The sequence below is a fragment of the Prunus mume genome, linkage group LG5, assembly GCF_029339155.1.
Source record: "Prunus mume cultivar Tortuosa linkage group LG5, ASM2933915v1, whole genome shotgun sequence".
NCBI lineage: Eukaryota > Viridiplantae > Streptophyta > Magnoliopsida > Rosales > Rosaceae > Prunus > Prunus mume.
The window spans coordinates 29192252-29310995 of record NC_142702.1 but is presented as its reverse complement, the minus strand read 5'-3'; the positions used below and the strand labels follow the sequence as shown (position 1 = coordinate 29310995).

Sequence of the window (118744 nt, the reverse complement as noted above, 5' to 3'; positions counted from 1 at the left end):
CCTACATAGTCTTATCCTGTCTCTTGGGCTCCATCAAATGCGGGATTTTATAGTTGTTTAATGTTATTGGGCCTACTTCGACCAAAAAAAAAGGGGCCCATGAATTTCTTTTTTGTCTTTCGAGGCCTCTAAATTCACCTGAAATCTGCTCAAGGCACCAAACTTTTCGAAACTTGTCATTTTCAACCAATAAAAGATTCTGACAAAAATAAAATAGAAGAAAAGAGGGGCTGGTTTCCCTGAGCAAATTCTCTGGGAGGCTATTGCTTATTCCGGCCTGATCAGTGAAATACGTTGGAAAGCTCTGCCTAATCCATCAGGTATCATAAAAGCTCAACCTCCATGGCAACGCAGCCCAAGCCGATATGATTATTTTTAATTTCTGGTTGATCGTTGCCCAAGTTTTTTTCGCAAGAAAGAGACATTACAACCCGAAATCTCTGGGACACACATACTCAAAGAGGTCCAAAAAGAAAACATGCACTGTGTGTAAAGGGTGTCCAACTTTCCACGTAGGAAAGGGACAACTCGTGACCTAAGTTGTCTAAGGCATCAACCAAGAAATTTCTTCTCTAAAAACATGTGTAATCTTGATGGAATCGCAAAAGGAGCTCCAGTGCCACACATCACGAATTAACATTTGTGGACGCGCAGGGCAATAATGACCTTAGAGTATCTTTCAATCAAATTCTTTTCCAACCACGGCGCCCAGCCACGTGACCATCACTATCTCTTTCTCATCAGCATTGGATCTTGTGCTTTGTTTGGAATAGTAGACAGAACATCAGATTTACAATATTTATCGAATTTCCATGCAACTTCCTAAATGTTTACGTAACTTCTTCTTTGTCATTTACCCCAACATTTAGGAAGTATAATACATGTTTTTTGTTTGGGTTGTCCATAATTGACTATAATAATGAGTGGATTAGTTAGTCCAACTTATAATTATAATTTATAGTGCAAGCCACAAAGACAAAACGCCAATTTAATTGTACCAAAAGGACTCTACCATTGCTTTTGTTGGCCCAGAGCCACAGAAAAAAGAAGAAAACTAGGAACAAAGCTTAGATGGTGATGATTTTTTGTCTTCAAATTGACGCATAGAGATAAGAGAGACGCATGTACTAAAATCCTCCATGTGATTCAGCAATGGAACAGTGATGATGGTGGTGCGTATCTAAAAGTCCAATCCCTTTATTTGGTAAGTCAAATCCAGTATGAACAAAAACAATGAATGCACCCATGTATATCAATGTTATATGTAGTCCCTACCCTAATAGCAGGGTAGGCAACCGCCTACTTCATTTTTTGTCAAATTAAAAATTATTCAATATTTAATACAATTAAATTTTGTCTGCCTATTCAAACCCAACCCACTAGGGGCGGTCCTATCCTAAGAGCATGGTAGACAGCGACTACTCCATTTTTTGCTAAATTAAAAATTACCCAATTCCCAATACAATCAAATTTATTCTGTCTACTCAAACCTAACCCACTCAAAATTTTCCCTTTAACAAAAACAATAGCCTAGCACACTCAAACTTTCTCCTTTAACAAAAATAATAAAAAGCAATATAAACATGTGAAAGATGTAAAAGTTGTATGGTTATTTTTTTTAATTACAAAAAAAATGGCAGGAGTGTCACCTCCCCGAGCCATGCACAGGTTAAGGGAAAGCTCTTCCTAAGAGGTTCGTTAAACATTAGGAAAATCGAACCCATGACATCATTAAGGAGCCTGATCACATTCGCCCAACATGTGTGGCTAGCCCGTTCAATTTTCCACTAGACCAAACCCACTAGGGTGTGGATTTTTTTTTTAACGTTGACTAATATTGGGAATTTTGTTAGTACTTCTGCTAAGCGCCGTAATGAGTTAAATTTAATTCGAAAAGTTGAACTCAAAGAATTGTTGGATTTTGGGGAACTTGAGACAAGTAGAAAACTTAATCAAGGTCGTAGTTTGAAACGAGCTGGAGCCATTTGTTAGGGATCTCACTTTGCCTCTATTACAAGTTTGATGAGTTTATTTAAAAAGACTAAAATACTTCTCCAGGAAATCAGTGATTATGGACCTAACCAGCAATTTCGTGGCAATGCAGAGAGTAACTATATTGCTATGATGTCTTTTGAATTTGTGTTTTCATTCCTTTTGATGGATAAAATTATGGGATTAACCAACTTTCTTTGTCAAGTATTTCAGACAAAAACTTAAGATATTTTAAGTGCTTTAAACTTTGTTGAAAACACAAAATCACAGTTCCAAGATATGAGGGCACATGACTTGGATGATTTATTCATAAGTGTGGTATCATTTTGTGAACAACGTGGTATTGATGTTCCTGATATGAGTTCTCGTTATATGAGTCCCTACCATAGGAATGAGGAAACCCGTAGAGTGATAACTCTTCTTTATTATATTTTGTAAATATCTCTTCCTTCCCTTCCAAAGAATAATTTTCTTAGAAATCGGCGAATCGTAAAAAAACTTGTATAAAATGATTGTTATATTGCTGCTTTCCACTTACCCGATTCCCCACTCGGCGAATGGGTATGTCTAGTGTTGATCGTATAAATCGACACAAAAATAATTATTTTAACGAATCGTGCCGCCGAACAAACCTCATCCTAACCACATAAAGCCAGAAAATTTGTGGTCGTTTTTGTCAACAAAAAGATTTTATTATAGTTGAATATTACTATCGCATTGATGTATTTAATGATGTGATAGATTGCATGTTAAGGGAGTTAAATGACAGATTTCCAAAGCAAATAATTAAACTTTTTATTCTTAACTCAACATTGGATCCTCGTAATTCCTTAAAATCATTCAATATTGGGCATCTATGTAAACTTGCTAAGAAATTCTATCATACTGATTTCAGTCCAAGTGACTTGAAAGCTTTAGAAATTGAGTTGAGGTATTTTCAAAATGATATGCATCGCCTTCCCTGCTTTAAGGACCTCACTACTCTTCCTCAGTTATGTCAATAATTGGTGGAAACAAATTTGGCAGAAAACTACCATTTGCTTTACAAGTCGATTTAGTTGGTGTTACTCTTCTTGTTTCTACAACAACAACATAACGAGCTTTTTCATGTATGAGAATTATTAAGAATAGACTTCGGAGCACCATAGTTGATGAATTCCTTATTGATTGCATGATTCTCCACATTGAAAGAGAGTTTGTTAATAATATTGATAATGAAGAGATAATTGATGAATTTAAGATTTCTAAGCCTTGTAGGGTAAAGTATTAGATTTAAATAGTTTAGTTTTGTGTAGCATTGCATTTATTTTTATTTATTTTTGTTAAGCTTTTATTTATATATAGATATGCATATTTGATGGTAATGCTTATTACGTCTCCCCTGACTAGTGTTTTTTTTTAATGAATTAAATTCACTCATACCGTCGAGTTTTTAAGGTAAGTTTCGTATACTTGACTTTTAAATCCTGGATCTGCCATTAATTATGACCAATAAGGAAGCCTGAAAGCTTGCTATTGATATATTTACATGAATGTTAAATGTAGAGGTTCATATCTCTACTCACTCTCAGTGGAGAAAAGAGGAGCTACGTGATTGATTTCATTGTAGCAGTTCAGTAGGCCTGAACTCTAATTCCCTCCCTTTTTTTTTTATCTTTTTCCTTTCGTGCATGTGCTGCCTGTACGTTCGTCAATCAATGAAGAATGCCATCTGACAGGTTTTGCTGTTTCTGCAGAAGCATTATTTTGGGCCGTGGAAATAAATACCTCCCCGCCTCCTTCAATTTCCATGTTTTCTCAGTTTCTGGCCAGACTTTGGTAGCTCGGGTTCATAACTCAAATGCCCAACTACAGGTCAACTGTTTTCTGGTGGCTATATTGATATTAATAATGCATGCATACTAATATTATATATCTGCAGGTCAACTTAATTGTGGTTGCTAACTTGGAAGAATAACGCATATAAATAACTGGGAAAAAAATTATTGGAATATAATTGCATACCCCAATGACCACACATCTATATCACTTCAACTATTATTGGAATAAATCTTAATATGTGTTCCGCCAAATAAATAAGCCTTAAAATATAATTGTTATTTCTGCAATTATCATCCACGAATTTTTTCTTTGTTATAGAAAAAGATATTATCTAAAGTTGGTTTGATACGTTGTATTTCTCTGATACGATCGTGTACTATATATGTACGAAGGTGACTTATTTTGTTTTCATTTGAAGCAACGTTATATTAAAATATGGGCAGCCGCTAGGCTGAAGGTCTTGAATATTATTATAGAATCAGAGAGAAGGAAACGGACGAAGGCACAAAGCCCGGACATTTTAAAGAGACGACGACCAAAAGCCACCTGTCTGTCTCCCTCTTTAAATGTTGGGAGTCGAGACGTGAGCCATGACGATATCCGACTCCGACATTGAATGACGTCTCTCTCTCTCTCTCTCTCTCTCTCTCTCTCTCTCTCACACACACACATAAAAACTAGCAATAGCAAAGCATTCAGTCCATCTTTGTCTCTCTCAGTCTTTGACACACCGCACAGGGCCGCAAACCTGTATAGCCCATTTACCAATCGGAGGGCGCATTTTGTTTTCAAGAAACCAAAAACTCAAACCATTTTCAAGTTTCAACCTTTCGTCATAAAAAAGTGAAGAAATTAAATTCTGGGTTTGCAAAAGGACATTGAAGACATCGGGTTTCGTGGGTTTCCAGGTTAGTCCAACCCCTCATTATTAATTATTATTTTTCTTATACTTATATTATATGGGAAGTTGTTTGATTGGTCTTTGAATGTTGCCTCTGTTTTTTATTTCATTGTTTAACTTTGTGGTCGCTGTAAATTATTTGTCAAGAATGAGCACAAAACAAAAACGAGATTGTTTTCTTTTATTATTTTAATGCCGAACGGATCTTGATCAAATGCTTCACGTGTCCAGTGCGGGGCGGTTTAGGATAAGAAAATGCACGTTTCTGTTTTTTCTCCCACGTTCGTAGTTTCATACAGAAGCCGACGAATGCAGTATCACTACGCTTGAATTTCTTTACTTTCGAGCTTAGACAGCTCAGTGACGAATTGTTTGGTTGTTTTGTAGGCGGACCATTTTCTTTGTGTGAACTATTTTGCCTAACTAGCTTAGGCCTAATAGGAGGAAGGGGGCGTCCAGTTCTTGGGCCATTTTCAGGTATGCCCTTTAATCTTAATTGTGAACTAATTATGTTGTATGGGGCAATCACTATGTGCCCATTACGTACTTGGCTTTGTTAATAATGTCTTTGATGCTCTTGGCTTTATGTTTCATCTGTGAATTGGAAGGACTGCATTGATGTCTTGTTTGAGTTTTCATTTTTCCATCAAAATTTTATTAATCATCTGATTGTTTTTAAGCCGGTTAGACAAGGTTTCTTATTATATCTTCTTGCATTGTATACCTTACAGAGTAAATTTAAGCATGATGGAGGATTTGTGGACTGTATTTTGTGGCGAATCTGGTCCTTCAGGCACAGCTGGAAAGCCATGCACTTCCAATCTTGAGTCTATGATTCATCCTTCTTCATGCACCAATCATGTGTTGATAATTGGGTTTGACATTTTGCTACTAGTTGCGCTCGTGTTCAGTATGTTTCACAAGTCCTCATCAAAAACAGGTCACATTCCACCCCGATTTCGAGACCTTTCGGGTTTGCAAATGGTCTCTGCCCTTGCTAATGGCTGTCTTGGAATTGTGTACTTGGGCTTGGGAATCTGGATTCTGGAAGAGAAGCTGAGGAATACACAAACCGCTTTGCCTTTGAATTGGTGGCTACTTGCGTTGTTTCAAGGGCTCACATGGTTGTTTGTGGGTTTGACTGTAAGCATCCGGGGAAAACAACTTCCAAGACAACCGGCAAGACTATTGTCTATCCTTGCATTCTTGTTTTCTGCAATTGTCTGTGCTCTATCGCTTTTTGCTGCCATTTTCAGAAAAGAGTTATCAGTGAAGACCGTATTAGATGTCCTGTCTTTTCCAGGAGCAACATTGTTGTTGTTATGTGTTTATAAGGGGCATCCATATGAAGATGGTGATGAGGGCATCAATGGAAATGGCCTTTATACTCCTCTGAATGGCGAGTCCAATGACATCAGTAAAAGTGCTCATGTTACCCCATTTAGCAAAGCTGGATTTTTCAGCAAAGCCTCAATTTGGTGGCTAAATTCATTGATGAAAAAGGGTAGGGAGAAAACTCTAGAGGAAGAAGATATACCCAAGTTGCGTGAGGAAGATCGAGCAGAAAGTTGTTATTTGCAGTTCTTGGAGCAACTAAACAAAGAGAAGCAAATTCAACCATCTTCCCAACCTTCAGTATTAAAGACAGTAATCATATGCCACTGGAAAGAGATTCTCTTGTCTGGCTTCTTTGCTTTGATAAAGGTACTCACTGTCTCAGCTGGTCCTTTGCTTCTAAATGCCTTCATTCTGGTTGCTGAAGGAAATGAAAGTTTCAGATACGAAGGTTATGTGTTAGCCATTACACTTTTCCTTTCAAAGACAATTGAATCCTTGTCACAAAGGCAGTGGTACTTACGATCCAGGCTTATTGGTTTGAAAGTTAAGTCTTTGCTTACATCAGCCATTTACAAGAAGCAATTAAGATTATCTAATGCTGCTAAGTTAATACACTCAGGTGGTGAGATAACGAATTATGTTACAGTGGATGCTTATAGGATTGGAGAATTCCCATTTTGGTTCCATCAGACTTGGACCACTAGCCTCCAGCTGTGTCTTGCATTGGTAATTCTTTTCCGTGCCGTTGGCCTAGCTACATTCGCAGCGTTGGTGGTGATAGTTTTGACTGTGGTTTGCAATGCTCCACTTGCCAAGCTACAACATAAGTTTCAGAGTAAGCTAATGGAGGCACAAGATGAAAGGCTAAAGGCTAGTTCTGAGGCTCTTGTGAATATGAAAGTGTTAAAACTATATGCATGGGAGACCCATTTCAAGAATGCGATAGAAAAGTTAAGGAAGGCGGAGTACAAATGGTTATCGGCAGTGCAGTTAAGAAAAGCGTATAATTCCTACCTCTTTTGGTCATCCCCTGTTTTGGTCTCTGCTGCTACATTTGGAGCATGTTATTTTCTCAAGGTTCCGTTGCATGCAAATAATGTTTTCACTTTCGTGGCAACTTTACGCCTTGTTCAGGACCCAATTAGATCTATTCCTGAGGTCATTGGGGTTGTTATTCAAGCCAAGGTTGCATTTGAACGTATTGTAAAATTCCTCGAGGCACCAGAACTGCAGACTGCAAATGTCCGGAAATGCAACATGGAGAATGTAGCCCATTCCATTCTTATCAAGTCAGCTAATTTTTCATGGGAGGATAATATATCAAAGCCCACCCTGAGAAATATAAACTTAGAGGTTCGGCCTGGTGAAAAGGTTGCTATATGCGGAGAAGTCGGCTCCGGAAAATCAAGCCTTCTAGCTGCAATTCTGGGAGAAATTCCAAATGTTCGAGGAAGTGTAAGTTGCTATTTTTTTCCCTTGATAACTAGAAAATACAGTTATACTTTGTCAGAACTCTCTCAACAGATATTACTTGCACTTTAAGTCCCACAGGCTTTCTAAAATTATCATCATAAAGTTATCTTTATGACTATCAGATTCAAGTTTTTGGGACCATTGCCTATGTTTCTCAAACAGCATGGATCCAAACAGGGACGATACAAGAAAATATTTTGTTCGGTTCTGCTATGGATAGTGAAAGATACCGAGAGACACTTGAGAGATGTTCACTTGTAAAGGATCTGGAGCTGCTTCCTTATGGTGACCTCACTGAAATAGGGGAGAGAGGGGTCAATCTGAGTGGTGGTCAGAAGCAGCGAATTCAGCTTGCCCGGGCTCTCTATCAGAATGCTGATATATATCTCTTGGATGATCCATTCAGTGCAGTTGATGCACATACTGCTGCAAACTTATTCAATGTAAATACACTTTCCTAACATGGGCAGTGCCCTTCTTTATTAACTTCTGGCTTTTAGTGAAAGCTAATTTGTATTTTGGCAGGAATATGTTATGGAAGCACTTTCAGGGAAGACTGTCTTACTTGTGACCCATCAAGTTGATTTCCTGCCTGCATTTGATTCTGTTTTGGTTAGTCTACCATTAACTCTAGGCTATTTCTCCATTTTTTTTTTCTTTCCATAAATCCATTTATTTCAAATCTATTAATCGGCAGGGGCTAGCCATTTCCTATTCTACGCTCCCTTCAGCCAATTGCACATTGTGATTGTAGCAAAAAAGAAAACACATTTTCAATCAACCTACGAGGGTTGTAGTTATTTTATCATGCGTTGTGTTTCAGCTCAGTATATGACTAGTTAGTCACTTAGCAGAAGCTGTTACTCCTACATAATAACACAAGTTCAATTTTGTTGACAGTTGATGCTTGATGGGGAAATCCTACATGCAGCTCCTTATCACCATCTATTGGACTCAAGCCAAGAATTTCAGGACCTTGTCAATGCACACAAAGAAACTGCTGGTTCTGACAGGGTTGCAGATGCCACTTCTGCCCAAAGTGGAATATCGTCCAGAGAGATTAAGAAGGCATATGTAGAAAAGCAACTTAAATCATCTAAGGGTGACCAATTGATTAAACAAGAAGAGAGAGAAACGGGAGACATAGGGTTGAAGCCATTCATACAGTATCTGAAACAGAAAAATGGGTTCTTGTACTTCTCAACAGCAGTTCTTTTACACCTTATTTTTGTTATTAGTCAGATTGTACAGAACTCGTGGATGGCTGCTAATGTGGATAATCCTGATGTTAGCACATTGCGATTGATCATGGTTTACTTGTTGATTGGATTTTCTGCAACATTTATTTTACTGTTCAGATCTCTTATAACAGTTGTTCTGGGTCTTGAGGCATCTCAGTCTTTATTCTCACAGCTACTAAATTCCCTTTTTCGTGCGCCTATGTCGTTTTATGACTCAACACCTCTGGGAAGGATACTTAGTCGGGTATGCATTTCAAACAGAAAGTTTGGGTACAGATTAGGAGGAACTCAAGGAACTAATAAATTTATGTATTACATTTTTCTTGAATAGGTTTCATCTGATCTGAGTATCATAGACCTTGATATTCCATTCAGCCTGGTCTTTGCTTGTGGGGCTACCATAAATGCTTATTCCAATCTCGGAGTACTGGCTGTTGTTACCTGGCAAGTCCTGTTTGTCTCCATACCAATGGTCTATCTGGCAATTTGCCTACAGGTAATACTATACAAGGTTCTTTCATATGTTATACGGCAGAAGCTACTATATTCGTTTAACTGGCTACACGATGCTATTCACATGTTAATGTTAAGAATGGTTATGCTTCTATCTATTAGGAATTTAGGAAGTATCTGAATATGAAATTGAAAGAGCAGAGAAATGTGCTTTCTTTTGAAAATAACTTGATTAAATACAACATTTTTATTTTCAGAAATACTACTTTTCCACTGGAAAAGAGTTGATGCGGATCAATGGCACAACTAAGTCCTATGTAGCAAACCATCTAGCGGAGTCTGTCTCGGGAGCCATTACAATAAGAGCTTTCAATGAAGAAGAGCGGTTCTTGGCGAAGAATTTTGACCTCATTGACACAAATGCTAGTCCTTTTTTTCACAGTTTTGCGGCAAATGAATGGTTGATCCAACGGTTAGAAATACTCAGTGCAGCAGTTCTTTCTTCTGCAGCACTATGCATGAGTTTGCTTCCTCCTGGAACGTTTAGCTCTGGTAAGTTTTTAAGTTTTCCTGGAATTGCCTGGCTAAAGGGGAAAGAAGTCATTGTTGCTATCTTCTAGTATTTTAGACATCTTTTGTTGCACAGAAAATCACTAGAGATGATTTATATTTGTAGCATAATTTAAGCTATGGAGCCTTATACAATTTTGTTGTTGTCAAAACGAGCCTTATACAATTTACTGTGTCACTGCAGGATTCATTGGAATGGCACTTTCATATGGTCTTTCATTAAACATGTCCTTGATGTTTTCAATTCAGAACCAGTGCACTATAGCAAATTATATCATTTCTGTTGAAAGACTAAATCAATACACCCATATACCGAGCGAAGCCCCTGAAATAGTAGAAGGAAGCCGTCCCCCAGCCAACTGGCCAGTTTTCGGTAAAGTGGAGATACAAAATTTGCAGGTAAATATTGGCAGCTTTTGTGTTATAACTAAACAAGGTTAGAGTTAAAGTAGATGACTGATACTTTTGATATAAAAACAGATCAGATACAGGGCCGATACACCACTTGTTCTTCGTGGGATCAGTTGCATATTTGAAGGAGGACACAAGATTGGTATTGTTGGTCGAACTGGCAGTGGGAAGTCGACTCTCATTGGTGCTCTGTTTCGTCTGGTGGAGCCAGCCGGAGGGAAGATCATAGTTGATGGCATTGACATCTCTACAATCGGACTTCATGATCTGAGGTCACGTTTTGGAATAATACCTCAAGATCCTACTCTCTTCAATGGGACTGTGAGATACAATTTGGATCCCTTATCCCAACATTCAGACCAGGAAATATGGGAGGTACAAGACAAGTCCTATAATGCTTGTTTTCTGTGATATTTGGTTTTGAATGTTGAAAGTATGGTTGCAAATTTCTCTAAGCAAAGAGTTATCTGTACATTATGAAGGTTCTTGGGAAGTGTCAGCTTCGAGATGCTGTTCAGGAGAAAGGTGGCTTAGACTCCTTAGGTAAGTTTTGATATATCAGTGTGTGATGTGCAATTTTGCCTGTAAATTGTGATCAGCAGTAGCAACTGATGACCTGATTTGCAGTTGTAGATGATGGATCAAACTGGAGCATGGGACAAAGGCAATTGTTCTGTTTGGGGCGTGCTCTTTTGAGGAGAAGTCGGGTACTGGTGCTTGATGAAGCAACCGCATCGATCGACAATGCCACCGATATGATTCTACAGAAAACTATACGGACTGAATTTGCAGATTGTACCGTGATTACGGTAGCTCACAGGATACCGACTGTGATGGATTGCACAATGGTTCTTGCCATTAGTGATGGTGAGTTTCATTAGTTAAATGCTCATCTATATATCAGTTGTTTTGTTCAATCATAATTGTTGGAAAAAATATCAGAGAAACATTGAATGAAAATGGTTGTCTATTTCAGGACAAATAATGGAGTATGATGAGCCAATGAATTTAATGAAAAGAGAAGGCTCACTATTTGGGCAGCTTGTCAAGGAATACTGGTCTCATATCCAGTCTGCAGAATCCCATTGAATATATATTGCAATATTGGCTTTTGGGCCACGACTGTTGTGAATCATTACAAGAACTGCTAGTCTGAAGAAGTGCCAATGCGAGGATTGGGAGATCGTGTTCTATGCTGTGCCTGCGTGCGTGTGTGAAAAAGAAGAAAAAAAAGATGCGAAAGCATGAAAAGTAAGGGGCAGGCAAAGGCCAAAACAGAGTTATTATTAAAAATGATAAAATCGCCCACATTATCAGTCGGCATGCAGCAACCTTAGTCCTGTGTAAATTAAAGATGATGGTGATATGCACTAATACTATATTCTTCAGATCCCGTCGGTTGTATTTTCTCATCATGGTCGGCAATCATTTGCATTAATATTAGCTGTTAAATTTGGATCTCGCTGGACACTAAGTCCTGTGTAATTGATCTTTTCTCAATAGTACATACACCTGTTGCCACTGGATATACCAAGGAATGTAAAATTGGATGCGTGGCAACACAAATTATGCACCAGATGAGGTAGACATGTGGAGCTGTGTCTCCTTGTTGATGTTGAGATGAAAGTAGATGAAAGCGGAGCTATATACTTCGTAGCAGTAATATGTGAGTTTATGAACAGAGGGGTACCCTGGAAAGTTCTATTTCCCAGGGATGAATGGCATGAATAAGCCAGCATATGCTGCAATAGGCACCCGTTCACCTACAAAACCAGTTTTAATATTTGTTTCCTCTCGTCAACAGACAAGGCTTAGCATCCAAGGTCATACTGTAACTTCCTCTGAAATTCATAAAATTGTGCATGTATTAACAGAAATAAAAAGTGTGATACTAATAATAAGCCAGCATATGCGGCAAAAGGCACCAATTCACATACAAAACCAGTTTTAATATTTGTTTCCTCTCGTCAGAACAGACAAGGCTTAGCATCGAAGGTCATGCTGTAACTTCCCTCTGAAATTCATAAAATTGTGCATGTATTAAAAGAAATAAAAGTTGTGCTACTAATAATAAAATCCAGGAAATAAACGATTCTTTCTTCTTCCTTTTTCCCTGCCTGGATCAACGAAAACTGTGGATGTTCATCATTCTTAAAAATGCTCCTGTCCTTCAAACTTGTGAGAAAGTTCAACCTGTTCAACATGTAACAAGTGGTTAATATTGAAAGCAGAGCATAACACACCTCTCATGATTGACATTGAAGAATTACAAAAAATTGAAACTAGTTCATCTTGCTATGATAAACCACATTCGTGGTTGCTCTATAGGAATTTAAATGTCACAAACAGATATTATCCTTTCAGATTATAGGTAATATCGCATCTCCAATTGCATCCCTTTCAAATTATACCCACACGGTCCATATAATCCATTTCCCTGACATCTTAAGGAACTTCAAAATTATCCCAATAAGTTCACACATTTCCTAATTGCCACTAACACTGCTAGTATAATTTCAGATGATCGTATTCTTAACTACTCTGGTTAATAGTAACCTATTTCCATTGTTTCTTTTATTATTAATTCTTTTTTAGAAAGCCACTGTTTCTATGTTAGATGAGTAAAACTTCCAATGATTACTGCATCAATACAGATCCTAGTTTTTTTAGTACAGCAATATATTTATTTTTCACTTCAGTCATATTCTGTTGATAAATTATCTCTTTTAACCAGAGCAATATAAAAACTAAAAACAATTGAAGAGAAAAGAAATGGCACATATACTCCAACGGAAACATATTATACAAATATATGTACATATATAAATATATATATATATTTAAAAAGTATAGAGGTGATAATGTACCTTCACGAACTGGTCACCATTGATGCCAAGCCCAACTCTTCATCAGCATCAGTCACATCTTCAAAATTGTAAAAGGGATCTGCCTTTGGTCTTGGAGTAATTGCTTCGAAACTATGAAATACAGGATCATCAAAATTAGGGGGTTCCAAGATAATGTAAGCCCCTTTATTTTTGTACCTCTTTTCTGTCCCCTGAAATTGTGGGTAGTCTGGAGCACTAAACAAAGTGATCAGCTTTCCTGACTCCACAATGTGATCGATGGTGTACCCTTCATCCATTCCACCAAGACTTGGTCTCTTTTTTCGTGCATCAGGGCCTTCATGCGATCTGATAATCAACTTCAGTTGAAATTTCTTGAGAAAATTATCAGTGCAATCAGGACCCCACATCAAACCAATTCCTCTCTCGATATTAAAAGAGAGACCCGGAGTCGTTGAAGGATCCGACCACATCACGTCGCCGGGAATCAAGTTGGAACCCTCCCATGAAGGATCAAGAACTAATCTTCTAGCCTTATTTAGTTCTTCAAAAGATCCCAAAGATAATGACTTGGATTCAGGATTGAAAGCCATCCTACGACTCTTCATTCCCTTTGATTTCTTGGGGATCACAGGGATGTGGCGAAATACACCTCCATGTGCAGTGTACACATGTTTACCAATGAGGGAAGCCAAAGGAAGACTTTTAAAGCACCCAAGACATCTACGATACACATGCTTGCCTCTATCACTATATTTTGTCAACACTTCCTTCTCAAAACCATAAATAGAAGTGCAATACTTTGATTCATGATTTCCTCGCAAAAGATACACCCTTTTTGGCATGAACACTTTCCAAGCTAACACAATTAGGAAAGTTTCGAGACCCCAAGCACCTCTGTCAACATAATTTCCATTGAAGACAAAGAATCGATTTTCTGAGGGAAGGCCAGCATCACGGAGAAGGAAAAGAAGGTCGTGCAACTGCCCGTGAAGGTCTCCGACGACAACAACTGTGGATTCTGAGGCTAAGTTGTCAATGGTGACGCAATTGGCCTCTTTGTGGAGGATCTGGGTGGCACAAATGACCAAACTATCAAAAACCTCAACAGGAAACACGTCTGGCAATTGGGCCGGCTTAAGATTTCTAGACGCCCAGTCGAAGACTGACATGAGGTTTTGGACCCAGTTAAGGGTGAGCTCGCCATCATGAGGCCAACCAATTGGGGTTTGAAGCAACTGTGATGATGGGTTGTTTTCAGATTCTAAGTTGGTAGCTATGGAAGGCGATGAATTGAAGACTGGCGGTGTTGCCGCTTCTGCAACTTCTACTGGTGCTGCATCAGATTGTTGATCTTCAGATGCTGGAAGTGGAGGATTGCATGATGGAGATGTTGCAGCATCAGCATTCTCAAACGTGTCTCTGTCAACAAATTGTGAACCCTCCTAACATAAAAACAAAATATTGTTTTTTAAGATTAGGCACATTAACAATCAGTATGGGTAACATAATTTCAAAATAGCATTATATGACAATCCCAATATACCATTTATGATTTGGCACATTTACATCCTTATTAATATTCAATGTCACTAAAAAGAAAAAAAAGAAAAAAAAAAACCAACATACATTACATTCAAGTTGTAACAAAATCCATGCACAACAAAATTTCATAAACATCAAAATTCAAATAAAAGGCATGCTAGGCTAACTTAATGACGCAAGCCTAAAAAGAGAAATAAATAAGAAAAAGGCATGCTATGCCCGGTTTAGTCTCACCACACCCACCATTTTCATTTTAATCCACATTTGAATCGACAAAGTTGCAACTATTTTAATCTATTAAAAACCGGTTTACTCTATTGTTACGTTCTTTTAGCTAGTGAATTATGAACAAAAAAGCATTTTCCAATCAACTAAGCCACTCAATCTTTTAACTAATAATTCATTTAATCACACCATATTAACCTCATGTTCTTTTAAGTATTGTAACAAAATCCATGAACAACAAAATTTCATATACTTCAAAATTCAAATAAAAGGCATGCTAGGCTAACTTAATGATTGCAAGCCTAAAAAGAGAGATGCATAAGAAAAAAGGCAAGACTATATCTACGCCTAACCGGTTCCTCAACACAAGACAGCTGTTCAGGTGCAGGCAAGGTGGAGGGCTCTGCCTGATGAGATGCTGACGGGACAGCAGTAGAACTAGGTTGCAGAACTTCCCTTCTTCTCTTCCTGGGTTTAGGTTTTAGGGTCTGTAGTTGCTCATTGTGGGGGGGCAGTTGTGGGTCGTCATGAAGGGCATGCACAGGCACGTCATGCTCGTCATGCGCCGGCAATTCCACAGCGTATGGAGGACCTACTAAACCAGCTGGTGATAACCAGAAAACAAAAATAAATAAAAAATCATAAATTTTAAAAAATATATATATAAAAGAAAATGTAGAGCCGTGCGGCTAAAAAAATCAGAATTATTAATAAATTTCAAAGAAACCAGAATGCACTTACCTATCCGCGGCCCTCTCAAAGGAAACCTGCCAACCCAGCTGTTAATGTACAGGGGAAAGTGCCCGTGGTCAACAAGATTTAAATCTTTCTTTGGCCCCTTCTTTCTTACTTCAACCACCACATCAGGAAGCTCTGGTATCGAATCTAGGTCTATATTCTCAAAACCTAATTGCCTAGCATAGTTGTTTGGTTTGTGAGGGACAACTATGTGATAATTGATGCACAGAGTGACTGAACATGCCTTAGCCAGCTGAAGGGCATAACGCTCATAACCCTCCCCTAGAAGAGTATGGCTAAGCCTCTGATAAGGCTGCTGTATGAACTACAATAGAAAATACAAAATAAATTAATTAAGAACTATAGCTTCAAAATTTGGTTGCATTTAAATAAGAACTGTATTTAAGTCTTTTAAAGACTTACATTTTCATCAGTTGCATTCCCCAGAATTTCCATATAGGATCCAAAATTGGGAACTGTGTTCCCATTCAAGCGTTTATGGAGAAGGTGGGACCACGGCACCATTAATGGACACTCCATCGGGAGATCCACTGTCTCCCCTATCAGCTTTATGCGTAGTGGCTTTATATGCTCTAGGGCAAAAACCTGGACAAGTAATAAACAAAGATCAGGAAAGTAGAGAAGTTAAAACATCAAATCCAAGTTTAGTTGAAGTGAGAATGGTGCTGTTTGATATTGAATCATGCAAATACTTACCATGAGAGCGTATGCCAAGCCGTTTACGATTCCTCGATCCAAAGAATTGTACAAGCTCGCCCATGCAGCTGCGCCCCACGCATAGCTGCCAACCTCCTGAAGATTGTCCAAGAGCCCCAAATATTGGGCAGAAACTAACCCAGTGCAGTCATCGGGTATTATATATGACCCAATGACATACATGAGATAGGCTCTAAGATAGTGTGCCCACCCATCCTCATCTGGACGTACTGGGTTATTACTATAATTTTCTCTTAACCAACTAAGCCTAATCCTCCCTCCATCCAAAGACTCTGGAGGAGGATTGATACCAAAAGCATTCAAAAATAAAGTTTCTGTTTTCCCTATCCTGCCAATAACCGGTCTACCGTCAATTGGCATACCGGTGATGAGAAGGACATCTACTAAACTAAAATAGAGTGAATAGCCATTAAAGGTAAAACACTTTAAATTACGATCATAGTGTCGTAGCAAAGCGTTTACCATGGTACAATCCAACCTCATTTGGAACTTAAAACGTTCAAAGAATCCTAAACCTATCCTAGTTAATGCCTCCCTAAGGTCCTCAGTTATTGGCCAACGCACCAAATTGTTCAACGGTTCATGTGGCGTCTATTAAAAAAAGAAAAAAGAAATATTAGTGTCTAGTTATACTACTGCTGGCCAGCCTTGCAATATCTGAAATATAATGGGCAATGAGTTACTTACATGAGGGGCCAGAGCTGGGGCTGGAGCTAGAGCCAGAGCTTCCATATCTTCAAAAGAATTAAAGAAAACCCCAAATTTCAGATGGTGAGTAAATAACGTAAATGTTAAATATGTTATGTACCATTTCAAAGACAATACAAAAAACAAAGTACAATCACATGTAATATGTTATGTTAAATATGTCATTAAAGAGAGTATAAACCACCTTAATGACATTACATTGGGTTATATTCCATAAGCTTAGATTAATTTAATCTCAGGCCCCAAAAGCCTTAATAGACCAAGAAAGATTATAGCTAGTATAATTATATGTGAAGGATCTCAATGTTTAATTTGTCTACTCTATGTGAAGGATCCCTATTAGGGATCTTGAATTTGGGTTGAGGCTCAAGGATAAAATCGCTGAAACCTGCCCCCTCAACTGCCTTAATAAGCCCAAAATCAATCAGCAAGCTAAACATATTTCATTCAAAAAATCCTAACCAACCACCAGACTAAACATTTTTAGTAAATTTAGGCTTTAGTCAAAAAAAAAATTTCACTTTTGGAAAAAGCCAAAGCTTTTTAAAGAAAGACAGAAAAACCTCTCAACTTTCAAATCAAAGACATGCAAATGTAAAGGATTCCTTAAGAAATCCAAAAATAAATAAGGGCAATTTTGTCCATTTTGGCTTCTTTTACAAAATTTCTCTCTCCTTTGTGTTTTTCCAAAGTCTCCCAACATTTTTCATAAACAGCAGCCATTTAAACATAATCATTCAAGAAAACAAAAAATCCTAACTAACCATCAGACTAGACATGTTTAAGTAAAACAGCAGCCGTATAATCAAGTAAAAAACACGTGCATTTAAACTCAATCCTAGCAGAAAACCATGTAAACAATTCCAACACAGAAAAGAACAGCTACACCCTAGCAGTCTCAATCAATCCTAACAGAAAATCAACATATACATTTAATTACATAATTAAAGTTCAATTATACCTCAAAAGCAGCACCAACAGTTCCAGCACAACCTAGCTCAACTTACTCAATTTCTGTCCAAAAATAGAAAAAACCCCATCAATATGAAATTCAGAAACCAAAAACCTTGTTTAAACCCTACTTAAACCCTCAAATTAATGTAGCCGACCTCTAATTTAGGAGAAACCCATTCAAATCCAAAACCCCAATTTAGCAGAAAACCCAATCAAAACCCCTCTAATCGAAACTCTAATAAACCCTAAAATTAGTAAAAACCCCCAATCGAAACCCTAATCTAGCCCAAAATCCTTACCCAGCGACGGAAAAGAGGAGACAGCTACTGTAGAGGCGAGAGGTTTTCAGAGGTTTCGATCGAGAGAGATGAGAGTTTTTATAGGTTCTGGGACGTTGCAGAGGTTTTCGATCGATGGACAGAGAGGAGGAGGTTTGAGGTTTGAGATTCTAATCGATCATACCAAAGGGGTAAAAAAAAACATTTGAAGCGGGCACTATGCGTGTCATGCGCGACCCGCGGGTCGACATGCAGGTTCAGTTCGGGTTCACGGGACCTGGCTCCCGAACTCAATCAAGGCCGTTGACTCTGCATACCGGTCAGCAGGATCGACGGTTGCCATGCTTTTGGTCTCTTAATTTCCAGTAAAGGTCATATATTTTCTCGGGACATGCCCTGCTATGTAGAGAACCCTCAAAGCGACATTATTACTTTTTGTCTTTTTTATTATTTTAAAATATTGGCCCTTATAAAATTACTTTATATAAAAAAAGTTAATGATATTTACTGTTGGCTGAGTAATGAATTAGGAATATTTTTAGGGACTTTTGATGTTAAACAATTGGCACTATTTCAAGAGTTGATTATGTTAGACTGGGCCAACAACTATCTTGATGAACTTAATCCAGACTTAACGTGATCTCGTGCTACTAAGCTTTATCTGTGTTTACTATTTTCTGGTATAGTTATCTTGTATAGAATAAATACCTTATTAATAATTATCTTGCTAAGAGTTTGTCTCCATATAAACTTGTTAACTCTCTGTACATTAAACACATGAAATGCTCACCTGTCAAGCGTGGGTTGGGTTTATTTTTTCCCGTTCACTCTGTCACATCTAACAAATAACAGAGGGGAAAAACAGAAAGAATCACTTTTAGATCATTATGCTAACAGTAATGGTAAAATTACCAGATGTAATGGCCTTCTTTATGGTCCCGTAATCACCGAGATTTGAGACCAGCTCAATCTCAACCCTTTATTAATTATGCATGGCAGAAAAAGAAAAAAAAAAGTGAAAAGTAAGGGGCAGGACAAAGGCCAAACAGAGTTATTATAAAAGATTGGGTGGGTGAAAACATTTGGGCCGGGTATTAAAAATGATAAAATCGTCCACATAAAAGATGATGGTGATCTGTATCTACTAGCACTACCATATTTTTCAGATCCTGTCGGTTGTATATTAAAATAAATAATTATGATCTATATAATGAATGTGTATTTATTTATTAATTTTGTCGTATATTCATATTATAATATATTAGACTAGTAACACTACGTACCAGTATGATCCTCACACTGTACAATGAATGATTAATAAAGATGATCCTGTATGAGCAACACACATGTATAATCAAAATTTATGTTTTTTTCTGGCTCCTTTTTGCATCAACAATTACAGCAGCCCCCACCTGACGTTTAATAAAGAAATGCCTCAACGGCATGCATCTTCTAAACTTGGCGAAAAGAGGAAAATAAAAGATAAAAACAGGTTATGTATGCATCTTCTGAATTAAATTGGGGTGGACTTGGATGAACTGCATGCTTTGTTTATATGGGACTGGAGGCCCGGGTTGCTCCTGATCGATGGACAAATGAATATGTAACCTCTTCAATGCTCTGCAATTTTTGCAGATCACAGAACCATTGATTGGGGTGGTTGATCAGTTAATGGCTTGGACCTTATAATATACATGGATGGGTGGGGGATGCCTTCTTTCATATCTTTTTCCAGTTTTTGGCCATACCCTTCTGTAGCTTCAACAACAAATTGCACAACTACAGATCAGCTTGAAATAATTCACACACACACATATATATACTATGATATCTTTTCATTTTATGATTCATAGCTAACTAGCTAGGTCCGATGAGTCTTAATTTAATTGAATGAGACAAATTAATTAATTATACAGGACAAGTTTTATTAATATATGCATTTCCAATTAGAAACCCAATATTAGTTTTGTGTAGGTATATATGATATTATGCTCATTCTGATGTCATAATATCACATTCGTCTTCAATTTGCTGTCAGGATATTTTGACATGCAAGCATGCACTTGAGTCTTGACTACTGTGCTCATTTCCAATTAGAGAGTTCTTCAGGGCCCTTCCACTATTCAAAAGGCTTTCAAGACAGTTGAGGTGCCGACGATGGATGCAGAGTCCTCATCAAAAGCTGTTCACATTCCTCCCCGATTTCAAGGCTTTTCGGGTTTGCAAATGGTCTCTGCCATTGTTAGTGGCTGCCTTGGAATTGTCTACTTGTTCTTGGGCATCTGGACTTTAGAAGAGAAGCTGAGGAATACACATACTGCCTTGCCTTTGAATTGGTGGCTACTACTTTGTGTCAAGGCTTCACATGGTTGTTAGTTGGTTTAACTATAAGCATCCGGGGGAAACAACTTCCAAGACAACCGTCAAGGCTGCTGTCTATCCTTGCATTCTTGTTTTCTGGAATTGTCTATCCTCTATCGCTGTTTTCGGTGATTTTCAGAAAAGAATTTTATGTGGAGACTGTTTTAGATGTCCTGTCATTTCCAGCAGCAACATTGCTGCTGTTATCTGTTTATAAGGGCTATAAATATGATGATGGTTATTCAAGCCTCGATAGCAATAACCTTTATATGCCTCTGGTGAGACCAATCAGATTAGCAAAGCTGGATTTTTCAGTAAAGCCTCACTTCGGTGGCTAAATTCATTGATGAAAAAGATTTTCCTGTCTGGTTTCTTTGCTTTGTTAAAGACTCACTCTCTCTGCTGCTCCTCTGCTGCTTAATGCCTTCATTTTGGTTGCTGAGTGAAAAGAAAGTTTCAGATATGAAGGTTATGCGTTAACCTTATCACTTTTCCTTTCGAAGACCATAGAATCCTTATCGCAAAGGCAGTGGTACTTCCGATCCAGGCTTATTGGTATGAAAATTAGGTCTTTGCTCACTGCAGCCATTTACAAGAAGCAATTGAGATTGTCTAATGCTGCTAAGTTGATACACTCAGGTGGTGAGATAATGAACTATTTTACAGTGGATGCTTATAGGATTGGTGAATTCCCATTTTGGTTCCATCAAACTTGGACAACTGTCCTCCAGCTGTGTCTTGCATTGGTAATTCTTTTCCGTGCCGTTGGACTAGCTACATTTGCATCATTGGTGGTGATAGTTTTGACTCTGGTTTGCAATGCTTCACTTGCTAAGTTGCAACATAAGTTTCAGAGTAAGCTTATGGTGGCCCAAGATGAAAGACTGAAGGCTAGTTCTGAGGCACTTGTGAACATGAAGGCGTTGAAGCTATATGCATGGGAAACCCATTTCAAAAATGCAATAGAGAAATTAAGGAAGGAGGAGCAGAAATGGTTGTCTGTAGTGCAGTTAAGAAAAGCATATAATACCTATCTGTTTTGGTCATCTCCTGTTCTGGTCTCTGCTGCAACATTTGGAGCATGTTACTTTCTCAAGGTTCCATTGCATGCAAATAATGTTTTCACTTTTGTAGCAGCTGTCCTTGTTCAGAACCCCATTAGATCTATTCCTAAGGTTATTGGGGTTGTCATTCAAGCCAAGGTTGCATTTGAACGCATTGTAAAATTCCTTGAGGCACCAGAACTGCATCTAAAGGTGACCAATTGATCAAACAAGAAGAGAGAAACAGGAGACATAGGTTTGAAGCCATTCATACAGTATCTGAAACAGGAGTGGGCTCTTGTACTTCTCAACGGCAGTTTTTTTACACCTCATTTTCATTATTCGTCAGATAGTACAGAACTCTTGGATGGCTACTAATGTTGATAATCCCGATGTTAGCACCTTGCGATTGATCGTGGTTTACTTATTGATTGGATTTTCTGCAACATTTCTTTTGCTGTTCAGGTCTCTTACAACAGTTGTTTTGGGTCTTGAGGCATCAAAGTCTTTATTCTCACAGCTACTAAACTCCCTTTTCCATGCACCTACGTCTTTTTATGACTCAACACCTCTGGGAAGGATGCTTAGTCGGGTAGGCATTTTCAAACAGAAAGTTTGGTTATATGTTAGGAGGAATTCAAGGAACTAATACTTTTACGGACGCCTTTTCTCGTATAGGTTTCATCTGATCTGAGTATCGTAGATCTCGATATTCCATTCAACTTAGTCTTTGCTTGTGGGGCTGCCATCAATGCTTCTTCCAATCTCGCAGTACTTGCTGTTGTTACCTGGCAAGTTCTCTTGGTCTGCATACCAATGGTCTATCTGGCAATTCGCCTACAGGTAATGCTAAGCCAAAGCTACATTCCTTTAACCGGCTAGCAGATGCTATGGGAGGTACTAGTCATAACATCCTTATCCCAACATTCAGACCAGGAAATATGGGAGGTACTAGTCAAGTCCTATAATGCTTGTTTTCTGTAGTATTCGGTTTTGAATGTTGAAAGTATGGTTGCAAATTTCTCTAAGCAAAGAGTTATCTGTACATTATGAAGGTTCTTGGGAAGTGGCAGCTTCGAGACGCTGTTCAGGAGAAAGGTGGCTTAGACTCCTCAGGTAAGTTTTGATATATCAGTGTGTGATGTGCAATGTTTCCTGTTAATTGTGATCAGCAGCAGCGACTGATTGACCTGTTTTGCAGTTGTAGATGATGGATCAAATTGGAGCATGGGACAAAGGCAATTGTTCTGTTTGGGGCGTGCTCTTTTGAGGAGAAGTCGGGTACTTGTCTTGATGAAGCAACAGCATCAATCGACAACGCCACTGATATGATTCTGCAGAAAACTATATGGACCGAATTTGCAGATTGTACCGTGATTACGGTAGCTCACAGGATACCAACTGTGATGGATTGCACAATGGTTCTAGCCATTAGTGATGGTGAGCTTCACTTTCTCTATATCCTCTGTTTTCTTTCCTGGGATATCCTCTCTTTTAAATATCCTTCTCACCCAAGCAGAGAATATACGCCTGTTTTATTCAATCATAATTGTTCAAGAAATACCAGAAAAAACTGTAGGGAATGCTTTTATCCATTTCAGGACAAATAGTGGAGTATGATGAGCCAATGAAGTTAATGAAAAGGGAAGGCTCGCTATTTGGGCAGCTTGTCAAGGAATACTGGTCTCATCTCCAATCTGCAGAATCACAATGAGTGTATGGATGGGGTAGCAGAGAGATGAAACATGATGAAATGCAGGATTGATGCAAACTATTACAATAATTGCTTGCTTGGAGAAGTGCAAAGTGGGGGGAGGAGATGAGGATTGGGAGATCATGTTCTAGGTTGTGTAGCTGAATCCCTGCCTTAAGGCAATGAAAAATAATCGGCTACTTAGTGGAGAACAGAGTCATTTCTTGCAGGAGATGTGAAACTCAAGAGAAGGAAAATAAAATCCAGTATTAATAAAAGAGAAGTATACATTCAATTTTATTACCAAACGAAGTATACATTCAATTTGAAAATTGTCTACAGCATTTGCACCACTAAGCACCTCCCTAGCTCTAACCTAAAATAATAATTCTTCTGATCACAAAGGCTCTTATCACACAACTAGTTTAAGTTACAACTAACAAATAGCCCATTATTTATCTCAAAGTTCTCGTATGGATAGGCTGATAGGTACTTTCATAAGAATAGAAAGTAACCTATTCACACAAGTCCATCAACCAATGAGGTAATCAGTGCCTTCACGAGCTCAATAAATTCAGAAGAGCAAAAACCAGGCCAGCAGGAACAATCTCTGTTGTCCTCAAGGTCCTCCAAGCACTGCATTCTCGATGTCCTCTCTGCTCAGTGCATAACTAAATCTCCTCTCCACATCCTTTTCAAGATTACCCGGTCCGGTCTTTAGATACCTGCATCACAAGTGCAGTATCCAACAGCGGTAACATTTGATATAACAAAAATGTTTAGAAAAAAATTAAAAAAATAGAGCATCATCAAGAAGAAAAGAAAGGAGGATACAGAGCCACGTGAATGGGAAAACCTAGAGCCGGTGCAGGATAATATGAACACTTCCAAGTATTCAGCCATTCGTCTACCCCGTTTTCACCTCCATCTCTTCCCACAACCTCAAGCTTCCCACCTTCAACCATCTCCACCATTTCCTATCCTGTATAACTATCCCATGGCATCAAGTGGACAGTGTCAATTGACTATTCAAGAACCTTTGGATGCGATAAGGAGACTTAGCAGCATATCCAATCCTAAACTCTCCTACCATTTATAGCACAAGAGTCATACCATTCCTATTCTATAGTTTCAGGGGAGCCTTGTAACCACAAGTTGACACCTTTCCCAAATTTCTGAGAGTAGACATTATTGCCTGCAATCCCAGTCGCGCTGAGCCAAATTTTTGGTTCCAAAACAAGTGTCTACTTTAGGTAGCATTTACACCATTTGAGAGTAGACTAGTCTCACCGCAAAAATTCACCATGTACACTACTCCTTCAGTGAAAATTCAATATCCAATTCAATCGTCTCTTGCATCATTAACAGTGTAAGCACTTACCTCCAACATAGAATATGTATAACTCAATTTGACCCATGCCCAACAACCAGGCGAGAAATCACAACAAAACAAAGTGTAAAGTGTATAAATTTATTTTGAATCTCATTAAATTCATGAACTTTTTTTCTAGAAAATTATCTCTAAAACCCTAACTACACCACCAACCAATCAAGCATCCAATACTCAAACTAAAACACTTTTACACGAACACAGCCAATCTCAAAAACACAAAATAGCAGAAACCCGGCTGAGAAAACAGAAAACCAACCTTACATAGAGATCGGTGACGTCGAGTGAGAGCTGGGCCTGCCACTCTGGCTTCTCAACCAGCCAAACGGCCCGGTCCTCTTTGCTCTGGTAAAACCCCAAGTTCCTAAGCCAGGCCTCAATGCAAGGGAGGCTGTGAGAGTACAGAGGCTTCTTCTTGTCCGGTAGCCTCTTCAGCCACTCGTCCTCCGGGGCTGAGAGCTCTTCTTCTGCCTCAGAGGGCTTTGAAAATACTGAGACTGAGAGCTTTCTTGAAGAGTGAGTGAGGGGATATGGGGTTATTTTTGGTAAAAGTGAAGGATAAGGAGTTGGGTATCTTGGAAAAATTGAGGAAGGCATAGAAGAGAAGATGATGAACTGAGAAACAGAAATGGTGTACATGATTCTATTTTTTAATTAATACCCAATTTAGACTTGAGAATTTGAGGGAGAAGTTTGCAGTTTTCAGGTTTGAAGAGAGAGTTTGAAACAGAGCACGCCAAGCTCATTATATTCTTCCATCTTTGAGTTTGGGGAAGGATAGAGCAGCACAACACAACAATAAAATGCTACCCTTTTTTTCAACTGAAAAAGAAAGAAAAAGAAAAAGGAGAATTGAGATGGGCCAAGTGGCCCAAATCAGCCAAGTGGGCTACAGTATCGTACAGTACCTTGGGCCTTATGGGCCTCCCTTCACTTTAAATCAGTTCAGGAACATTCCTGCCGCCAAATTTTGTTTCCCGCCCAAGCGTCTTCTGCGCCGTCGTTTTTCTCCTGGAAACGACGTCGTATTTTTGCTTCCGCCTCTCCCTTAATTCCTCATTTTCACCCCACTTCTTCTCTGTAGCCAAAGTCTGTCTCTTTCTCTGTGTGTCAAAAAAAAAAAAAAACGATGGCATCTGATCCAAACTCCGGTGACGCAATCACCGACTACAGCCAAACGCAGCGCATAGTGCTCCTCGTAGACCTAAACCCACTGCTCGATCTCCAAGACCCAACTCCATTTCTGACCTCTCTCCTCTCCTCCGTTAAAACCCTTCTCTCCTTCCCTCCACTCGCCTCTTCTCTCTTTGCCTTCAGACTCTTCTTTTCATCTCTCTCTCCACTGCTCTCCTCCTCCAAACTCCCCACTTCTCTCTCCCTTTCTTTTCATCTCCCTACCCACACTTTAGTTTCCCTCTCCCAAGCCCTCAATTCCCTCCCCGCATTTCACCAAGACCCGTCATTGCCTAATTCCTCTACGCCCCGGGCTTCGTGCCTCGCCGCCTCCTTGCACCAGCTCGTGCATGACTATGCCTGGGACCCCGTGATCTGTGATTCAGCCACGGGTATGTTTTCAAATTGTGATTCTGTTGCTGTAAGGTCTAATCTAGTTGTTCTGTTTTCGCCCCTTTGTATGTCTGTAAACTGTTTGTCAGAATTCCTGAATGTGGGAGTGGATGATGAGTCTTTGGAAAATGTGAATGTGTTTTGCAAGAGATTTCACGGTTTATTTGAGAATGTAAATAATGCATTTGTCAGTCGAGATATTCAATGTGGTTGGGTTGATGTCAGGTACAAATTAGAATGTGGTCAGGATAAGGTTGGGAATGATGAGGATAGGATGCGATTTGGGTTTCTCAAGAGTGGGATTAGGAGTTTGGGATGGGGATTTTGTTCGACGGATTCAATCGTTCTTGGTTCTGCTCTTGTTCCTTTTGGATTGATTTATCCAGAGATTGGGATTTCACCGAAGTTTTTTGGTTGTAATGATTGTCATAAGAAAGTCTACACGCATTTGAGTCTCGAGATATTAGATGTTATTGGGAAGCCTTTGGAATGCAAGTTTTGTGATCTTAAATTGGTTGATTTGAAGATGTTTCCTAGAAATACAGCAGACGATGTTTTCTTTTCCCTGGAAATCATGAATTCACAACCAAGAGGTGATGAACTGAAGAAAATGTTCTGGGAAAATTTTGGCAGTGGTGTGACAAAATTCCAGGTTAAGGCTTTGCAAAAGTACAATGAGTTTTTGAAATTCAAGGGGCACTTATCTGATCCTCTTCTTGTAAGTGAAGTTTCCGAAAAACCTGGTAAAGATGGAAAAGAAAGTTCTGTCAATCTTTTTGCAGATAAGGTTCTTGAGATGCTACAAATGGACTTGGGTGAGATTGCGCAGAGAAAATCGGCACCGATTTGGGAGATTCTCTTGAGTTTCTTATATAGGTATGGTCAGGGAGCATTAGTGTCTCTTTCAAATGACAGTGGTGTATCATATATGGGAATCCTTAAGCCTTTCACAGTTTCTTCGGCTCTGCTGTTTATTGTGGATGAAGGATTTCACCCTCAGGAAAAAGTTTATGATAATGGTGGAGGAAATGTGGACCAATTAAGTCCAAAGATGAACAACAAGATTTGCAAACCGAATGCTGATTTGAATCAAACTGAGCCTTCACCATCTAATAAGCATTCTGCAGGCAAGGATGGAAGGAAGCGGAATAACAAAAGAAAATCAAATTTGCTACAAGACCTCACATGGAATGCCTTCTGTAAGGCAGCATTTGAACACACAGAGCTAGGTTTGGAAGAGGTTTACTTCGTCAGGGAATGTAATAACTCAAAAAAGATGAGATTTCTGAAATGCTGGATGAAACAGATTAAAAAGTCTAGCCTCATTATGGAGAAAGAATCCCAGACATTCCAGCCCAATAAAAAAGAGATGGACAATAGGTTGGATAACTTGCACCAAGAAAGTGAACAGCCAGTTCCTTCATCTGCTTCAGTTGGAGAAAATTCTTTAACTGTGGCTTCCGGAATACAGGATGAAGCTGCTCTGGAATTTAGATCAGAAACCTCGGAAGACTTTTTCAGTAATCTATCCAATAAGATCCAACAAGGACTTGAATATGAAGCAGTGGACTTGGGGACTTTGGCATATCGGCTTGTGAATTCATCCATATTTTGGTTAAAGCAAAAGCGTGACAAAGAACCCCTTTCAGAGAGTCAAACTCCTCTTGTAAAATCTGGTGATACTGATGATTTGGTTGCTGCTGAGGTGTTAAAACTTTTACTGAGAGATCCCAAGGATATCAATGCAAGGCACAAAAGCAGTGGTCTATCTTTTAAAGCATCTGGTTCAGAATCTGAAGGACTTACTTCAGGAAAAATAGTTCGAGAGTATCCTTTCTTATTTATCACTGAACTAATTTTTGTATTATGCATTAATCCAGTTATATCTCAACTATTGTGAAAATTTGTCTCCGCTTATGTTTACTTTTCCTTCACGCGTACTAGATATGAATTGCAGGTATTTTTCCGGATGGAGATACTACAGTCAGAGGTTGGTGCAAGTATTGCAGAGTCTATGAAACAGAAGTTTGTAAAACATATTTGCTCATTTTTGGAGAAAATTCGGTGTCATCTGGATGGAGGCTTCTTTGGTAACTGGAGCATAGATGATTACGTTGAAAGTATCATAAAAAGCAGGTAATAAGTTTGTACCAGAGTTGAAAACTCCTAACCATGAATTGTAATCTTTACCTTCTATAATGGATGTTGAAAACTCAATAGTGGATGAATGCTTTTTTGAGACTTCATGGCTTTGTCTTAAAGGCCAGAGCACACTACATCCAATCTATTGTTCATATCTCAACAAATACACATATCCAGTGCCACTGTTCCACTTTCCTGTGGGATATTATTACTCATCTAACAAATGCTGTCTTACGTACCTGTGCAATTATGCAAGATTTAAGGAAAGAAGCTTTCTTTATTATTCTAGATGAATTAAGCGTATTTCCTTGTTAGTGTAGATTTGCAAGATATAGGCCAGTTATGCACATCTTATCTATGTTTCTCTGAATGAGTGTGGAATACGTATACAGCTTTTGCAATAACATATTTGTCTACAGTATGATCGTTGAGGTGATGGAACTTACATAATCCATTCCTCTGTCATTAGTTTTCCACAAGTACATGTGCAGGCGCTGCATTTGTGTTTGAAGAAGGAAGATTAAGTGGATGGACTAATCTTTGAATTCCCAAATTTTCAGGTACTGTGAGACACTTGAAGATGTGGTTCACAGAATCTATACAAAAATGGATTTGTTGCTGTTTGCTGATGAGGAACCCCCTAATAATTTACTCAACAGTGAGGATAGCAATCAATCCTACAGAGAAAAACCAGAGAGAGATGAAGTGGATGAAAATAATGGAATCAAGGAATTAGTATCAGCAGAAGATGAGCCCCTTCGTCCGCTGAAGATTGATAATGCAAGACCCAGTGCCCAAGAGATTAAACAGAAGGAGCATGCTCACAAGTTAATTGAAGCCCAAGGGAGGAGAGAGAGAGCTCGGAGATTTGCTTCTTTTACAAGAGGGGTGCCTGATTTGCAGAGAATTTGGGCCCCAAAACAGCCGAAGGCATCGAAATCAAAGTCAAATCCTCATCGAAAGCGGTTTAAAAGGAAGGACCATAGAGGTTCCTGTGATGATAGAGTATGTGAAACCCCAATGTCAGGAAACAAACGATCATGCCAACGGGGCAGCTGCTTTGAAGATAATGACTATGGTAATGAGTCATGCGGTGTTTCTGTTTCTAAAGCATTGTTTCAGGATGACCGGTGAAATGGAGCTGCAATGCAATGATGTGAATTCTCCTCCAAGCATTTGCCAAATAGACACTGGAAGCATATATATGCAAAGTCTAACCAAAAGCCGCTCAACTTAACCAGTTCATTGAAGTGCAACTTTTCTTTTTAACTCTAATTTTATTACCAATTTTCTGTGAAATGATTCTTTTATTCTTTTAGCCACGTGCAAGATGAAAGTGCCGTTGGTAATCACTGCGCGAATATTTCATTTGCTCAGCTCTATACATTTCTGAATTTGAACTGCATAAAAATTAACAAAAAATATGTGATTTTTTTTTTCTTCTGCTTAGTGTTCCTTTCTGTTGGGGGAAGGGGTTCAGACAGAGTCTTCCAACATGCGAGTCTAAACTAAACCCATTTTCACAAACACCACACTCCAATTCATGAAAGTCGTCACTCCCATTTCCCGCCAATTCTCAACTGTCAAACAACAACTACAAGCCTTGACATCATCGATCAGAAAAGCCGAACCTGCCCCTCGGGACCCATCTCTTGCAGCTCAAGTGTTTGGTAAAATATTGGACCAAGACCCAGATATCAAAACGTTGAAGGAACTCCATGCAAGCATCGCTGTCAATCAACGTCTCCGCTCGGACGCATCACTAGGGATCAAACTCATGAGAGCTTATGCTGCCTGCGGAGAACCAAGAATCACACGCCACCTATTCGATAGAATTCCTGAGAAGAATGTCGTCTTCTTTAATGTCATGATCAGGAGCTATGTAAACAACAATTTGTACCACGATGCTCTTCTTGTTTACAAAACTATGTCTCACAATGGTTTTGACCCTGATAATTATACATACCCTTGTGTCCTAAAGGCATGTTCTGGGTCAGATAATTTGTGGGTCGGGTTGCAAATTCATGGCGCTGTTGTGAAAGTTGGCCTTGACATGAATTTGTTTATTGGAAATGGTCTGATTGCTATGTATGGAAAATGCCGTTGTTTAGTGGAAGCTCGGAGTGTTCTTGATCAGATGCCTTGCAGAGATGTGGTTTCTTGTAATTCTATGGTTGCTGGGTATGCGCAAAATGGACGGTTTAATGATGCATTAGAAGTTTGTAGGGAAATGGAGGCATTCAAGCTTAAACCAGATGCTGGCACCATGGCTAGCCTATTCCCGGCTGTGACTAATACTTCAGCTGACAATGTTTTGTATGTTAAGGAGACGTTTATGAAATTGGCTAAAAAGAGTTTGGTTTCGTGGAATGTGATGATAGCAGTGTATGTAAATAATTCAATGCCTGGTGAAGCAGTTGATCTTTTCTTACAGTTGGAGGTGAGTGGGATAGAACCTGATGCAGTCACAATCGCCAGCGTTCTTCCTGCATGTGGGGATCTTTCAGCTCTGTTGTTAGGGAAGCGAATTCATGAATATGTTGAGAGAAAGAGACTTAGGCCAAATTTGTTATTGGAGAATGCATTGATTGACATGTATGCGAAGTGTGGATGTTTACAAGATGCAAGAGAAGTGTTTGATGCGATGAAATTTCAGGATGTTGTATCGTGGACTTCCATGATGTCTGCATATGGCAGGTGTGGACAAGGTCATGATGCTGTGGCACTTTTTCAGAAAATGCAAGACTCAGGCGTGAGTCCTGATTCAATTGCATTTGTATCAGTTATGGCGGCTTGCAGCCATGCTGGATTGTTAGAAGAGGGGCAGTATTACTTTAAATTGATGACCGAGGAGTGCGGGATAGAGCCTAGGATAGAACACTGTGCTTGCATGGTAGATCTTTTAGGGCGTGCTGGGAGAGTGGATGAGGCATATAGTTTTGTCAAACAGATGTCTCTGGAGCCTAATGAAAGAGTGTGGGGTGCTCTGCTTAGTGCTTGCCGGGTATACTCTAACATGAATGTTGGACTTCTAGCTGCTGATCGCCTTTTCGAATTGGTTCCAGAGCAGTCAGGCTATTATGTCCTGTTATCAAACATTTATGCAAAAGCTGGTAGATGGCAAGATGTCACAACTGTGCGATCAATAATGAAGAGCAGAGGAATCAAGAAAGTACCCGGTGTCAGCAATGTTGAGCTCAAAGATCAGGTTCACACTTTTCTTGCTGGTGACAGATCACATCCTGAGTCTAAAGAGATATATGAAGAATTAGATGTTTTGGTAGGGAAAATGAAGGAGTTAGGTTATGTTCCTGAGACTGATTCGGCTCTTCATGATGTCGAGGAGGAGGAGAAGGAATGCCATCTTGCAGTTCACAGTGAGAAGTTGGCAATTGTCTTTGCCATTCTGAATACAGACCCCGGGACGGCTATCAGAATTACCAAGAATCTTCGTGTTTGTGGAGATTGCCATATTGCTATTAAGCTCATTTCTAAAATAGCCAAACGGGAAATTGTTGTCAGGGATACTAATCGGTTCCACCACTTCAAGGATGGTATATGTTCTTGTGGAGATTATTGGTGACTTGTGAGCCTCCAACCACTAACATCAAGATTTTGCCCCACACTCGGTACTTCTTAAAGCATTCAAGTTTCTGATAGAAACTAAGGGAAGGACTGTGAATGTTGACTGTAATGGTAGAACATTATGTGATTGTAGAGAACCCTTGCCGGCTGCAATCGCTCAGAGGACTCTAACTTCTCATTGATAGTTTGATACATATGAATTGTAATTTGAATATCTTCTAATAAATATTGTTTGATACATATTTTTCCCTCTCTCTGTTTTATAGTCTGTTGCAAAGTTGATAACTCGTCTTTTGGGGTTCTAACTTCTGATGGTCTGCCTTGTCCACCTCTTGCTGCATCTGTTGTTAGTTAATGTCTCTTAGTAGCTAGTTTGCTGGGTAGGGAGTGTTGTTCTAGACTCCGATGGACTCTAGCTATGTCTGGCCCTGTATTGTTAATTGTTCTTGTTTCTGATGGCTTTTCGTGGCTTTTGCTTTCTGTTTGTATCTCTATTTCCTGTTTTGGGTTATTTTGAATACAACATGAATTCCAGACCCAAAAAAAAAACTCGTCTTTTGGACATCATCATTTCAGGGGACAGAGCCAAACTCCAGAGAATCATCATTTACATAATCTTTCTCATCAATTTTTTTTCTCTTACCAAAAAGCTGATCACAATAAGTTAATCAGAAGAACATTATATTATATTATATATATACTAAACGGCAATCCACTCCTACACTGTTCTTTAGCACAGTGTAATGACGGAAATACCCCTCCTTTAAATGTTGTTTTTAGTTTAGTTTTCTCTTCAGCAGCAGTGAATTGCCGAAAATACCCTCAACTTAACCTTTTCTGATCTTCCCTTTTTGCCCCTCCTCCTTTTACTAAAATACATAAATGTAAAAATTAAAAAAAAGAGATAAAGGAATAGATGGAGACAGATGGAAAGAGCAAAAAGATGGAAAAAGAAAAAGGAAAATAGAGAGAGACGGGCGGCCCCAACAAAAGGCAAAGGTTTTTTTAAATTTTTTTTTATTTTTATAACTTCCTATAAATTGTATATTACTTATAATTATATGTATGTTTTAATTAATATATATATATATAGAGAGAGAGAGAGAGTTTATGTCTCATGTAATTAAATGTATGTTTAATCTTGGTGTGTATAAATATAACTTGATGTTTGCTCTAGACAATTAGAATACTACAATTGTTAAGCCCCATTTAATATGCTAATTTTATAAGTGATGTTTATGTATAAAATTAAGAACAATGTAATGAAGGAAATCTTCTCCTTTTCTTATTCACATTAAAAGAAAAAAAAAATCTTATTGGTTCTTACACAAACGGAAAACTCTTCCCTCTCACCATTTTTTTCTCCTACAAACTCTCATCTCTCTCCATGATTGGATTTCTTAAAAAACAAACTTGAAAACCAGAAGATGGTTTGTATGTGCTGCCTCCCAAATTGGATCTTCATTGGAGCTCTCTCACAGCTCAATCATTCTTTACTTCATGAATTCACACGTACGATTTGACCCATCCAAATTTCATTGACAGATCTTATAATTTGACTTGGATTTATTTCACTTCCTCAAGGAAAATCATGGGTTTCAATAAAATTTTGGAAGTCATATGGAGAGAGGGAGAGTATAGGGGGAGAGAAAAAATAGTGGGAGAGGGTTGCGGGTGGGGGTTCGGGATGTAGCTGTGGCATGGGTTACGGGTGGGGATGGGGGTGGTGGGCGAGAAAAATAGTAGGGGGAGAGTAGAGAGAGAGAGGGCAGATGGGGATGGGAAAGAACAAAAAGAATTTTCAACTTTTTTCTTAATTTTTTAAATAAATTTTTTAATGATTTTTTTATTTTAAAATGTTTAAAAAAATATATATATTTTATCTTATCCACGTGTTACAACATTATTGGAGATATGGAGCCCACTTACCTTTCATGTCAGCAATTTAACAGAGTTTCTAACATCACAGACCATTTTTGTTGTGTCATTCGTTATCCTCAAGGTTAGTATGTGTGATCACAAACGGTGTTGTTAGGTTAGTCAAAAACTCATTAGTTCTTTGGCGTGATATATATATCATAAAATATTCTTGAGGTTCACGCGCTTATAACAAATGGTCCTTGTGAAATTTTTTAATTTAAAATTAATAAAATTTTGGTTTTATTTTTAACATTATTTAAAAATATATTTTGTATTTTAAATATACGTGACACTATATTATTGGAGATATGGGCTCCACATATATGCCACATCAACCAACTAATGGAGTTTTTAAAAAATTATTTAAAATTCATAAAACTTAAAAATGAAAAAAACAAAGGATTTAGGGTCCATAAATGGTCCTCAAGGTCAAAATTCTTCTACATATAAAACATGTTATTTATTTTGTAACTTAAACTTGCTACATATTTTCATAACTTTATACACATTTTAAACGGTTTTAAAACCCGCAGCATCGCGTGGGCACCTTTACTAGTATGTATCTATATATCTATCTTCGTTCTTTTTTGGTCCTAAATCTGATCCATCGATCAAAGTCACTTGAAAACTTAAAAGTCCGGTGGCCGACATAACTTGAAAACTTAAAACGTATGTGTCCATTGTGCCACAGAAAATGAAACGCATAATAGAGAAAATCACTATCCAAATCATGCAGGATCACATAATTGAAACCCTTCAATCAGATAAGCTCCTTCAAACCCCACATTTCCCTTTTTCCTAAAGCCTAGCAGCCAAAGGAAAGTTGTCAAGTATTTTTAAAGCCAGTTTGTATTGACTGAAAAATAAATAATTAAAAATAAAAGCTAGTTAGAGCTATGGTGAAACGGACTACGTGTACACTTGGTCCTCCTTGCAGATGATTTTCTTAATTATTTTCTTAATTATTTTCTTAATGTTGTGGAAGCACCAGGAGACTGCTAGCATTGTAATTAGGTCAAAGTCCTTGGTCTCCCACCGCTTAAAGTCCAGGTACAGCAAAGCAGCCAGATAATTTGGCAACTTCTTGGATGGTGCAAGCTAGCATTGTAATTAGGTCAAAGTCGTTGGTCTCCCACCGCTTAAAGTCCAAGCAGCCAGATGATTTGGCAACTTGGATGGTGCTGGGAATTTATGCTCCTTGGGATATAGCATACGCCATTTAATTACAGCAGACAGTCCAAACGTATGTGTGATGATAAGGCAGTGTTGATTCTCCACGTATTGCTTCTAGATTGTCTCTCATAAATTTACCGGACTATATATAGCTTTGCTTGACGATTCATCAAGATTTTTGTCAAATTTGAAGGCTTTGCCTACAGTTAGCCACGCAATTTAATCTCCCATTAACACGGCTACAGCGACGTCTATCCTGAAGAAAATCATACAGTCTATGTATCTCTCTCTAACTTGTAATAATTCCTTTGTTTTTAATTCTTTCCCCACATGACCCCTCCCTCAGCTGGGTTGTTAATTTTCATTAGCTTGATTGACGGGACATAACATTGTTTGCATTGTCAAAAGAAACTTGGACTGAACTTCATTGACCCCAGATTTTTTTTATATTTTTCACATGACTTTATTAAGTTTCCCACATGGTACCAATTTGTTGCCCACAAGAAACGTCTGTCATACTTTTCTTCCCAAAAGCCTTCCACTCCCCTATAAATATGACCCTCTGCAAGCATTTTGAACCAAAACAAGAACCCAAACAGACATTCAACATGGCACTAAGCAAAACACAAGCCTCAGCCCTATCTTTGTCCCTCTTGATCATCATTTCTTTATGCAAGTCGTCCCAAGCTGGTGGGATTGCCATCTATTGGGGCCAAAACGGCAATGAAGGCACCTTGGCAGATACTTGTAACACAGGCAACTACCAATTTGTGAACATAGCTTTCCTGACAACTTTTGGCAACGGCCAAACCCCAGTGCTCAACCTGGCTGGGCACTGTGACCCAAGTACCAATGGCTGCACCGGTTTGAGCACTGACATCAAAGCTTGCCAAGCCAAGAACATCAAAGTCCTCCTCTCGATTGGAGGCGCTGTAGGAAGCTACTCTCTCACTTCAGCTGATGATGCAAGGCAAGTTGCTGATTACCTTTGGAATAACTACCTAGGCGGTCAGGCCAGTTCACGCCCCCTTGGTGACGCGGTTTTGGATGGCATTGATTTTGACATTGAAGCTGGTGGTGGCCAGTTCTGGGATGAGCTTGCCAGGTCACTCAGCGGGCGCGCCAGTAAGGTCTACTTAGCTGCAGCTCCACAATGTCCATTCCCAGATGCTCACCTAGACGGTGCTATCAAAACCGGCCTATTTGACTATGTCTGGGTTCAATTCTACAACAACCCTCCATGCCAATTTGCAGACAACAATGCTGCCAACCTTTTAAGTGCATGGAACCAATGGACGTCGAGTGAAGCCAAACAAGTGTTCTTGGGACTACCGGCAGCTCCTGAAGCTGCTCCTAGTGGTGGATTTATTCCTGCTGATGCTCTCAAGTCACAGGTTCTTCCAAATATTAAGAGTTCTCCAAAGTATGGAGGAGTTATGCTTTGGAGCAAACAGTATGACAATGGTTACAGCGCTTCCATTAAAGACAGCGTCTAGGTCTCTGCCTAGACACTTTCTGCTGCTAAAACAAAATAAGTTACCATGACTCATCAGTAGTTCCCCAACCTACTGGCCAGAGTTAATTACATGCACTTACGATAATAAAACATCTTACTGTCTGTAATAATTTTTTAATCGAATAAAATATTGCTCATACCATTATCATTATCTTATATAGTTTATATTCACTAAATTACGCTGGTGTTCGGTATTTCCATGCTTTCACGCCTCTTTGCAAAGCAAAGTCAATCCGATATATTTCTGGCTCCAAATAAGTTGAAGAGTTCTGACTGAGTTCGTGAGCACTCCAATTTGCTCCGTGTAAACCTATTCCAGCTCAAACTACGATTTTCTCTGAGGTAGTGGATTGATATATTGGACCAGTATTAATCTTGTCTTAAATAGGCCAACGGTACTAATTATGCCAAGCAAACCATTTTAGTGGGCACTCAGCCTTGTAATTGTCTTTTTTTTTTTTTGGTCAAGGGAAACTCTATTCATTAATAATGGGAAACATTACAAAATGAGAAAAACTCATTCCAAATGCAGCCCAAAACCAACAAATACAGCAGGCCCAAAGATACAAAACCAAAAAAGCAACAAAGCCCAGAAAACTTTAAACAAAAAACCCTAGATTTAGAACACAAGAGCAGCCGCCACCCAAAGCAAGCCAACACCACCATCAGCAGATCCACCACCACCAAGGAGAAGTAAACGATACCAAGGGGTACCAAAGAGGCCGACGGAAGATGGGGGTGAGCAAGCCACCCGCGCGGAAGCGCTCCCATAATCCAAGAGGCAAGTGCAGCCACGAACCACCACGGGAGCGGCGGACGCGAAACCGAAGAGCAAAAGGTGGTGGTTGAAAACTGGCGACGAGACGAAGTCGCTGGCCAAGGGTGAGCGTCATCACAACAAAGGAGAGGCGAGGATAGTGGAGATGGAAGAAATGGAGGGTGGACAGTGAAGGTGGTTGGGGAAGAAAAGAGAGGGAGAGAATGAGGAGATAGGGTCTCATAGAGGGGGCTTAACTTAGGGAAAAACAGAAAAAAACTAAAGGAAACCGAAGTGGAGGCAAGGAGCCCCAGATCTGAGACAGAGCTCAGGGGAAAAACACCCATAACGGGTGGGAAGAAGCCAAAGACTCTCAAAATAGAGGAGGAGGAAGAGAGCTCTCCTTTTTTTTTTTTTTTTTTTTTGTACAAAGTTAGACCAAAAAAAAAAAAAAAAGCCTTGTAATTGTCTAAACAAACAATTATCATTAATGTCAACTGAATCCATAAATTTGGAATCCCTCCATCCCAAATGGAGCCTCAGACCTTATTATAAAGGGAGGGCTTGATCAGTCTTGACAATAAGAGAAAGCATACAACGCCTTATTCTAGCAAGCATGGCTAGAAATTCCCAAACTCCCCTTCTCCTCCTTGTCCTTTCTGCACAACTGGTTCTAATCAGGCTCTGTCATGCCAGCGGCGTCGCCGTCTACTGGGGCCAAAACGGGAACGAAGGTACTCTAGCCGAAACCTGCGCCACCGGCAAGTACAAGTACGTGAATATAGCCTTCCTCAACAAATTTGGCAACGGCCAAACCCCCGAAATCAACCTTGCAGGCCACTGCAACCCTGCATCCAATGGTTGCACCATTGTCAGCAGTGGCATAACAAGTTGCCAAAGCCAAGGAGTCAAGGTGTTGCTGTCTTTAGGAGGTGGAATTGGTAACTACTCTCTAGCATCACCCGCAGATGCTAGAGCTGTAGCAGATTATCTGTGGCACAATTTCTTGAGTGGGAAGAAGTCAACTTCGCGTCCTTTAGGAGACGCCGTTTTGGACGGTATTGATTTTGACATAGAGCTTGGTTCAACTCAGTATTGGGATGTGCTTGCAAGAAGCCTCAAGGCATATAGCAAGCCAAGAAGAGCTGTGTATTTAGCAGGAGCACCTCAATGCCCATTTCCTGATAAGTTTCTAGGGGGTGCTCTGAATACAGGGCTCTTTGACTATGTTTGGGTTCAGTTCTATAACAATCCTCAATGTCAGTATAGCTCAGGTAACACTGATAACCTCATTAACTCGTGGAACAAATGGACCACGTCGATAAAGGCAGGGCTGATATTTTTGGGGTTGCCTGCGGCTCCCGAGGCAGCCGGAAGCGGGTTTATTCCGGCTACGGTGCTGAATTCTGAAGTCCTTCCGGTGATAAAGAAGTCGCCAAAGTATGGTGGTGTGATGCTATGGTCCAAGTTCTATGATGATCAAAGTGGATACAGTTCTTCCATTATTGGAAATGTGTGACTTTGTAGTTCCATGTTTTGTTTGGTAAAATCCAAAACGATAATAATGAATAAATTCTATTTGGCCAAATGAATGTTGTTTAATTTTGTTTACGAGGCTGACTCCCCCATCCCATCAACAACATTGACTTTTTGGGCATTGGTGTAATAAGGAATGTTTAACTTCCACCATAGTGACGTTAGTAATTTAAAAGTGCTTCATTCGTCCAATCCCAACCCAGCCATTATAAACAACCATCAAGATAACATTAAGAAACAGAGCATGATTATGGAACCCCTATTTTAAAATTGGGACGCCAAAGTTGGCAACTGTCTCACAAGCAATGCCAGCGTTGGTCAGCTACAAAAACGGTTGGCGACGGATATTATAAGGTGATCCGTTTTCTCAATCAAACTATCAAACAAATTGCATACATAAATTAGATAAATTACCCTAAATTAGATAAATTTAGAGTTGTTTCGATCGTAAAAAAAAAAAAAAAACCTAACAAATTAGACAGTTAAGTTAAACGATTCATTCCAACTGCCAAATTTATAATTTAACATCCACTCACTGTTCTGCTACGCCAAATTAATTCGAAGGGGGAAAATCGGAGTACAAAAAATAGCATATAAGACACGAAGGCATACATAAAAGAGGGGGAAAAACAAACCAAGAAACTATTGCGGCAATTCCGCTGAAGTACACCAGAAATGCTATAATGACTCGAAATTATCGTGGTGTAAAGGCAGATAACTAAGTTACGAGGCTCTCTTCCATCTCCATTGCATCTAAACTTTGCGCACTTGAATATTGTGAGTGGACTGGATCCGCCAAATGGGTTGTCTGCCACTCTGAACGAGTGCCACCTCTTCTCCTTCCTTTACCATGCCTTGCTTCTGTATATGAAACACCAGAAACGATCAAATAATTAACATTAAATCCATTTGACAAGGGCTTTAAAATGGTTGGCATTGCTAGGTTGGCTCAAATCCAAAGCATTGACTGGTATGTTCCATGAAATTTTTTAAAGATAAATAACCAAAAATATGGTTCCTGCCAATTTAAATTATTCCTCGTAAATTTAGGAAATTCCAGCAAAGCATTACCTGCAGCACAGTCAAGGCATTGCTGAAACTTGTCTCAGCATCATCTGTGAACTCCATGTATATTGGACATACACCTTGATATAAAGCCAGTCTCTGTTGTATCCTCTTACTGCATGTCATCAAAGTACTAGATCAGCCAAATAATCAAATTCATATTCCTAATGGTAAAGAGTATTTTAACTGATACAGTTACAAATTTTAAAATATTTAATATATCAATGTGCATGCAAAAGAAGAACCGGGGGGGGGGGGTTGTAAAACATCTATCAAGGGTGAAGTTGTGCTCCAACAAAACTCTGGTCAGAGTATCACAAATATGCCTTTGTGACAAATAACATGAAAACTCACTCATTTGTAAAGGCAAATACGGTCCCAGAAGGCCGATAATGGCTCAAAACAACAGCCATGAAACCAGTCCTGGTAAAGACAACAATTGAGGTACCAAGAGTATTGGACATAATGGTTGCATGGTAAGCAAACATCTCACTCATGTGGTTCTGCAGAAATAAAGAATTCAAGTCAGTTTTTATTCTGACAAACAAATGGAAAAATTTGTCCAGATGGTAGGATGCTGCGTACAAAAAATGAATAAATAATTGTATGTTCCCTGACCTTGAAAGCTTTACCAAGATTCGCTGGCAATTCACCACCTAAGATGGTTGCCTCTGTCCGAAGTGCAACAGTGTGCATAACTTTCACGGCCTTCAATGGGAACCTACATGGAAACGAAATCAATTTATTACATGATCCTATGGTCTAAATGACTAAACCATAGTTGAAAACAGGTTCCTATTGCATAATTCCGATAGCCACAACTTACTTTCCGTGAGCAGTTTCTCCTGAAAGCATAACTGCATCAGCGCCCTCTCTAACAGCAATGGCAATGTCTGAGACCTGCATTTGTATCAGTTATGGCGGCTTGCAGCCATGCTGGATTGTTAGAAGAGGGGCAGTATTACTTTAAATTGATGACCGAGGTGTGCGGGATAGAGCCTAGGATAGAACTGTTGGCGAGATATCCTAGTCTTATTAGGATATTTCTTTCTTATTCTATTAGGATTTTATTTGTTTCCTTTTTGTATAGATATTATATAATTAGGACTTTTCTTATTTCCTAGTATAACCCTACTAGGGTTTCTAACCTTGTATTATAAATACCTCCTTTCGGAGAATGAAATACATCTGAAAAATATTTACAAATTTATAAATAAACCCAATCCTAGATATGTATTTATAGAAAAACCCAAGCACTATTTAAACATAGAAACACACCCGAAATCAACCCCAAAGTCAACTTTTTGGGTGTGTTTATAAATAAATTTTGAGTGTGTGTAATGATGGGTTTTGGGTGTGTTTATATGTTTAAATAGTGCTTGGGTTTTTTTTATAATTTAAGCCCCCATTTTGGGTGTTTTAGTGAAACTCCCAAAAATATTCTACTAATATTATTTGACTTGGCATCAGAGCCTACTTTTCTGGTGACCTGTGTGTTGTGCCCACCCGTATTCTATCCCTATTTTTTTTTCTCTACCTATGCCGTGTGTGCCCTCTTGGGTTTGCATGTCGTGTTGTAGTGTTCGTGCATCTACTGTGTTCGTGTCATTCCTATCTTCGTGCATCTGCCGTATTTGTGCCTTTGCTGTGTTTCGTTGTGTACTCTGTTGTGTTCGTGCCTGTCTTCGTGCATCTGCCTTATTTGTGTCTCTGCTGTGTTCTGCCGTATACTCTGCCGTAATTTGTTGAATTTCTGTTGCAATCATGGGTGATAACTCTATTGTTGGTGCTATTGCTGCTGCCTCTACAAATTTGTGTGTCTCTGATTCTATTCCAGGTACTGGCTCCAATACTTGAATAATTGACACTGGTGCTTATGATCATATGACTTATGATGCTAAATTTTTTGATGAGTTGTCTAGTAACACCCGTGACCCATACATAACTAGTGCTAATGGCTTGCCTTCTCCTATTACTAGTGAGGGCACAATCTCTCTCACTCCTACTTTGTCCTTTTCTCGTGCGTTACTAGTTCCCAATGTCCATTGTAACTTGTTATCTGTTGGTCGATTACTTGATACACTTAATGCTTCTGCTACTTTCTATCCTACGCATTGCTCTTTTCAGGATCTCAAGACTCACGAGACGATTGGGCATGGTAAACGGATAGGGATTATATTATTTGACATTGCCTTCTGCACCAGTTCGTGATCGTGTCGTTAATCTGTTCAAAGTTGCAGTGTCAAAGACAAACAACAAATTTGGTTATGGCATCGTCGCTTGGGACACCCGTCATTTGGCTACCTTAAGCGTCTGTTTCCATCTTTATTCCACTCTTGTGATGAGTCAAGTTTTAAGTGTGAGACATGTATTTTGGCCAAGAGTCATGGCACTGTGTTTCCTTTGAGTGTGATGCTGCAAAGCCTTTTGATTTAGTGCATTCTGATGTGTGGGGTCCGACTCGCGTTACTTCAAACGGATTTCGTTGGTTCGTCACATTTATTGATGATTGTACCCGGCTTACTTGGGTTTTCTTGCTGAAAAATAAACATGATGTTGCTTCCATCATTCCAGAGTTCTGTACTATGGTGTCTACTCAGTTTCATGCTCAGTCAAAGTATTCCGGACTGATAACGGAGGCGAATATGTGAATAACACTTTGGCATTTTTTTTCTGTGTTCAAGGTATTATTCACCAAACGACAACCTCATTTACTCCTCAGCAGAATGGTGTGTCTGAACGCAAGAATTGTCAGTTACTTGAAGTTGTCCGCTCCCTTATGTTGGACATGTCTATTCCCCATCATCTTTGGGGACATGTTGTTTTATCTGCTGCCTATTTGATTAATCGTACACCTAGCCGGGTTCTTGATTTCAAGACTTCACATGATGTGTTTGGTGACCATGTTTCCCCTGTCTCAGTCTCCAAGTTGCCCCCTAAAGTCTTTGGGTGTGTTGCCTATGTTCATGTATACTCTCATCAACGGAGTAAACTTGATCCTTGTGCTCTGCGATGTGTTTTTATTGGTTACTCGTCTACTCAGAAAGGTTATAAGTGCTATCATCCACCTACTCAGAAGGTGCATGTTACTTTGGACGTGACTTTCTATGAAAAAGTGCCCTATTATGTATCTCCCTCCTCTCCAATTTAGGGAGAGAGAGGGAGTGAATTGGAGAGTCTTGGATTGGATAATGATGTGTTTGAAGATGCTGCTCTTGGGAAGGAAACGACCTGTCGCACTGAAGCAAGTGATCGGTCACCCATATATGAAGACGAAACTTGTGGTCCCTGTGAAGAAACTACTGTCGCCCTTTGAAACTCGATCGACGCCCATATCTGGAGATGAAACAGTGCTCTCGTGTCACTGAAGCAAGTGACCGATCCTTTATATCTGAAAATAATGACAGTGATTCTTGTATGGATGAGTTCGATGTAATACCCCTCATCTGCCCTGTCATTGCCCCACTCATGATAGTGAATCAAGTGAGGTAATTTCTAATGATCTACCTGTGTCAACTTATCAATTACCCCCATGAACCACTCGTGGGAAACCTAAAGTACAATATTCTCCTGATATACATGCCAAGTCTAAGTATCCCATTAGCCATTTTGTGTCAACTCATCGTTTGTCTAAGTCATATGCATCATATTTGTGTCAATTATCTAGTGTATGTGTGCCAACTAAGCTGTAGGATGCTTTATCTAACCCAAAATGGATGGATGCCATGAATGTTGAATTGGATGCCTTGAACAAGAATAAAACATGGGATTTAGTTCCTTTGCCACGAGGGAAGAAAGCTGTTGGATGCAGATGGGTGTTTACTTTGAAGCATAAAGCTGATGGTTCCATTGACCGTTACAAGGCTAGATTGGTAGCAAAGGGTTATACTCAGACCTATGGAGTGAATTATTTGGAGACCTTTGCTCCAGTGGCAAAGCTCAATACTGTGCGTGTACTATTGTCCTTGGCTGCTAACTGCGAGTGGCCCTTATTACAATTCGATGTCAAAAATGCATTTCTACATGGTGACTTAAAAAATGAGATTTACATGGATCTCCTTCCTGGTATTCCTGTAACCTCTATGGAGGGTGTTGTGTGTAAGCTGCGGAAGTCTTTATATGGATTAAAGCAGTCCCCAAGAGCGTGGTTTGGGAGATTTGCAGCATCTATGAAGAAATTTGGGTATGTACAGAGTAACTCAGACCATACTTTGTTTCTAAAGCGTCATAAAGGTAAATTGACAGCTTTAATTATTTATGTTGATGATATGATTGTGATTGGAGATGATCAGGCAGAAATGCAAAATCTTCATAAGTATCTGGCTTCCGAGTTTGAGATGAAGTCATTGGGTGATTTGAAGTACTTTATTGGGATTGAAGTTGCTAGATCTAAACATGGTATTTTTCTATCTCAAAGAAAATATATTTTGGATTTACTTGCAGAGACTGGAATGCTAGATTGTAAACCAATTGATACCCTTAGTGAACAGAATCATAAGTTGGGGTTGTATCCTGATCAAGTCCCTACAGATAAAGAGCGTTATCAACGACTTGTGGGGAAATTGATTTATTTATCTCATACACGTCCTGATATTGCATATGCAATGAGTGTAGTGAGTTAGTTTATGCATTCTCCTAATGAAGATCATATGAGTGCTGTGATGCGCATCTTGAGGTATCTGAAAGTAACTCCTGGAAAAGAGTTAATGTTTTCCAAGTATGGTCATACAGATGTGGAAGGATACCGTGCTGATTGGGCAGGTTCGGCTATTGATAGACGTTCTACGTCTGGGTATTTTACGTTTGTTGGTGGTAATCTTGTTACTTGGAGAAGCAAGAAACAAAAGGTGGTGTCTCGATCTAGTGCTGAGGTCGAGTATCGTGGAATGGCCCATGGTGTATGTGAGTTACTGTGGTTGAGGAGATTATTGAGAGATCTTGGCTTTGGGCCTAAGAAACTATGGATTTATATTGCGATAATAAGGCTGCGATTGCAATTGCTCATAACCCTGTACAACATGATCGTACAAAGCATGTGGAGGTTGATCGAAATTTCATTAAAGAAAAGTTGGATGCGGAGATTGTTTCCTTCCCATTCATCAGTTCTGAGTATCAGTTAGCAGATGTCCTTACGAAGGCTGTTTCTACTAGTATCTTCAACAACTCGCTTGACAAGTTGGGCATGCGTGATGTCTTTGCTCCAACTTGAGGGGGAGTGTTGGCGAGATATCCTAGTATTATTAGGATATTTCTTTCTTATTCTATTAGGATTTTATTTGTTTCCTTTTTGTATAGATATTATGTAATTAGGACTTTTCTTATTTCCTAGTATAACCCTACTAGGGTTTGCAACCTTGTATTATAAATACCTCCTTTCGGAAAATGAAATACATCTGAAAAATATTCTACCCATATTGTTTGACTAGAACACTGTGCTTGCATGGTAGATCTTTTAGGGCGTGCTGGAAGAGTGGATGAGGCATATAGTTTTGTCAAACAGATGTCTCTGGAGCCTAATGAAAGAGTATGGGGTGCTCTGCTTAGTGCTTGCCGGGTATACTCTAACATGAATGTTGGACTTCTAGTTGCTGAACGCCTTTTCGAATTGGTTCCAGAGCAGTCAGGCTATTATGTCCTGTTATCAAACATTTATGCAAAAGCTGGTAGATGGCAAGATGTCACAACTGTACGATCAACAATGAAGAGCAGAGGAATCAAGAAAATACCCGGTGTCAGCAATGTTGAGCTCAAAGATCAGGTTCACACTTTTCTTGCGGGTGATAGATCACATCCTGAGTCTAAAGAGATATATGAAGAATTAGATGTTTTGGTAGGGAAAATGAAGGAGTTAGGTTATGTTCCTGAGACTGATTCGGCTCTTCATGATGTCGAGGAGGAGGAGAAGGAATGCCATCTTGCAGTTCACAGTGAGAAGTTGGCAATTGTCTTTGCCATTCTGAATACAGACCCTGGGACGGCAATCAGAATTACCAAGAATCTTCGTGTTTGTGGAGATTTCCATATTGCTATTAAGCTCATCTCTAAAATAGCCAAACGGGAAATTGTTGTCAGGGATACTAATCAGTTCCACCACTTCAAGGATGGTATATGTTCTTGTGGAGATTATTGGTGACTTGTGAGCCTCCAACCACTAATATCAAGATTTTGCCCCACACTCGGTACTTCTTAAAGCATTCAAGTTTCTGATAGAAACTAAAGGAAGGACTGTGAATGTTGACTGCAATGGTAGAACATTATGTGATTGTAGAGAACCCTTGCCGGCTGTAATCGCTCAGAGGACTCTAACTTCTCATTGATAGTTTGATACATATGAATTGTAATGTGAATATCTTCTAATAAATATTGTTTGATACATATTTTTCCCTCTCTCTGTTTTATAGTCTGTTGCAAAGGTGATAACTCGTCTTTTGGGGTTCTAACTTCTGATGGTCTGCCTTGTCCACCTCTTGCTGCATCTGTTGTTAGTTAATGTCTCTTAGTAGCTAGTTTGCTGGGTAGGGAGTGTTGTTCTAGACTCCGATGGACTCTAGCTATGTCTGGCCCTGTATTGTTAATTGTTCTTGTTTCTAATGGCTTTTCGTGGCATTTGCTTTCTGTTTGTATCTCTATTCCCTGTTTTGGGTTATTTTGAATACAACATGAATTCCAGACCCAAAAAAAAAACTCGTCTTTTGGACATCGTCATTTCAGGGAACAGAGCCAAACTCCAGAGAATCATCATTTACATAATCTTTCTCATCAATTTTTTTTCTCTTACCAAAAAGCTGATCACAATAAGTTAATCAGAAGAACATTATATTATATTACATATATACTAAACGGCAATCCACTTCTTAAGCACAGTGTAATGACGGAAATACCCCTCCTTAAAATGTTGTTTTTAGTTTAGTTTCTCTTCAGCAGCAGTGAATTGCCGAAAATGCCCTCCGCTTAACCTTTTCTAATCTTCCCTTTTTGCCCCTTCTCCTTTTACTAAAATACATAAATGTAAAAATTAAAAAAAGAGATAAAGGAATAGATGGAGACAGATGGAAAGAGTAAAAAGATGGAAAAAGAAAAAGGAAAATAGAGAGAGACGGGCGGCCCCAACAAAAGGCAAAGGTTTTTAATTTTTTTTATTTTATAACTTCCTATAAATTGTATATTACTTATAATTATATGTATGTTTTAATTAATATATATATATATATATAGAGAGAGAGAGAGAGAGAGAGAGAGTTTATGTCTCATGTAATTAAATGTATGTTCAATCTTGGTGTGTATAAATATAACTTGATGTTTGCTCTAGACAATTAGAATACTACAATTGTTAAGCCCCATTTAATATACGTATTTTATAAGTGAGGTTTATGTATAAAATTAAGAACAATGTAATGAAGGAAATCTTCTCCTTTTCTTATTCACATTAAAAGAAAAAAAAATCTTATTGGTTCTTACACAAAAGGAAAACTCTTCCCTCTCACCATTTTTTTCTCCTACAAACTCTCATCTCTCTCCATGATTGGATTTCTTAAAAAACAAACTTGAAAACCAGAAGATGGTTTGTATGTGCTGCCTCCCCAATTGGACCTTCATTGGAGCTCTCTCACAGCTCAATCATTCTTTACTTCATGAATTCACACGAACGATTTGACCCATCCAAATTTCATTGACATATCTTATAATTTGACTCGGATTTATTTCACTTCCTCAAGGAAAATCATGGGTTTCAATAAAATTTTGGAAGTCATATGGAGAGAGGGAGAGTATAGGGGGAGAGAAAAAATAGTGGGAGAGGGTTGCGGTTTGCGGGTGGGGGTTCAGGATGTAGCTGTGGCATGGGTTACGGGTGGGGATAGGGGTGGTGGGCAAGAAAAATAGTAGGGGGAGAGTAGAGAGAGAGGGCAGATAGGGGATGGGAAAGAACAAAAAGAATTTTCAACTTTTTTCTTAATTTTTTAAATAAATTTTTTAATGATTTTTTTATTTTAAAATGTTTAAAATATATATATATTTTATCTTATCCACGTGTCACAACATTATTGGAGATATGGAGCCCACTTACCTTTCATGTCAGCAATTTAACAGAGTTTCTAACATCACATACCATTTTTGTTGTGTCATTCATTGTCCTCAAGGTTAGTATGTGTGATCACAAATAGTCCATGTTGTTAGGTTCCGTCAAAAACTTTGTTAGTTTGTTGATGTGATATATATATATATATATATATATCATAAAACATTCTTGAGGTTCACGCGCCTATAACAAATGGTCCTTGCGAAATTTTTTAATTTAAAATTCATAAAATTTTGGTTTTATTTTTAACATTATTTAAAAATATATTTTGTATTTTAAATACACGTGACACTATATTATTAGAGATATGGGCTCCACATATATGTCACATCAACCAACTAATGGAGTTTTAAAAAATTATTTAAAATTCATAAAACTTAAAAATGAAAAAAACAAAGGGTTTAGGGTCCATAAATGGTCCTCAAGGTCAAAATCCTTCTACATATAAAACATGTTATTTATTTTGTAACTTAAACTTGCTACATATTTTCATAACTTTATACACATTTTAGACGGTTTTAAAACCCGCAGTATCGCGTGGGCACCTTTACTAGTATGTATCTATATATCTATCTTCGTTCTTTTTGGGTTCTAAATCTGATCCATCGATCAAAGTCACTTAAAAACTTAAAAGTCCAGTGGCCGACATAACTTGAAAACTTAGAACGTATGTGTCCATTGTGCCACAGAAAATGAAACGCATAATAGAGAAAATCACTATCCAAATCATGCAGGATCACATAATTGAAACCCTTCAATCAGATAAGCTCCTTCAAACCCCACATTTCCCTTTTTCCTAAAGCCTGGCAGCCAAAGGAAAGTTGTCAAGTATTTTTAAAGCCAGTTTGTATTGACTGAAAAATAAATAATTAAAAATAAAAGCTAGTTAGAGCTATGGTGAAACGGATTACGTGTACACTTGGTCCTCCTTGCAGATGATTTTCTTAATTATTTTCTTAATTATTTTCTTAATGTTGTGGAAGCACCAGGAGACTGCTAGCATTGCAATTAGGTCAAAGTCCTTGGTCTCCCACCGCTTAAAGTCCAGGTACAGCAAAGCAGCCAGATAATTTGGCAACTTCTTGGATGGTGCTGGGAATTTATGCTCCTTGGGATATAGCATACGCCATTTAATTACAGCAGACAGTCCAAACGTACGTGTGATGATAAGGCAGTGTTGATTCCAGGGGCGGATCTTAAGCCAGGGCAGGGTAGGCTACCGCTTACATAAAAATATTTCACTAAAAAAAAAATCTATATATAAGCTATGTAATTGATATCCATTCCATGTGTTGGTATACATTCTTGCCTACCAAATTCATATAAAACCCACAGCACAAGCCCACTCAAACTTTAAAAAACTGAAAAAAAAATTATAACCAGCCAGCCCATGTTATGAATGGCCCAGTCAAACTTTAATAAAAGAAAGAATATAACTTAAGCAGCCAAATAGTGGCTGTGCAGTGCAATTCCAGACATGAATCATTCACATTCAACCTTTACTATTCATGTATTTCAAAATTGGAAGAGAATTGGTGGTAATCAATGTGTATTTCAAAGTCATGTAGGCAAGCTAAATTCTCCACATCATCTTGCTATGCAAAAAGTGGGTTAGCTTAAAAAACCCATATCTTCATATTGAAAATGTGGTAGATAAGCAATCAAAGTAACAAGTGATGGACAATCGGTTGCGACTTACAACCACAATAGAGGGCATTCGGTATTTAGCAAATCAAGCATTGGCCTTTCGAGGTCACGATGAATCCGTTGACTCATCTAATCGGGGCAATTTCGTTGAAATCTTAAAGTCTTTTGCAAGAATGAATATAGAAGTTGAGAAAGTTGTTCTAGATAAGGCTCCTCATAATGCTCAGTATATTGCCCATGATATACAAAAACAGATTTTGCATATTTTTGCTACCAAGGTGAAGAAGAAAATTTGTGCCGAACTTGGGAAGAACAAATATTGTATTCTTGTTGATGAATCACTTGATGAATCAGGCAATGAACAAATGGCTATTATTCTAAAATTCTATCCTGCTGATTTCAGTCCAAGTGACTTAAAAGGTTTGGAAATTGAGTTGAGGTATTTTCAAAATGATATGCATCACCTTCCCTGCTTTAAGGACCTCACCACTCTTCCTCAGTTATGTCAACAATTGGTGGAAACAACTTTGGCTGAAAACTACCATTTGCTTTACAGATTGATTCAGTTGGTGTTGACTCTTCCTGTTTCTACAGCAACAACGGAACGAGCTTTTTCATGTATGAGAATTATTAAGAATAGACTTCGAAGCACCATAGCTGATGAATTCCTTGCTGATTGCATGATTCTCCACATTGAAAGAGAGTTTGCTAATAGTATCGATAATGAAGAGATAATTGAAGAATTTAAGATTTCTAAGCCTCGTAGGGTACAATTTTAGATTAAAATAGTTTAATTTTTGTGTTGCATTGCATTTACTTCTTGTTTTTTTGTTAAGCTTTTATTTATGTATAAATATGCATATTTGAGGGTAAGGCTCATTACGTCCCCCCTGACTAGGTGTATCTTTTATTTTTATCAATAAAATTCACTCGTACCGTCGAGTTTTTAAGGTAAGTTTCGCCTACCTGACTTTTGAATCATGGATTCGTCACTGGTTGATTCTCCACGTATTGCTTCTAGATTGTCTCTCATAAATTTACCTGACTATATATAGCTTTGCTTGACGATTCATCAAGATTTTTGTCAAATTTGAAGGCTTTGCCTACAGTTAGCCACGCAATTTAATCTCCCATTAACACGGCTACAGCGACGTCTATCCTGAAGAAAATCATACAGTCTATGCATCCATCTCTCTAACTTGTAATAAGTCCTTTGTTTTTAATTCTATCTTTCCCCACATGAACCCTCCCTCAGCTGGGTTGTCAATTTTCATTAGCTTGATTGATGGGACATAACATTGTTTGAATTGTCAAAAGAAACTTGGACTGAACTTCATTGACCCCAGATTTTTTTTTATATTTTCCACATGACTTTATTTAGTTTCCCACATGGCACCAATTTGTTGCCCACAAGAGCCTTCCACTCACCTATAAATATGACCCTCTGCAAGCATTTTGAACCAAAACAAGAACCCAAACAGACATTAAACATGGCACTAAGCAAAACACAAGCCTCAGCCCTATCTTTGTCCCTCTTGATCATCATTTCTTTATGCAAGTCGTCCCAAGCTGATGGGATTGCCATCTATTGGGGCCAAAACGGCAATGAAGGCACCTTGGCAGATACTTGTAACACAGGCAACTACCAATTTGTGAACATAGCTTTCTGACAACTTTTGGCAGCGGCCAAACCCGGTGCTCAACGGTGAGCACTGTGACCCAAGTACCAATGGCTGCACCGGTTTGAGCACCGACATCAAAGCTTGCCAAGCCAAGAACATCAAAGTCCTCCTCTCAATTGGAGGCGTTGTAGAAGCTACTCTCACTTGGTGATGATGCAAGGCAAGTTCTGATTACCTTTGGAATAACTACCTAGGCGGTCGAGGCATTCCGCCCCTTGGTGACGCGGTTTTGGATGGCATTGATTTTGACATTGAAGCTGGTGGTGGCAGTTCTGGATGAGCTTGCAGTCACTCTGTTGAAATATAATCTGCTGCCTGATTTCTTAGAGCAGAAGTCATTTTCTATTTTCTGTTCTGTCTATTTTAAATGATGTAATGAGAACCATTAGATCATAGTCTAGGTGGATTCTCTAGCTTAGATTTGGTATGACACGTGTAAGCACCTAATAGGGTGACAGTTGTAATTACATTAGAAGAGAATCACATTTCTCTCTCTATCAGACACACTATGTAAGCTGCAGATTGTAAGAATTCAATAGAACAGTGCCTTCCTCATTTCTCTTCATTCTCTCTAGCTGAAATCTCCAGAAAATACATCTCTTCCTAATCGGAAAATACATATACAAACTAAGAATTTTAACATGGCCTCAGAGCCAGGTTCGATTGTTTGTTGGGCGTGAATCTGTGAAGATCGAGCTGGTGTTTGGCTGGGCTGACGTTGAGCTCACTCAAAATTTCACGAAGCTTTTCTAGCTGCGTCTGATGTCTAACATGGCAGGATCAAGCTCTTCTGAGCTTCGTACACCAGTTTTCAATGGAGAAAACTATGAGTTTTGGAGCATTCGAATGAAGACCATTCTGAAATCTCATGGACTGTGGGATTTGGTTGAAAATGGTTTTGATGCTTCAGATCCAAAGAAAAAAAAAGGAAAGGAAGAAGGATCTAAAGCTGCTGAAGAAGAGAAGTCTATAACGGCTGAGATTTTGATGAAAGATGCTCGTGCACTTGGACTGATCCAAGGTGCAGTCTCAGACCAAATTTTTCCCAGAATAGTGAATGAAGAAACCTCAAAAGGTGCATGGGATATTCTGAAGCAGGAGTTTAGAGGCGATAAACAGGTACGAAGTGTGAAGCTACAAGGCTTACGTAGAGAGTTTGAATACACTCGTATGAAGGATAGTGAGTCATTCTCTAGTTATGTTGCTAAACTATTTGATCTAATTAATCAAATGAAAAGTTATGGTGAAGAGTTACCTAGAGAAAGAGTTGTGCAGAAATTACTTATTAGCTTGCCTAGATCTTATGACTCTATATGTTCTGTGATTGAGCATTCAAAGGATCTTGACACTCTTGAAATTCAAGAAGTGGTTGCGTCTCTCAAGAACTTTGAGCTCAGGTTGGATAGGCACACTGAAAATTCCACAGAAAAGGCTTTTACTAGCCTGAACATAGAGAGTAAAGCTCTAAGAATGGAAGTTCTTCTGGAGGTAACAAGTCTCAGAGGAACTGGAAGGGAAATGGGAAGAATTGGAATAACAAGTCCAATTCTAATCCCAAACCAAATGCATCAAATGATGGAACTAAAACACCTTGCAAGCACTGTGAAAAACTGCACTATGGCAAGTGCTGGTTTGAAGGAAAACCAAAATGCAGAGGATGTGGAAAGTTTGGTCACATGGTTAGAAATTGCCATGAAAATCAACCTGTGCAGAAGGTGAATTATGCCAATCAGGCTGAAGTAACTGGAACATTGTTTTATGCATGCAATGCCGTGACATATGTGAAATTGAACAATTCTTGGTATGTGGACAGTGGTTGCAGTAACCACATGACTGGAGATGAAAGGCTATTGATAGATATTCGAAGGGATGTAACTTCCAAGGTGAAAATGGGGATTTGGAGAGACAGTTCAAGTTGTAGGAAAAGGCACACTTGTGATAGAAACCAAGGCAGTGAAAACACATTCAAGAAGTGATGTTGGTGCCTGGTTTAGAAGAGAACTTGCTCAGTGTTGGTCAGATGATGGAACATGGGTATTGTTTAGTATTTGGAAAGGGAATGGTGACAATTTTTGATGATTGGTCACTGCAAAATCCTATAGCTAAGGTTCCAATGACTATCAATAGGTGTTTCTCTCTCACAATGGTACCTGCTACTCAGTTGGTCTTTGAGAGCAAGTGTGACTCTACAGATTTGCAGACTTGGCATAAAAGGCTGGGCCATCTTAATGATCAAAGCATCAGGATGCTGGCAAATCAAGACATGGTTCATGGACTGCCTAGTCTGGAGAAGGATTTTGCAGTTTGTGAAGGCTGCAAGCTGGGAAAGCAGCATAGAGACTCATTTCCTGCAGAATCTACTTGGAGAGCTCAGTTTCCACTTGAATTAGTCCACACTGACATCTGTGGTCCTATGCAGATTGCTTCAATGTCAGAAAACAGATATTTCATGTTATTTATTGATGACTATACAAGAATGGCTTGGGTTTATTTTCTCAGAAATAAATCTAATGCTTTTGAATGTTTCAAGAAGTTCAAAGCAATGACAGAATTGCAGAGTGGACACAAGGTGAAATCACTTAGAAGTGCAGAGGTGGAGAATTCATGTCAAATGAATTTCTTGCATACTGCAGTGAGGCTGGAATACAAAGGCAGCTGACTGTAGCATATTCCCCTCAACAAAATGGAGTTGTTGAGAGGAAGAACAGGACTGTAATTGAGATGGCAAAGTCTAAAGAGACTTCCATATGAGTTTTGGGCAGCCAGCCATGTGTTGGTATGACACGTGTTGGTATACATTCTTGCCTACCAAATTCATATAAAACCCACAGCACAAGCCCACTCAAACTTTAAAAAACTGAAAAAAAAATTATAACCAGCCAGCCCATGTTATGAATGGCCCAGTCAAACTTTAATAAAAGAAAGAATATAACTTAAGCAGCCAAATAGTGGCTGTGCAGTGCAATTCCAGACATGAATCATTCACATTCAACCTTTACTATTCATGTATTTCAAAATTGGAAGAGAATTGGTGGTAATCAATGTGTATTTCAAAGTCATGTAGGCAAGCTAAATTCTCCACATCATCTTGCTATGCAAAAAGTGGGTTAGCTTAAAAAACCCATATCTTCATATTGAAAATGTGGTAGATAAGCAATCAAAGTAACAAGTGATGGACAATCGGTTGCGACTTACAACCACAATAGAGGGCATTCGGTATTTAGCAAATCAAGCATTGGCCTTTCGAGGTCACGATGAATCCGTTGACTCATCTAATCGGGGCAATTTCGTTGAAATCTTAAAGTCTTTTGCAAGAATGAATATAGAAGTTGAGAAAGTTGTTCTAGATAAGGCTCCTCATAATGCTCAGTATATTGCCCATGATATACAAAAACAGATTTTGCATATTTTTGCTACCAAGGTGAAGAAGAAAATTTGTGCCGAACTTCAGAAGAACAAATATTGTATTCTTGTTGATGAATCACTTGATGAATCAGGCAATGAACAAATGGCTATTATTCTAAAATTCTATCCTGCTGATTTCAGTCCAAGTGACTTAAAAGGTTTGGAAATTGAGTTGAGGTATTTTCAAAATGATATGCATCACCTTCCCTGCTTTAAGGACCTCACCACTCTTCCTCAGTTATGTCAACAATTGGTGGAAACAACTTTGGCTGAAAACTACCATTTGCTTTACAGATTGATTCAGTTGGTGTTGACTCTTCCTGTTTCTACAAAGCAACAACTGAACGAGCTTTTCATGTATGAGAATTATTAAGAATAGACTTCGAAGCACCATAGCTGATGAATTCCTTGCTGATTGCATGATTCTCCACATTGAAAGAGAGTTTGCTAATAGTATCGATAATGAAGAGATAATTGAAGAATTTAAGATTTCTAAGCCTCGTAGGGTACAATTTTAGATTAAAATAGTTTAATTTTTGTGTTGCATTGCATTTACTTCTTGTTTTTTTGTTAAGCTTTTATTTATGTATAAATATGCATATTTGAGGGTAAGGCTCATTACGTCCCCCCTGACTAGGTGTATCTTTTTATTTTTATCAATAAAATTCACTCGTACCGTCGAGTTTTTAAGGTAAGTTTCGCCTACCTGACTTTTGAATCATGGATTCGTCACTGGTTGATTCTCCACGTATTGCTTCTAGATTGTCTCTCATAAATTTACCTGACTATATATAGCTTTGCTTGACGATTCATCAAGATTTTTGTCAAATTTGAAGGCTTTGCCTACAGTTAGCCACGCAATTTAATCTCCCATTAACACGGCTACAGCGACGTCTATCCTGAAGAAAATCATACAGTCTATGCATCCATCTCTCTAACTTGTAATAAGTCCTTTGTTTTTAATTCTATCTTTCCCCACATGAACCCTCCCTCAGCTGGGTTGTCAATTTTCATTAGCTTGATTGATGGGACATAACATTGTTTGAATTGTCAAAAGAAACTTGGACTGAACTTCATTGACCCCAGATTTTTTTTTATATTTTCCACATGACTTTATTTAGTTTCCCACATGGCACCAATTTGTTGCCCACAAGAGCCTTCCACTCACCTATAAATATGACCCTCTGCAAGCATTTTGAACCAAAACAAGAACCCAAACAGACATTAAACATGGCACTAAGCAAAACACAAGCCTCAGCCCTATCTTTGTCCCTCTTGATCATCATTTCTTTATGCAAGTCGTCCCAAGCTGATGGGATTGCCATCTATTGGGGCCAAAACGGCAATGAAGGCACCTTGGCAGATACTTGTAACACAGGCAACTACCAATTTGTGAACATAGCTTTCCGACAACTTTTGTGCAGCCAAACCCGTGCTCAACCTGGTGAGCAGTGACCCAAGTACCAATGGCTGCACGTTTGAGCACGACATCAAAGCTTGCCAAGCCAAGAACATCAAAGTCCTCCTCTCAATTGGAGGCGTTGTAGGAAGCTACTCTCTCACTTGGTGATGATGCAAGGCAAGTTCTTGATTACCTTTGGAATAACTACCTAGGCGGTCAGGCCAGTTCACGCCCCTTGGTGACGCGGTTTTGGATGGCATTGATTTTGACATTGAAGTGGTGGTGGCCAGTTGGGATGAGCTTGCAGTCACTCTGTTGAAATATAATCCTTCGCCTGATTTCTTAGAGCAGAAGTCATTTTCTATTTTCTGTTACTGTCTATTTTAAATGATGTAATGAGAACCATTAGATCATAGTCTAGGTGGATTCTCTAGCTTAGATTTGGTATGACACGTGTAAGCACCTAATAGGGGTGACAGTTGTAATTCTGTTAGAAGAGAATCACATTTCTCTCTCTGTCAGACACACTATGTAAGCTGCAGATTGTAAGAATTCAATAGAACAGTGCCTTCCTCATTTCTCTTCATTCTCTCTAGCTGAAATCTCCAGAAAATACATCTCTTCCTAATCGGAAAATACATATACAAACTAAGAATTTTAACATGGCCTCAGAGCCAGGTTCGATTGTTTGTTGGGCGTGAATCTGTGAAGATCGAGCTGGTGTTTGGCTGGGCTGACGTTGAGCTCACTCAAAATTTCACGAAGCTTTTCTAGCTGCGTCTGATGTCTAACATGGCAGGATCAAGCTCTTCGAGCTTCGTACACCGTTTTCAATGGAGAAAACTATGAGTTTTGGAGCATTCGAATGAAGACCATTCTGAAATCTCATGGACTGTGGGATTTGGTTGAAAATGGTTTTGATGCTTCAGATCCAAAGAAAAAAAAAGGAAAGGAAGAAGGATCTAAAGCTGCTGAAGAAGAGAAGTCTATAACGGCTGAGATTTTGATGAAAGATGCTCGTGCACTTGGACTGATCCAAGGTGCAGTCTCAGACCAAATTTTTCCCAGAATAGTGAATGAAGAAACCTCAAAAGGTGCATGGGATATTCTGAAGGCAGGAGTTTAGAGGCGATAAACAGGTACGAAGTGTGAAGCTACAAGGCTTACGTAGAGAGTTTGAATACACTCGTATGAAGGATAGTGAGTCATTCTCTAGTTATGTTGCTAAACTATTTGATCTAATTAATCAAATGAAAAGTTATGGTGAAGAGTTACCTAGAGAAAGAGTTGTGCAGAAATTACTTATTAGCTTGCCTAGATCTTATGACTCTATATGTTCTGTGATTGAGCATTCAAAGGATCTTGACACTCTTGAAATTCAAGAAGTGGTTGCGTCTCTCAAGAACTTTGAGCTCAGGTTGGATAGGCACACTGAAAATTCCACAGAAAAGGCTTTTACTAGCCTGAACATAGAGAGTAAAAGCTCTAAGAATGGAAGTTCTTCTGGAGGTAACAAGTCTCAGAGGAACTGGAAGGGAAATGGGAAGAATTGGAATAACAAGTCCAATTCTAATCCCAAACCAAATGCATCAAATGATGGAACTAAAACACCTTGCAAGCACTGTGAAAAACTGCACTATGGCAAGTGCTGGTTTGAAGGAAAACCAAAATGCAGAGGATGTGGAAAGTTTGGTCACATGGTTAGAAATTGCCATGAAAATCAACCTGTGCAGAAGGTGAATTATGCCAATCAGGCTGAAGTAACTGGAACATTGTTTTATGCATGCAATGCCGTGACAGATGTGAAATTGAACAATTCTTGGTATGTGGACAGTGGTTGCAGTAACCACATGACTGGAGATGAAAGGCTATTGATAGATATTCGAAGGGATGTAACTTCCAAGGTGAAAATGGGGACTGGAGAGACAGTTCAAGTTGTAGGAAAAGGCACACTTGTGATAGAAACCAAGACAGGCAGAAAACACATTCAAGAAGTGATGTTGGTGCCTGGTTTAGAAGAGAACTTGCTCAGTGTTGGTCAGATGATGGAACATGGGTATTGTTTAGTATTTGGAAAGGGAATGGTGACAATTTTTGATGATTGGTCACTGCAAAATCCTATAGCTAAGGTTCCAATGACTATCAATAGGTGTTTCTCTCTCACAATGGTACCTGCTACTCGGTTGGTCTGAGAGCAAGTGTGACTTCTTTGCGACTTGGCATAAAAGGCTGGGCCATCTTAATGATCAAAGCATCAGGATGTTGGCAAATCAAGACATGGTTCATGGACTGCCTAGTCCGAGAAGGATTTTGCAGTTTGTGAAGGCTGCAAGTGGGAAAGCAAGACATAGAGACTCATTTCTGCAGAATCTACTTGGAGAGCTCAGTTTCCACTTGAATTAGTCCACACTGACATCTGTGGTCCTATGCAGATTGCTTCAATGTCGGAAAACAGATATTTCATGTTATTTCATTGATGACTATACAAGAATGGCTTGGGTTTATTTTCTCAGAAATAAATCTAATGCTTTTGAATGTTTCAAGAAGTTCAAAGCAATGACAGAATTGCAGAGTGGACACAAGGTGAAATCACTTAGAAGTGACAGAGGTGGAGAATTCATGTCAAATGAATTTCTTGCATACTGCAGTGAGGCTGGAATACAAAGGCAGCTGACTGTAGCATATTCCCCTCAACAAAATGGAGTTGTTGAGAGGAAGAACAGGACTGTAATTGAGATGGCAAAGTCTAAAGAGACTTCCATATGAGTTTTGGGCAGAAGCTGTTCATATAGCAGTCTATCTTCTCAACAGGTGTCCTTCTAAGTCTCTTAAGAAAATGACACCATTTGAGGCCTTCACAGGAAGAAAGCCAGGTATTGCACACTTGAAAGTGTTTGGATGCCTATGTCATGTGCTTATTCCTTCTATTTTGAGACACAAGTTGGAAGAAAACAGTCACAAATGCATTTTTGTGGGCTATGGATTGTGTGAAAAAGGCTATAGACTGTATGATCCTAAGGCTAGAAAGATTATCTTGTCTAGGGATGTCTATTTTGATGAAGAAGCCTCATGGACATGGGAGAATCATAGCAATGCAGATGTGAGAATGCCTATGCCGGATGGAAATCAAGGTACTGCAGAAACTGAACAGAAGGTATTAGATGAACAATCTCAGTTTTTGGATACTCAAATGCAGATGGAAGAAGAAATTGCACCTCAAGGGGAAGACATGCTTGATGAGACTCAAAGGGTTGATCACACACCTCACAAGTGGAGGAGTATTAATGACATCATGACACAATGCAACATGTGCATTGTAGAACCTGACAGCTTTGAAGAAGCAGATTTGGATGAATCATGGAGAAGTGCAATGGAGGCTGAATTCGAGATGATTAAGAAGAACAATACATGGAAATTAGTTGACAGGCCATTTGACAAACCAGTAATTGGTGTTAAGTGGGTCTACAAGGTTAAACTGAACCTAGATGGTACTGTGCAGAAGAATAAAGCTAGGCTTGTGGCTAAAGGCTATTCACAGAAGCCTGGAATCGACTATAATGAGACATTTGCCCCTGTGGCAAGACTTGACACCATCAGAACCTTGATAGCCCTTGCAGCACAAAAGGAATGGAACCTATTTCAACTGGATGTGAAGTCTGCCTTTCTCAATGGCATTCTAAAGGAGGAAGTTTATGTTGAACAACCTCAAGGATATGTTCAAGAGAGCAAGGAAACCAAGGTGTACAGGTTGAACAAGGCTCTATATGGACTGAAACAAGCCCCAAGGGCCTGGTATGATGAAATAGATGCCTATTTCAACACTGCAGGTTTTAAGAAGAGCTTAAATGAAGCTACTCTCTATATCAAAACAAGTGACACCTCAGGTATTATCATTGTCTCACTCTATGTAGATGACATTATATATACTGGAAACTGTCCTAAGATGCTTGAAGAGTTTAAACAAGATATGATGCAACACTATGAGATGACAGACTTGGGTATGTTGCACCATTTTCTTGGCATGGGAGTGGAACAAACTGATAAGCATATTTTCATTCATCAAAAGAAATATGCCATGAAAATTCTTGAGAAGTTTGGAATGAGAGACGCAAGTCAGTGGCAATTCCATTAGTGGTGAATGAGAAATTGTGTAGAGAAGATGGAAGTGAAGCAGCAGATGAAAATGAATTCAGACAGATTGTAGGGAGTCTGCTTTATCTGAGCCACAAGACCAGATGTCATGTTTGCATCTAGCTTGCTTGCTAGGTTTATGCACAATCCCTCAAAGAAACACATGGGAACTGCTAAAAGGGTGCTGAGATACATACAAGGCACATTAGATTTTGGAATTGAGTTTGCAAAGGGGAAAACAGCTACTCTAATTGGGTATTGTGACAGTGATGGGCTGGGAGTGAGGATGATATGAGGAGCACCTCAGGATATGCCTTCACACTAGGCTCAGGCATGTTCTCTTGGGCTTCCATCAAGCAAAACACAGTTGCTTTATCTACAGCCGAAGCTGAGTATGTGAGCGCTGCAGAAGCAACTTCACAAGCTAAGTGGCTCAGATTTGTGCTTGAAGATTTTGGTGAAGAACAGGTAGAAGGGACTCCAATTCTATGTGACAACACCTCTGCAATTGCAATGGCAAGGAATCCAGTTCATCACCAAAAGACAAGGCACATCAGCAGGAAATTTCATTTTATAAGGGAAGCCATTCAAGCAAAAGAAATCGAACTGGTGTACTGCAAGACAGAAGATCAGATAGCTTGTGAGGTTGAGAAGCTTGCTTGGAGTGAAATCAGCTAAAGGATTAGAGGAGTGTTGAAATATAATCCTGTTCTGCCTAATTTCTTAGAGCAGAAGTCATGTTCTGCCTGATTTCTTAGAGCAGAAGTCATTTTCTATTTTCTGTTCTGTCTATTTTAAATGATGTAATGAGAACCATTAGATCATAGTCTAGGTGGATTCTCTAGCTTAGATTTGGTATGACACGTGTAAGCACCTAATAGGGTGACAGTTGTAATTCTGTTAGAAGAGAATCACATTTCTCTCTCTGTCAGACACACTATGTAAGCTGCAGATTGTAAGAATTCAATAAAACAGTGCCTTCCTCATTTCTCTTCATTCTCTCTAGCTGAAATCTCCAGAAAATACATCTCTTCCTAATCGGAAAATACATATACAAACTAAGAATTTTAGCTGCAGCTCCACAATGTCCATTCCCAGATGCTCACCTAGACGGTGCTATCAAAACCGGCCTATTTGACTATGTCTGGGTTCAATTCTACAACAACCCTCCATGCCAATTTGCAAACAACAATGCTGCCAACCTTTTAAGTGCATGGAACCAATGGACGTCGAGTGAAGCCAAACAAGTGTTCTTGGGACTACCGGCAGCTCCTGAAGCTGCTCCTAGTGGTGGATTTATTCCTGCTGATGCTCTCAAGTCACAGGTTCTTCCAAATATTAAGAGTTCTCCAAAGTATGGAGGAGTTATGCTTTGGAGCAAACAGTATGACAATGGTTACAGCGCTTCCATTAAAGACAGCGTCTAGGTCTCTGCCTAGACACTTTCTGCTGCTAAAACAAAATAAGTTACCATGACTCATCAGTAGTTCCCCAACCTACTGGCCAGAGTTAATTACATGCACTTACGATAATAAAACATCTTACTGTCTGTAATAATTTTTTAATCGAATAAAATATTACTCATACCATTATCATTATCTTATATAGTTTATATTCACTAAATTACGCTGGTGTTCGGTATTTCCATGCTTTCACGCCTCTTTGCAAAGCAAAGTCAATCCGATATATTTCTGGCTCCAAATAAGTTGAAGAGTTCTGACTGAGTTCGTGAGCACTCCAATTTGCTCCGTGTAAACCTATTCCAGCTCAAACTACGATTTTCTCTGAGGTAGTGGATTGATATATTGGACCAGCATTAATCTTGTCTTAAATAGGTCAACGGTACTAATTATGCCAAGCAAACCATTTTAGTGGGCACTCAGCCTTGTAATTGTCTATACAAACAATTATCATTAATGTCAACTGAATCCATAAATTTGGAATCCCTCCATCCAAATGGAGCCTCAGACCTTATTATAAAGGGAGGGCTTGATCAGTCTTGACAATAAGAGAAAGCATACAACGCCTTATTCTAGCAAGCATGGCTAGAAATTCCCAAACTCCCCTTCTCCTCCTTGTCCTTTCTGCACAACTGGTTCTAATCAGGCTCTGTCATGCCAGCGGCGTCGCCGTCTACTGGGGCCAAAACGGGAACGAAGGTACTCTAGCCGAAACCTGCGCCACCGGCAAGTACAAGTACGTGAATATAGCCTTCCTCAACAAATTTGGCAACGGCCAAACCCCCGAAATCAACCTTGCAGGCCACTGCAACCCTGCATCCAATGGTTGCACCATTGTCAGCAGTGGCATAACAAGTTGCCAAAGCCAAGGAGTCAAGGTGTTGCTGTCTTTAGGAGGTGGAATTGGTAACTACTCTCTAGCATCACCCGCAGATGCTAGAGCTGTAGCAGATTATCTGTGGCACAATTTCTTGAGTGGGAAGAAGTCAACTTCGCGTCCTTTAGGAGACGCCGTTTTGGACGGTATTGATTTTGACATAGAGCTTGGTTCAACTCAGTATTGGGATGTGCTTGCAAGAAGCCTCAAGGCATATAGCAAGCCAAGAAGAGCTGTGTATTTAGCAGGAGCACCTCAATGCCCATTTCCTGATAAGTTTCTAGGGGGTGCTCTGAATACAGGGCTCTTTGACTATGTTTGGGTTCAGTTCTATAACAATCCTCAATGTCAGTATAGCTCAGGTAACACTGATAACCTCATTAACTCGTGGAACAAATGGACCACGTCGATAAAGGCAGGGCTGATATTTTTGGGGTTGCCTGCGGCTCCCGAGGCAGCCGGAAGCGGGTTTATTCCGGCTACGGTGCTGAATTCTGAAGTCCTTCCGGTGATAAAGAAGTCGCCAAAGTATGGTGGTGTGATGCTATGGTCCAAGTTCTATGATGATCAAAGTGGATACAGTTCTTCCATTATTGGAAATGTGTGACTTTGTAGTTCCATGTTTTGTTTGGTAAAATCCAAAACGATAATAATGAATAAATTCTATTTGGCCAAATGAATGTTGTTTAATTTTGTTTACGAGGCTGACTCCCCCATCCCATCAACAACATTGACTTTTTGGGCATTGGTGTAATAAGGAATGTTTAACTTCCACCATAGTGACGTTAGTAATTTAAAAGTGCTTCATTCGTCCAATCCCAACCCAGCCATTATAAACAACCATCAAGATAACATTAAGAAACAGAGCATGATTATGGAACCCCTATTTTAAAATTGGGACGCCAAAGTTGGCAACTGTCTCACAAGCAATGCCAGCGTTGGTCAGCTACAAAAACGGTTGGCGACGGATATTATAAGGTGATCCGTTTTCTCAATCAAACTATCAAACAAATTGCATACATAAATTAGATAAATTACCCTAAATTAGATAAATTTAGAGTTGTTTCGATCGTAAAAAAAAAAAAAAAACCTAACAAATTAGACAGTTAAGTTAAACGATTCATTCCAACTGCCAAATTTATAATTTAACATCCACTCACTGTTCTGCTACGCCAAATTAATTCGAAGGGGGAAAATCGGAGTACAAAAAATAGCATATAAGACACGAAGGCATACATAAAAGAGGGGGAAAAACAAACCAAGAAACTATTGCGGCAATTCCGCTGAAGTACACCAGAAATGCTATAATGACTCGAAATTATCGTGGTGTAAAGGCAGATAACTAAGTTACGAGGCTCTCTTCCATCTCCATTGCATCTAAACTTTGCGCACTTGAATATTGTGAGTGGACTGGATCCGCCAAATGGGTTGTCTGCCACTCTGAACGAGTGCCACCTCTTCTCCTTCCTTTACCATGCCTTGCTTCTGTATATGAAACACCAGAAACGATCAAATAATTAACATTAAATCCATTTGACAAGGGCTTTAAAATGGTTGGCATTGCTAGGTTGGCTCAAATCCAAAGCATTGACTGGTATGTTCCATGAAATTTTTTAAAGATAAATAACCAAAAATATGGTTCCTGCCAATTTAAATTATTCCTCGTAAATTTGGGAAATTCCAGCAAAGCATTACCTGCAGCACAGTCAAGGCATTGCTGAAACTTGTCTCAGCATCATCTGTGAACTCCATGTATATTGGACATACACCTTGATATAAAGCCAGTCTCTGTTGTATCCTCTTACTGCATGTCATCAAAGTACTAGATCAGCCAAATAATCAAATTCATATTCCTAATGGTAAAGAGTATATCAATGTGCATGCAAAAGAAGAACCAGCGGTGTGGGGTGTGTGTAAAAAATCTATCAAGGGTGAAGTTGTGCTCCAACAAAACTCTGGTCAGAGTATCACAAATATGCCTTTGTGACAAATAACATGAAAACTCACTCATTTGTAAAGGCAAATACGGTCCCAGAAGGCCGATAATGGCTCAAAAGAACAGCCATGAAACCAGTCCTGGTAAAGACAACAATTGAGGTACCAAGAGTATTGGACATAATGGTTGCATGGTAAGCAAACATCTCACTCATGTGGTTCTGCAGAAATAAAGAATTCAAGTCAGTTTTTATTCTGACAAACAAATGGAAAAATTTGTCCAGATGGTAGGATGCTGCGTACAAAAAATGAATAAATAATTGTATGTTCCCTGACCTTGAAAGCTTTACCAAGATTCGCTGGCAATTCACCACCTAAGATGGTTGCCTCTGTCCGAAGTGCAACAGTGTGCATAACTTTCACGGCCTTCAATGGGAACCTACATGGAAACGAAATCAATTTATTACATGATCCTATGGTCTAAATGACTAAACTATAGTTGAAAACAGGTTCCTATTGCATAATTCCGATAGCCACAACTTACTTTCCGTGAGCAGTTTCTCCTGAAAGCATGACTGCATCAGCGCCCTCTCTAACAGCAATGGCAATGTCTGAGACCTCAGCTCTGGTTGGTGTTGGGTGAACAATCATGCTTTCCAGCATATTTGTTGCCACAATAACAGCCTTCCCCATGCTACGGCAGATCCTGATTATCTCTTCCTACATTTTGAAATATAAATCGGGGGGTTCAGAATGTAATAGATTAACTCAACTTAATGTTACAATCATGTTAACTGGATTGAAATTTCAATTCTCATATGTTTGTCGTTAACAACCTGCAGAAGTGGAACCTCTTCAATAGGGAGCTCTGCACCAAGATCTCCTCTTGCAACCATAGCCTAAAAGAAGATAACCATGTGTTAGTATTATCAGGCAAGGTTAGAATGTTTTATGTATATATTAAAAGAAACGGATGGTATTTACATGATTTCCATATATTAGTTGCATTTTATATTTAAAAATGTGTATTAAAGGTAAAAATTATCATACATTAAATCATGATATACTAAAAGTTGTTTTTAACATGCAAATATCAGGAAAAAAGCTTCCATCATTGATTCAGGAGATTACCCCATCAGATGCTGTGATAATGGAGTGCAAATTTGGGATAGAGTCTGCACTTTCTATCTTTACAATAACGTGTATATCAGCGCCAGAGCCTGCAATATCAAATGGAAATACAATTATTTGTAAGCATTAAGCAAAAACGTGGTAATCAAATATATTTTGTGGACATAAGATAACAATATTTGGAATCTTACTTTGCAGATAATTCTTCAATTCATGAACAACTTGTGCATCTTTGACAAATGAAACAGCATAGAAGTCAACTTTATTATCCACTCCAAATTTAATATCTTCCCAGTCTTTCTCTGCAACAAATAAGTTAGACAACTATATTCATTAGCTAAACAGGCAATAAAGACATTTAAAAACCATATGAATAAACTATTAATGGATATAATCAATAAATTAGGAACCTAACCAGTGATGGAAGGCAATGTTGCACTTTTCCCTCGCACATTCAAATGTCGACGAGACTTAAGCTCTCCTCCATCAACAACTTCACATTTCACTGATTCTTCTGTCTTGGACTTCACCAGAAATGACATCATACCACCTACAGCACAAATCAGGAGTCAGTGTGCATAAAAATATAGACATAACTTCAGTGGTTAACCCAAAAAAGAAAAAGTAAAACTTCAGCATACCATCAACCAGAAGCATGTCTCCTGGTTCTACATCATTAACGAAATCATCATAGTTCACGCTAACACTTTCCGCTGTGCCAACCCCTCTACGAATTGTAAAAGTAAATTCGTGACCACTTTCCAAGTTGATTGGCTGTGGCAGGTCACCACTCCTAACCTCAGGACCCTGATACAGAAGAACACATCATCAATAGAATGACTGCGATATAATCCAAATAGTAACACATCATATTTCAAATCAAACCTGAATTGGGGGGAAAATTTACTGACTTACGCAATACAATGTAATAACTTGATACGGAAGGAAAAAGAACAAACAATAAGGGAAACCTTGCCTTGGTATCAAGCATGATTGCAATAACATTGTCTTTAGATTGCTCATTATATTCTTTAACCAAGTCAATAACTTTCTTATGAGAAGCATGATCTCCGTGGGACATATTAAGCCGGGCAACATTCATTCCAGCCTCCGCCAACTTCCAGATCATTTCACGTGTGTTTGTGGAAGGACCAATTGTGCAAACAATCTTTGTCTTACGTTTGACTACTGGCTTTGACCACATACCCACCGATGTGTCATCATGTTGTTGAACTGCCCGGAACTTCTGAAATTGATCCTCTATCTGATCAGAAACACCAAAGAAACTACAGTAAGCATAGATTCTAACTTGTATCTACAATTTCAACAAAAGCAGCCTCGCTCTACTCAAACAAGCTAAATATCTAGCAATCAATTATCTATCTACTATCAATTCAAAAACAAAAAATATGTAACTTTTTCTTCTGATTTCCTACAACTTCTCGGCAACCAAACACATCAAGGACAAAGGGCAAAAAAAGAAGAAGATTGAGTAGCCCGAACCTTGGGTGTGTCTTCAGGTGAGACGGGGACGACCTCTGTCTGTAGGGGTCGCTTTGCAGTGACCTCAAACCTCTTATTGCCAAACGCTTTCCAGCTCTTCTTCTTTTCCTCGCGAGCCAGAACTTTGGAAGCGAAGCTCGGAGGCTTCAGCTTCTCTGTCCGGCCCTGTACCGATCCAGAGCTAGGACAAAGGATCGAACTCTGAATCGCCCGCATAGCCACCACTTGAGCCATTGTTGTTGCAGAGAATGGTAGAGGTTTGAAAATGCGAAGTTTTGGAGGAGGCTGTAGGGAATTCCGAGGATTTAAACGAATGTGGGGGGAGGTTGTAGAAGTCGCCGCTAAATTTGGCGGAGGTTTTGAGGGGACATAAAGAAGAGAGTTAAGGAGGGCTTTGGTTGTATCGAATAAACGAAACGTAGCGCTTGCTAAGAGCAACTCCACCCATATTGCCCTTAGAGGGGTAGAGCCACTATTCACGTGAATGGTGGTTGCCTAAAATCAATTTTGTGTTTGCTTAAGGGCAATTCTATTCATTTTTGTTTTATTCACAATTTTATTTACCTTAATAATTAATGTGGATAATATTTTTGGATAAGATTTACGGTTCCTACGTGTCAAGACTATTCATAATCGATAAAATTTGGGATAAGATTTTTTGGTTCAAATTTGGATGAATTTCAAAATTCAAATTTCAGATAAATTTTTTGTTCAAATTTGAATGAATTTCAAAATTCAAATTTGGATGAATTTAAAATCAAATTCAGATACATTTAGTTCAAATTTGGATGAATTTCAAAATTCAATTTCAGATAAAATTTGGTTCAAATTTCGGATAATTTCAAATTTCAGATAAGATTTTCATCCAATGAAATCAAGCCACGTGGCATCTTTATCTTGCCAAATTTTTCTATAAAACCAAAGGCTCACCTCATACTTCACACCACATCTTTCAATATTTTCATTTCTTAGAGTTTAGCATTCATACTCCATTCATTCTCAATGGAAGAATATAGGAGATGCTTGGAGAGGCATGAGAGAGAAAGAAAGGAGAGAAACCGTAGAGATGAAATGAATGAGTTGCAAGTTGATGAACAAGTTCTCATAGCAGTGGCAATGGAAGAGGAAGAGAACCAAGGTCGCCGTGGTTCACAAGTCGACCGTCAGGAATGTGACAGACATAGGCATTCTCGGGTAGAATCTTTTGGAAGATTATTTTATCCCAACTGCTTTGTACAATGATGTTGATTTTCAGGCGATTTAGAATGCAACCCACTTGTTCAATAAAATCATGCATGATATTTGCAATTATGATGCATATTTTGTTCAAAAGTGTGATGCTCTGGGGTTTTGGGCCTTCGGAGCAAAAGCTTACAATTTATTATGCATGTTGGCGTATGGAGCATCTATTGATCAGTGGATGAGGTTGCCCAGAATGGGAAGTCCACTACGTTGGAGGCTTTGGTAAGATTTTGTGATGCGGTTGAAAACTCAGACACTAGGGACTACCTGCGTAGACCTAATCCCGAGGACCTCCAACGGCTTCTACAAAAAGCCAAGCTCGAGGATTTCCGGAATGATTGGTAGCATCGATCGCATGCATTGGCAATGGAAGAATTGCCCAACCGCCTGGCAAGGTGATTACGGAAATAGGAAAGGCACAAAAAGTATCATCCCGAAGCCGCTTGGCTTCGACACATGGGTTTGGCATGCTTTCTTTGGAGTTGCGAGCCCAAAATGACCTCAACGTCCCGGGTCCATTTCAGACGAGTGGAGTCCGAATTTTTTAAAAAATCGGCATGAATTTTTTCCACATATGGAAAAATTTCATCTCATTGCCTGACAAGGGACAATGACAAACTGAGCCAAATCTCACACAAAGAAACATCTTCCATGGTGCTCCACGCCCCTCCGGTTTCAATAGAAGAAGCCATAAAAATAATAACTAAAATTACAAGGTGAAAGAGATGAAAATGTTGAGTGAAGAGTGAAGAAAATGTTGAGTGAAGAGTGAAAAATATGTTGAGTAATTGTAGAAGTAGAATAAAATGTATGAGAATTGGTGTTGAAAGTGAAGGGTATTTATAGGTATTTATAGGAAAAAAAATCAGAATTTTTTAGGATTTTTTAGTATTTTTAAAAAATTTCGATTTTTTTTCATAATTTTATTGTCCAAAAATCGTTGGATTAAAATTTGGAATCAAATCGGAGCGCAGGACTGCCACGTGGCTTCCACCCGTTGTGGTGACGTCGCAACGAGGTTCAAATTTTTTTGGCGCGTGCATTGCGCGCGCAACGGTAAAAATTGAATAACGCGTGGCGACGCCACCGACTGGCGTCGTCATGACGTCACCTCCACCGAGTTTTGGACCGGGCGAGTTGCCTTGGGCGGCCGGTTAGTGGGTCCCACACCCGGGCCGCATGGTGAAACGGATTTTTGTTTTCCCCCTCCCCTGGGGGTGTCTTCTGGACTTGCTCTAAGTAAAAGTTGCTCAACTTCTATCAAAGCGGAGAACTTTGTCGACATTGAACGGGTGGGTCACGAGACTCATTGGTCTCATTACTGATGTTTGGGCCTCTGGAAAAAGTGGGCGCATTGGATTGGTTTGCAAATAAACCCTAAACTTAAATGTTTTTCATCATGTTGGCTGATTAGTTTTCGTACCTCACTTGATGTTACTAATTCACTTAATGTGATATTTATTATATTATATTATACTAGTATTTTCGTACGCGCTTCCTCATTTGTTAGAAGCTTTTTAAAAAAAATTTAAATTTATTTTAGAATTAAAAAAGATAATGGGTAGCTGTGTTCCATAAAAATAAAATTCTTTATTTAATTTTTCTTTTAATATGAAAAAGTGTGAAATTACCATATTATCCTCATTTAATTAATAATTTTAATTCTTGATATTTGGATTAACCAATGACAATTTCTAATATTTTGAATGTTTCACAATTCTCTGCCTTTTGCTTTATATATATAAATTTTCTACAAATAAAAATGATGTTTATATTTTTACCCAATACAAAATTGGTCCTAAACCCAACATTTTTTTTAATTTTTTTTGACAATATAATTTATTTTAAGTTAAGTTTGAATCAATATTTCAATTAGCCATAATGCATAGCAAATTTGATTTGAAAGTTGAGAGGTTTTTCTGTCTTTTTTGAAAAAGCTTTGGCTTTTTCCAAAAGTGAAATTTTTTTTATGGATAAAACCTAAATTTACTATTTATTTTCTTAGAAGTGCAAATTGGATGAACCCACTCAATTTTACTGGGTATAATTGGATGAACTCACCCAATTAGTCATCGGGATAGACCTATTTCGGTGAAGTTTTGTGCAACGATGATAACAGATCAGCTCCACTAACAAACTGACACGTGTACAATTGCCACCTCAGCTAAAAAAGCCACCAGGGCGCATTGAAGAGCGCGGGAAATTCACATCAAAATTCGCGCCACCAGAGCCATCACAATAAACCCTTTCACTGAGATCCGATCGCTCTCGCGCTAAATCCTTTTATTCGCCGTCCTCTCCAGAAATCTAAACTATTGAACCCTAATTCAAAAACAATAAAGTTCGTCCGAAGATGGACTTGGAAGGCTTATCGGCGATATGCTCTGATCTTGGAATTGCAGAAGAGGATGACCATGGCAACCGGATCGGTTACTCAAAGAGCAAGTACTGCTTAGGTACGTACCTATGTCTTCGACAAATCTCCGTTTGACTGCCAAGAACATTTCGGAAATGGAAGGATAATGAAACATGAGGAAATCATATGGGCTCGATTGAGATTTCATTTGGTTTCTAGCAATTTTAAATTAGATTTCATTTAAGCCAATAGCTTTAGCTCAAATACACGAGGAAATCATATGGGCTCGATTGAGCGGATGAAAACAAAATATGGAGTGGGATGTTATTTTCTTCAGTTAAGTGTGGGCTTGAAATTTTGGTTTTCTTTTTTCATTGACAGATAATTTGAAAGATTTGCTAAGGTTTTTGAGGCGTGACGACCCACAGAATCGGGATGTTTTTAAACAAGTCTGTAAATGGAAGATTGTGGATCAGGATTTGGTACCCATTATTGAACACTGCCAAGATGACACCAACTTGGTTTTAAATGCAGGTAAGTTCATGTTATAATTTCATTACATGTTTATGAAAACTTACTGCAAAGTGATGACTTCAATTATTCATTGTTTGGAATTTTCAGTGAAGGTTCTTGTGTTCCTAACTATGCCAATTGAGCCTTCGTCAAACGACATTTTACAACAGATAGACTTTCTATGGTGGTTGAAGTCTTCAATTACGTCCAGTGACATTATTGCAGTGATAGTATCACTTCTGGAAAGCCCACTAGAAAATTTGGAAAGGTGAGGGTTAAATTTTTAAGTATACTTCATCTTCTGCCTCATCGGTTGTTTGAAAATTACATATACTTCATCTTCTATGGGAGTTGAAGTCTTTGCAGCAAAGTACTTGTCCCAGCTATCTCTTTACCTATAAGATTACCTGAGTACCTAGCTGATTCACTAAATTCATGTTGGTTTTCTGAATTTTGATGGGTTAAGTGGCTCTTGCATGTTGACATTACATAATTTATTTTTTGTTCTAGGTTATTTTCTGGTGCTCAATAATCATTATTTTGTTTACTCACTTTATTTTAATATAGTTTCTAGATTTCTCATAATTGGTTTGATGACTAATCCTATCCTACACAGTGATGTGTTCACGGAGGATGACTGGAAATTGGTGCAGCTGGTACTTACTTTATTCCGAAACATTTTAGCTGTTCAGGAAATTTCACTACAGCAGAAGGCTGGGGGAACTGCCAGTCAATTTGAATCACTCAGAGATAGATTTCTGGAACTTTTGTTTCATGAGAATGTGATGGACTTAGTTTTGGTCATAACCCAGCATATTGGGGATTCCTGTAGCTATCTCTGTCAAGATAACTTGCTTTTATTGGAGATTTTTCATTACGTATTTATGGGTCAAGAGCCAGAGTTGATTGCAAACGTATGTTCAAAAGGTCCTAAGGTTGGTTTCTCTTCATCGCTTTCTGAATTCTTTCTTATAGAAATGTCGTTTGTTCAAAGCTAGCAAGAAATGTAAATAAGGATGAGTCTCAGATAAGAATCTTTGATTTGAGACATAGGTAGAGCCACCAAACGAAATTTTTTATTTATTTATAATAACAATAGTGCAACAAGTACAAATCGAATCAATAAAAAATACTTTCCTTTTCTTGCTTTATATTCTTAACTTATGAGATTTGAATTATTTGTCCGATGATGTGAGCTTACATTTAGTTATGGTTTTCTAACAGTCCAGTAATAACTTATAATTGTTAGGTGGATGGAGGAGACACCACAGGTTCTCTAAATAGTCTCAAGTCTATAATGGAAGAAGAAGAAGAAGAGAAAAAAAGACTTTCTAGACTACGCAACATGGGTCGTCATTCACATTTTAGCGGAACATTTACCCAGCTTACTTTGGTAGGGAGTTTCACTATGGAATGATGCTAGCGAGGTTTTTAGTAGATCATATTCTAATAGCAATGAACTTTTCTTGGCAGGATGGTTCTAAGGCAGTCTTGAAGGGAAAACCTACTTCTGCCTCTTGTAATACCTTGCTTAAACCACATAGTCGTCGGGGTCCAATAAAAAAGATTGCTTGGGATCATGGGACATTGCCTTCAACGAAGGATGAGATTTTAGAATTGCTTCATGATTTCGTAAACCAGTTTTTATCAGGGGGTTACAATGGTATGTCTTTTCTTTTTGGTTTCTGTTTTATGTTTGTTTACTTGGTGTTATTGCATAATTACAAAGTTCGCATGTGTATCAGTTTTGATGCAGTCAATTCGCGCGGATACTGAAAAGGAACACCACGCAATTCAGAACAGTGATGTCATTATCTTCTTTCAGGTTGCTCAGTTTGTTACTTCTTTCCAATATCACAAGTCTTCAATTTCTAAGGTGAGACAAGCTAATCTTAGATTATTATGTTAGTTATTTCATAAATGGGCATGATAATTACTGTTTGCAAAATGAAAACCGTTAAATGACTCATTTTTCAATTAGTAAACTAACCTATTTGCATGGAGAAAGACCATTATTCCCTCATCTCAATCCATCCCAACACACATCTCAACCAGTGCAGAAATGATCTTTCCCCCGAACTAAAAGGGTTTAGTTTTTGTACTTTTGATAGAATGGGTCCATGTTGCATAGTGGTTTTCTTCTGGGTCATTTCGCATTTCTTGAGGATATTCCCAAGTCACATTTCTTGTCTGGAGAATTATAATTGTTTGATCTGTATCTTCTATTCCTTAACAGCCAAGCATCGGTGCAGAAGCAGACACAACTGAAGCTCCCACCCATAAAGATGCTGATATCACATTCTTCAGAGGTGATGTATGTGGACCCATCGCAGCATCAATGAATGAGTCAATGTTCCAACTAGTCATTTCAAAGTGGCGTTATGCATTTGATGGCTTGAAGGAAACACACGACTACAAGTTTCTGTCTGCAGCTGGTTCTCTTTTGAAAATTATGGTGATTCACTATTTCATTACTGATATGCTTTTTAGTGCATATTCAATTTGAAGTTGGGATAAGAACTGTATTAATAATTATGCCCTCGTAACATGCTTCTCAACCAACTTCTCTTCCTTCCAGATTCGAATGCTAGATTTGGTGCTTAAGTTATTGCCAGAGAACTCCAAGGAGCCTCAAACGGCCCGCATACTTCTGTACAAGTTATTTTATGACCAGACTGACGAGGGGATGACTCATTTCCTGATAAATTTGCTCAAAGCATTTGATACTCACAAACAACCCAGAAGGTTTTTTCCTTTTCATATCAATTAATACGGTTTTTTTATGTATTAAATTTTCCAGTATAATTTCTCACCTTTCAAATCCTGTGGAGAGGTTCTCTCCATTAGCCGTGTAATCCAATATGAGAGAAAGAATTATAGGAATGCTGTATTTGTTGTTGGGCAAAAAGATTTAGTAATGCAATTTTTAAGAAAGCGAGATAATTCAATTCTGCAGGGTATGATTTTGACTGATCATTTAGCAACACTTGTCCTCTGATTAACATTTTTTCTCTTGATTGAATGCCTTTAATCTTTGTCCTGTTCGCATGTTTTCCTTATCAGTGATCTTGCAGATCTGGTAGAGATGGTTTATAAAGTTGTACGACTAATGGAAAACCTTCAAGCATGTGGAACTTTGAGGGTATAATGCATTCGTAATTTTGGATGGGGAATATTTTATTGTATTTGTACTAAAACCATTTTTCTTTCATGATTAAGGTTTCTAAAAAATCAAGGAAGGCAAGGAAGAAAAGAATACTGAGTGAGAAGGAAGCAGAAAATAAACTCATAGGAGAACATGCTATCACTCAGAAAGAGATCGGCATCTCCAATGGTGAACGTTCAACAGATGTGAGTGTGACAGCGAACGGAAGCCTAACCACAAGTTCTAATGGGAAAGAAGACATCAATATCCCTGCTCAGCCTGATGAATGCAAAATATCGTTTTTGGAGACAGAAAACCTCCAAGACAGTCTGGCACATATAGATTGCAAAACTTCTGATGATGCCAATGGTGATCTTTGTTATAGCACCGGTGATTCTTCTGCTGATGAGCAGGTAGCTGCAACTGATGAAGTTGATTTTAAGGTGTCAAATTTGATTTCTGCTTTTTCAAACAACAACATCATCCAGAAATTGTGTTGGTTGCTTAAGTTTTATAAGAGTAATTTGACCAGTACAAATCACTACATAGTATGCATGCTGCGAAGGATCAGTGATGACCTCGAGCTCTCCCCAATGCTGTATCAGGTTAAACTTCATACATCTTTAGATAATTTTTGTAGCCATTTACAGTTCATTTCTCATCTAACGTTTCCATGCAATTTGTTTTGCAGTTATCACTTCTCACTACATTCTATGACATCCTAGTTGAGCAAAAGTCATCTCCATGCAAGGCATATGAAACCATTGTTGATTTTTTGACAAATTTGGTCAGGAAAATGCTAAAAAAGATAAAAAATCAACCCCTACTTTTTGTGGAAATTCTCTTCTGGAAGACTCGCAAAGAATGCCATTACATTAATGCTGAGTATTTATTGCATGAGCTTGGCCATTTGAAGAAAGAAAGTAGAAACTGGGCAAACAGTTTAGGGGATGAAGAAATTGGTCAGTCACTGGACAAGGGATGGACAAGTAGAAGCATAGCTGATGCACTTGGTGAAGACGAAGCTGATGTTGTGCTCTCTCATGAGCTTGGACATGAGAAGTAAGACATGTTTCTGAAGCCTGAATGTTCACATTGTCCTCATTAAATTATTTTGTGATGTTATCAGTTAAGTTATTGTAGAATCTATGACCATCTTTTGGTTGTCTGGCCTTGCTCGAGAATTGTGAAGTTTATTTTATTTTATTTTATTTTATTCATTTCCACCGGTTTACCATGTTGCCAAAAAAACAAAAGGGCCAGAGTAAGGACTTTTCTAACTGAATACAGACACTGCAAGAGGAGCTAAATATGCCTTCTTTTTGTGCAGCAGTGGAGAAATTTTTGGCAAAGTGAAGGGAGGTAGTGCATCTATTTCAGATAATGAGATCGATGGGCAAGAAAATTATGACAAGTACGTCCCTTCATACTTACAACTTGATTAACATTGTCTTTCAGTTATCATCTTATTGAAACCTTGATGCATTTGGCTGTTGCAGTGGGGGCCAGGCAATAGAGAATGAAACTGAAAAGGTTTCTAGAAAAAACAAGCGACTTGTTATTGGGGCTGAACTGGAGATGAAAATTAAGGATCTGTATGAGAAGTATGGTCCCATGATCTAAGTTTTTTATTTGTTTTTGTATTTGTTCCTTTTCTTTTTTTAGCTTTTAACTTGACATTGGTATATCTAATATCTGCTGAAAGATACAAAAGTGCATTGGCTGTGATGACTGTTTTACACATAATTTGAGTTATGCCTGTATAGCAGTGTAGGCCTACTTTTTTCATCCAGCTTACTTAAATCTTTCCTGACAAATATGGCCAATTTAGATTCAAGGATGACCAGAACTGTAGTCATCTTATTGCTAAAGCTCTTGATCCTGATGGTAGAGTTTCGCCAGCACAAATTTCCAACAAGCTTAAACTGCTTGGACTGAAAGTTATCCGAAGGAAAAGACTGCGCCATGCTCAAGAATCTGTTTCCACTGGGCCTAGTCAAATTGATGGAGATGGAAGAGTAGTAAAAGCAGTTAATTCTCATTGTGAATCAAACAGTCAGCCGCTGTAAGTATTTGTAGATGAATATTAATTTCTTAGTATTACAGTTACAGTATGTATACTTTCTGTTTATTTTTCTGTACTTTTTAAAGTCTTTCTAGGCATTTGTATTCAAAGTAAATATTCATTTGATTTGAATATCATAGAGCACGTGCTCTTTGTTTGATTTCCCCTCTTTCCCCTCACCTAAACCCTTGTTTTTCGAGTAGCAGGGGTAGTGAACTTGCAATGCAGAATCTAATCAAACAGCTGCTGATTTCATTCACTTCTAGCCTATAATTTATGCCCATTAATTTTGTTTTTGCACTTTGGGATAGATCTTGGATGGCTGCTGTCTTTCGTTGCAGTTGTTGTCACTGTTTATTAATTGTAAATTTAAAGATTACACATTTACTGAGAAAAAAATTTGATAGATTTAGTACTCATTCTTTTGCTTCCCCCACCTCCTCCCACATTTGTTTTTGAGGAGCAGCTGTGAACTCGCAAACGTATGGCTTAGATAAATGGCTGCTGTGTCATCTGCCTTTAGTCTGTAATGTTGGTCCCCTCCTTTCTCTTTGATTCTGTTACATGTCTTAATGCTTGATGTTATATGTTGCTTCACTGCTCCAGCTGTTTATTAGTTTCAACTTGATTGTTTTATAGGCACACGAGAAAAAGAGTCCATGCCTTCAGTGAAGATCAGGAGACTAACATTAGATCTCTATATGAGCAGTAAGTACTACTTGGTTACTTGGTAGTAATATAAGATTTGATCTCTTTTCACTTGATAGAAGCTAGAAGTTACTATTCTTTAATTTTAAAGAAAAAATTTATATTCTTTGTCATACCCAGATTTAAAGACCATAAACGGTGCAGCCACATGATTGCAAATGCAATGGACGGTGATGGTAAATTCACAGCTTCTCAAGTTTCTCGTGAGCTTAAGCAGCTTGGTTTATATATTATTCCTTGGAAGAAGAGGTCCGCAGCCGGCATGTTGAGAGATGAGGATCTTAATGACTCTAATACAAACAAAGAACATGACTCTGATGATGAGACGCTGTTATCATTAATGAAAAGGTCATACATCCATTTTGTTTTGTTATTAAATTTATTTCACCACTAGTTCTCTACTTGCGCTGGGCACTTGCACCGCATATGTAAAACTCCATATTCCTTTTGGTTAAACCTTCCAATATAATGTTGTGAAACTCCATAATCCTATTATGGTCTGTGTTCATACTCCTAATTAAATTATAGAATAGCTTCTTTCTCTTGTAAATTCATGTTGGCTCCGTGTGTAAGTACACAACATGCATGATGTGTGGATATTAGTATGACAATAATTTTTGAACTTCCAGGGGCAAAAAGGATCATAGCAGATTCAGTGAAGAGTTACTAGAGCAGACTACTGGACGAAAAGTGTCGGAAGATGATTCTGATGATGAAATCCTAAGCTCTGTTCTCAAGTAAATCTCTCTCTCTCTCTCTCTCTCTCTCTCTCTCTCTCTCTCTCTCAAAAAGAATAAGAATGATGAAGTCATAGGATTCTGATTGTGTAAGGTAACTATTTCTTCTAATTCTAATTAATTCGTCTTTTGGATATAGGAAAACCAGGAGACCGCTTTCCAAGCCCATGGATCAAAACTCTGCAGCCATCTCAATTCAGGGAACATCAAGCAGTAATGCTTTGGAAGATGGAGTTGACGAAGGCTCTGCCTTCAAGCATGTTAGCCCGAATGGCACGGGAGAAGCTGAAGTCAGAGGCACCGGCACTGGCACTGGCATTCCATTAGATGCTGGACCTGTGAAAAATTTGGAGGATTTGCAACATGAGCAAATGGACAATGACTTGGTGGATTCAGGGGATGAAATGACTCATGGTGCATTGCCAGAGAGTGGCGTAAGCAGAAGGAAGTTGAGGATGGTACTTGAAGATGAAGATGATGACTGAGTGCATCTCTCTCTCTCTCTCTCTCTCTCTCTCTACCATCGTGCTGATGATATCGTGACGTGTTATTATCCAAAGTTGCGAAGGAAGTCATCCATTTTTCTTGAAACTGCAATCAGGTTTTGCTTTTAAGATTATTGATGTTTGAGTGTAGTGTAGATTGTGTAAAGGGACTCGTCAGTATATGGACTCGGGGAAAAAGATTGTACAGGTTGGACAACTGCCCACAGATGAAAATTGTCTTGCTTCTATAGTTTTTAACATACAAACGATCATGCCCATGGTTTGAGACCGATCATTGGATTATCCGGATCGAAGAATTCAAAACCAAAAGTTGCAATTGTAAACCGGATCACAAAACTATCTGACCATCTCTTGCATGTTGCAACCAAATGGATGGATGAATGGCAATTTGCACATCAAATAACGGGAATTCTAACATTCATTTCTGGATGAGGATTTAAATTTGATTGTTATAGATGGACTCACGGCCCTCACCAATTGACCGAATTTATATCTGTATATACTTACCTCTTAATAAAATTGTATTGTTGTGCACATCAGTAACTAAAAAATATAATCACCCCTTTCGCAAGGAACCCCCGGCCTCAATTTCTTGAGTCAAAGTATTTTCATATTGTTGATTAATATTTTCATGCCCCCAGAATCGATATAATATATAACGAAAGGACGTGGGAATAATTTTTCAAAATGCTCAAGTCAAAAGTCGTCCCTTCTAAATATTATCCGATTTTAAACATCACCATCGCCGCGTTGTTTCAATTTTGAAAAAACTCCATGGTACGACAACAAATCATATCTCCTTAAAACACTCTCCTAAATTGACATACAATTTGCGCATCATCTCCCCACCCTACCTTAACTGCTCCTAAGATTCATAACCATGTTGTTCACAATCACAAGTGGTACTATAAGCTCCATATTTGCTGTCTTATTTGTGCTCCTAACAACCTCTGCTATATGTTGTTTAAGTGCTGGGATCAGCTCCAACATTAGGTGCCTAGAGACAGAGTAAAATGCTCTGCTTCAGTTCAAACAAGGCCTAGTGGACAACTCCAATGTTCTTGGATCTTGGGAAAGCGAAAAAGATTGTTGCCAGTGGAGAGGAATTACATGCAGCAACCAAACAGGTCATGTAACCATGCTGGATCTCTACTATAATTCTTCTGATATTTACAATCTTGATACTCCTTTAAGTGGTGTGATTGCTCCTCCTCTGCTTGAATTGCGATATCTAAATTACTTGGACCTGAGTTTCAATAATTTTGAGGGAAAGATTCCCGACTTCATTGGCTCTTTGAATCAGCTGAAACAACTCAAACTTGCAGGTGCTAGTCTTAGCGGACCTGTTCCTCCCCAACTGGGAAATCTTTCTCATTTGTATACTCTTGATCTTGCACATAACTTTGTTACTTTTGAAAATCTTGAGTGGTTATCTCATCTTTCCTCTTTGAGATACCTGAACATGTCAAGTCTTAACTTCTCTAAGGTTGTAAATTGGCCTCACTCTATAAGCAAGCTCCCTTCACTGGTTGAGCTGCAGTTGTCTTCATGTAGTCTTCCTAATGTCAACCTGAGATCGCTTTCTTTCGTCAATACTTCGACCTCTCTTGAAGTCCTTGAACTCTCTGATAATTTTCTTAATTCTTCCATTTTCTATTGGATGGCCAATATCAGCACCAGCCTTGTACACATTGGATTGATGGGAGACCAGTTACAAGGTCTCATCCCAGATGTTTTCTCAAACATGGTTTCTCTAACATCTCTTGATCTGTCTTATAACCAACTTGAGGGTGGGATACCAAAATCCTTTCGAAACCTATGCAGATTAGAATCATTGAACTTATTGGAAAACAAACTTTCTGATAAACTTCAAGACTCTATCGAAAACTTGTCTTGTGCTCAGGATACCCTTGAGTCCTTTCAATTAAGTGGCAACCCCTTTTGGGGGCCATTTCCTGATAATCTTACAAGATTTTCATCCTTGAAAGAACTATACATCGATGGTGCCAATATGAGCGGGCCTCTCCCGAAAAGTTTTGAGCAACTTTACCAATTAAGATCCTTGAGCCTAGTTTCAAACCAGTTCAGCGGGCCATTGCCAGATTTTACAGGTCTTTCATCATTAAGACAACTATTTCTTTCCAAAAATCAACTAACCGGCTCGCTACATGAGAGTATTGGGCAACTTTCTAGCCTTGAATTTTTGGATATTTCTGTGAATTCTTTGAATGGTGTCTTAACAGAAGTCCACTTCTTGAACCTCTCTCGTTTACAGTTTTTGGATGTTTCTTACAATCCTTTGTCTTTCAACTTGAGTCCGTATTGGAACCCACCTTTTCAACTTAATTCATTAGACATGAGTTCTAGCAATGTAGGCCCTGACTTTCCCAAATGGATTCAGACACAGAAAACTTACTGCTCTTGGTATGTCAAATGCTGGGATCTCAGGTTCAGTACCTGATGAGTTTTGGGATCTATCTTCCAACTTACTTGAATTAAATCTCTCTATGAACCAAATCCATGGGAAGTTTCCCAATCTATCATCAAAGAACTGCACCTTTTTCACAATTGACTTGACATCTAATCAGTTTTCTGGTCCACTCCCACCATTTCCTTCAAACATAAGCAATGTTTTCCTCTCCAAAAACATGTTTTCCGGACCCCTATCTTCCTTATGTGCAACACAAGCTCCAAAATTTTATAATCTCGACCTTTCTGAGAACCTACTGTCAGGGGAGCTTCCTGATTGTTGGATGCAATATCAAGCATTACACTCACTGAATTTGGCAAAGAATAATTTCTCCGGAAATGTACCGAGCTCATTAGGGCAGTTAACGTATGTTGTGTTGTTACGCTTGCATGATAACAATCTTTCAGGAGAACTGCCTCCTTCTTTAAAGAACTGTACAGAATTAAGGGTTGTTGACCTTGGAGCCAATAAATTATCTGGAAACATACCAGCATGGATAGGCCCCAGCCTAACAAACTTGCTGGTTCTACGCTTACGGTCTAATGAGTTCTATGGAAGCATACCCTTGAGTCTATGTAGTCTTCCCGCTCTTCATGTTTTAGACCTCTCTCAGAATAATATATCTGGAGCCTTGCCACATTGCCTTCCTAATATAACAGCTTTGTCTTCTGTGTCTACGAAGGTGGAGGACAATTGGATTCTTGGATTTGTACAACTGGTGTGGAAAGGGATAGAGATTGAATTTGGAGAAAATCTTAAGCATTTGAGAAGCATCGACATCTCAAACAATAACTTAAATGGGGACATTCCACAAAGTATAACAAGTTTGCTGAAGTTGATTTCTCTGAACCTATCAAGAAATGGTTTTACAGGGGTGCTTCCCAGCAACTTTGGTCAGTTGGAGATGTTAGAATCTCTTGATTTGTCAAGAAACCAGATATCTGGTAGAATCCCTCCAAGTTTTTCAAGCTTACATTATCTTAGTGTCTTGGACTTGTCACACAACAACTTATCAGAAAGAATTCCACTAAGCACCCAACTTCAAACTTTTAATGCTTCTGCATTTATGGGAAATTTTGGACTCTGCGGGCCACCACTCACGCCAGAATGCCCAGGGGATGGAGCAACTCAAGATCCTGCAGTCCCCAATGGAGATGGAGGTGATAAGACCAAACAAGAAGATGATGGTCTCATAAGCTTCGGATTTTATGTCAGCATGGTGCTTGGATTGATCATAGGATTCTGGGGAGTCTGTGGTACTTTACTGCTTAAGAGTTCTTGGAGATACGCCTATTTCCGTTACTTGGATAATATAAAAGATCGGATTATGTGACAACCGCCATGCACAAGGCAAAGTTGCAGAGGAGACTTCAAAGATAAATGGTGAAGCTATTTCTTTTATTTTAGTGTTATGTTTTTGTGGGTTCTTTCAATATCTGATCTTCCTTGATAATACAGGGGTTCCTCCTTTGAAACTCATTTTGTTTTAACATGATTTTATTCCACAGAAGCTGCTGGCGTGAGGCATAAGCTTTTCTCCAGAAGCTGAAGTTTGAGTGCCAACGTGGAAGCCTCAACTATTTCAACCATGATGTAATATTAAATGTCATAAACTATGATGCTTGTTTGTCTTAAGGATTTTGTATAATGGGCTGCTCTTTTCTGCTGCAGCTGGATATCATATATATAACATATGCTAAGATTTTGACCACCAAAAAAAAAAAACATATGCTTAGATTGACAACTCTCAGAAACTGGGCTGATCCCATCAAACGAAAATTTTCGCTACATTTTTTAATGTGTTCGAAAATCGGGCTAGGCGGGTCTGGGCGCCTAGGCGGATCGGTCTTTTTTTAAAATTTTTTATCCTGACTTTAAATCAATTAAAAGGCGCGCAGGGAGGCGTGCCTCTTTGCGAGGCGCTGGAAAAAAGCAGCGACGCGTACCTGCCCGGGCGTTTTGCCGTTGAGGTGCCGATGAGGGGCGGTTGAAATGCGCATGAGGCGGCGACGCGTAAGGAGGCGCTGCTTGTTAGGAAGAAAGACAGAGAGAGATGAGATCGAAACAGAGAGGAAGGAGAAGGCGGCGCTGGGAAGAAGAAGATATCTGACCTAATTTTTAATATACCTAGGATTTTGTAAAATGGGCTTAAACATTGTATTAAAACGGGCCTTCTTTTAAACATAGCAAAATTGGTCTATATATATATATATATATATATATATATATATTTTTTGCAGTTTTTTCTTTTAATATCAAGTTTACAGAAAATACAAAAGTAAAAGTCAGATAATAGAGGTTAGAAAATGTTAAAAGTTTTCTTTTATAAATCATTTTATTTTGCATGATTTTGGTATAAATTTATAATACAAAAATAATTATAAAAAATTGAAACACCTAGGCGCCCGCCTAGGCCCCACTGCATGCCGCCTAGGACTGCAATGGGTCGTGTCGGGTTATCGGGATAATAAACGTGTCAAGAATGCTAACCCAACCCAACCCATTTAATAAACGTCGTGTCGGGTTCGGGTCTTTTATCGTGGTTTCGAGTCGCAGAACGAGTTCATAAATAATTATATGCATGTTACGAAACTCACAATTGAAAAAATTTAAATTAAAAAAAACAGAGAGAGTAGAGAAAATATAAGGAAAAGAAAGAAAAAAAAAGATAAAGAGAGGAGAGAAGAGAGAAGGAAAAGAAAGAAAAAAAAGAGAGAGAGAGAGAGAGAGAGAGAGAGAGAGAAGATTGAAGGAAAGAAAGAAAGAAAAAAGAGAGATGAGAGAAAACTAAAGAGAAGGAAAAGAAAGAAGAAGAGAAAAGGAGAGAAGAGGAAAGGAAAAGAGAGAAAAAAAGAGAGAGGAGAAAGAAAAAAAAAAGTGGAGAAGAGAGATGGAAAAGAAAGGAAAACACAAAATAAAAAAAATATTATAAATATTAAAAGACATATGATAAAATCACAAAGTTGTTTGTAGCATGGTGGATAAGGTGTTTGAGAGAAATGAGGGTGGTAGGGGTTCGAAACCCCTTGTGTGTGTGCTAAAGTCTCCATTTTTCTTCATTTTTTAGCGGGTTGACAGGTATTATAGCGGGTTGACACGACCCGTGACACGACCCGTTTAATAAACGAGTTAGGTAGGTATTATAGCGGGTTGACCCAAACTCACCCGTTTATTAAACGGGTCAAACGAGTTGACCCAAATTGACCTGTTTTTATCATCGGGTTGAACCCGCTAATTTCTCGTATGGTTTCGAGTCGTGTATCGGGTCGTGTCCGAAATTGCCACCCCCCGCCTACCACCTAGCGATTCTTCAAACCAAACATGTTGATTTCAAATTTATAATAGACATCAAATTCAAATCTTAGTATCGAAACGGCCCTAAACTTTCATCTTTTATTTTTATGTGAAGCATGAAGCAGATAGATAAGCCCTAAGCTTTCATCTTTTATTTTTATGTGAAGCATGAAGCAGATAGATAACGCCACACAACACGGACATGCCCAAACTTTCAAAGAATGGCTATGCTCTATAAAACAAACTGTTCAATGATTTACACCTACATAAGAATACAAGACAGCCTGCTCAGATGAAAGCCAGAGTGAAACCTGTTCAAACAAACCCCGAGTGAACTTCATTCAACCTCAAGCACACCAAGAACAAAGAGATCAAATCAGAAACCTTTATGACATAGATGTGACTCGGACAGAGTTATCAGCTGATCCCGTTACGAATAGAGGCAAAGTTGGGTGCCAATCCACAGTAGTTATTGCAGCACTGTGTGGGAGAGTTCTCAACCCAATAGCATGACCCCGAACCTGAGCCAAATTTATCAAACAAAACTTCGTGTTAAAACAGAAGCATCACCTAGATCTTACAAAGCATGGCAATCAGGGAAATCCAAGACCACCAAAATGTTCAGTTTGGTTTCTAAGTCAATAATCCAAGTGCGACCCATCTTTGGATGGCTAGATTCAATATGCTTGGCAAGTTGACTCTAATCGAGTAGCACTGTACAATGTACATGACGAAGACACACAACACACACATATGAGGAAGAGAGAACAACCTGATATATGGGTGCTCTTACTAAACCAGAGGTTACCAACAGTCTCCTCCCATTAGCATCTAAAGCCATTTCATGTCTGCAAATTTTTGAGCTCTCAGGGTCACAGAATCTACAGTACGGAAGAGAGTAAGTTAGTTAATCAGGTGTATGCCCAAGTATTTTTGTTTGATAAGACTGCTGTGCAACCAATTTCTATATGCCAAAGAAGGTACCTGCTACAGTTTCTTGACCAAAGGATTTGACCTTGGTTTTGCAAGCTCCATTCAAGAACCTGACACCACAAAATCAGTTCTTTTAAGTAAATACTTTTAAGATAACAAAACTATAAGGCCATCGACAGTTCAAATAATGATGGGGACAACATTTCAAAATGCAAAGTTGGGAAAATGAACGTAAAGCACTTGCCTTTCCATCTACTCCCAAACTGAAAATACTTGTCTCATCAGGCCCAAAAAGAATGGAGCTTATAGCAGAGTCGTGTGCTGGCCACCCAGTTATTTGTAGACCGGCAGACATATCTTTGGCTTGTTAAGGTGTTCATATATCTATCAGCATGTACATCTGCAGGAAACCTCTGCTACAGAAAGGGGCAACCCATATATGATTCTACAAAGACATGGGCTTGACCATACAGTTAAATGCCCTTGTTGAGGGTGATTTAACCATCTTGGAAAAATAAATAACACTCGGGCAATGCAAAAGTGTCAAAAACAGGGGTTTTCTGCTCTTCTGAAAATCATTTACCACCTAATTTCCTACAATTTATACCAATCCCTAAAATATATGTGAGGATACCAAACATGTGAATCATTCCATCAGTTGCAGCGGCTGCTAAAATCTTTCCATTGTGATTGAAACTAAGGGATGTAATTGCAGGTGGATCTTTACCAAGAGGAAGAACTGTCTTCATGAAACCCAAAAGGTTATTTAGGCATAAAAATACAAGTTTCTTCTCACAAAAAGAATAAGGCGTTAAAACATAAGTGGCTATAGCACATACCATAGCCTTCCATGTCTTCATGTTCCACACAGTTAATGAAGCGAACCTGAGACTATCAAGATGACTTGATCCATGCCTACAAAGACAATAAACTCCTAATTCTGACATGCATCAAAATTTAATACCCCAACACACACATATAAGGACATAGATGCATGTACTTAAGTTATAAGAAGAATCTTTTCATGATCCAATTATAATCATTTCACAGCATGGTGCTCATACCACACTTCAGTTGAATAGGATTGTTACAATAGGGGCAACATTTTGGTCAAACACAGAGTCTGGCATATGAACAAAATAATAAGATTACAGAAAGAACATACCCCTTGGATGCTGCTGCAGAAACAAATATTGGCTCTACAGGGCTGCATTTTATATCCAAGACACTGTAGCAGGGAAAACAAAGGTAAATAGCAGCATCAAGGAGTACACAATAGTACCAGTAATATTAGGAAGAACCTTGGAAATGCTTCACTCGTGTTAAGATCGCAGACAACTCTCTTTGCATCGACATTCCATGCTTTAATGCCTCCATCAGCAGTGCCTATTAGAAGCTTTTGTCAAAAAGAAAAAAAAAAAAAAACACTTAAAAGTAGATAATTCCAATATCAAATAATCAGAGTATGATTTCAAGGCCAAGCAATATTTGAGTTCATTATGAAAATCCAATCTGCATACCAATCGGTCAGATTTACATTCCCAGTCAAGTGACAATATTTTGGCTCCGCAATAAATGGTTGCATTTCTAGATGCCGGAGTTGATGAGTCATATGTCCATATCCTATTTAAATATGTACGAAGAAATACAGATTATAAATCTGGAACCAGCAAACAGTCAAGGAGTTGAGAAATCAGCCAAAAGTCAAGGAGTTGAACAATGAACACATCACACATAATAACATAGGCAACCCAAGGAATACGACACCTAGGTGTGGACAGATCTGTGAATATGTGAGGGGCCACATTTAACAGGTCACCTAGGCAGCCGACACATGATACAAAATAAAAGGCAATGGGATTAAGTAGAGTTGACAGCCAAGGTTATAACCATGAAATAATACCTTACTGTGCCATCTTCAGATGCGCTGGCTATATTGTTTCCAGATGCAGAAAAGCGGCAGCGAGTGATTGGACTTGTGTGGCCCAAAAATGTCTCCTACAAACCACAATGATTCAAAAGTTACGGAGTCCCCAATTAAATGTAAACTAGCGAAGCTAAAGAAAAAATCAGAAAAAAAAAAAGAAAAGAAAAGGGGGAACTACAATATGCAGAAGCTCAAGAATAGAAATATGAGTTTGTAAAATCAACAAAAACTAATCAAGCTTTAGACGCAACTTACCTGAAAGTCCACTTTAACTTCAGGGAAGTCTTCTACATGGCTTTCCCTGCCATTTTCTGCCACATGACATACAATAGTTATCAACAAATAATCTGAGAAATAGTTACCGCACTGTCCCCAATACACCAAGGAAAAGAAGTCAGATATAGCTGTTATCTACCATTATACGGCCCATCCTGGAACAGCTGAATAGTATCAGCAGTTCCACCATCTCCTGCACGAAGGCTTGATTGAGAACTTAAGTTAGGATCAGATTTGGATATGTTAATTTCTGGTCGAATTCCAGCAGGTCCAGCCACAATCCAATCTTGATTCACCTCTGCTTCCCCTATTTGAAAAGTAGCAGGAGGGCATGTTTCCCGAGTATCTTTAGATATAAGACGATTTTCCTCATACACCACACTTGATGAACTCTTGGTTTCTTCAGTGCTTGCATCCACTAATGATGAAGCATTACTGAGTTTCACAAAAATAAAAGAATTAAGAAGGAAAAATAAAAAATAAAAATCATAGGCTCACTACTGATGAACCCTTGCACCAATTATACACAATTCATTAAACATGATAGTCTCAACTCTGAAGGGGTGAAACAATTAAAAAAATTTACCTTCTTAACTGCCATAACTGACCATCTTTTTCCTCCAACAAAGCCTGAAGTTCTGACAGCTTGAGATTAAGTTGCTTGATGTCTTTTTTTAGACGGTTGACAGTAGTCTTCTCTGAATTGATTTTCAAAAGGGCTGGCATGCGTGGTTTAGTTAAGGGCATTTCTTTTTCAAATCTTAGTCATACTGTACCATAAAAGGGGAATAACCAACGAAAAACCAGCCAACAGTAGAGGAGGTTACTTGCCTCCACTTGAAATATATAAATTCACAATAAAATAGAGTAAGGTTCATCTAAACAAAGATAAGTTTTTATAGGCTAGTTGTGAAGTTCTGATAATATCATAAATTTAAACAAAGTCCACTCTCAAATGCCGATATATATATATATAATTCCGAAGGATATGAGTACCATTGAAGATCTCACTAAAGAAGTTCCTCACAGATAAACGCAAGGCCTCATACCATTCCTTTGAAAAATATATACGAAACTCTGGATCAGAGTTTGGTTTCTTTACATATGGAATGGCTGCATCACACAATAAAAAGTGTAAATGAAGGAGAAAGTAGTTCACTATACCAAATTAGAAAGATGAAATGACAAACCCACCAAACCATGCAGCCCAGTCCTGGCCCCTTCGCAACAAATCATTCCCATTCATTCCAAAGAACTCTAAAACTTTGTCCCTCCTTCCTGACTGGATGGCACTAACAACATAGTAGCGTAGAATAGACACCTCCAATTTAGAAAGAGTAGTCAAAAGTACCGTCTCGGATGATGAAGAGAGACACTGCTTGAAAAAACTGAACAGGCCAACTAACTTTTCTGCCTGAAACTTAGGTACATACACCGAGAAGATCAAATCCATTATCTTATCCACTTGAAACCCTTTACCGATATCCGTAGATAATTCGGAATCAAAAGCTTGCAAAGTGTTAGTGAATCCTCTAAAGACAAGAAACTCCCTCACAAGCTCCTCGGCATACTGCATATTCTCCATCTTGTCCAACTGGACCAACAAACATAAATTTCCACCTTCTTCATATGTGAACAAAAAGCATAAAAGAAATTACATTTCATTATTCATCACTGATAAAATTCTGATTATTCCAAGCTATATGACATGCTTAATTTATTTAACAATTTATTTATTTTTATTTTTTTAAGTTGCAAAAACTATGGTTTTATCTCACATTTTGCCCCAGAAATAAACAATCAGTCACCATTTATAATTCAAGTAAAATATAGCATTAAGTTGGCATCATAAATAAGAAAGACAAGGGGTTAAAGAGATCTAGGGTTTACAGCAATTGAAATTTGAGGAATTGCATGAAAGAATGGTACCTTCTTCTGGAATTGCAGATGAAGCGCAGGGGTTTTGTGATTTACAGAAGGACCTGGGAAGTCCGATTAGCTTTCCCAGCTGGAAGGGAGAGTAAGAAATACAAGTAAAAATGAGATTCGCGCTTAAAATATAACTAATTTATTTGCTTTCCTTTACCATTTTGTTATTATTTTATTTTATTTATTGTTGGAAATTATTACAGCTGTTGAAGCCCAAACATTGGGCCAAGAGCCCGTGTATGTTAGAGGCTTGATTTAATTGGGCCTCGGACTACGATTGGGCTTCCTTTTTTTAATTCTCCGAAGATTGGGCTTCCTTCTTTTTATTGGCCTACTACTGGACTCAAAATTTTCTTTTGGTCTCACTAGTGGGCCACTTTTGAGCCTACATTGGATTCAAATTTATGGATTTAAAGCTCAAATGGACTATGCCCTCATCTCACCAACGATTTAAATATAAATATACATCAGTAAGCAGTCTAGCTTATTGGAAAATGGTTTTGACTTGTAGACCAGGATGTCTGCGATTCGAACTCTCATTACATCTTAGTTTTGTAAGTATGTGTGAAAAATCCCTCTCTCCTATAAGTTTAGACTATCGATCGTACTAAAAAAAATATACCTAAAAAAATATATTGATGTCGTTCCAACAAAATCAAAATGAAAAAACGAAGAAAAAAAAACATCAATGTCATTAATAATACACATTTTGGGATAAAAAGAAAATTTTTAATGACGAGTTCATCTACTGTATGAATTTGCATGGCATACGTACGCTTGCAAATCTAACAGCTCATAAATCTAAACTATGAACTGTTACCCCTCAATCAAGATCCAAAGGTTACAAAAAGGTCACTCTCTAAACTTGATCTTATAATTATATAATATACAAATTTTGCAGCGTTCGTCTCCCCATATCCGCAGGGACTTTTGTTTTGGAGGTATATGTGTATAAGCTTATATCAATCCATTTCTAGATTTGGAAATCAAATATACAATAATTTCATAATTGAACCACGTTTGAATAGCTTTAAAATTATTTAGGACTTTGGCCATTAGCCGATACACAATGTATTATCAGTTTCCTTTTATTTGCAGGCTAATGGACAGTACATTCAATATCAACTCAAGCGTGCCTTCAACCTACAAACGAGAAAATAACTATACTACGAAGAAAGGGCAACGTAACCTCAATGCCACGCATCTCTCTCTCTCTCTCTCTCTCTCTCTCTCTCTCTCTCTATATATATATATATATATATATAAGAACACCTCTTTCATATCATTTGCATACAAAACAACATTTCTCACCAAAACTTCTCAAACCACTTAAACCTAGGAGATGACTTCAAAGCCCACAATGTCCCTAGCATTGCTCTCTTTAGTGGCAGTGCTAGTTCTGGCTGTGGGGGCTAATGCAGGTGGAATTGCCATATATTGGGGTCAAAATGGACATGAAGGCACATTAGCAGAAACCTGTGCTTCAGGGAATTACCAATTTGTAAACATAGCTTTTCTTTCCTCATTTGGAAATGGCCAAACCCCCGTGATCAACCTCGCGGGTCACTGTGACCCATCGACCGATGAATGTACTAAAGATATTAAGAATGAATAGTATATTTCATTGATATCTGATTGATACACAGAATGACTATTATATACAAATTGATAATATCTAAATAAGGTAAATATAACAGGATTGATGTAGAGAATCAATCCAGGTTGTCTAGATAAGGTAAATACAATGGGATTGATGAAGAGAATCAATCCAGATCAGCTATGACAGGAAGGCAAAGATCAAGGTTGACTTTGATGAGAGATTGCAGATGATTGCGTTGATGATGAGATGATTTCCTTTGATGAAGGTTCCCTTTTACGCCCCCGCAAGACGGTGGTCCCATCGGAGACACCGATCTTGGACCGGAGAAGCTGAAAACGCAGACGTGGAAGTGGTTTGGTGAGGGCGTCGGCAAGTTGGTCAACAGTAGAAACATGTGAAACTTGAAGAAGACCACTATTGACGCGATCTCGGACAAACTGAAAATCAATGTCAATATGTTTCATGCGAGAATGGAGAACAGGATTAGCACAGTAGAATGTGGCTCCAATGTTGTCACATGAAATGAGCGGTGGACCGGAAAGGGAAATGCCAAGTTCACGTAACAAGGATTGAATCCATGCAATTTCGGCAGTGGTGGTAGCAATGGCTCGATATTCAGCTTCAGTGGAAGAGCGGGCCACAGAGCGTTGCTTGCGAGAGCTCCAAGAGATGAGATTGCCACCAAGATAAACAACATAGGCAGTAGTGGACTTACGGTCATCAAGATTGCCGGCCCAATCGGCATCAGAGAAAGCATAGAGACGATGAGATGAGCGACGAGACAAATGAAGACCAAAGTATAAGGTGCCCTTCAAGTAACGAAGGAGACGCTGAGGGCCTGCCAGTGAGACTCCGAAGGCTTATGCATGAATTGAGAGAGCTTATTAACGGCAAAAGAGATGTCAGGGCGTGTGAGGTTGAGATACTGAAGACCACCAATGATTTGACGAAATCGAGTAGCATCGGTAGGTGGAGTCCCATCATTGAGCACAAGACTATCAGAAGTAGATAATGGAGTGCTGACCTCCTTGGCACCGTCCATTTTTGCTTTGAGTAGGAGATCACGAATGTAATGGTGTTGCGAGAGAAAGAGACCAGTCGTGGTGGGAATAACCTCAACACCAAGGAAGTAATGAAGAGACCCCAAGTCTTTGACAGAGAACCGTCGAGCCAATGTGGCAATGAACTGCATTACAAGAGAAGAATTGTTGCCAGTAACAATAAGGTCATCAACATAAACCAAGAAATAAATGACATTGCTACCAAAAGTAGAAATAAATAGGGAGGCATCAGAGGTAGCATTGCGGAAGCCTTGTGAGAGCAAGAAGGAGCTCAATTCCTTGTACCATGCCCGAGGTGCCTGCTTAAGGCCATAAAGAGCCTTTCGGAGCTTACAAACATGAGATGGGAGGTTGGTATCAACAAAACCTGGGGGTTGTGACATATAAACAGTGTCACTAAGTGTGCCATGAAGAAAGGCATTGTTGACATCCAACTGACGAATAGGCCAGCCATGAGACAAGGCAAGATGCAACACAACACGGATGGTGGTGGGCTTAACCACTGGACTAAAAGTTTCTGAGAAATCGACGCCGGGGCGCTGATGAAAGCCCTTGGCGACCAAACGGGCCTTGTACCTGTCAATAGTGCCATCTGGGTGTCGTTTGATACGAAATACCCATTTACAACCAATGAGATTCTGACTAGAGTCAGATGGAACAAGCTCCCAAGTTCCATTGGTAATGAGCGCATTAAACTCAGTAGACATGGCAGCTCGCCAAAGGGGATCTTTAATGGCCTGAGAAACACATGTCGGTTCAACGGATGAGGGTATGGGATGTTTGGTGGCAACTAAAACATACCGAGGATTGGGCTTGCTAATACCGGCTTTGGCACGCGTCACCATTTGGTGATCGGGAACCAAGGGTTGTGAGATAGAAGATGGTGGGGGAGGCAATGGGTCAGGGGCTGGGAAGGTAAGAACGAGTCTATTTGGGTTTCGAGGTAGGTACGGATAGGGGATGGTGGGAGGTTGGGTGTCCTGGTTCTGGGGCTCAGATTGGAAGGGAAATGGGTTGGGGTCATGGTTTGTGAAGAGGTATGAGTAGTATGAGGTGGGTTAGAGGAGGGTGGGTTTTGTGGCGGAAGTGGAGAGACAGTAGGGGCTGGAGGTGGTATGTGCGCAGGGAGCTGCTCCAAGGCGAGAAGAGGCAGCGGAGGACGATGTGGATGGTGCAGTCGGTGAGGAGGTGGTAGCCGATGGTGGTGGCATGGGGGCTGCTTGGAAAGGAATAAGAGTAACAGGAGGAGCAAGAGGAAACCAAGAGGTGGAAGTAGGAGAGGGGACAGAAGAAGTGGAATTATGGGCACTAGCAAGAGGGAAAGTGGACTCATCAAATTGGACATGACGAGAGATAAAAAGTTTATTGGATGAGAGATCAAGACATTTGTAGGCACTTTGATTGGAGGAGTAACCAAGAAAAAGACACGCGCGGGAACGAGGAAGTAACTTGTTGGAGTTGTAAGGCCGTAGCCATGGAAAACACAGACATCCAAAGGTACGAAGACGTGAGTAATTGGGTTGTTGATGAAAGAGTTGTTGATATGGTGAGACATTTTTTAGGATGGGAGTGGGCATTCGATTTATGAGGTAGACAGCAGTTTGAAACGCATATGACCAATAGGAAAGAGGTAATGAGGCTTGATGAAGAAGGGTGAGACCGGTTTCGACAACATGACGATGCCGTCGTTCGGCAACACCATTGTGTTGTGGAGTATGTGGTGGTGTGATGAGATGAGAGATGCCAGCGGAAGAGAGAAAGTTTTTGAGTTTGACAAATTCCCCTCCACCATCAGTAAATAAGGTGATGATTTTAGTTTTGAAATAATTTTCAACAAGGGCTTTAAAAGTGGTGAAGGTGGAAAACACATCTGATTTCTTTTTGAGAGGGTATAGCCATATGTACTTGGTAAAATGATCAACAAGAATAAGATAGTAGGAAAAGCCATCAATGGAAGAATAAGGGGCAGGTCCCCAAACATCACTATAAATGAGCTCTAACGGACCATTGCTTTGAAGGGAAGAAGTACCAAATGGGAGCCTATGGCTCTTATTACATTGACATGAATGACAAAGAGACTCGGACAATTTGGAGGACACATGAATGGAAGAGGAACGAAGAACTTGGTGAAGAGTTTTAGAATGTGGATGACCAAGACGCCGGTGCCACAAATTTGGAGAGACCACCACACCCACCATGGCCTGAGGTTGACGGAGGGATTGGGAGGACCACTCATACACATCGTCCTTATTCGGGCCTTGAAGAAGTACCGCCCCCGTGCTCAGATCCTTGACATGAAAGAAATCAGGAAAAAGTTCAATAGACGTATTATTTTGTTTGTTAAATTTGGAAATAGAAATAATATCTTGCTTAATGGAAGGAACACAAAGAACATTAGATAAGGCAAAGGTTTTGGAGGAGGGGGTAGTGAGAGAGGATGAACCGACATGAGTTATACCCAAACCTGAACCGTTACCAATAATTATTTCATCAGGGCCAGCGTATGTGGAGACATCGGAGAGATTGGTGACTTTGGAGGTAACATGGTGAGAAGCACCGGAATCAAGCAACCATGTGGGAGAGGCATTGTGGCGGCCATGGTAGGTAGAATTGACCACTGGCTGACTTTGGGAGCCAGATTGAAGCTGGGGACAACGTTTGGCACTATGACCTTGTGTACCACACCATTGACAATAGCCACGATAACCAGTGCCAGTAGTGTTGTTTGAACGACGACCGTTGTCGTGGTTGAGGGCGAGGTGGATTCAGAGGAACCACGGTAATTGTTGCGGAAGCTAGAAGAACCACGATTGTGATTGTAGGTGTGGGAGCGAGAACCACGGTTGGTGGGGGCTCGCTGGGAGCTTTGAGTGACATTAGCAGTGATGACAGGTGTGGTAACTGGAGCGTCGGCACGTGTAAGGGCAGCTTCATGTTCAACCAACTTATCATGAAGATTTTCGAATGAGATAGAGGTGTCACGGGAACGAACAACAGCAGCGATCTCCTTAAATTCAGAACCAACACCATTGAGAATGTAAAGGAGAAGATCATCATCAGAAAGGGGGACATCGATGATGGCAAGTTCATCGGCGATAACCTTAACATCTTGCAAATACTGCGAGACAGGCTTATCCTCACGACGCATAAGAGTAAGGCGTTCCTTGAGACCAAGGACACGAGCACGTGCTTTGCTAGCATAGAGATGGAGCAGTTTGTCCCACGCCTCCTTGGAGGTCTTGGCGGAGGCAATAAGGGATATTACTTGCGGTGATACGGATGCAAGAATGGCATGGAGGAGCAGCTGGTCCTGACGAATCCAAAGGGCGCGAGGCGCGGCTGGAGTGGCTGGTGGGCATGTAGAAGAACCATCCACATAGCCCAGGAGGTCATAGCCAATAAGGAGGGCGTTAAACTGGGCACGCCAAGATGGGTAATTTGTAGGGGTAAGCTTGACGGGAAGTTGTGCAGCAGCGTTGATGGTGATTAGGGAGGATATGGTGTTGGAGTTGGTGTTGGTGATGATTGGGGAGGATATATCAGAGGATTGAGGAGCCATGAGTATAGACTGCTGGAAGAGGAAAGAGAAAGAAAAAAAAAAAAAGGAGGAACAGAGGATGCTCGTTGGAGCCTTAGGGCTGTGATACCATAAAGATATTAAGAATGAATAGTATATTTCATTGATATCTGATTGATACAGAATGACTATTATATACAAATTGATAATATCTAAATAAGGTAAATATAACAGGATTGATGTAGAGAATCAATCCAGGTTGTCTAGATAAGGTAAATACAATGGGATTGATGAAGAGAATCAATCCAGATCAGCTATGACAGGAAGGCAAAGATCAAGGTTGACTTTGATGAGAGATTGCAGATGATTGCGTTGATGATGAGATGATTTCCTTTGATGAAGGTTCCCTTTTATGTACCAAGTTAAGCCCACAGATAAAGTCATGCCAAGCTAAGGGGATTAAGGTCATTCTCTCCATTGGAGGAGGTGCTGGCAGCTACTCTCTAACCTCTGCTGATGATGCAAGGCAAGTTGCTACTTATCTGTGGAAAAACTTCTTGGGAGGACACTCCTCTTCAAGGCCATTGGGAGCTGCTGTTTTGGATGGAATTGACTTTGATATTGAGGGAGGGACCGACCAGCATTGGGATGACCTTGCAAGGTACCTCTCTGGATATAGCAAGAAAGGCAAGAAAGTTTACTTGACTGCTGCCCCACAATGTCCCTTTCCTGATGCTTGGGTTGGAAATGCCCTTGAGACAGGCCTCTTTGACAATGTTTGGGTTCAGTTCTACAACAACCCTCCCTGCCAGTACACTTCCGGCGATGTGGCCAATCTCGAAGACTCGTGGAAGCAGTGGACTTCAGCCATTCCTGCACACAAGATTTTCTTGGGATTGCCAGCTGCACCTCAAGCTGCTGGCAGTGGATTTATTCCTGCAACTGATCTCAACTCACAAATCCTTCCAGCTATAAAAAATTCGGCCAAGTATGGAGGTGTCATGCTCTGGTCCAAGTATTATGATGATATCACTGGATACAGCTCCTCCATCAAGAATCATGTCTAGAATCTAATTTTATGTTTACAACTTGAAACAAGGATCCTTATATGGCCCTTGACAATATAAATATGTATCCTATATCCGGTTTATGATATGTCAATACTATTTCCTAGCTTTTTATGAAATATAATATTTTGTAAAAAGAATCCAATGAGGTTTTTAACTTTGATCAATTCAGCTTGTGGAACATACAAGATTATGTAACTCTAGGATTTTCTATTCCGCAACGGCTATAACCCGATTTCTAGCCACATCCGTTTGACTATCTAGGGGACATTGTGGAGTAACTACATGTAGCTTGCGATGAAGAAGGATGGGTATTGATGGTGAAGGAGCTGAAGTGATTGAACTCTCTCTTCATTGCTCTGTATACATGATCTAGGCCTTCATCAATTAACTCCAAAACTGTCTGGGGCATTGGTGGCATGTTGATGTCCACTGATCCTTCCAACATTCTCACCACATCCCCCATTGTAGGTCTCATGATAATCTCATCTTGAATGCACCAAAAGGCAACTTTCAAGGCTCTCATGAGTTCTTCTGCTTCCACAGCTCCTTCTAGTCTCCTATCTGCAACTTTCATGGGATTTCCACTTGTCATCTCCTACAAGCATAATTGAAATTCATTAGATAAAACCAAATTGTCCACAATATTTGAAGGAAAACAGAATTTTATATAAGAGAAAAAAAATTATATGAAATTTCGAGGGATACCTTAAAAGCCCATCCAGGATAGAAAAAGTCCTCTGCATCAAATGACATGTCAAGGTTCCTTCTACCACCAATGATCTCTAGGAGAAGCATGCCATAACTATAAACATCAGCCTTCACAGTTATAGGCCGGTTACTCACCCACTCTGGAGCCAAATAGCCTCTAGTTCCTCTGACCATGGTAACAACCTGTGAATGCTCTTTTCCCATCAACTTAGCTAGTCCAAAATCAGAAACTTTAGGACAGAAATTTTCATCCAGCAGAATATTTTCTGGTTTGATGTCACAATGTATAATTCGATCTCGGCATTGCTCATGAAAATATGCAATTCCCTGTGCAGTACCCACAGCTATATTGAAGCGTGACTGCCAATCCAGCAGCTTGTCTTGGGAATAATTTGAGGAGAATATCCATTTGTCTAGTGACCTATTTTTCATGAACTCATAAACTAAAAGCCTGCCAGCACAAGAAAATATGTTAAGCTTTTATAAACTAATGTCAAATTGTTAGATCAATTGAATGCAGTATCTTAGAATGTTTAGTAGACTATTATATGCTCAATTTTTATTGCTTACCGGTGTGAGCCCTCGGAGCAGTAGCCACACAGACGAACCAAGTTCATATGATGCATGGAGCCAATGGTGTTCACTTCAGTTATGAACTCCTTCTCTCCATGTGGCAAAACCCTTTCAAGTTTCTTTACTGCAACCAAAGTGCCATCTGCAAGGCTTCCCTTGTACACACTCCCAAAGCCACCTGAAAAGTAGCATATCCTTACTATGTACAACAAACATTACAACACTGCACAAAAATTAGTACTCGAAGTCAAAGGTGTAGTCCCCCTTTTCTCTCTCTCTTTAATATAGTCCATACTTACCAGTTCCAAGAAGCTGTGAAAAATTCCAGGTACGAATTTGTAAATCACGGTAACTAAAATTAAGTGGAGCACCAGACAAGATTATTGAGCTCTCCAGGGTTCTCTTCAAGGATCTCTTCCTATGCACATTGTAATATAGCAACAAACAGAGGAGGAATATAAGGAAGGTCATGCTGAGAACAATAGGAATAACCAAAACCTTTTCTCGCCGATTACTAGACCCCTTTGAAGACTCCCCGGATCCTCTAGCATTGCCCTCTGGTGTCACTGAGCCATTAGACCTAACCTTCATAAACAGGGTCGAGCCAGGGTCCCCATAGCCACCAAAATCCATGCTCCTCAAAACCCAACAGTAAGGCTTTTCATCATCAAGCCCGTAAACTGAAGCAACACATTCACAGTCATGTAGACAAATATCTCCACACTTTGATACATTCTCAACATCACTGTAGTTTGCTATGACTGAAAATTCTGGAAAGTAGTAATTGGTTTGCTGCACCGTTGATATTCTAAACTGGGATGGCTGATAATTATTCCGTAAATCACATTTTCGTATCAATGATGAATTCTCTGAACACTGACTTCCCCCATTCACCTTATAAGTCCCTGACAGGCATGAGCAAGAAGCATTAGTCTTGCTCCTGTCCAAATTACATATCCCATTGCCACAAATTCCAGCAATCTCACATGGTGTTGAAACTGCAGCCCACTCTGGCACCCATTGCCTTGTCCCATTAACATCATCATCCCAACGATACAAACGCAAATTCCCATTACTCTCAACTGTCAGCCTCCGAAGAACTGATAATCTGTTTGATATGTTTGATGCTGCTGATAGTCCTCCATCATCACCATCATTTTTGTACACATAAACAGCTCCGTCAGATGACTCCCCATATACAATTCCAAAGCTTCCTGCTTCGTCTAAAACTGCGACAACATCCCCGTCACATTTGATATGTCTGGTCCATTCCAGTAAGAATAGTTATAGTAAGATTGAGGAGAGGAATTGTATAAAGTTTCTGGCATATTGTAAGTCAAGGCAAGGCTTAAAGAAGTGCGCTGTTGAAGCATTTTGAGTGCATAATAACCACCATGTGAGGGTGATTTAGAAGTTGTGAGCTCTAAAGAGACTGAAAGAGGTTGGTTTGGGAGGAGAGTGTCAGATGGGTATGAGAAACTCTGCCAAACAGGGCGGTTGACACGGTTGTAGAGAATGAAGTTGCCGGATTCTGCCAGGGTTGCGCCTTCAACACCAGCGCCAGAGGTGTTTGATGTCCACGCAGTAGCATCTCCGTCCATGAGTACAAGGTTTCCGGTTGTGTCCAGCTCCAGGATTGCATTGTTGGAGACATCAGCGTTTCTATATATTAGATGATTGAGAGAAAATGAAATTTGTTGGCTTAAGTGATCATGATCATATTTACCTGCAAAAGCTTTTGCAAAGACTAAAGATGGGAATTGGTTTGTGATAAAAAATCAGTAACCATCCAATCTTTTGGAGACTTCCTTAATTCTTGGACTAGGATAGTATGCAATACATACATAAAAGTAGACTTCATTTGCTCTGTTCTTAATATCATTGGCTGTAACATTTTCATGCATCTTAAGACTTTTCATAGACACATGTCAGAAACCAATTTGATCAAATATTATTCAATGAAAAGGAAAACAAAAACGCACTAATAAAATAATTATCAATGCATGACTCAGCTAAACTCCTTGTGAAAGTTGAAACTAAAGACTAAACCCCTGCATCTGCATTGCCATAGTTTTCTAAAGGGACTAAAACGACGAAGTTTTTGATGATTTACCTTATAGCAGACCAAACTATGGTTCGGTCCCCGGGATGCTCTGCAAACCAAATTGCCAGTTGAAATCTGTCGTGTTCATCCGTTGGAGTGAAGCCAAAAGCAAATGTGCCATTATCTGAGACCAATGTTTGGTTCTCTCTAGCCAACAGCCTAGAACCCAAACCAATCTTGCTAGCCGAGCAGGCATCAAACCCAGCTACAACCAAGAAGAACAATAAAACCAAACAAGTAGAAAAATAAGTAGAAGCCATTGGAACCCAAAGAGAGGTGATCAAGCTAGAAAAAGGGTGGTTGTGTCTTATTTATTTGGAAAAGTAGGGAAACTCAAGAGAGACTAAATTTGAGAGATCATGACACGTGTAAATGGAGGTGGGTGAGCTAAATTTTGAAAAAAGTAGCACCAAATGGGTCGGCTGATAGGTGCTATTGGATATTGGGCACGTGGTTAATGATCAAACCGAAGGGCATGAGCCCATATTGACACGTAGTTGCAATTATTTGCATGAGAATAACTCTGGGTTGGCTTTCACACCATATCAATGGGGATAGATGGTGACTGGTTGAGCTCAATCTCTTTTGGTACCGATGGTTGTACATGATACATATAATAACATTTTGGAGGCTAAAGTTCAAGATATGTTGAAATTCGTAACTAAATTAGTAGGCTTAAATTGACATCAAAAGCTCAAATATTGCGTCAACGGATTTATAGCCTGATGATTAGTAAATGTATTTGCTTACAGATTAGTAGTCTCTGGTTCAAATTCTAATAGCACCTCCTCTTTCTCTTCCAATCTTAGACAACAAACAAAAAAACACTCAAATATTGCAACTGTTTTCAAAAAGGAGGGGCCACTTGGGCTCGTAGACACAAAAAAGCCCAATTGGAAATTTGGGCCGAATTGACACTAACCTTTTGGCGCTCTTTTCCCATACGATTTTGAAGCCAGTCAAAACGACGTCACGGGCATCTGGCACGCGCGCTTTCTCTCCATCCAATCCAACCCTCCCAATTCTCGGGTTAGGGATCGTCTGAAGTCTCGTTCGATCAGATTGTTCGCTCAATTTTCAATTCCAGGTTATCTCTCTCAAATGCAATTTCTATTACTATACGTACATGCACACATATTGATGGACGAATAATAAATCGGTGACCTGGAAAGATTGGATCTTTTGGTCTGAAAAGAAGTCGTCTGTTACCAAGACCCTCCCTTTGTTTTTCCTGTTTTTTTTTTTGGGCCTAAACATTGAAGCACGTTGAATTTTTATTATGTACTTTAGGGAGATTGAATAATAATAATATTGTTATTATGAATAAACTTTGATTGCTGATGAGCATTCTTGCAGAAGTAAACTGCATATTATGAATGTTTGGAATCTGTGGCATTTGCTTATTGTCTTGAAAGGGGGACACGAGGGGGGACCAATTGTTTTCGAGTCACTCTCTTTTTCTGGGTTTTGTCACTAAAACCTGGGTTCATGTCCATTTCTTTATCCGACAACCCGGGGACCCCTGTCTGCTATTTCTTGTTCTTCTAGCAATTCTTTACATAAATTACATCAATTTTGAATGAAAAGGTTGCAACTTTCTCAACAATTCATTTGAGCTTGAGAAAAATAGTGTTTAGTGGATGAAAAAGCTTGGAGTTTCCTCGCCAAGAAAACTTTGTGATATTTTTCTTGTTCCTTTTCTACTACAGATTTTAGATACTTGGATTTTACTTATTTGAGGACAAAGATAGAGCTATTTATGAAAATGGTCATCATTTGATTCCATCCATTTGTGTTTTGAACTGAATCAAAATTTATAAGTTATGCATAAAATTTAAATCTTTTGATAGCCAAGTTCAAAAAACCAATCTAATTGTATTATATTTCCATCAAAAAATTTAAAGTATCATAATCATGTTCTAGTGTTAATATTGATTCCCTACAAATCCTAGGCATGTGATTAATTATCAAGTTCATATATATATATATATATATATATATATGTACTAATAACAGCAAGGACCAAGTTCATAAAACACAATAATGTATAAAACTAAACTAAACCAGATTGTTATATGTCAAGATAATCATGATGTTTAAACTTTTCTTTTTCTGTTCTGTTCTTTCATTTTCCCTTTTACTAGGTAGGTGTGGTCTATTGAACCTAACAAAGGAAACACTCCAAGTTCTGGTTCCTCTTTCCTCATGCTCGTGGTCCAAAGTACATATGCATAGGCTTGCAGGACTATGAGACTATGAGTTTGATAATAATATATAGATTAACAGTCAAAAGAAATTTTCAAGGCCTTCATTGCTTCTGTAACTTTCCCCCCTAAAAATCTGCTGAAATCACAACAGGGTACGTATAGTCAGATATAACCATTTGGAATATTTGCTTGCTTTGCTCAGCCCCTTTTAGAACCTCATTACAGCTCTGCGACATTCATAATTTATATTTATGCACAAAACTAATTTTGTATTCGGAACACCATTAGTTGCATACAGCATATTATGATTGTGACATAATAGAATAGTATTATACAACGTTTAGGTTGAGCCCTGTGCTGAGGTAGTTAGCAAGTGAGCATCACATGGTGAAATCATCCTCTCAAAGTGGCCTAAAACCCTCCCAATTTTTTTGATAACTACAAAATAACATCAAAAGACAAAGACAAAGCAGCGCAAGCTAATCAATATCAACTGCATTTTCCAGGATATGTATAATATATAGTTTTTGATGAACAGGGTATGTATAATATATAGGTTATGACTTATGAGAGAATATTCGGAAGTCTTAAGACGGCACGGCACGTAGTCTTTTTCTAATTTTGGCTCAGTTTTTTTTTTTTTTTGGGGATAGGAAAGGAAAGGAAAGGTGGCTCAGTTGGCTTGATAAATAATGGAGCATGTATATATATGAATCTGCTTTCATTAAAGTTCGAAACACTAATTTCTTATTGTTACTTTCTACTTATAGGATGTTCAAATGCATATGTGACTCAGTTTGATTTAGTTTCTAAGGCCGGCTTAGCAATTAAATTAATGCAGCATGCATGAACCTGTTTGTGTTCTGTTTCGCAGTTGTTTTAATTTAATTGAAAGCAAAATAAACATGTAAAAGGAAACAGTCTTCTATGTGAACTTTAAGAAGAACAATGATTAAAAGGCAAAGTGGGGTTAACTATGGATGCAACAGTTACACATTATAGATGCTTGTGGGGGCTCACATTTCTCTGTTTCTTTCCTCCTTTTACTCTTTTCCAAATTATCAAAATTTAATGTCTCTTGCCAGACAACCACATACACAACTGTTGGAGAGAGAGAGAGGATATTAAGGTATATATATGGGGCCTGATTTCTAGCAAATAGCAATTTCCCCCACTTTACATATTCATATCTTCCTCATACTGCTAGCTTGGCCTCAATTCAATAACAAGGTGGAAGCCATGGAAGCATCTCAGCCTCTTTCCATTGAAAGCTTTTCATACAGTTGGTTAGTGAACCTGAAACCTTCTTTGGAAAGCCTTGATAATTCTCTCAGAACCTCACTCGATGCGTCCGATGAATCTTCCTTCATCGAGATGGACCCAACAATGTCACCCTCTAAGAGATTCTTTATGAATTCCCAGCAGGATTTCAAATTTGACTTCCCTGCTGTCTCCCAATCTCCTCTCACCACTCTTGTTCATGCTGATGAGCTCATTTCCAATGGCTACCTTTTGCCGCTTTCTGTTGACTCATTGAAGAACATGGAGGCATATGATCATGAGGCCTCAAAGTCCACTAGTGCAAATTTTGCAGCCTCTTCATCACATTCAGCAAGAGATGTTGATCCAACAGATAATTCTAGAGACTCCTCTAATTCATTGAGAAGGTGTAGAAGATTGTCGAGACGAATATTGGAGAAGTACTTGAATTTTCTTAGGCCGTTGTACAAAAAGATTAGAGGTGATCATCATCATCATCATCATCACAAAGCAAATCCTAAAGCTGGATTTAGTGCTGATAAAAGGAGCCATTCAGTGAAGAACTGCAGGGTGCATTCATCAGAAACTAGTCAATCTCCCAGAATAAGTGTAGCCTATTCTGCCGATGATTGGCGGAGGTCTTGTGATTCCGAGAGCTCAATTTATGAGGCAGTTCTCCATTGCAAAAGATCCATAGGTATGCTTGCTTGTCTTCATCACTTTGGATCAGTCTCATCTCTATCTTTTTTTAAATATATTTTTTTAAGAGAAAAAAAGAAGCCAGTTAGCTAATATGCTTTTATTAATTTCAGGAAATTAAATGGATTGAGGGATGTGGTACAGAGCAGTGAACAGAAGAAGAAAGGGAGAGGAAGAAGAATTCACATGGGAAGAGAGGAAATGAGAGATAAGTCCAGAAGATCATCAGCCACTTGTTCTTTGTCATCTTCCTCTCTTCTGAATACATATTTCTTGGATGATAATGTAAATTAATTTTTGTCTTAGAATCTGTGTGGATTCCGAGCTTAGGGAAAATTGGGACATCCTAATTTTTCTTAAAGTCCCTTCCTTTCCAGTTCCTTATTCCTGTAATATTAATTTAAATCAGGATTATTTAAGATTAATTTTGTTCATGGCACAGTTCCATTCAAATGGTTTGAAATATAAAGAATGAAGCAGGCCACCACACCACACCCTTCAGGACCAAAGGGATATTACTCGACATTTGACATGTCAAATCCATCTTATGTAATGTTTTCTAGTTAGGATGTATACATGAAATTCATAACCAGTTGTTGCCTCGTCAGTCCTTTCTCAACTTTGCTCTACGTGCCACAGTAGACATTTTTCAAAACCGGCAAGCAGAATATTATCTTTAAACGAATACAGAGTTTGAGAATAATTGATTGGCTATATGACAACTGGTCCTTGCATGTTCATATTTTAGATTTTCCAACAAAAACCAACAGAAAAATGTGTATCAGTTGTGAAAAGAAAGACATCAAATGAACTTAATTCTCCCATGTATACATTGGCTCCTGTCGAGAATCTGATATTTGATGCTCTTACAAGCTTCCAAGCTTCAAAATAATTATGGCGAAGAGACGTACAATAGAGGCAAAGAATTATTAGCTAAAAGAAAAAAGAAGGGTAGCATAACAGATAGTCTGTTCTCTGTTGAGGTTGAAAGACATATGGAATGTAGTTTTGGTGTCATTTGAGGTAATCAGTGATATGGTAGACCCCTCTTCACAGTTGACACCAAACCATATGGATTGGTTGTTACATAATCATATCCATGGGCTACCTCTGTGCCCAAAAACCAATATTGAAGCATACATTTCTGATTTGCGAGCTCATATATTGCAGTGATGCTGGCTCATAAACAGACCAAAATGCTCACTTTGATGCTTTGATTGAATTGATTATTATTGTGATGTTGGAGATCGTCATAGTCATACGTATGGGACCCCAAAAAGACAGCCAACAAGTACATCCACCTCATCCTCAAAGCACTAAAAATCTTGTCAGAGTTAGTAACACAAAAGGATTGATGAGTTGGGTTATTGAGTTTCTGCTCTGATATATCAAACAGTGAAGTAAAAATGTCAAATGCAACCAATACTACATTGTCCGAGCTTAACCAATTACATAGCAAAGGGTCTCGGTACTATTAGTAGTAGAACCACTCATAATATGTTGTATTTTATTTCATTAAATTTCTGATGTGAGACTACATTGGACAACATATTAATGGTCCCCTTTTAAGCACATGCATGCCCATTTGTTGTTTCAATCAGTTGAAGTTGAAGCTCTCAATTTTCGGTGTGGCCTAATATTAGCCGGTGAGGGCTAAGATAAAGGAGATGATCATAAGCTTGTCACATGTCAAATAAGCAAGACAGGGAGACATAGACAAAGTGTGCCTAAGAGAAATGCCAAAGTTGGATGACATTACTTCTCTGTTTCTTTCCACTTCTTTTTATGTCCTTGTTTTTGGAATTTTCTCTTTGGTGGCCAAAGAAGCACGACATTGAGTAGCTTTATTATCTTGTTTTCCTCTTGTTGCTATAGCTAGCACCTCCTGACCCACCCCATAGGCCCTAGGGCCTCCTAGCCTCTGGGGGGACCAAAACTCCATACATGCTACTTGTCGCACCTATTGGTCCTTAGTCACTGTACCAACTAGCTTGACACACTACAAGCTCAAACTCATAACTCCTCTTGTCATCAACCTGTTTGTTTGATTACATTAGAGTCGCAAGTTGAGGATATGGATTAACATTTATGCGATTTGATATTTACGACCTATACTTGTGTAAAGGGGGGGAACTCGAATTTGGGTGCATAGGGGTGGGCACTATCCTGACCAACTTGTCTAACCTACGTCTACGAAAAAATAACACATATCTAATTGAGCAATATTACGCAAGTAAGGAACCGAAGACCTAAACTGATAATTATGACTAAGAGTATAAAGAGTTTGATGACCTCCCAAAAACCCAATTAAGAGAGAGAGAGGTGATTTGGAAACATCATAAGTTCGTAATTAAGAGCCGGGGGGACCAGAAACTTGTTATATGCCGTATGTCGGAAGTATTAAGATCATATGATCCTTGTTACACACAATATTGCTTGGCTCAATGAATAATATGCAAATAACTTGTTCCAAGTATTTGCCGAGACCTTGTTTTCTGCAAAGAGAAAGGCCCGGGGGGTCCTAATCAAGAAGTCCCAGTCAATTTGGGTTTGATTGTTTGATTGAGTAGAGAAGGAATGATTGTCCATGTAGGCAGCCATCACAGCAGGGAGGGAAGATCCTAATTGCGGATGTCAGTATTTGCAAGAACAGAAAGGCCTACGTACATACCCTGTTTTGGATGCCGCTGTTTTTGTGAATAGCCCATGAACACTCTCCTCCTTTTCCATTGATTGACTGATATTCATGGAATTCTCTAAACCTGTAGCTTTCATTCATCCCATTGCACTGCATCACATTATTTGCTTTGTTATTGAATGCATGAACCTCCCGCTCAAAGCGGGATAAGGCTTTCAGAAATTTAGATTGACAAGTAAGCAGATTATGAACGAACAAAAGTATCATACGGTGCCTAATGTGGACATAAATTAAAAGCTTTTCATATGAAGAAAATATAATATCAGGTGCATTTGACCCCTTAATTTAACATTATACCAGTTGCAAACTAGAAATTGTAGCTAGGTTTCTACATAAATTAAGTTGGTAAGTCCTATGGTTTTCTGTGGACACGCAATGGCATGGCAGTGGCACCTGCCAATTAATAGCCAGCCATCTCCAAAAAATGAATGACAATGACCAAGTTGTGCATTTATTTTCTCCTGGTCTTCGTGGGGAAAAAAAGTGGAAACCTAACCTGCTGCAATAAAAGATCATCATGATCATCGCATATAATGTAACTCCAAGTCTTTATAAAAACAATATTGTATTAATTATAACGATCAAGTCTTTGCCAAGAAAGAAAATATTGTATCGATCAAGCTTTTAAAGTAAGTTCGAATAATTCATGGATCCGCCACTGTAGACTGAGCTGACATTGATCGATAAGCAGTTGCAGTATGAGGAAAATTTGTCTTTTTTAATTCACTACACAAAATTAGTATGATGTTGCACTCTGTATACATGTTCCTCCCATGTCCAAGTGGCGGACATAATATCATACAAGCTGTTGTTACTCAAAGTCTGAGGGTTTGGCGGTTTCTAAATCTTTGTTTTCTGAGGTTGTTTCTTCTGACTTCAAGAAATTTTCAATGTCTTTGGCTTCCGAGCTTCCATGTAGGTGGAACCACTTCTTCTGTGTCTGTGGGTTTGGCTTTCTGTCACTGATGGCAATTGCAATGTCATTGGGGAAGAGGTTTCCGAGCACTAAGCCATGCAAGATGGTTGTTATGAGAAGAGCAATGACTGTGATTGTGGCAATGAGAGAGAGTGTAACAGCCAGAGCTTGTGTTACCACATTTGTGACTTCATTTGAGTACCTGATGGTTGCACTGGCAGCACCAGTCATTGGAAAAGTATATACCCACCATGCCATAGAAAACCTATAGAACCAAATCTAACTGAATGTCAGAAAAAAAATATTTAAGTACAAAACTACAAACGGTAGATTCAGTTCAGAGAAATGAAAGTGATATTGTACTTAAATCCTCGGAAAAAGTTAACCCGGACTACCTGTGCAATCAGGAAAAAGGTTAAAAGAACAGTTAGCGATATCAACACCAAGCCAGTTCTTAAGTAGTAATGCAACTTAGTTCAGGTTATACCTGCCAGTGAGAGATAAAGGAACAAAGCAATGAAGTAAGCAATCCGTGAACTGTAATCAAAGGAGCCTTGGATTTTTGCCCATGCCATGGAAGCTACGCTTGGTGCTGCAACAAACAGAAAGAACACAGGATGGAGGTCCTTTGGGATTACAGTCTCATTAGTTGGTAGTCGCTGATAGAGCGTTATGAATAAAACTATGTAGTGCGCCAAACCAACAGCAAAAAAGAACAGTGGTCCTTCTTTGAGTCCCATTGATGCACCAAGCAATGCCCCCACAAAGTTCCCAACAATAGCGAGATGGTTAAAGGGATTAGCCACCTTTGAAAGCCTACGCTGGCCTCCTGACATCCACTGTCCATAGATTTTAAGCTCAAGGCCTAAAATTGGGGTCATGAGGATGTACCAAATTGCTGGTTGCAAGTTGTTAGCAAATGAAGGTGGTACTCCAAGAGCTAAGAACAAGAGGACTATCCATGGAGCAAAGAAGAAGTTCATACGGATTGGATGGTAATACTCACGACGAACTGCTTCAAAGTAAAGGCTCACTTTTAGAAGGTAGATGAAAGCAACAATAGCTACCAGAGCAACTGAAATGCACCAAAGTACGAGATTCGTCATTAAGCTCAAGTGGAGAAATTTCATTGAGGCCGAGGTAGACAGGGTTTTCCACAAAATAGCTTGGCTGCTAACACCGAGGCAGATGCTAAATGAAGAAACTGGATATCGGTGAAGAAATGGCCACTGCTTGTCTGCTGGAAGCAGTATTTCTTCTGAGGCCTGTTTGATCAAAAGTTAAGAGGAAAAACTGATACTAAACTTCACATATGAAAATCCAAAATCATTTACAAGACAATATTACTTTTGTAAGTATTGAAAAAGAACATAACATGAAAGACAGATTACCCTAAGGGGTCTAGCTCTGGCCCTTCTAATGCATCAAAGTATCGGTCTGCAGGTAAACGTTCTACTTCTTCAATTTGAACAATTACATTCTCTGATTCAGTTTCCCCTGGTGTCTTTCCACCGAGAAGTGTTATTTGCCTGTCAAGTTTCCGGGACCATGTTTTGAAAGTATCAAACCTCTTATCTTTCAACCTTTCAATACTTGGATGATCAGGGAAATGTCCAGTTTTAGTTCCCTCTTCAAATGCAGAGCTTTTTGGCATTGGCTGAGGGTGAAACTTTAATCCTTTGGGCAGTGTGCTGCTGCTAGCACTTTTAAGTGTGGCAGAGGAAGCTGGAATTCCATTGTTGAAACTTGTTTCACCACTGAAGAGCATTCTTTTGTTGTCCTCCAAATGAAGTTCGATTGCTGATGTTGGCATGCTAATAGAAACAGAAAGCACACTTTGATGAATTTGGGGTTCAGATTCATCAAGTGTGCATTCTAAGGCATCTGTCTCAATTCCCTGACATAAAAAATGCATAACCATTAACAACCTTGTTTTTCTTCTCATTCTTTGGCGGTCGACGAACAAATCAAAGTACGCAATCACATCTTGTAGTAGATAGAGCAGAACGAAATAAATTTCTCAAAGCAAACTATAGTTTTCTCTGTGAATTATAGAAAACACTTAGTTTCATTAGGAATGTTATGTGCTGCAGCCTCTTTTTTAGTTTAATACACATGAAACTTTAAGATAAACTTACTTGAGCTGATGGACTGATAAGCTGAAGCGCACTTGGTTGATACCTATCATTGAGAAATCTTTTCTCCTCAGCATTATCAAAGCCAGACACTTCATTTGATGATGCACGCCTGATGAGAGATGGAAGTTCAAACGAATTCTCTTTTTCAGAATTCGGATTTTTGCTGTTTTCCATCATAAAAATTTAGAGCACAAAATATAAAGTACATCAGAAGCTGCCAAAGTCAAGTATTTACCAAATTTTGCTAATCGAAACAGCAGACACATGGTGTGGTTTGATTGTAATAATATAAAGTTTTTTATGTTAATTGGTGGAACACATAAATAGGACGACAAAACATTTCAAGATTCGCGACTGGTGATAGAAAACCACTGAGAACTACATTAGTGTAAATTGTCAAGATATTTTCAAAAGTTTTTTGGTGGTGGAGCAATTTAGATTGGATATATCCTTTAATGGAGGAGGGGAGATACATTGGTAATCTACTTAACATATCTAAATGGACATGCACTAGGTAATAGGTATTCATAACCTTAACCTCAATTATTGGTAATCAACAAAATCAATGTACAATTGCAGAAGTCAACAGATGACAAAACATCATAACCACAGACCTTGGTCAAACATGTAATGCAAATTCCGCAAAAAAGAAAAAATATAAATATAAATTGTTGCTCAAAATCAATGGTTAATGCCCGTTTGTTTTTTATTGTTTGAGCAGATGAAGGAATGAATGTAGCCATTGCAGCACCGGAGATCATGGATGTCAGCATATGCAGGAATAGAGAGCCTTAGTCTGTTTTGGGATGCAGCTCTTTTTGTCAACAGCCCATGAACAGTGTCCTCCTATAGCTTTCATCCCTTGCATTGTTATAGTTTTGTTTCGGCTCATCATATTGTTCGCTTTGCTATTGAGTGCATGAATAACATGTTAATTAAACAAAGTTGTTTTAGCAGGTTATTGAATAAGAGCCACTAAATCTGATAACTAAACCCAAATTTTAATCCCAAAGTTATACAAAGGTCCAGACAATTGGAATTTGTGTCAACACCCTACAAAATGTGATGAAAGTGCATATAGAGGAAGCTAAGTACTTATTACCATTATCAAGAGCCAAGAACGCAATTAATTAAGCAAGATCAGGGATCGGTTTATTTCTTCAAGTGGTTCCGGAAATCTAACTAGGATAACACACAATATTAACAGCACCATTCTCTCACAATGCACTCTTAATGGACTACACAAGATATGATGTTTCACTCTACACATGCTCACTGGAACTATGAAAGTTTAAACCTATGTTCCTCCCATGTTCGAGTAGTGGCATAACATCATTTACATGTTGTTACTCAAAATCTCAGAGCTTGGTGGCCTCTAAATCTTTGGTTTCTGAACTTGTTACTGACTTCAAAAGTTTTTCAATGTCCTCTAAATCTTTGGTTTCTGAACTTGTTACTGACTTCAAAAGTTTTTCGATGTCCTTTGAGTTCGAGCTTCCGTGTCTAAGTTGTAACCATGTCCTGTTTGGTTTTAACTTTCTGTCACTGATGGCAATTGCAATGTCATTGGGGAAGAGGTCTTGGATCACAAAACAATGCAAGATGGTTGTTATGAGAAGAATGGTGACTACGATCGTGGCGGTGAGAGAGAGTATGACAGCCAGAGTTTGTGTTACCACATTTGTGACCTCATTTGAGTACCTGATGGTTGCAATGGCAGCACCAGTCATTGGGAATGTATATGCCCACCATGTCAAAGAAAACCTATAGATCCAGATGACAGTGAATGTTAGGCATTTGAAGTATAAATGTGCAATATTATTTTCAGGTTATGTAGAGAAATTAATGGATGTGATATCTTACTTAAATCCTCTGAAAAAGTTAACCCGAACTGCCTATACAAGCAGTGAAGAAGGATTATAAAAAGTTAAGAATACTAGTCTTAATAAAATAAATGAATCAATAATCTATATTATCTTGGTAGTCCTAGAGTATTGGGACTTGATTCAGGTTATACTTGCCAGTGAGAGATAAAGGAACAAGGAAATGAAGTAAAAAATTCGTGAACCGTAATTGAAAGAGCCTTGGATTCTTCCCCATGCCATGGAAGCTACACTTGGCGCTGCAACAAACAGAAAGAATACAGGATGGAGGTCCTTTGGGATTACAGTCTCGTTTGTTGGAAGCCTCTGGTAGAGAGTTACAAATAATACCATGTAGTGAGCCAACCCCACATCAAAGAAGAATACTGGTCCTTCTTTTAGTCCCATTGACGCACCTAGCAATGCCCCCACAAAATTCCCAACAATTGCGAGATGGTTCACAGGATTGGCTACCTTTGAAAGCCTACGTTGGCCTCCTGACATCCACTGTCCATAGATTTTAAGCTCAAGGCATAAGATTGGGGTCATGAGGATGTACCAAAGAGCTGGATACAGGTTGTTAGCAAATGAAGGTGGCACTCCAAGAGCTAAGAACAAGAGGGCTATCCATGGGGAAAAGAAGAAGTTGACACGAACAGGGTGGTAATACTCACGGCGAACTGCTTCAAAGTAAAGGATCATTTTTAGAAGGTAGATACAAGCAACAATAGCTACAAGAGCAACTGAAATGCACCACAGAACTAGATTTGGTATTAAGCTTAAGTGGAGGAATTTCGTGGAGGCAGAGGTAGGAAGGGTCTTCCACAAAATAGCTTGGCTGCTAACACCGAGGCAGATGCTAAATGAAGAAACAGGATACCGGAGAAGAAATGGCCATTGTTTGTCTTCTGGAAGGAGTATTTCCTCTGAATCCTGTTTCATCACATTAAAGTTGAGAAACAAAACAATATCAAACATTTGTAAATGCTTTTTTTTATAGATGAACATTTGTAAGTGCTTTTTTTAATAGATAAACATTTTTAAATACTGAAGAAGAACATAACACATTACCCTAAGGGTTTCTAACTCTGGCCCTTCCAATGCATCAAAGTATCGGTCTGCAGGTAAACGTTCAACTTCTGCATTTTGCAGATTACCATTCTCTGGTTCAGTCTCCCTTGGTGTCTTTCTGCGGAGTAGTGTTATCTGCCTTTCCAGTTTCCCAGACCATGTTTTGAAAGTATCAAACCTCTTATCTTTCAACCTTTCAATACTTGGATGATGTGCAGAGCTTTTTGGCATTGGTTGAGAGTGAAATTTTACGGCTTTGGGCAGTTTGCTGCCAGCAGTTTCAGTTGCGGCAGAGGAATTTGGAATTTCACTGAAGATCATATTTTTGCTGTTGTGTAAATGAATTCCGGTTGGTGATGATGGCATGCTAATAGAAACAGAATGCATCTTTTGATGAATCGGGGGTTCAGATCCATCAAATGTGCATTCTAAAGCTGCCGCTTCAATTCCCTGGTGGAAAAATGCATAAAACAAGTTACTATATGCGTAACGATTATAAAATTTATTTTTTCTTCTCCTTGTTTGGCAGAATGAAATAAATTTGTGAAAGCAATTATAGCATGTGAACTGTGCTACTGCCTCTTTTGTATTTAGTAGGCATGAAAGTTTAAGATGAACTTACTTCAGCTGATGGACTGATAGGTTGAAGGTGACTTGGTTGACAGCTGCCATTGAGAAATCTATTTTCCTCAACATTATCAAAGCCAGCCACTTCATTTGATGATATATATCTGATGAGAGATGGAAGTTCAGGGAATTCAGTTTCACAGAATCTAGATTTTCGCTGTTTGCCATCATAAAACTTTGGAGCAGAAACTCTGAATATGATATCAAGCTTTTTTATGTCCATTGTTGAACAAATAAATAGGATAATGAAAGATGGCATGACTCATCATGAGTATAAGTCAAACCAAGCTGAAAACTACATGAATAGAAACGTACATCAATTGGTAATCTTCTCAAATATATTTATATTTAAAGGGACATGGCCGTGTACAAAGGAGTGATAACCTTTGATTACTGATAATCAACCAAATTAACAAATAAAATTTCACATAAAACTCATCTGTTTATGTAAAAAAATATTGATAAATTGATAACCCATCGGACTTGGGCATCTTATTACACCGTCAATCTTCAACTGCCCTGGGATAATATTGAAGGCAAAATGCAGAAGCGAGAGTCCCCACAGACAACCCTAAACCCTAACATTAATTTAGTATTAAGTCAAATTTGGTGACTGATAAATAAATAATATACTGGGAAATTCTCAAGTTGGGGAGAAGAGAATACAGCTAAAATGAATTAAGGCATGATTATTATAATCCAAAATCCTAAAGTTCGAGCATATGTTGATAAACTGTATAATATGTTGATAAACTGTCCCAGCATCTATAAAAACCTCAATGATAGCGTAATGGAAAATCTTCATCTCATTGAAGTCGCCGGTTTCTGCAAGAACATATCATCTTTTGATACAACAATAGAATACATATTCAAAATATATTATAAATAATCAATAAATAACTGCATTAAGAAGCAACAAGCAAACCTGAAACCCCGTGGCTATACTTTTTTATAAATAATAAATCGTATAGCCGATCGGCTGTACTCTGTTGAAAATAAAAAATGAAAACAGTCTAGCCGTGCGGCTATACTTGGTTTGATTCTAAAAAATTCTATAGCCGTGCGGCTAGACTTATTTCGACACGTGACGCCCTATGTATAGCCGCGCGGCTATACTCCGTTTACTAGATATTTTTTTTAAAATCGTATAGCCGCACGGTTTTATGAATGATGCTAAACATAGTACAACATAGTATAGCCGCGCGACTATACGGATTTTAACCTCTTGATGTTTTTCAAGAAGCGGATCAAATGGAAATACTCTTACATTCTGATGTCTTAATGGTTTATCATTTCTATTAAATTGTAGTAAACTGAAGGGGAAGAGGCTGTCGGTCCAAGGACTGAAACTGCAGCACCTGAAAACAAAGGTGAAGCAGAGAAATCTGGTAATGCTGTGAAGGAGGACAGCGAGAATCCACCTCCGCCAAAAGTTGTAAGTTCAAGTCCTTCAATAGGATACATAAAATCCTCCTGGTCGTCAGCACCTATTTTCTTCAGACTTCCTTGTCTTATGGAATTTTCATGGTGTTCATGCAGGAAGTTGCGCCTGACCTGACAATGAATTTGAGAAGCGCAAAAGGCCAGAGGTTATCCCTGCAAATGAGATTGGAGTCACATTTGCAGACATTGGTGCATTGGATGATATTAAAGAATCACTTCAGGAGTTGGTCATGCTCCCACTTCGAAGACCAGAACATTTCAAAGGTGGGCTTCTTCAGCCTTGTAGAGGCATATTGCTTTTTGGTACTCCTGGCACTGGAAATACAATGCTGGCAACAAAAGCCATTGCAAATGAAGCGGGGGAGCAAGTTTTATCAATGTCTCGAAGTCCACCGTCACTTCAAAATGGTTTGGAGAAGATGAAAAAATAGTATAGCAGCCCAGCGGGTGGCTATATTTGGTTTTTATTAATGTTTCTTAAGAATAGTATAGCCGTCGGCTATACAAGTTTTATTTTATTTTCCTATACTCTATTTTTCAGTTTTATTTATGCATAGTATCGTATAGCCGTACTGTTTTAAAACAATAATAATGAATACTATAGCCGTTCGGCTACTCTTGTTTTTTTTTTTTTTTTTTTCCCTTCCAATACAGTATAGCCTCAGGAACTCTCTTGTGTACTCTTTCACTGATCCCGTTTGCTTATGGTTGCTTATCGATGCACTCTCCAGGCCCAAAGAACTTCCAAAAATTCACCACAAACTGCGACCATTAATACAAGCTGTGGTAGGGCTCCTACAAGCCTGACATCCATGGAATCGCATCCCCTGTAAGTGAAGGGACGCAATCTCCACTTTCTTCAACTCGGGAGTCTTGAGGTACTTGAAGTAAAGCTCCGCGAGGCAGAGCTAGTCTACTGGGTTGTCGTTTCCTCCGTGGAACACAGGGAAGTTCAGGTTCATTGTCCATGGCATTGAGGAGGACCCATCCTTTGTTCTTGATTGTTCAAACCCAACTCTAAGTTGGCGGATTTCTTCCAGAAGCGTTTGCTGGAATTGAGCTTGTGCGGAGGCCATGGAGTTTGAGTTCTGTACCTCCTGAAGCGAAGCCTGAGTTTTTCTTTGTGGAGTTGTAGCTCCAACTCTAGGGAACCCATTTCTTGTGGAGAAAGAGGGTTTTTGCCCATATTCTCGGAACCAAGCTCTGATACCCAAATAGGATCAGAAGGGGAAGACGAAGACGAAGACGAAAGGAATTATTAGAGGTGGTCGAAAGTGAAGCCCCAGAGGCTATTTAAGAAAATGGAGTTTCACTAAAACACCCATAATGGGGGTTGAAATTATAAAAAAACTCAAATACTATTTAAACATATAAATACACTCAAAACCCATCATTACACACACTCAAAACCCATTTATAAACACACCCAAAAAGTTAACTTTGGGGTTGATTTTATGCTCAAATAATAGCTTTTTTTATAAATACATGCCTAAAATTGGGTTTTTTTATAAATTTGTATTAAGAAAAATGAATAGGCCAATAAGGAGGTTGTTTAAGACAAATGAGTAGGCCAATCGAATCAGCAGCCCATAAGTACTAAACAGCCCAACTATGCTTCTCAGCCCATCAGAATTGTTGTAAATTTGGAATATCTGAAGGAACTCTCTCCCCTGCGCCTCTGAATCACAGAAGGCATGTCAAAACCATTAGAGAGATACCAAAAACTTGGTTTGAAAGAGTCTTTACCAAGAATTCACATGTACCCGTTAGCCTGTAAAGAGCTGAGCTTAATTCTCAGAGGCGCTTACAAGAAAATTCCCAAGAATCTTCAATTGCTCATCTTCCAGGATACCCTCACCGCCTTTCGTCTCCTCCCTCTCTGAGTATGCTCTTTCCCGTATCTCGGATTTTATAAACTCTTTCTTCTTGTTTTGATATTTTTGAAAGAAAGAAATTTTTTTTTGCAGTGGCAGTGAAAATCTAGGCTTCTGATATTGAAAATAATATAGCCGGTCGGCTATACGTATTTTGTTTTTAAAATAAAGATAGTATAGCCGCCCGGCGATACTCGGTTGTTCCTGATTTCTTTTTTAAAATAGTATAGCCGTCCGGCCATACTCGGTTGTATTAATATTTCCTAAAAATAGTATAGCCGTACTGATCCGCGCGGCTATACTATTTTTAATGTCATAATAGTATTTCGACCAAAAAAAACATGTCATAATAGTATATCCGCTCGGCTGTACATGAAAATATATTCGATTTTCTTTTTCTTTTTCTTTTTTCAGACTACAAAGAAAACTGGGTTTTATGCCTAACTACAAACAAGGATATACCAATCTGAAGTCTTGAAATAGTCAGAATCCTTTGTTTCTTCCTTTTTAGAGAATTTCCTCTCTCCATTTCCTCAAAATCCTTTCTTTCCTTCCCTTTTCTTCGATCAACCAATCAACCCAGGAAAATGCTCATCACTTTATCAGTACTTCAGAGTCCTAACAACTCCATACAACCAGATTTTTACACGAACAAGATTTCAGACTTTTTGTCTCTCAAGACTGCAACTGTGTGATTATCATGTTACGACTTGGACCTTCTCTAGAAATTCATCAAAGTTACTGTGAGCCTCTTTAAACCTCTGAATTATGTCTTGTATGGATTCTGAGACAGACATATTGTTGCTTCAATCGCAGTTCCTTCCCCTGTAACACAAAATAAAGTGAAAAGGGAAACATACTAAGCAACAAAATGAGAAAATATATGAGGCAAATGGCCTTCTACCTGCCCTTGTGGTTAAGTGCGCTTGCACCAACTCCTAGCGGTCTTTTGGTCGAAGGTTGGTACCACCCAGAATATACACGAGTCATCCGCATAAAAACCCAGTAACTGAGTTGATGCGGCTGGACCAATGGGGTAAACCCTTCAGGGCCGAACTCTCAGCTTTGGACTAATAGCCTAAACCCCGTTTAGGGCCCAAATAGGCGGTTGCATGGCTGGTGCTGTGGCCCAAATGAAACTTGTGTGTAATTAAAATAAAAAAAACATAGCATGAAAGAGCGAGCCTTGAGAAATGGGAAAACCTAGCTAGCTAGGGCTTTTGGGGGGATACAGCGATCAACATGACAAAAAAAGGCACCGGTGGCAAGCACAGGAAGAGAAACCTAGATGGGACGATTAATTTGCAAGTCAAGCTCTATTTTCACTTGACTAGATTATGTTGGCTACTATTTCTCCTATGATGCATTTATATGCACATTTACTAACATGAGTATAATTTTAAAAAGAAACAAAACAAAACAAAATCATGTTTGCTTCATCTCTTCAATGCATATGGATTGGTGTTGTTTCATTTTTTTAAAGACCACATTGGCCATTGCACTTGGGAGATATTCACATGAGTTTGATTGAATAAAAATAAAACTCAACCGGTTTAATTAAGGAAATATGTTTGTTCACCACTTTAACTCAATGTATCCTCACCATTTTACTCATGGTTAATTTTTTACTTTGTATTTATGAAATTATGATTATGTATATGAACACGTTATCAAGTATTGAGAAGAGCGATGATGATACATCTTATATTAAAGTTATTGTAGCTTTAGCTATACACCAAAAACAATACATTGATAATTTAATCTCAGAGTGACAGAATCTAAAGAATATTAGCAGGATCTTCTTCTTTTTGTCCTTTTCGTGGTCGAATTGGGCCACCAGAAACTGGGTAAAACATTGCGGATCTAATTAAAATCAATTTCGTCATCGAATAAATCTATTTTCTTTTTCTTTTTTTTCTAAAAAGAAATTAGGTTTATTCGCATGCACTCAGTTAGTTTTACAACTCTTCTTAATTGCTCCATCTT

General features: G+C 38.9%; 19 protein-coding genes and 3 pseudogenes across 25 annotated transcripts; 14 read left to right on the top strand and 8 right to left on the bottom strand.

Annotated features, from left to right (window-relative positions):
• The first annotated feature begins 4515 nt into the window (after positions 1-4515).
• ABCC10 (multidrug resistance-associated protein 14) lies at positions 4516-11728 on the top strand. Its single transcript, XM_089053173.1, has 13 exons — positions 4516-4721; positions 5102-5191; positions 5446-7507; positions 7648-7968; positions 8051-8137; positions 8426-9010; positions 9098-9262; positions 9477-9771; positions 9974-10188; positions 10270-10575; positions 10683-10743; positions 10828-11067; positions 11177-11728. Exons 3-13 carry the CDS (start codon positions 5459-5461, stop codon positions 11287-11289), a joined length of 4437 nt encoding a protein of 1478 aa, XP_088909299.1. The 5' UTR covers positions 4516-4721; positions 5102-5191; positions 5446-5458; the 3' UTR covers positions 11290-11728.
• A 339-nt stretch (positions 11729-12067) lies between these two features.
• Positions 12068-18403, bottom strand: LOC103333684 (serine/threonine-protein phosphatase 7 long form homolog). The gene is made up of 9 exons (XM_008236578.3): positions 18254-18403; positions 17962-18014; positions 16980-17026; positions 16272-16883; positions 15978-16160; positions 15558-15879; positions 15170-15420; positions 13068-14491; positions 12068-12393 (listed from the first exon to the last, which is right to left on the bottom strand). Exons 3-8 carry the CDS (start codon positions 17022-17024, stop codon positions 13070-13072), a joined length of 2835 nt encoding a protein of 944 aa, XP_008234800.2. The 5' UTR covers positions 17025-17026; positions 17962-18014; positions 18254-18403; the 3' UTR covers positions 12068-12393; positions 13068-13069.
• Positions 18404-20323: 1920 nt separating this feature from the next.
• Positions 20324-23472, top strand: LOC103333775 (ABC transporter C family member 10-like; annotated as a pseudogene). The gene is made up of 7 exons (XR_016127017.1): positions 20324-21849; positions 21986-22228; positions 22315-22479; positions 22522-22584; positions 22692-22752; positions 22838-23076; positions 23238-23472. The product of XR_016127017.1 is annotated as an ABC transporter C family member 10-like (transcript).
• Positions 23473-23598: 126 nt separating this feature from the next.
• On the bottom strand, positions 23599-25497 carry LOC103333685 (tRNA dimethylallyltransferase). Its single transcript, XM_008236579.2, has 2 exons — positions 24979-25497; positions 23599-24054 (listed from the first exon to the last, which is right to left on the bottom strand). Exons 1-2 carry the CDS (start codon positions 25356-25358, stop codon positions 23949-23951), a joined length of 486 nt encoding a protein of 161 aa, XP_008234801.1. The 5' UTR covers positions 25359-25497; the 3' UTR covers positions 23599-23948.
• A 301-nt stretch (positions 25498-25798) lies between these two features.
• On the top strand, positions 25799-29876 carry LOC103333776 (LIM domain protein). The gene is made up of 3 exons (XM_008236667.3): positions 25799-28112; positions 28230-28421; positions 28988-29876. The coding sequence occupies exons 1-3, from the start codon at positions 25849-25851 to the stop codon at positions 29559-29561; spliced, it is 3030 nt and encodes a 1009-aa protein (XP_008234889.2). The 5' UTR covers positions 25799-25848; the 3' UTR covers positions 29562-29876.
• On the top strand, positions 29831-32273 carry LOC103333686 (Tetratricopeptide repeat (TPR)-like superfamily protein). Its single transcript, XM_089053174.1, has one exon. The coding sequence runs from the start codon at positions 29971-29973 to the stop codon at positions 32008-32010; it is 2040 nt and encodes a 679-aa protein (XP_088909300.1). The 5' UTR covers positions 29831-29970; the 3' UTR covers positions 32011-32273.
• Positions 32274-35644: 3371 nt separating this feature from the next.
• LOC103333687 (acidic endochitinase-like) lies at positions 35645-36772 on the top strand. Its single transcript, XM_008236581.3, has one exon. It carries the CDS (start codon positions 35660-35662, stop codon positions 36599-36601), a length of 942 nt encoding a protein of 313 aa, XP_008234803.3. The 5' UTR covers positions 35645-35659; the 3' UTR covers positions 36602-36772.
• Positions 36773-37876: 1104 nt separating this feature from the next.
• Positions 37877-38966, top strand: LOC103333688 (hevamine-A-like). Its single transcript, XM_008236582.2, has one exon. The coding sequence runs from the start codon at positions 37995-37997 to the stop codon at positions 38895-38897; it is 903 nt and encodes a 300-aa protein (XP_008234804.2). The 5' UTR covers positions 37877-37994; the 3' UTR covers positions 38898-38966.
• Positions 38967-39388: 422 nt separating this feature from the next.
• LOC148917529 (plastidial pyruvate kinase 2-like) lies at positions 39389-40917 on the bottom strand. The gene is made up of 5 exons (XM_089053176.1): positions 40806-40917; positions 40598-40700; positions 40334-40482; positions 39986-40094; positions 39389-39775 (listed from the first exon to the last, which is right to left on the bottom strand). Exons 1-5 carry the CDS (start codon positions 40883-40885, stop codon positions 39668-39670), a joined length of 549 nt encoding a protein of 182 aa, XP_088909302.1. The 5' UTR covers positions 40886-40917; the 3' UTR covers positions 39389-39667.
• Positions 40918-45419: 4502 nt separating this feature from the next.
• Positions 45420-46112, top strand: LOC148917528 (putative pentatricopeptide repeat-containing protein At3g49142). The gene has a single exon (XM_089052466.1). It carries the CDS (start codon positions 45420-45422, stop codon positions 46110-46112), a length of 693 nt encoding a protein of 230 aa, XP_088908592.1.
• A 5027-nt stretch (positions 46113-51139) lies between these two features.
• Positions 51140-51665, top strand: LOC148917527 (acidic endochitinase-like; annotated as a pseudogene).
• Positions 51666-52372: 707 nt separating this feature from the next.
• On the top strand, positions 52373-53361 carry LOC148917526 (uncharacterized). The gene is made up of 2 exons (XM_089052465.1): positions 52373-53100; positions 53199-53361. The coding sequence occupies exons 1-2, from the start codon at positions 52373-52375 to the stop codon at positions 53359-53361; spliced, it is 891 nt and encodes a 296-aa protein (XP_088908591.1).
• Positions 53362-62260: 8899 nt separating this feature from the next.
• Positions 62261-63336, top strand: LOC148917525 (hevamine-A-like). Its single transcript, XM_089053544.1, has one exon. The coding sequence runs from the start codon at positions 62365-62367 to the stop codon at positions 63265-63267; it is 903 nt and encodes a 300-aa protein (XP_088909670.1). The 5' UTR covers positions 62261-62364; the 3' UTR covers positions 63268-63336.
• Positions 63337-63758: 422 nt separating this feature from the next.
• Positions 63759-67661, bottom strand: PKP-BETA1 (plastidic pyruvate kinase beta subunit 1). The gene is made up of 12 exons (XM_008236583.3): positions 67230-67661; positions 66703-66990; positions 66368-66533; positions 66142-66276; positions 65918-66028; positions 65727-65815; positions 65432-65494; positions 65140-65315; positions 64932-65034; positions 64668-64816; positions 64356-64464; positions 63759-64145 (listed from the first exon to the last, which is right to left on the bottom strand). The coding sequence occupies exons 1-12, from the start codon at positions 67461-67463 to the stop codon at positions 64038-64040; spliced, it is 1731 nt and encodes a 576-aa protein (XP_008234805.1). The 5' UTR covers positions 67464-67661; the 3' UTR covers positions 63759-64037.
• Positions 67662-70700: 3039 nt separating this feature from the next.
• On the top strand, positions 70701-78824 carry ATIM (timeless family protein). Of its 2 annotated transcripts, none has more exons than XM_089053189.1 (19): positions 70701-70927; positions 71209-71361; positions 71449-71608; positions 71957-72275; positions 72590-72733; positions 72814-73003; positions 73086-73216; positions 73577-73795; positions 73919-74085; positions 74404-74482; positions 74560-75090; positions 75177-75547; positions 75819-75899; positions 75985-76089; positions 76317-76550; positions 77190-77258; positions 77379-77606; positions 77888-77995; positions 78135-78824. In XM_089053189.1, the coding sequence occupies exons 1-19, from the start codon at positions 70825-70827 to the stop codon at positions 78478-78480; spliced, it is 3738 nt and encodes a 1245-aa protein (XP_088909315.1). In that variant the 5' UTR covers positions 70701-70824; the 3' UTR covers positions 78481-78824. The 2 variants fall into 2 exon arrangements, with proteins under 2 accessions (XP_088909315.1, XP_088909314.1); XM_089053188.1 differs by having other exon boundaries at positions 75816-75899.
• Positions 78825-79342: 518 nt separating this feature from the next.
• On the top strand, positions 79343-82617 carry LOC103333777 (receptor-like protein EIX2). Its single transcript, XM_016794331.2, is given in 3 exon segments — positions 79343-80907; positions 80909-82354; positions 82480-82617. Coding segments are annotated over 2 exon segments (2922 nt in total). The 5' UTR covers positions 79343-79381; the 3' UTR covers positions 82305-82354; positions 82480-82617.
• Positions 82618-84477: 1860 nt separating this feature from the next.
• Positions 84478-89471, bottom strand: LOC103333778 (uncharacterized). 3 transcript variants are annotated; one of them, XM_089053181.1, is made up of 16 exons: positions 89331-89471; positions 88596-88995; positions 88395-88514; positions 87988-88132; positions 87541-87836; positions 87381-87436; positions 87102-87196; positions 86719-86821; positions 86500-86594; positions 86364-86426; positions 86038-86113; positions 85833-85941; positions 85443-85555; positions 85250-85308; positions 85038-85146; positions 84478-84786 (listed from the first exon to the last, which is right to left on the bottom strand). In XM_089053181.1, the coding sequence occupies exons 2-16, from the start codon at positions 88984-88986 to the stop codon at positions 84652-84654; spliced, it is 1965 nt and encodes a 654-aa protein (XP_088909307.1). In that variant the 5' UTR covers positions 88987-88995; positions 89331-89471; the 3' UTR covers positions 84478-84651. The 3 variants fall into 3 exon arrangements, with proteins under 3 accessions (XP_088909307.1, XP_088909306.1, XP_088909308.1); XM_089053180.1 differs by having other exon boundaries at positions 88596-89024; positions 89331-89464; XM_089053182.1 differs by having other exon boundaries at positions 88596-89021; positions 89331-89403.
• Positions 89472-90650: 1179 nt separating this feature from the next.
• On the top strand, positions 90651-96575 carry LOC103333779 (hevamine-A-like). Of its 2 annotated transcripts, none has more exons than XM_089052547.1 (2): positions 90651-90919; positions 95911-96575. In XM_089052547.1, the coding sequence occupies exons 1-2, from the start codon at positions 90673-90675 to the stop codon at positions 96573-96575; spliced, it is 912 nt and encodes a 303-aa protein (XP_088908673.1). In that variant the 5' UTR covers positions 90651-90672. The 2 variants fall into 2 exon arrangements, with proteins under 2 accessions (XP_088908673.1, XP_088908674.1); XM_089052548.1 differs by having other exon boundaries at positions 90651-90944; positions 95936-96575.
• Positions 96576-96720: 145 nt separating this feature from the next.
• LOC103333780 (G-type lectin S-receptor-like serine/threonine-protein kinase At5g24080) lies at positions 96721-100243 on the bottom strand. The gene is given in 6 exon segments (XM_008236672.3): positions 96721-97173; positions 97284-97737; positions 97857-98037; positions 98159-99106; positions 99109-99521; positions 99973-100243. Coding segments are annotated over 6 exon segments (2589 nt in total). The 5' UTR covers positions 100224-100243; the 3' UTR covers positions 96721-96831.
• Positions 100244-103193: 2950 nt separating this feature from the next.
• On the top strand, positions 103194-104563 carry MAKR6 (membrane-associated kinase regulator). Its single transcript, XM_008236585.3, has 2 exons — positions 103194-104127; positions 104243-104563. Exons 1-2 carry the CDS (start codon positions 103410-103412, stop codon positions 104248-104250), a joined length of 726 nt encoding a protein of 241 aa, XP_008234807.1. The 5' UTR covers positions 103194-103409; the 3' UTR covers positions 104251-104563.
• Positions 104564-107491: 2928 nt separating this feature from the next.
• LOC103333781 (S-type anion channel SLAH2-like) lies at positions 107492-109768 on the bottom strand (annotated as a pseudogene).
• A 1243-nt stretch (positions 109769-111011) lies between these two features.
• LOC103333693 (S-type anion channel SLAH3-like) lies at positions 111012-114357 on the bottom strand. Of its 2 annotated transcripts, XM_089052546.1 has the most exons (6): positions 114217-114313; positions 113437-113545; positions 112815-113264; positions 111899-112676; positions 111745-111772; positions 111012-111645 (listed from the first exon to the last, which is right to left on the bottom strand). In XM_089052546.1, exons 3-6 carry the CDS (start codon positions 113199-113201, stop codon positions 111240-111242), a joined length of 1599 nt encoding a protein of 532 aa, XP_088908672.1. In that variant the 5' UTR covers positions 113202-113264; positions 113437-113545; positions 114217-114313; the 3' UTR covers positions 111012-111239. The 2 variants fall into 2 exon arrangements, with proteins under 2 accessions (XP_088908672.1, XP_016650005.2); XM_016794519.2 differs by having other exon boundaries at positions 113437-114357.
• Positions 114358-118744: the final 4387 nt, after the last annotated feature.

Bases quoted from the DNA above. Each gene is read 5' to 3' on its own strand.
- LOC103333684 (XM_008236578.3), bottom strand. From the start codon at position 17,024: ATGGAAGCTCTGGCTCTAGCTCCAGCCCCAGCTCTGGCCCCTCAT. The intron at 15,880-15,977 runs GTAAGTCTTTAA...TTTCTATTGTAG, and splicing joins GGAATGCAACTGATGAAAAT to TTCATACAGCAGCCTTATCA. The intron at 14,492-15,169 runs GTTAGGCGTAGA...TTTTTATGTTAG, and splicing joins TGTCTTGTGTTGAGGAACCG to GAGGGTTCACAATTTGTTGA.
- LOC103333776 (XM_008236667.3), top strand. From the start codon at position 25,849: ATGGCATCTGATCCAAACTCCGGTGACGCAATCACCGACTACAGCCAA. The intron at 28,113-28,229 runs GTATCCTTTCTT...CACGCGTACTAG, and splicing joins TCAGGAAAAATAGTTCGAGA to ATATGAATTGCAGGTATTTT. The intron at 28,422-28,987 runs GTAATAAGTTTG...CCAAATTTTCAG, and splicing joins GAAAGTATCATAAAAAGCAG to GTACTGTGAGACACTTGAAG.
- LOC103333778 (XM_089053181.1), bottom strand. From the start codon at position 88,986: ATGGAGAATATGCAGTATGCCGAGGAGCTTGTGAGGGAGTTTCTTGTC. The intron at 87,197-87,380 runs GTAAGTTGCGTC...TGTGGTTTGTAG, and splicing joins AAGTTAAAGTGGACTTTCAG to GAGACATTTTTGGGCCACAC. The intron at 86,822-87,101 runs GTATTATTTCAT...ATATTTAAATAG, and splicing joins TCTGAAGATGGCACAGTAAG to GATATGGACATATGACTCAT.
- LOC148917528 (XM_089052466.1), top strand. From the start codon at position 45,420: ATGGTAGATCTTTTAGGGCGTGCTGGAAGAGTGGATGAGGCATATAGT.
- LOC103333779 (XM_089052547.1), top strand. From the start codon at position 90,673: ATGACTTCAAAGCCCACAATGTCCCTAGCATTGCTCTCTTTAGTGGCA. The intron at 90,920-95,910 runs GTACTAAAGATA...CCTTTGATGAAG, and splicing joins TGACCCATCGACCGATGAAT to GTTCCCTTTTATGTACCAAG.
- ATIM (XM_089053188.1), top strand. From the start codon at position 70,825: ATGGACTTGGAAGGCTTATCGGCGATATGCTCTGATCTTGGAATTGCA. The intron at 70,928-71,208 runs GTACGTACCTAT...TTTCATTGACAG, and splicing joins AAAGAGCAAGTACTGCTTAG to ATAATTTGAAAGATTTGCTA. The intron at 73,796-73,918 runs GTGATTCACTAT...TCTTCCTTCCAG, and splicing joins GTTCTCTTTTGAAAATTATG to ATTCGAATGCTAGATTTGGT.
- MAKR6 (XM_008236585.3), top strand. From the start codon at position 103,410: ATGGAAGCATCTCAGCCTCTTTCCATTGAAAGCTTTTCATACAGTTGG.
- LOC103333685 (XM_008236579.2), bottom strand. From the start codon at position 25,358: ATGTACACCATTTCTGTTTCTCAGTTCATCATCTTCTCTTCTATGCCT. The intron at 24,055-24,978 runs GTTGGTTTTCTG...CTTGTGATGCAG, and splicing joins GTCACCGATCTCTATGTAAG to GTATCTAAAGACCGGACCGG.
- LOC103333686 (XM_089053174.1), top strand. From the start codon at position 29,971: ATGAAAGTCGTCACTCCCATTTCCCGCCAATTCTCAACTGTCAAACAA.
- LOC148917525 (XM_089053544.1), top strand. From the start codon at position 62,365: ATGGCTAGAAATTCCCAAACTCCCCTTCTCCTCCTTGTCCTTTCTGCA.
- LOC148917526 (XM_089052465.1), top strand. From the start codon at position 52,373: ATGAAAGATGCTCGTGCACTTGGACTGATCCAAGGTGCAGTCTCAGAC. The intron at 53,101-53,198 runs GTGAATTATGCC...GTATGTGGACAG, and splicing joins AAAATCAACCTGTGCAGAAG to TGGTTGCAGTAACCACATGA.
- LOC103333687 (XM_008236581.3), top strand. From the start codon at position 35,660: ATGACCCTCTGCAAGCATTTTGAACCAAAACAAGAACCCAAACAGACA.
- ABCC10 (XM_089053173.1), top strand. From the start codon at position 5,459: ATGATGGAGGATTTGTGGACTGTATTTTGTGGCGAATCTGGTCCTTCA. The intron at 9,263-9,476 runs GTAATACTATAC...TTTTATTTTCAG, and splicing joins ATCTGGCAATTTGCCTACAG to AAATACTACTTTTCCACTGG. The intron at 9,772-9,973 runs GTAAGTTTTTAA...GTGTCACTGCAG, and splicing joins TCCTGGAACGTTTAGCTCTG to GATTCATTGGAATGGCACTT.
- LOC103333688 (XM_008236582.2), top strand. From the start codon at position 37,995: ATGGCTAGAAATTCCCAAACTCCCCTTCTCCTCCTTGTCCTTTCTGCA.
- PKP-BETA1 (XM_008236583.3), bottom strand. From the start codon at position 67,463: ATGGCTCAAGTGGTGGCTATGCGGGCGATTCAGAGTTCGATCCTTTGT. The intron at 66,277-66,367 runs GTATGCTGAAGT...TTTGTGCTGTAG, and splicing joins AGACATGCTTCTGGTTGATG to GTGGTATGATGTCATTTCTG. The intron at 66,029-66,141 runs GTTAGGTTCCTA...TATTTGTTGCAG, and splicing joins AACATTGCCTTCCATCACTG to AGAAAGACTGGGAAGATATT.
- LOC148917529 (XM_089053176.1), bottom strand. From the start codon at position 40,885: ATGCAGGTCTCAGACATTGCCATTGCTGTTAGAGAGGGCGCTGATGCA. The intron at 40,483-40,597 runs GTCAGGGAACAT...TTATTTCTGCAG, and splicing joins ATCTTGGTAAAGCTTTCAAG to AACCACATGAGTGAGATGTT. The intron at 40,095-40,333 runs GTGAGTTTTCAT...GATGACATGCAG, and splicing joins GTATTTGCCTTTACAAATGA to TAAGAGGATACAACAGAGAC.
- LOC103333693 (XM_016794519.2), bottom strand. From the start codon at position 113,700: ATGCCATCTTTCATTATCCTATTTATTTGTTCAACAATGGACATAAAA. The intron at 113,265-113,436 runs GTAAGTTCATCT...TTTTTCCACCAG, and splicing joins CTATCAGTCCATCAGCTGAA to GGAATTGAAGCGGCAGCTTT. The intron at 111,773-111,898 runs GTATAACCTGAA...TTGTATAGGCAG, and splicing joins CCTTTATCTCTCACTGGCAA to TTCGGGTTAACTTTTTCAGA.